We start from the raw sequence: 144179 nt of genomic DNA on the forward strand, positions 1-144179 counted from the left end.
TACCTATTTCGATACGGATATTTCGGAGGGCAAGGAAGACACCAAGAGGTAATCCAACAGCAAAGAATGTGTGAAGAACCTGATATGTAAGAATTAATGTCAAATCAGTAACAAGATTTACCATCTTAAATTTATAGCTCGTAAGAAGTTCCGTTTCTGACCTTGAATTCGAGCTTTGCGTACTTAATATAAGGGGTATAACTCTTTGGTTCATCATCTAGCATAGGTTCAAGCTTCTTAGAAATGGGTTGCTTTGGCTGTCTATGCTCAAGATGTGACTGTCTATGCTCAAGATATCTCCAACAGACCAATGTGCCAGTTTAGTGTGCATAGGATGAGAAGCAATTTTAAAACTTTTTTTGATAGGAAACTTAGATGTATACTGCTTTGGCAAAACTTAGATAGTGGATCAGGTATCGACTACTACAAAACAACCCATCTAATTATGGTCTAAAGCTTTAGAAAGACTATCATGAACCTGTGCAGAAAAATGTCATTTTAAACAAGGAACCTGGATTGAAAGAAGCTTTATAGTTGAATAATGAAACAGCTTAGTCATTGGGAAATAGAAATGAAAGAAGAGAAGGTGAGAAATTGGAAACAAGATAAACAGTACCGAGTTGATAATATCCTGACAGTAGATGGGGCTCATGTAGTATAACACATCATGAACTGTTGCACTCAGCATGACATGCAAACCCCGTACACCATCTAAAGTAATCTTTTCGACTGCAGTTTCGCAACTGAGCTTCAAACGTTTTCTCCACTGTAACAAAAATACAGTGGCATAAGAAACACACTTCAATGTACCAAATAGCACCAATATAAGAAAAAAAAAGAGAAGATTTTGCTATGGAAACAAATATAAAGTGATTGAGAATACACACTTCAGCATACAAAATGACAACAATATCAGAAAGCAAAAGAGAGAAGATTTAGTTAAGTACCAAAATTAAGTAGCAAATCACTGATATCCAGCCGGCTTATAATGATTACCAGATCATTTCAGGAGCCCGAACCCAATACTGTTTCGTATCATTTCAGATTGACAAGATAAATTCAATCCTTCCTGAGATACTAATTTTGACAGAAATCAAGTTCAATATTACATGACTCTTTTAAATGATTCCAAACTGATGGCAGTAGACTAAAAATTTATGACAACTGTCCAAAGTAAAAATCATTCCTGATGGAAAATAATTACAAATTTCCACATGACAAAAAATAAGCAATTAAGAATAAGTGATGACATGATGGTATATCCGTAAAAATAGACAAATAAGAGATATACTTCTGATGGAACTCCCCTAAAAAACAAATCAAACCACAGCCGCAACACAACACAATAAGAAAAGTATGCACAATCTGAAAGGAATTAAAATAGTATTAATCAGGATTGAATTATCCCTTGACAGAGTGATAAAGTGGGTTTGGGTAGAACTCACTCCCAAAAGCTAGCTCAAGGGAGGAGGGAGCCCAATCACTTATATACACCATAACAACTCACTATTGGGGCAATGTGGGACAAATTCAACTTCTAACACCCTCCCTCACGTTCGGTGTGCAAGGTCGAGGTCCAAATCCATTGTCGCCCCAACCAAAGAGGTGAGAGAAATAAACGTGGCTCTGATACCATGATAAAGTGGGCTTGAGTAGAACTCACTCCGATGAGGGCGGGGTAGCCGATGAGGGCAGGCGCTCTTTGGAAAGAAGACCAACGAGGGCGTTGGGTCTCGAAGCATGGGGGAATGTTAGGATCCCACATTGAAAAGGAAAAGGGTGGGCATGTGAGTTATAAAGGCTTGGACACCTTCCCTTGACAAGCCGGTTTTCCAATGAGAGTTCTACCCAAGCCCATGAAAGACCCATGGCCCAGCCCAAATTGTTTAGTTATTGGAGTGGGTTCCTATCAAATGGTATCAGAGCCACGTTTGTTTCTCTCTCCTATTTGGTTAGGCCGATGATGGGTTTGGACCCTGGCCTTGCACGCTGAGCGTGAGGGAGGGTGTTAGAAGTTGAGTTTGTCCCACATCGCCCCAATAGTGGGCTGTTATTGTGTATATAAGTGATTGGGCTCCCTCCTTCCTTGAGCTAGCTTTTGGGAGTGAGTTCTACCTAAGCTCACTTTATCACAAAGCAAATTCATTCAAGAACAGGTTCCCAGCAGTTCCAGGAGCTGGGGCCCTCCCAAACAGTCCTAAGAAGATATTCCTTGATAAAAATGACTGGCCTCACACTCTCCTCTCTATATACTAATTATTCTATTCTGTAACCACTTATCAGCGACGTGTACTTTCTTATAACCACTCTCCACACTCTTAACAAACTCACCACACTCTCCACATTCACTGTCGCGTCACCCTCATTGCACCTTAATGCCTATTCCTACCCCTGCCTTTTGATTTATAAACCTTGCATATGGGTGGTCTAACAATACCAAGAGCCACCTTGTCCTCAGGGTGGAAGTGAGGAAATTGGCTGTTGATTACATCAAAGGATTCCCAGGTAGCATCAAAGGAAGGGAGATCGTGCCAATGGATGAGAACTTCTGTGGAACCATCAATAAGGGTGCGCACATCCAGGACTTCCACAGGTTGAACTAGAAGTTCCAGGTCATCCGTAAGAAAAGAGGGCAGAGGTTGAACGAATACCAAGCTATGCAGGCTGTGCTTCAACTGGGACACATGAAAAACTGGATAAATACGGGCTGTAATGGGAAGTTCCAACTTGTAGGCAAACTTCACCGATTTTCTCCAATACTCGAAAAGGTCCAAAAAACGTGGGGCTAAGTTTTTCATTCAACCGTGTGGCTAGGGACTTAAATTTGTAGGGCTGGAGCCTAAGGTAAACATGATCACCTGGAGAAAATTGGATATCCCGCCGGTGGTGGTCTGCCTGTTCTTTCATGTGAACTTGTGCCATTTCCAGGTTGTGTTTGAGTTCTTGAAGGATGGCATTGCGCTCACGAATCTGGTGGTTCACATCGTCCACCTGGGAGGGATAATCGGTGAACTTAAGAAGAGTCAGAGGGTCACGACCATATAAGGCTTTGAAGGTTGTCATCTTGATTGACCGATGATATGTCATGTTATACCAAAACTCAGCCCAAGATAACCAATTTGGCCGTTGACAGGGCTGTGAACTGCAGAAACAATGGAGGTATGCCTCTAAACACCTATTCACCACTTCGGATTCTCCATCCGTTTGGGGATGGTAAGCGAAGCTAAATTTCAAAGCTATCCCCGAAACTCTAAAGATTTCTCGCCAGAATTGGCTCATGAAAAGTTTGTCCCTGTCAGAAATGATGGACTTTGGAAAACCATGAAGTTTCACAATCTCTTTCATGAACACTAAGGCCACCTCTTCGGCGGTATAAGGGTCTGATAAGAGAAGAAAGTGGCCATATTTAGTCAATCTATCAATTACCACCAGGATGCTATCGAACCCCTTAGCCCTTGGAAGGCCACCAATGAAGTCCATTGTCAATTCATCGAATGCCTAAGAAGGAATAGGAAGTGGCTGAAGAAGCCTCGCAGGTTTCAGAGCTGAATGCTTGTTAACTTGACATATGGAGCAACTTTTAACAAAATCTTGGACATCCTTCTTAATGCCTACCCAATAAGCCACATTTGCAACCCTTTTTTATGTCCAAAAGAATCTGGAATGACCCCCTGATGGACTTGAATGAGATTTAGTTATTAATTTATAAACAAACCGTAAGCCTGTAGACAAAACCAACCTGTCTTTGTACAATAAACAGCCATGACAGAGTTTGTAGCTGGGTTGGGATCCGAAATCAAGTCCTGAATCAAGTGTTTAAGCTTAGGGTCCTTTTGGGCTTCAATTGCCAAGTCTTCATACTCCGCAAACTGGATCACCGATAGAGAGGTCAATTATGGTTCCTCATCTCGTCTAGATAATGTGTCAGCCACCTTATTAGTGGTTTCCGGCCAATAATGGATGTCAAACGAAAACCCCATTAATTTGGACAACCATTTCTGCTGTTCCAGAGTCTTAATCCGCTGATCCTTGAGAAATTGGAGACTTCTCTGATTTGTTCTAATGATAAACTTCCTACCCAATAAATAAGGATTTCATTTGTGCACGGCAAAGACGACGGCCATTAACTCTCTTTCATAGACCGATTTTTGTTTAGCTTGAGGTGAAAAAGCCTTACTTAGGTAAGCTATGGGTCTTACTTGCTGAACTAATACTGCCCACATGCCTTGGCCCGAGGCATCTGTGTGTATCTCAAAAGGAGTGTTGAAATCAGGAGCTGCCAGAACTGGAACACAAGTCATAGCCTCCTTCAATGATTCAAAGGCCTGTTGGGCCTCCAAACCCCAACTAAAAGAGTTTTTCTTTAGCAATCTCGTGAGTGGTTGGGATATGCTTCCATACCCCTTAACAAATTTGCGATGGTACCCCGTTAGTCCCAAAAATCTGTGTAGGCTTTTCACATTAGTTGGCGTTGGCCATGAAACCATAGCTGCAATTTTCTGGGGGTCGGCCTCCACCCTGTTAGCCAAAATTAGGTGACCCAAATATTCAAGTTCCTGCTGCCCGAACAAACACTTTTTAAAATTCACTACCAATTCATTATCGTCCAATATCCAAAGAGCTTGTCGAAGGTGTATTATGTGGGACTCCAAGTCAAGGTTGTAGATAAGAATATCGTCAAAAAAAACCAACACAAACTTCCGCATGGTGTTCATTAGTGACTGAAACGTGGAGGGAGCATTGGTCAAGCCGAGCGGCGTGGCAAGGAACTCATAGTGCCCCTCATGTGTTTGAAAAGCTGTTTTGGGAATATCGTCTTCTTTGATCATGATTTTGTGGTACCCGGACCTAATGTCCAACTTAGAGAATATGGTCGCTCCCGCCAACTCATCCAAGAACTCCTCAATGGTAGGAATGGGAAACTTGTCAGGAATTGTTATTTCGTTGAGGGCCCTATAGTCAATGCAAAACCTCCAACTTCCGTCTTTTTTTTTTAGACTAACAACATCGAACTGGTGTATGGGCTAGTACTAGACTGGATAATTCGGGCCGCTAACATCTCTTCCACCAACTTTTCAATTTCATTTTTTTGGAAATAAGGGTACCTAAAGGGTCTAATGTTAGGGGCTAGGGCACCATCTTTAAGGGCTATAGCGTGGTCGTGAGTACAGTGTAGAGGAAGCTTGGATGGTTGGTCAAAAAGGTGTATCTACTGATCCAACACTGCTTGAACTCAATGATCGACATCCTCTCACTTAGACATTATACTTCCCTCAATCAAACAACATTCCACCAGAACCCCTCCCCTTGTGTTATTAATGGATCGTAACATGGATTTAAGGGAAACCACTGACTTCACTAGAGATGGGTCTCCTTGTAAACTAACTCTGACGCCATCCACCTCAAATTTTATGGTCAACTTCTTCCAGTTGGCACACACATCTCCTAAAGAACTTAGCCATGTAACACCCAACACAACATCAGCACCTCCTAACTCAAAAGGAAAGAAATCTTACCTAATTCGGATCCCTTGTACCTCCAGGGGGCCCTTCCCCCTTAATTGTGACCCCATTGCCCACCATCACCCCAAAAAGCTTCCCATTTTCAACTGAAATGCCAAGCTTACACACCAACTCTTGAAATAAAATTATGGGATGCCCCACTGTCAACCAACACCACCACATCCGTGTTCCCAATTTTCCCTTTAACCTTCAAAGTTTTGTCCAAAGTTATACCCACAATGGAATTCATGGACAAAGCTAAAGCATTAGCTTCCGGGTTGGAATTTTCGTCACTTTCCAGTGGAGATTCATCCTTCTCAAAGTCATCGTCTTCCCAAGCCAACATAATCTATAATGATTTACTCTTATAGCGGTGATTGGGGCTGAACTTTTCATCACAACGAAAACAAAGTCCCTTTTCCCTCTTATACTAGATATCGGCCTCTGAAAATTGCCGAAAATTTTTGCCAATTCCCCCTCTAAAGCTCGAAGCTCCAATCTCTGGTGCTCTCTCTCTCCTTTCTGGTGTGCGAGATGATGCAACGTGAATGGGATTTGGTGGTTTGTTTGAATTGGACCACCACGGGGGTCCAGTCAGGTCTGGGCTGCTAGACGCTCTTGTGTAATGTTCTTTTGCTCCTTAGTTTTAAAAATTTTGGGCCGACATCCCGATGAGCCTTTTCAATCACATCTTGAAAAGAGTTAGGCCTCACCAGTCTCAGCTTAGCTCAACTCTAATCTCCTCTTTGAGCCCGTTGATAAAGACTCTCATCAATAATTCTTCACCCAAATCCTTCAACGGTGCCGTATGGGACTCAAACTCTTCCCTATATTCAGTCACTGCGGAAGTTTGCTTCAGAGCCACCAGAGCTTCGTGTGTAGAACCTTGGAACGACGGACAGAATCTCGCAATTAAAGCTACCTTGAACTCTCCCCATGACTTGAAAGGTTCTCATCCTTCAACCCATTGGTACCAGTTCAATGCCCTACCCTTCATACACACAGCCGCGGCTTCACCATCTCCGATGATCCACATATCTGTTAATGGCAAAGTAGCGATCTGCTAGGAATGTCCACCCAAATGGATCCTCTCTATTGAAGATTGGAAGCTCAAGTTTCTCGCCTTTCTTCTCCTCTTTCCCACTATCTCTGTTAGTTTCTCGGCCCTGTTCTCGAACAACACCAGAATCATGATTCTCGAAGGACGACAGTGTCTTCTCCTTTTCGTGATAACGTTTTTCATCCCTCTCTTCCCTCATCCTCATTAACTCTCTCATCTCGATCAGGTACTCTTTAAGGTTACCCACATCAGTCTTCACTGAGCTCATGTCCTTCTTCACCAATTTTATCTCTATTTCCACATTTTCCATTCTGTTCTCCATCTTCGATTTGACCATTCCCCAGCCTAGCTCTGATACCAAACTGATGGAACTACCCTGAAAAACAAATCAAACCACAGCCACAACACAACACAACACAACAACAAAAATATGCACAATCTGAAAGGAATAAAAATAGTATTAATCAGGATTGAATTATCCCTTGACAGAGCAAATTCATTCAAGAACAGGTTCCCAGTAGTTCGAGGAGCTGGGGGCCTCCCAATCAGTCCTAAGAAGATATTCCTTGATAAAAATGACCTGCCTCACACTCTCCTCTCCATATACTAATTATCCAATTCTATAACCACTTATCACCACGTGTACTTTATTATAACCACTCTCCACACTCCTAACAAACTCACCACACTCTCCACATTCACTGTCACGTCACCCTTATTGCACCTTAATGCCTATTCCTACCCCTGCTTTGATTTATAAACCTTACGTATGGGTGGTCTAACAACTTCACAACGACATGGTGTTATCATTTCTAATTAGAAAACATAAAAAGGAACTTTCAAATTGAATAAAACTAGGCATATTGAAATGCCATAAAAATGTTTCATCATCTACATAATATACAAAACGTGCATGCCTCATTCATTGAATATGAAGCAATTACATAGCTTATTAATAATATGATCACATAATTTTCTAGTTTTCCAGAAACAGAAGCGAGACTGAGAGAGAAAGAAATCAAGAGAGAGATTATAACTAAGATACACAACACTATCCACAAACACATCTACAATCTCGTCAGTCCATATTAGCTTTACATAAAAAAGAGTCTAATTTCATCAAAACTGCATCAAACATTATGCATTTTCAGATTCTAAACAGCTTGAGATGGGTAATTGACACAAGGGAATCAAACTACATACAGAAGAGAGAGTCAATTAAGCACAAAATAATTTCTTATTCACCTGGCAAGGGATATAAAGAATTCTCTGGATGCCATGTTGGCGTGTAGCAAGATGTTGTTCAGCAAGACTTGCTGTGATATGGCGAAAGTTGCCGACATCATCAACCAAATTAGATTTCTCCAACCTCTGACCAATACCATGTACCATAAAGACAAGGTGCTTAACTGGAACCTATATCAATCAAAACACATAATACAAGATTAAAATCTACTCAAAACATATTATTCTAGTTTAAATAGTACCCAAGAGGCTTGTGGTTGGATCCACATAACAACTCAATTAATTAATTGAGCACATCAAAGGACATGTTAGACCTTAAATATTACTATTGTTCGTTCTTGTTAGCTTTAAACTTTAAAAATCAATCATTACCCAATAGAGACAACATGTTTTAGATGATATCATCATATAATAATTCAATACCAAAATGGAAGGGCAAAAATAAAAATGTGCAACTAAATAGGTCATAATCACTAGCTAAATTTAAGCTCACTTAAAATACAAAGGACATTTACTTTTACTAAGAGAACATAAAAGACAACAACAAACCATTACCTAGATTTAGATACAAAATGAAGACAGATTAACTTTTTATTTGAACAAGACTTATAACATTTAAAAGAACATGAAATAAACCACTGAATTGAACACACACATACACAAAAAAAAAAAATAATAATAATAATAAAAATAATAATAATTGAATATATATTCTAATTCATCATATGTTTTAAATTCATAAGAACCACTGTAAATTGCCAAGCTTCTTGGTACCTTAATTCTTTCCATATGATCATAGCAAATACATGGCAGTAGATGCTAGCATCAAAGGGCACCGACAGCATCACTTAATCCATAAAAAACTGAGAACAAGAGGTTTCATTATAGGCCCACAAATATTGCAACACTAGCGGGTGTTTTATTGATGTAATGTTATTTATGTCTATCGCTTATATTTTACTTGATGTTCATATAATCTACACTTAGATACAATGACCAGCATGTTATAATACTAAGATAGGTAAATCATATACTTGTGTTAGTTTATCCCCTAGAGAATGTCCCCCGTCAGGATTAAATAGATATTTGCCTACTCACTCAATCACCATCGCCTACCCAAAAATCATTCTCTAAAAAAAAAAAAAAAAAAAAGACAATGCCTTGACTTTTTTTACAAATATGACAAATTTAGCCTCCCCAAATAAAACCTCATGTTTTTTATTCATAAGAACCCCTGAATTTGTAAAGATATTATTCAAATTAATAATCAAGAAAAAATTGCCAAATTGCATTTTAGGGAAACTTAACAATGGCATGCATAATTTTAATGGTGAAAACAAGACAAATAAGAACAAGAAGCAGAATCAAGAAAAATTGCCAAATTGCATTCTTGATAAATTTATGGTATAGCAATTATAGAATAGCACAGAAGGCTAAAAGAAAAAGAAAAAAGCCACAAGCAGCATAAGGCAAAAGTAACTAAAAGTTTGGCAGAAGTGCAAAGGGATTGGTGAAAAGAGTAGCTTTAGTAACCATTTTACATTTAAAAGAATAATGCATTATAGTCTGAAGTAAAAGATAAAATGGCTGATTTGCTCAGTTTGGAAGATTTATGTATGCATCAAAATGCAAAGTAATGGGTCAACCGGAAGATAAAACATACCTTGGGAATTCGTAATGGGTTTTTCGAAGCATATTCACAAAGCTTACCAATTTTTCTATCAATTGGTTTAGCATCCTGCATACAAATAAGCACATGAAATTGCTCAGTTTTCTTTTTAAAATTGTTCCTGTTTTCAGGAGGTTGAGAGTGGAGGGGCGTGAATCAGAAGCATAAAGAAATTCTGTAAAAAGCAGGGCAGATACTAAAAGTGATAAGTTCGATATTTCTTGACGTCTCTATTGCCAGCATTCAAGTTCTCTTCTAAAATGTACAAGATTTCTAACGATGTAACTGAGTAACCTTATTTGTACTACTAGCAGCCAAAGCAACAATGAACCTTCCACTTTTTTGAAACATTTCTATGATACGAAAACAAATTTCACATGTTTCAAAACACCACTAGAAACATGGCTAAAATATCACAGTAAACCAAACCTTAACTATAAACCCAATCTTAAAACAATACTCCATCTTCATTTCGGAAACACAAAACAAGTTAAAAATTAATCCATACATACATTACCAAGACCAATTAAACCAATGCAATTCTCATATACTTTCAAAGCCTAAGTTCAAGTGACATTACACAAGCTATAAATCCCACTGATTACGGGAAAATAACTCTGCCAACAACTTTTTGTATCGGTTCACACCCTGTTTGACCTCACGCGCATTGAAGGACAGAAAAAACAGGAATTTAGCTAAAGGCCCTACTCAAAATACACCGATAGAAGAAGATTTATTAGTATGCAGAAAATCTTCCATGAAATTGGTTAGATCAACATAAATAAAATAGGCATACTGTCAGGATGTAACGACCATTGATTTGCACACATAGAAGCCAAGAAACTTTCATGGAAAACTGATTGAATGATCCCAATTCGAGATAATGAGGAAAAAAATGGCATTGAAATTAGACTTTTAAGAAAAGTATAAACATTAAGGGCTGGAAAGAAGAACTTAACAGAAGATGCACCATATTTGGAATTCAAACACATGACTTTACTTTCTCTTACCGGATTTAAGTATTATTACTTCTAAACTTAACTGGAAAAATGGTTAAGACTTTGAAATATAAACAAACAGGAGATATGACATTCAAGAAGCCAACATAGACACATCTAAATAGTCATTTGGAACTTCAAACTTGCAGTAGTACATGGTAAATTAAACGAGTGCATGTTGGCATGCAGCTAAGGACTAAACCGTCAGTAATTTGAATCAAATAAATTTTGCTTGAACTTTTACTAACTTCCCCAAAATTACTTCAATGTTAAAGTGACAATTCCACAACAATTACACAGTTACTTACAAAACACTCTTATCAGTCAAGACATAATCATATGTAGAAAAGTTCAAATAGTTACAAAAGAAGCTATAATGAATTAATATAAATTAATAACTTCCAAAAAAATATTGTTGGTACCTTTAAACTCTCTTAGATCATTACATACAAAAGACCAGGTGCTTCCCTCTGAATCAACTCTTTTGTAGCTTCAGGGGTAACGTCTCTTGGGGTGAAGCCAGTGCCACCTTGTTCAAAATATATTCAAAAAAGGAGAGGAAAACGTCAAGATAACCCAAAAAACAAATTCACCCACAGAATTTAGCTAGCTGAATACAATCTGAGGAGAAAGCCAAAGCTTTTAATTTTAACTCTTTAAGTCGAGCTAAGGAGTCTTTAGCTAGGCAAAAATCTAGAGTGCAATGGCTTAGAGAGGGTGACCAGAACACAAGCTACTTCTTCAAGTGTGTGAAAATCACCAAGCTTACGAGTGATAACGACACGGTTTTTGAAGATCCTTTGAGCATTAAAGAGGAAATTGTCAGCCACTTTAAAAGAGTATTTCAGGAGCCGAGGGGTGTGAGCGACTACCGGGGCTTAGAGGAACTTATTGAACCTTGCATCACTAGTGCTATGGCGAATGGGATGACTGCCGAAGTGACGGATGAGGAAATCAAGAACACTCTGTTTTCTTTGGGCAATAACAAAGCTTCTGGACCAGATGGTTTTGGTGTTTATTTCTTCAAGAAAGCTTGGGATGTGGTGGGAAAAGATGTGATTATGGCTATTAAAGACTTCTTCCAAGAGGGCAAGCTTTTTAGGGAGGTAAATTGTACTTCAATTGCTCTTATTCCCAAGTGTGTTAATGCTTCTTTGTGTAAAGACTATAGGCCTATTTCTTGCTGCAACATTATTTATAAAGGTATCACCAAAATTATTGCAAATAGAATTAAGAGTGCTTTACCTCTCTCAATTGACCCAGCACAAGCAGCATTTGTTGGTGATTGGAGAATAGGAGATAATATCCTCTTATGCCAAGAGCTGGTGCACAACTATAATCGAGCTTCGACCAAGGAGAAAAGGTGTGCCTTGAAAGTTGATTTAATGAAGGCTTAGGACTCGGTTAATTGGGAGTTTCTCTTACAAGTCCTAAAGAATTTTGGATTCCCAAGTGTACTTGTCAATTGGATATCCACATGCATCACAACTCCTAGGTTCTATGGTTATCAATGGGGAGCTGGTGGGTTTCTTTGGGAGCTCTAGAGGGCTAAGACGAAGGGATCCCTTCTCCCCTTACTTGTTTGTTATTGCTATGGAGATTCTCTCTCGGCTCTTGAATAGAATGGCAACTAATCCGAACTTTAGTTTTCATTGGAGATGCAAGAAAATGGGGCTGACTCATCTTTGTTTCGCAGACGATCTCATGCTTTTTTGTAAAGCCGAGGGTACTTCTCTGTCTCTCCTTAAGAATGCTTTAATTACCTTTGAAAGTTTGTCAGGATTGAGTGCAAATCCCGATAAGAGCAATATCTTCCTTTCTGGTGTGAGTGACAATGAAAAGATGGAGCTCTTAAGTTTGGCAGGTTTTCCCGAGGCTACTCTTCCCATCAAATACTTAGGTGTACCCCTTATTACCTCTAAGCTAACCTTTGGGGATTGTCGTCCTCTCTTGGATAAAATCTTGGCTCGGGTTGCCTCTTGGAGAAGTAGGTTTTTATCCTATGCGGGGAGGATAATTTTGATTAAGTCCATACTTTGGAGTATCCAAATTTATTGGTCGTCTCTCTTTATTCTCCTTTCCAAATTTAGAAGGAAATTGATGCTAGTTTGAGAGCTTTTCTTTGGTCCGGAGCTGATATGAATAGACACAAAGCTAGAAAAGCGTGGGAGGAGGTATATATACCCAAAAATGAGGGCGGGCTTGGGTTTATGAAATGTAAGGAATGAAACCTCGCGGCTTCTTTAAGACATATTTGGAACCTATGCAATCATAGAAACCCTACTTTGTGGGCCTCTTGGGTCTGAATTCATCTTTTAAGAAATAGAAGCATTTGGGACATAAGCATTCCCCAAAATTGTACATGGTCTTGGAGACATATCCTCAAAAATAGGGAAATGGCTAGAAAGAATACCAAATGTAACATTGGCAATGGTAACACCACTTCTCTTTGGTTTGATAACTGGCAGCCGAACGGTCCCCTTGCTTGCATCTATGGGGAAAGGATTATTTATGATGCAGGGATTGCTAAAGATGCTAAGGTGAGTTCTGTGATTGATGGATGCAATTGGAAGTGGCCAAGTGCCAATTCTTGGGCTCTTATTAACATGGGAAATTCTGTGAATTTCACACCTTCTAATGTTGATGACAAGATTTGATGGATACCCTCACCTTCGGGGGATTTGTCTACCAAATCGGCTTGGGAGGCTATTAGAGGAAGAAGAGCAAAAGTTGAGTGGTGTGACTTGGTGTGGTTCTCAAAGGCTATCCTAAGATACTCTATGATCTTATGGATGGCTATAAAGGAGAGATTACCTACAAAGGAAAGGTTGATGAGGTAAGGGGCTACTACTAACGCTCATTGTTGCCTTTGTAACTCATCTATGGAATCTCTTGACCACTTATTTTTTGCATGTCCGTTTTCTAAGTCTATTTGGATCAAGATCCTTATACTTGCTGACTTTGGCTATGTGGTTAGACCCCGGCATGATTACATCCCCCATTTGGCAAGGAAATGGAAAGGTAAGAGTTTAAAATTCACTTTGGGTAGGCTTTGTTTAGGGGCTACTGTTTATTGGATTTGGAGGGAGCGAAATTCGCGAATTTTTAGGGGTGACTACAAGGATTCCTTCACCATAATTGATGCTATCAAAAGTGTTATGAGAGACAAAGCTATGGACCTTAGGAATGTCAAAACATCCTACAGCAATAAGAAGTTGGCGAATGATTGGGGCCTCCCTAGATCTATTTTCAAAAACGTTCCTCAAGTTCCCGACACCGTTTGAAGACTGAATTATGGAGGGTTATGCAAAATGGATTTTGCTTGATTGTATTTGTATCAATTGTAAAGAGTTTGATCTCGTGTTTTTCTTTTAGTGATCCTAACCTAGGGAGGTGTCCTATGGTAGGTGGAATTTTTGGTGTTATCTTTGCTTTCTTCTTGGTGTTTATCTCCCTATGTGGTTTAAGATAAACCCCAAGAGTGGATGGCCATTTGTAGGCTTGTTTCTTTTTATTCCTATTTTCGAGGCATGTCCCAAAATAGGCTGGCCGACTTTTATTAGGCCTTTGTACATTCTTCTTTTTTAATATAATTACTTACCTAACAAAAAAAGAAAAAAAAATCCAATCTTAAAGTTACCAAGGGTAAGGATGAGATCCATTTCGTCAATATCAGACCATCTCTGGATAACATCTTTGATTTTCCCTACATCATCTAGGACTACAGCTGTTGCAACTACCCTTGCTCCACCTAACCTTTATGATGAGGAATTTAAAACAGAAACAGCTCTAGGCCCATTGAAAATTAAATGTGTTCAATATCATTTACTATCAAAATGCAATGCAGAAACAGAAAGATAAAAGTAGAAGACATTTTTCTTATTTTTCTAATCATTTGAACTAAAAGGAAATCCATTGTTCACTCAGAACTAAACCAAAGTTTATGCATCGTTCTACTATGCATGTCTAGCATATTACATTTAAGAAGTATACAACATTTTTCATGAATCAGTTAATCGGCCATGGCTCACACAACCAAAGGCCTTTAGTTAAATGGTCATTAATGCTTTCAAAAAGATTTCAAGTTTGGTCAATTCTTCAAATAGTCAAGCATTACAAAAAAGGATAGTTCTAAAGTGTTGTTAGTTTATTTATAGTTCAATGCTCACAAGGAAGTTCTAATACAAGCACAATAGAGGCAAAAATAAGAAAGAACACCACCAAGATGACTTGATGATTGCCATACTATTTCCAGAATACTGTTGCATAGCATTTAGAACTTTCCATGTTTCACTTTGACAAGGAGTAATATCAGCTCGGCTTTTTACTATGGCATCAAGTAAGTGACCCTTCTGAAACAATGATTCAAAGAGGTGTATCCAGATGCTATTAAGTTTAGGTAATGATCTTCGCATTCCCAATTAAGGACACCTTAGAGAAGATGATCCCAAAGATTGAGTCATCCAAGGACATAAAGATTCTAATCATCCACTGTTTGCTATATAATGTTCCATATCTAACTCATATAAGGCAGAACATCAACTCGCTCTACCACTGTAGCATCCATAAAGATTTTTAAACCTACTAAGTCAGAAAGGTGTACCTAGATGCCTTTTCTTTGTTTTGCTTTTTTAACATATCTAAACTGGATGGATGAATAACTATATATACACAGGAAGCATTAAAAAAGGATATAAAAGAGAGAGAGACAGAGAGCACGCATATACATAGATTTAGTACCTTCAATCAGGCCCAGTTGCCGATGCAACTGTATCACTTACAGTGAGAATAGCTACTTTGAAAGTGTCCTAAGAAGCATCTGTACTTGCCTCTTTGGTTGTGCTTTCTTTCATTGTAGAAGCCAAAATTGATCCTAAGCCAGTCTCAATAATACCAGTACTACTAAAATCTGAAATTGTGATGGCTGACACAGAAGTTCTAGCAGAAATTAAATTGCCACCTGCTGGCAACTCCAAAAAGGCATTGGCTGATTATTATTCACTTCAAGTAGTGCCACCTTCTGGTGCATATCTTGACCTTATTATTTATAAAATTTTACCTGCGAAAATTTCATAAAATATAGATTCTTCCTGAAGAAATCATCACAGAAAAGATACCTGCGAATTAGAGAACAAAAGAGTCAAAAACTATACAACAGACTTGACATTCACTTACATCTAGCAAACAAAATCAAGGAGAAGAGTAAAAAGGTACTCAGAAGTTGCAGTATCCATAAGCAGCTTGTGTAAGCTCCGGAAAAGGACCTCATAAGTATACTTTAAGGAGCTGGCTTCAGATATATGCGGAATCAATGCAGGTTGATCAATTTCCTGAAACCAAAAAAAGATTCAAACCATGGAACCTCGTTTGCCAGCAAATAATGATAGATTTCATAAATAGTGAAACATTTCTTTCATACACAGGAGACATATCCCACACATCACTTTTCTTCCTATTTTCTTCCTTCATTCTTTTTTTCTTTCTTTCTTTCTTTTTTTTCCCCATTTCATCATTTCCTAGATATCATCATTTCACATCTCTTTACAAAACTGTCAACTTTCATAGATATAATAAATTATAAATTTAGGGACAGTTTAAGAAAAAAAACAAAGAGTTTAATACATGTATCTAATTATAAGGTGGGGAAAGTGGGGAAGCAGGAGTTTGAAAACAGACTTCTGTGACTGCAAGCACACCCAGAAAAGTAGGAAACAGAAACGACTATGCAATAGTAGGGGAAAAAAATCTGAAGAGAGCCTATTTTCAACAATATTCCAATTCTCATGCACACTGCAAAATTATAACCTGACCTGATGCCAGTTAAAATCTAAAACATTGCAAAAAGTAATTAACACAAGTTTACAGCATAATTCAAATTCTTTATCTTATCATACTCCACATTTTTTTGGGTATGTGAAAAATAGGCTCAGATTTCCTTTACTACTATTTTCTCTTTGTTATTTACTTTACCAGAGCAACAAATACAAGAAAGGATATATTTCAGCAGGCATTCTATGTTTCCATATTGGCCCAATTGAGGAGAATTAGATAAATTATAATCAAAACATAAAAATTTAAAAGATTGCCGATCCAATAAATTGGAATACGAATCATAAGTGTATATATTCTAAAATATTCCCAAGAAGAAGCTAAGGCCAAACAATCAATGATCAAAGATCACAACTGACATTTGATTTACTATGCGATCCAGTGAGAAACTAAACATATAATCCATAATATCAGGGCAAAGAATATTTCACAGTGAGTGAAATAAAATTGAACATTTAAAATATTGACCCAATCCCCTAGAGCAAAAACAGGAGTACGATTCTTCAGTGGTTCTCTTCCTCTGGAAAAAAGAGTAGTGCTTCTAGTCTCAACACCAATCAAATCACCTCAACCAAATTAGGGTCAAGTGAAGCCACAGTTTGAGGATTGCCTCCTTGATTCATCATCTCATTAACATCCTAATATTAATTCACTGTAAAAAATTATATAACAAAGCCAAAACTCTAAATACAAAACTGAACAAGTCTTAACTTTCCAAAATAAAACTAAAAAACCAAAAGATCTTGGGATCAAAAGACCCAAAGATCAGAAAGAGCCATTGGAGAGAAAGAATATTAAAGAGAAGAAGAGAATTAAGGGGTGTGTGTGTGTGTTTTGAATTATAAAAGAATATTAAAGAGAAGAGTGTGGATGCCTCGTGCCTGAAAGGTATGTTGGACCCGAAACCCAAGGGGAATGGTCTACCGTAGGAAGAATAGTGGTAAGAAGCATGGGAATATTTGTTAGGTAGGAGGTTAGAATTTGTTATGAGAGGACAGGTGGCTTGATAGGATTGGAGAGGAGAAATTCTGTTAGAAATCAAAAGGTGTCAGGAGGGAATAAAAAGGGCAGGAACGAAAGAGAGGATATTGAGAATTAACAAGTTATTTTGGAAGGGAGGTAGCTGACCCAAGTTAGTACTTGTGGAGGTGGCTGACCCTCGAAGTTAGTCTTTTGTTTACCATTTTCTTAGTGTACTTTGTTTACTTTCTTAGTGTTACTTGCTTATTGAGTGCTGATAGGACATGGCTTCTGGATGTATCTTCTCTAGATGTAATGTTCTATGTGGTTATTAATATAACAAGGTATTTTCTCATTTGAGTGTGAGTGTTGGTTGTGTTTGTTGGATAGATTGTTGGTATTGTTAGTGGAATTGCAAGTCGGGTTCCATCAGACACCAAGTTATCACTTTCTTTAATATAATCCTGCAGCATTAAAAAAGTTCTAGCATCAATCAATAATAATTCATAAATGAAAAAACAATGAAAGTAAGATACAAGAAGATGATTAAAGAGCATCTCAGCTATACATAACCCTCACTGAGTGATAGGACAACACGCAGAAATCGAAGATAAGGCACAAAGGCATGAATTGATTCAATACAATTTTTTATAAAAACATAAGATGAAACAGTTGAAGTACTTTTGTTTTAAAAAAATTAAAAAAACACAACTGAAGTACTTGATCTTATTTTAATAGACACCACAGTATTACATACAAAGCATCTTAGCAAAGCAAAGTAACCATGAACCTGAATAGAGTCCAACTCAACTTGGCGTAGATCATTCTTAACCCCCTTTATGTACTCCCTTAGTGTTGTACCTTTAGACAATATGTTTTCAACTACCTATATGAACACATAGACACATACATTAAGGTATAAAATATGAAGTTTAGCAGAAAAATTATGGAAACAAATATAAAATATAAAGCACAGGATCGTGCAAACTTCATGTGGCAAGCACAAGAAGATCATATAGTATGCAGACTCCAAACCAAATTACCAGATAATCATAAATGTAATCCAGATATTTTATTCCTTTTTACTGATAAGTACTCTCAAATTGCTTAAAAGAATTAACTAGATAGTACAATCTGTCGCTTCCTGTGTTACTCATCTAACAATTTAATTTTATACTAACATCTGAGTCACTTTGTTCTGCAAATACTCAGACACTACAGGCAAAATTTCACCTCTGAGGAACAAGACAACCTTGATTTAACAAACATCAAAAATTATCTATATCATACATCAAATTATCACAATTTTCCAATAGTGTTTTCAACACAATAATCATCATGACAAAAGCCAAGAAGCAGTATGAACTCATAGATCTAATCTATGTAGCCTATTGTACAAACTTACACCATGTCGACTCAAGGAGTCACACACATTAAAGAACAAGAACACCCACCCTAGTTTCACTTGTTGTTATCCTCAACCAGCAGATCCTATCTCAAACAGTAAGTTATAAATACAATGCTACCTTACCCTAGTTCCCCATATAACAACTATAGATGCAAAAACCACAAAAACGAGACTATAGCTTCAGGAAAAGAAAAAACAAAAAAACAACACAAGAGTTACTCACGTCATAGTTTTTACATTCTTCAAGCTCCTTCTCAAGTCCTTCCAATGATATATCATCACTGCCAAAAACAGCAACAGCAATCAACATCTTCATAATAAAATACCTAGTAGTCTGAACAAAAATACAAGACAGTTTACAACTCTTCTCTTACAGTTAAAAGCACCCTCCATGACCTATCTCACAAACGTTTCCTAAGAATCTTCTAAGCAATAATCTCTAAAAAGGAAACAAAAATTATTTCTTTCCCAGGTTTACAAATTAAATTCAGTCAGCATCACTACATGATTGAAAGAGAGTGACACTTTGGTCACCGGCAAAGGCGTCCAAAGGTAACCCTCTCAAGTTTCCAGCAATTTCCAAGATTTCAGCACCTCAACCAACTCACCCAGAGAACTTACGGTCACCCACCATTTATTTCTTTATTTTAAGTTACTTTACCAATTAATTTTACTCAAACATTCAAGAAAACTTGAGAATAGTCAAATTCTCTAAAACACAGATCACATCTTAAACAAATCAACAAACAAAGTTCTACATAAATTATACAAAAAGCTTTCACAATTCTTAACTTACCCAATTGCATCTTCCTCAAAAGTCAAGTCCCCCACAAATGCACCTAAATCAAACACATTTTTCTGGGCATCACCAAAAGAACCACCCTACATACAATAAAATTTTAATATTTAAAATCCCAAACTATCCAATTTCTCAATATAAGGGCAAAGCAATTAACACTTGACAAATAAAAATTACCACCACAATATTCGCCATCTTCCAGACGCGCACAACAGCTTCACCAGCACAAATTTAAAAAAAAAAAAAAAATTCAAAAGAACTTCAAAATTAAGTGAAAAAAAAAATCGTATAACAAAGCCAAAACCCTAAATACGAAACTGAACCTCCAAAAATAAAACTAAAAAGCCCAAAGATCAGAAAGAGCCGTTGGAGAGAAAGAATATTAAAGAGAAGAAGAGAATTAAGGGGTGTGTGTGTGTGTGTTTTGAATTATAAAAGAATATTAAAGAGAAGAGTGTGGATGCCTCGTGCCTGAACCGAAAGCCAAGTGGCTTACAATAGAGAATTAGGCGGATTTGTTTATTTGAAAGTAAATGAAAAAGGAAAAAGTAAATTTAGGAGGAAGAAAATAAATGAAATTGGGGATGGTGATGATGATGGTGATGGGCCCCGAAAGAATCTAATGCTTCTATCAAATCTCCACTTAACAAAACCAACTCCCTTTTATCATTCTTCTTCTTGTCCCTTTCTTTCGCTAAACAAATTTCCCATACCAAATTTTGTCTCTCATTCTCAATTAAATAAATCACTTTGAATATTGCGTTGTATATATAGATATATATATATATAATATATATATTTATATATATATATATATATCAATTATTTGAAATGAATATTCAAAATTAAAGAAAAAAACTGTTATTATTAATTTTTGATAATAAAAATGGGTTGGTAGATGCACATGAGACATGTGGGACATGCATGGTGATGTTGCAAATTGATACGAAGTTAATAATTACAAAAAGGGAAGAAGTGTGATATGGTATCATACAATAAAATTAAAGCTTTTGGGGTTTTTTATGATTATAAGGATGGTATGAAAGAACACATAGGTTTTTTGTAATTATAAGAATTGTATGAGAGGACATGTGTTTTCATGCTTTACTTTCAAGATTTGGAAAAATTTTGAGATTATTTTAATTTAGAGGAACATTCTTTCGCTCACCATTTAATTTGAGATTTGTAAACCCTTGGACTGTGTAACTATTATGTGAAGTTGAAGACTGATATTTAGAATGAAAATTTAATCTCTTTAGTATGAAAAGTAACAATTTATAGCAAAATTTGAGAGAAAAGCTTAGTGAATTACAATTTCAAGCATGACAAAACTTTAAATATTTTCTTTTAAAATCAGTTGACATACGCCTTATTAAAATCTTAATAGTTTGAATAAAATACACAGTTTTACTTTGATTAGATGGATAAGATCAATGTTGTGAAAATTGAGTGATTGGAAGAAGAAAGGAATGAAAGTAGTTTTATAGGAGGAATTGTTAAAACTGTAATTATTCAACAAAATATAGTTTGAAAAAGGAAAAACAAATACACAGTTGTATCCATGAAGGGCAAAAAGATTCAGAATTGTTCAGTTAACCCATTGGACATATTTCAAAAGATGCAAATTAATATTTGCCAAAACTTGAAAATAAAATAAATCAGACTTTCAGTAGACATTTTGGTTAATCTTCAAGTACATAAACTATGAAGCGATTAATCTTGGCAACAAGTATGTTGAACAATAAAGATCAGCGCAGAAAAGATGTTTAAATAAAAGAAAATCAGCAAATCAATCTTGAATCTCAATGTTTTGTCTAGCAGCCAATGAATAAGCATTAGCTTGACCTTCCTAATCCAATTAAACTTGTAATGGGTATTGCAAGTTTCAGAAAAAAGAAAAGATCATGCCAATGAATTACAAAGGTCAAGTACATTTTATGTTAGTTTGCTCAAGCCCCCAAATATAATATTTGAACTATTAAGGTTGGCCTAGTTTATGAAAACTACAAAGCACTTCATGAAACCTCAAATCGATCGTGATTACAATTGTAATTACAACTAAATGAGCATTTTATATACAAAAAAAAAAAAAAAAAAAAAAAAAATCCTCAAAACATCCATATAATGCTTCTGTCTCACATATCAATCATTTCTAGCACCTTGGTCTAACTATTTCATATCATCAACACATTTCTAACCTTTTCATGGTTCAGAACGAACCACATCTTTCTGAGGTTTATCCATATATTGAATCACAGAGCAGAAAAAAATTACTATGAAGAAGAACTGGTATGGAAACATATGCATTAGAAATCATTTCTCCCACACGCTACACATTATACTGGGCCAATAAAATGTGTCCATTATAATACAAGATTACACACAAAATGATGTAGCAGCATACATAAGTTATAATTGTTATAGGAACACAATAAATGAGTGTGTAATATCTCAACAGACAAATGTGACACAATTAAAAAAAGAAAAAAAAAAAAAAAACAACCACCTAATAGACTCACATAACAATGCAAGGAAACATCAAGAATTAGGATACACACACATGTAAAATGGAAGGTGAACTCACTTCTGCATTCTTGACTGTGTAGACCTCTCCCAACGCTATTTCACTAAAAAGCATTAGGCCCACAGGATTTTTCTTATCAGCGTAGCAATACTGAGCACTTTTACTGACCAGGTCAGCAAATTATATCCCCTTGCCAAACTATTTTGAAAGATTCTTAAAAAGTTAATTAGTCTTGCAGTGCAGATACACCTGAACACAAACACACACACATACATGTGCACATGAACACACACACACACACACACACACACACACACACACACAAACAGTGGGAGAGTGAGAGAACCATATAGCCAGTTGCTGGTGCTTCAGGATGCGCTATTCTCTATCCTTGGCTAAGTATTCCCACAATATGAGTCAACCAAGAACTTGCAGAGTGGAGAATTTTTACAGCAGATAGAGTAGAATATAACACATCACATTAACTGCGAAAGTGTTTTCTCTTTAATTTCAGTAAATTAATTGCAACTTACCATGCCAGAGGAGCATTCTTATCAAATTCTCCTTCCCTTTCAAGTGAAAAAACTTCTTTGAGTTCAAGAGACCAATCCTGAGGATATTATAAAGGTCCAGAATGTCATTCATGAAAAACCATATATATATAAACCAACCAACAAAAAGTGATCACCAGCAAAGTAAGTTCTCAGGGTTCAAGATAATCTAAGACTAAACCCACTGTTTTGAGCCGTGTTTAGGACAATGCACATTAAGAATATCTGCTAATGCCCACTGCAACAGAAAAAAATATCCTTCCATATTTTACTGTTAGTTCTACTTATACAAGACTATCTAATTATATTTAATAATAGACAAATCAAAAGACTAAATAGCAAAATTTTACCATACTAAATACACACAACTATACGATAGACAGAAAACAGGTAAATATAGGTATCTAGGACATACTCTTCAATACTACAGATCCTAAACCAATGGCAACTCCACTTGTAATCAATGAATGAGAAGCTGCAACATCAATACCCTCTACAACAAAATTTTTAATACAAAATTAGAGTAAACAGAATGAATGGTTGAGAATTTATGTAAACTCTTCAGTCAAGAATTTAAGTTAAATGCTCGTTTTGTATTGAGAAGCTTGTGATTTTGGTTTAGAGTGAAGCAACAGGCATATGAAGGGCACATAACAGTATGAAAGTAAAAAAACAGAGCAGATTTAAAGCTTACAAAAGCAATTATCATTAAAAAGGAAAAACTAAAAAGTGATAATACATGAACCGAGTAAAATACTGGCCTGGTAATGGAACTGGGCCAGTAAGAGGCATGCCTCTAGAGGAACGAATCAGCAACTACAGAAAGGTGTACTGCAACTCTGGGATATAAAAACATGAACACATACCTCACACCAATCAAAACAATAAATAGCTTTAACCTTATGAGCCTCCTCTTTTAAAATATTTTCTGTCCCTCGAAAAGCCCTCCACATGACCATTGGGTCCCAACTAAGACCAGAAGTCTTTTCAAGCACATTTGTAACTATCACAGGTTCACCTCTCATCCAATGCATTTGAAAATACTCGATTTCATTGTTTCCCAGTAGAGATAATTGTCCTGACTACTGTCCCTATGAGCTACCTGCCTAACTCTAAAAGTTTTTACTCCATTTTCAGCAGAACATGATTGTACAAAAAACATCCTTGAGAAAAAATATCCAGCGGCTTATAATTGATAGTCAGGTCCTATGCAGTCTTAATCAGTTTTCCAATCCAATTAGCATCAAAGATGTGTCTTAGTGCAAGTATCCACCGTCAGCCTCTTCTCTCCAATCAGGAAAGTTGCATGACGTCTTAGTGATCTTGTCTGCAGAAATTTGGCAGTCAAAATTTGTAACCTGACCATTTGCTTTTTCAGCTAACTGCTATTCAGAAAGCTCTTCTTCAATATTTCCTTGTTGAAAACCTTTTCTTATTTCTCCACAGCAAGTCAGGCAGAGATCATAAGAACAATCAGGATTGGGGCAGCTTCTGTGGAAATTAACAATCGACATGCTGCAATTGTCATTGTTGAATAAGAAAAGATTCATGGTTAAAACTTTTACCATTATAAATATAATTTAAGCCACTATATATAAAGAATTATGAATTAGGGTATCTCGAACTCATAATACAACCATTCAACAAAGAAAGATGAGAAGTTACGGGATTGAACATGCCCGAATCTTCTTCTACACAGAAACTGCAAAAAAATTGGACAAAATAAGAAATTAAAATGAAGAATTGGAAGATAATAATAAGCGATACAAATATAATTTAAAGCACTGTATATAAAGAATTATGAATTAGGGTATCTTGAACTCATGGTACAACCATTCAACAAAGAAAGATGAGAAGTTACGGGATTGAACATGCCCACGTCTTCTTCTACATGAAAACTGCAAAAAAATTGGACAAAATAAGAAATTAAAATGAAGAATTGGAAGATAATAATAAGCGAAGCTGAGTGAGGGAAAGAAATTACAACCCGAATCAACAAAAAACTTCCAACATACAAACAAAATTTCAAAATCCAGTACAAATAAATTGAAACGACGTTTATTACAAACAAATATATACACATAAAAAAGAAAATTAATATCTTTCATTTAGTGAATGTGGATGTGAGAAATTTCTACGGAACATTCACAACGGCAATGCATTACATCTGTATTCTTCTTGTTAATAGACATAAGTATCAAAATGGTTAAATTTTTAGAATGTTAATACAATATATCTAAAATTATTATTATTATTAATTATCAATACATATCTAATAATTTTTATTAATCAGTAATTATAGATAAAGCAATAAATACAAATTCAATATGTCAAGATGGAGCAATTTGATTAGACTATCATTAAACGACAAATCCTAGTTGTCAATCTAATGTGTCAAGACATAACAATTCTACGAGTTCCAAAATATGTCAGGTAATCTAATTTTTATACATATTTTGCTCTTAATTAAATACAATTTCGGATACAATTACCTTCAAATGTCTACCAAATAAACATTACCCAGCCCCCTACATTTAAGAATAGCCACAAGAAGTTTAAAAGTTAACAAAATACCCCTAATCACCCCAAAACCACCACCGGTCACTGGCATCAATCACCGTAATGACGCACAACCGATAGGATCTAGATGATGGTGCGTTGATAAGGCCATTTCAAGGCCAAAGATGTGGTCACGAAACGACCACATATTTGGTTGTGAAACAGTGGCCGTTTCACGACCAAAGATCTAGCCTTTTCACGACCAGATTTGTGGTCGTGAAACAGCCATGGATTTGTGATCCATAATTGGAAATGGTTTTTCCGGCGCACGGCCAACCATATGCGACCAATCGTGTGTCATTCTATCAATTGCTGGCGGCGGGCGGTGGTAGTGGCTGGCTTCCAGTAGTGGCTTGTGGTGGATGGGGGTGATTTTGATACAAATTAAAGTTTTATATAGTTGGGGTGTTTTAGCAAAATTTCAAATGTAGGGAGTTAAAAGAATGATTCAAAAAAGAATAATAAAAAATAATATTATATTAATATTTAAAAAGGAGGACAATTTAGTAATCTATATAACATACCCACCCATTTATCCTCTCAACCAAACATATTACTCACCAATGTATTCGAACCAACCAAACATATTTCTTAAACATTCCTAGTAATCTTCAAGGTGATATATTTTTTCATTAATATAACATCCCCTATAATAAAACATTATATTATCCAAACGCACCCTAACAAAATTAAGATTATTAAGTAATCTTAGAATACCTAAGAAAATGATGATATTCATATTACCACCTATATAACTAACAATAATTACTATTAGTTTTGGAATATTATTGATGAACAATTTTAATTCATTGCAAGTCCATGAATCGCTATCGTAGTCTAGTGTACAAAAGCAATGGTTGATCCCACAGAGATTTGTAAGTACTCAATTAATCCTAACATACTATGCCTTAATTAAACAAATAAAATAAAAAAAATTTTAAACAAAAGAAATTAAACTAATTACTAAGGAAGCAAAATAAATTCTTAACCAACTAAATTAAATAACAAAATTAAAAATTAATTGAAAACCAATGCAAGAAAAACCTCATCCACCCATGGATATTTCAATAATTTAAAAAGTTTATGTTAAAAGCTAATGGTTTTGAAATGTTTTCTCATCAGCTCTTCTAAATTTGTGTCATGTTTATGATAAAAGTGTTATCTAGCTGATACAAATCATCATTTGTGACTCTTAGATATACTACTCAAAAGGTCCTGAATTTAAATCCACATGACTATTAATAAGGGATAACCATTGAAGACTTACTTAGCTGTTAACTTCAGGGTTCCATGGGACTAGTCGAAGTACATGCAAGCTCATCCAAACACTCATGAATACAAAAAAAAAAATAATAATAATAAATTAAACTTTCGTGTAATTAACCATATCCAAACACATAAAAAACACAACTTCACATCATCAACCATCTTCACACACATTAAAAACAAAACTTCAAAATCAAATCTAGAAAGAATGAAATAACAAAAATAGCCATGACATACTATCAAGTCCACTAGCGACGACGATGGCCTTATCCAGTAGCCCCCGTTACAGCCATGGCCTTCAAATTTTTTTTTTTTTTTTTATATAAACTTCTGTTTTTGGATTATTTTTCTAATTTAAAAAAATAATGAGAGAGATTATAGTTTATTTAAGGTTATTTTTTCATTCAAGTTAATATATATTGTATAGAAAGATGTAAATACCCTTTGATGGTTAAGTATAATATTTGAAATTTAAAAAGTAGGTGGAACATGATGGTTTTAAAATGATTAGACCTAGAAAAACGGGTTTGGATTCGTGGGTCAACCCGTATCCAAGTAAATAATATAAGGCACGGGTATGTATAATTAGACATGTTTTTTTGGCCCCTGTCCTGCCCTACCCATTTTGTAAACGCGTAAACCGAGTGCATCCACGAGTACTGCTTTTTAATTAAAAAAAAAAAACCGAAATTGACATTCTTTGTCTTTCTCTTACACAGCATGTGAGCTAAAGCCTAAAACACTTATTCGTTTCCTTCTCTCTCTCTCCAAACTTAACTTCTCTTGTTTACTTCACATTCCGCCTTTTTCCTATCAAAATCATTCACAATCTCCATTCATTCCCCTTCTCTAACCCACTAATTTTTCTTCCCAAAGAGTTTTTCAACAACCCACTCTTCTTCTTTGCAACTAAGGGCCTACTGGGTATAATAGATCCAATTGATGGCCTAAAAAGAACTTGAATTCACCCAGCCCTTCTCACTTATGGTTCATCAAGATAGGCTATAGAGCGGCACATTTCCATTTCGTCAAAATGTTTTCTCTTCACGTTTCTCAAGATTTCGAAGCTTTTAAGAATTTTTCTATTTTGGGTTTGTTTTGTGTTGTGGAGTTAGAATGAAAAACATTGTGTAATTTTGGAAAAAAGTTTTATTTTCTTCTTGTTTTTTTTAAGGATTTGAGGATTTTGAAGTTGTTCTTTTTTGGGTATTTGCTTTTGGGTATTTGCTTTTGGGTTTGGGTTTGGTCTGAAGAACGGAGGTAAAGATGATGAGGTGGCAGCCATGGCCACCTCTTGTGAGTTGTGTCGAAGAAGTATGAGGTGAAATTAGTGGTACAGAGGATGGAGGGGTGGTGGGATCTGGTGCATGAGGTTGCAGAGAAGAAGGAAGAAGAAAGATAAACGATTGAGATTCGTTGGAAGGGTCCTAAAGTCGCCTTGAGTACTTTTGACTTTTGAGTAGAAGGCAATGTTTTAAAACCTGCCCGGCCTGGCTAGTTCAACCGAGACCCAGAAGCTTCAACGAGTCGGGTTTAAATTTTCCTATTCACCCAAAACCCTAGGATTTTCGGTGATGATCGACGAACAATTGACTGCCGGAATGTTGGGGCTTTTGAAGAGCAATTGCCAGTGAATGCAATGGTGGTGACGGAGTTGATTTCCTATGAGTAAATCAAACAAAACTGGTAGCGGCAACAATGAGATTTTTCAAGCGATTGACGAGGCTAACGGGGGTGGGGTGAGGTGGGTTTTGGTTAGGAGGAAAAGGGGAGTAATTATGGAGTGATGGGGAGGGCTTTCGATGTCGGAATCAATGGGATCTGGCTTGGAATGTCGACGTGAGATCTAGCCAAAATCGAACCTATTTCGGCCAGATCTTAGGTATATTTTGATAGAAATGGGCTCAAGAGACGATTTGGGTTGCATCTGGGGTGTCGTTGCCGCTAATCAGTCGCCGGTCGATTTGTATTTGGGGTGTGTTTGATAAATTTCAAACCTATAAGGACTTAACGAATTTTTAGGGGTATATTTGCTGAATTTTAAAAGTTTTTATCAATCGGTTTGACCGCTGGTCAAACTGGTGAAACCGGTCAACTCGGGACCTGGAAGCTTTGTCAGGTTTCACCACAATTTAGGTTTTAAAACATTGGTAGAAGGTCAAGAGGAATTTCACCAGAGTAGCAGGTACCTACGGGTCCACCCTACTCGTATAGGGTAGGGTACGGGTCCAACATTTTGGACCTGTACCGATGGAACCTGTTCCAGTTTAGACTCGGATTATACCTGGCCTACTCGCCCATTTTGCTAGGTCAAATTAGGGGTGGGAAATAAATTTTCCAAACCTAGGGGGGGAAAATGTAATTTGATCTAACTTTAAGATGTAATTATACATGGTGTGACCGGACTTAGAAAAGAATAACTTAACCCGACCGTTGAAATCCCATCACTATGGAAGCCTATGAATAAAATCTGTACCCGACAAGATCAGTATGAAGCTTATTTCAATGGCGAAATCTCATTTGCCTGCGTATGCTTCCTCTTCCGCAAAAACCACCCCTCAAATGACCCCGAGATAGACCCCAATTCCTGCTCCCTTGAGAAGTTCAAGCTTTACGAGACCAGAGCGGTGAGGGTTTCTTGTTTTTTTGTTTTTAACTGTAATTTTCAAATAATTGATAAACTAAGGGCTATTCAACTGAATTGAGTTTGGGTTTTTTTGAGCAGAGGTTCTATTTAATTGGGAGTGACAAGAACTAGAGGTTTTTTCGAGTGTTGAAAATTGATCGATCAGAGCCGTCTGATCTAAATATCAGCGAGAATCCGGTGGTATATTCCCCTTAGGAAATCAAAAACTTGCTTCAACGGATTGATGAAGGAAATTGTGCTACCGGCGGCCTCAACCCTTTGGCTAAGGTTTTTGGTATTGCAGGTCTGGTTAGCCTTATTATTTGTTTTTTTTTTTGGGGGGGAAGGGGACGGAGGGGTGTGGTTGAGAGGATAAAGACCTTATTATTTCCATTATTATTTTTGTGCATTTTCAGTATATAATTGAGTTATTTATTTATTTTTTATAAAGGCTGCATTAAGTTTTTGGAGTCATATTATTTGATTTTGGTTACCAAGCGAAGACAAATTGGATGTATATGCGGTCATGCAATATACAGTATAGATGAGAGCCAATTGATTACGATTCCTCATGTCTCTATTCAATCAGATGTGGCGCATTCGAAAACCAAACTCAGGTATTTTCCACTTGTTATATTTTTCATTTATTTGGCCATAATTCATTGGGTTAAAATGAATTTTAATTGAATTCTTATGGACCTAGTCAATTTAAAGTCGTGGATATATTCTTAAAAGATTTTTTTTTAATACTTATTTCTCCTTTCTCGACTACTGTGATCTTTACTAGTTGAATTCGTCATTTTAATTTAGAGCCAGAATTGGTTCTCATGCCTGGTTATCTATTTGTTGCATGAGAAAATGAATGCCTTAATTGTTTGTTTTCCAGAATTTTTACCTTTTTCAGGATGTTTATGTGTGAAATGAAATAATTGCTTGAGTTTATATATTTATTTTTTTTTAAGTTTTTATTTTATAGTGATGCACTCCTCTTGCCATTTCCTTTTTTTTTCTTTTTCAGATCATGGTGTGAAAAAGGGTAAAGTTAAGAGAATGGCCATGTATAGTCAGGTTTTCCAATCCATTGCCACCAATAAAATGGCCAAAACCTAAAGAAATCATCTGACAACAGTTTTCCAGTTCTGTTATTTATAAAGTAGAGGAACTTTTATTGCCTTCTGACTTGCTATTGTAGGTTACTTGTGTGCGAATTACTTCTTTTCTGTTTTATAAACGATCTTTTATTATATGCTACGAAACAAAGCATAGTTGAATTATGTAAAGGAGATTTTACAAGAGAATGAACAAATTTTCCTTATATTAAGGACAAACTGTCCACATAACCCTCTAGTGTTACAATAGGGAACCTTATGAAGATCGTGAAAGAGAAAAAGAAAGGGGAGGCATAGAAGTCAGGAGAGAAAATTTGAGGAAGAAAATCAGAAACTTATGAAGATCATGGAGTAGAAAAAGCAAGGGGAGGAATTAGAGAAGTGAGAAGAGAAAATTTGAATGGGGAAGTTTTCTTTATTCTCAATAATCAGTCAGAGCTAAGGCTAGATGACAAAACAACTAAGACCCTTATATATGGTAGCTAATATCATTGTTAATCAGCTTGTCTCTTTCCCTTTAAACCAGATATCTTCAATGTCATAGAATGCTGGTATAAATCTAGATTCTCTTACTTAATTCCTGCTTTAAATAGAACAAAATGGTTTGTTTTGACTATTTGCCATAACCAATCCTCCACAATATTTGCCATTTTCTCAAATACCTCATTTTCGTATGGATGAACTAGAACTTGGAAGCCCCTAAATACCAAGCCAACCTTTTCAGCTAGGAAGTTGATGTAGACCATATAGGATGCAAAGGGATATTTAGTTCTTATCATTCTATATTTTAGGATTGAGTGTCTTAGTTATTTCAGTCTTTATTTCATTGTTTCTTTGTTTAATTAGGATTAGAATATTCCATGTTTCATTGCCGTATTAGGATTAGAATCATTAGAATTGGATTTGGTTTCTTTAGCCTATAAATAGGTCTTATTTTTGTTGGAATATAAGAGAGTTGATGATTAATAATAAGATTGTGATAGGAACCCACTCCAATAATTCAATAATTTGGGTTGGGCCATGGGTCTTTCATGGGCTTGGGTAGAACTCCCCTTGGAAAACCGGCTTGCCAAGGGAGGGTGCCCAAGCCTTTATAACCCGCATGCCCACCATTTTCCCTTTCAATGTGGGATCCTAACATTCCCCTACGTTTTGAGACCCAACGCCCTCGTTGATCTTTTTTCCAGAGAGCGCCCGCCCTCATCGGCCTTTACTGTCGTCCCTTTGGGTCTTACTTCGCCTAGAAGCCTATCAGCAACTCTCCTTCTCGACCCCTCAGGGGGCCCACTGGGCCCTACTGCGTGGGCTCCACGTTGGTCTCTTTACCCCTTGGGTGACTTCGCAGATCCACTTTCCTTGGGGTAGCAACCCTGGCCCAAGGTCAACCTGCCACACGTGCACATGATCATGCTCTAATACCAATTGATAGGAACTCACTCCAATAATTCAACAATTTGGGCTGAGTCATGGGTCTTTCATGGCTTGGGTAGAACTCTCTTTGGAAAACCGGCTTGTCAAGGGAGGGTGCCCAAGCCTTTATAACCCACATGCCCACCCTTTTCCCTTTCAATGTGGGAATAATTGAGTATTGTTTCCTGGAATCTCTTGCTAGTTCTTCTTCTAAATATCTAATTCCTCTCTATCTTATTAATTCTTATATATCTATCTTGTTAATTTTTCTTCTGCTCTTATCAGAAGCTTAATTCCTTTTGCTGGGTTGCATGAATGATTCAATCTCTGTAGTAGTACTTCAATCTACCCTTGTGATAAGCTCCTGCCTATTTTCTTTATTTTTTTTTTGGGGGAAGCATTGATTGATTTGTTATCAGGATTTACATGCATCCCTTGTTCCCACCTGCATTTGTTGGTTTTTGTTAAACTTTCAAAGCACTTTAATGGGGTTATTAACTGTATATTTGCAAATTTGCAGGTACAAAAAGCTATTATCCAGTGTAGATTTGACCGAAGATTTTTTCTTTAGCTATACATATCCCATCATGCAAAGTTTGCAAAAGAATGTGTTGTCAATGGGTGAGGAAGGTATGCCTTATGATAACATATTTGTGTGGAATGCATATCTAACGCAAGCCATTAGATCGAGGTGCAATAACACTATTTGGAAGATAGCATTAGTTCATGGCCATTTTAGGTAGGTATGTGGTTCTGTCAAATGGTTATATGTCTATTGATATAATTTTAATTTTCCACTTTAGATGATAATGAAGAAAGTAGATTTATTAGAATTAAAATGAAATTACAAATATAGTGAACCAACAGTCCACTAGATATCTACAATGTTTAGAAACTGAATAAAAGACTTCAAATTATTTTCACGACTGGGTCTCAATCTCTAAGAATAAATTAAAAAAAATATATCCTTAAATTATTTCGACACCAAAGCCCATAAATATCTAAGAATATAATTTTCTCACAAGAAAGGGTTAATGACAGTCACACCCATTGTAAATTGAAAAACTGACACTTTCCATACCATACTAATAACTACGGAAACTACCAAGAACACCCGCTGTCGTTAGATCTTTCTGTTAAATATGAGAGTTGACTGATTTTGACCTATGCAATTTTTTTTTTTTTCTTATTTGTCCATTTTATCCTTAATGAAATTTCTTTTAATTTCTATAAATTTAAAAATTAAAATAAATAATGCAAAAAATTCAGGAAAAACCCTATAAAATTTATGGATAACCTTTGAAAAAAATGATTAGTTTTACAAAGAATATATATTAACTAATATATTTAAAATTAGATTAAGAATCCAAAAAAAATTTAAAATATTGCAAGAAATTTAAAAACCTTTCAAAAACTATTTATCTATTCCAAAAAATATTTAAGCATACTGAAGTTATACAGAAAAATTAACGGCATATGAACTTAGCCTCTTCTTCATTGTTTTAGAGGCAAACATCATTAATCATCCTAGAAGTTTTGGAATGGTCAAGCCAATGGTAAATTTGCAGTTTTTAATTAATTTGTCTCCCAAAAGTTTCAAAAAATTATTCAGAAACACTCCTTACGAATAGATTCAGTTAATTTAGCATTAGTTGACCTTTAAAAAAGCTTAAAATTTCTATTTTACCCTTACTCTTACCTTAGCAAAATAATGAAAAAATAGTAATGTATGACTAAAATACCATATCCACAAGTGATAAATTATAAGAAAGATATTTATGGCACTTAATCTAAAATAAAATCATATAATATATTATTATAATTATTTATTTCAAGTTTTTTTGTGCTATACAAAAATTTATTTAATCAAAAATTTTCTCCAATGTGCTTTCTATCTTTTCTATTGCTGTATCATTTTAAATATATCTGCACAATGCAGTTGGCTTCTTGTATTTCTGCTTATGTACTTTCTGTATACGCTTGTTAATTGGTTCAAAGTGTGATAGAATATAGATTGATGATGGCAGACTAGGCTATCCATCTTTGGAAGGGATTTCAGCGTTTCTCTGATTTCTAGACGCTCGCGGCATTTTGCTGGAACACGGTACTCTTTGGTTTGAACTCATGTTTATTTGTTCTTGAAATTTTAAATGTCATTTAAACTATTGGGCTATGTGAAACAAGTCTTCTAATATTGCCTACATGGTACAGAGTTGCTTTAAATTTTCCTGAATTATCTCTAGTAAGCATCACTTTGGAAGAACTTTTAGCGGTAAATCCAGTTCATGATGGCTTAGGATTATTTTAAGTGGCTTAAAAAGGTGGTTTCCGACCTTTTTTTTTTATGCATAATTGTAGGTCGTTCTTTCATGGATTCCAATCGTTATCTAAAAGGGTTTGTTTTCATTTGTATTTTGAATTACCTAGTACAATTTGAATTTTATGAAAGTTTTTAAGTTACCTAAATATGAAGCCACACGTGTATGGTTTCATGTAATTTCTATCCTCAACTGAATAAGTAGGCAAGAAACTTTGGTTATTTCCATTGCCTGAATTGTTCTCTTCATTCTTTATCAAAATTTTCCATCTTCAAAACTTTGAGAAATTTCTATATCAATCCTCTTTGCACTTTATTTTAACTTTTTCCCTCCGTGTGCGTCAACAAGTTTTTAGTCAGAGCTTGACTGTACATCAGCAAAATTCTCTATCAATCCTCTGATAGAGGAGTGTAAGCAATATAGAGAGAGTAAGTGAATGATAGAGAGGACAGAAGTCAGGGGCTATGTTTATTTTTTGTTTTTCTCATTTTTCTGTTACCGATAACAAACGATTTTTTTTCTTATTTATTTCATGAAATCTTTCAAATCAACTATAGGAAATGCTTCAAAGACCATAAAGGCTTCACTTAATAATAAAATTCAGGGAATATTTCCATTTTGGAAATGTTGTATTCATTACACCTTTTATGGTGTTTTATATTTAATAGTTATTATTGTCCATAGTTACTTGAAAAGGGGAGTAAATGACCGAGGAAGAGTTGCGAATGATGTTGAAACGAGCAAATTGTCCTTGATGAGGAACTGGGTCATGTAAGGGAAAAATGAGTTCTGTGGTGCAGATGCGTGGTTCAGTTCCCCTTTTCTGGTCCCAAGAAGCTTCTAGATTCAGTCCTAAGCCTGATATTATTTGTAAGAACATTGTTTAACACCTTTATTTTATTATTATTTTTTTTGTTTTAAGTATTTTATGAAAAATCTTTCGATGTTTCCTTTTTCTTTTCCTTCTTATTTTAGTACAGAGGTTTGACCCACATATCAAGCAACTAAACTGCATTTTGAAGACCTGGCAAAGAGATATGGCAATCCAATAATTGTTTTAAATTTAATAAAGGTTACTTTCAATTACGTTTTGTGCAACTTGCTTTCTTATACTCTTTATATTCTCTTTATGCTTGCATGTTTGCTAATAGAATTTTTGTTGGTGAATTAATTTTTCATTTTTGTATTGACCAAAATTTAAACAACATGATGATTATTTTCTGCCAAACGTTCGCAAGCTTATAATTAATCAATTGCTGAGATTAGTTACTTAGTCTTTAAATATGCTATTTTCGACCAGATTCCTTTGTCAATGGTCTGTAAACAACATGGGTATTTCTGGATTCAATATTATTTTGTCATTGTCACGGTGGGAGTAATACATGAGGGCTGTATGCATGAATTGTGTGTGTTTGATGGAACTAAATATGAGGCTGAAAACAGAAAATGACAAAACTGTATAGGATCAAGGTAAATTTGATTGATCTAGTTCTCTAAGAACCTGTTGATAGTGTTAGATCCCATATTGGAGAGAAAATGGCGGGCATATGGGTATAAGGGCTTGGGCTCCCTCCCTTGGCAAGCCGGTTTCCAGGAAAGTTCTACCCAAACCCACAAAAGATTCACCGCCCAGCCCATTCTATCAAAGGCCCAATACCGGCCAATGCATATCAATTTGATTGGTTCCTATCGGATAGAGAAGTAGATAATTTTCTTCTTTTATTTCATAGGTTTTTTTTTTTTTTTTTTTTAATTTACTTCAATCAATCAAATGAGGGAGATGGAAGAATATGGATACGTTTTTTCAGGTGTTTCTTTAGCGAGTTTTTCTTTAAGTGCTTGCTGATTGGTTTTTTGCTTTTTATTTTTTATTTTTTTGACTCTTTTGTATGACGGTGGGTGTTGCCTAGGATCATGTTGTTACTGTGTATGTAATTATTGACTGTAAAAATCATCAGTGCATTGTGCATTGAGTGTTTCTTTCTTTCCTAAATTAGGTGTATAATGATCGGAAAGAAATAGAACTTAGTGATGCTTGAAATCTGGATTTCAACAGATAGGTGCTATTTCTTTGTTGTTGTAGGTTTCAGTTTTCAAATATATAATACCACCAGAAACCTTCATATGGAGGTCTTTGTTGAAAAGAAAAAAAAAAAACTACTACAATTGGGCCAAACCTTAGGAAAAGTAAGTGAAAGTATGTCTTCATGTTTGTTTGTTCCAGTTCTTATTTATTTCATTAACTGCAACTTCGCTATGAGGGTTCTCCCCCCATCCAAATATTTGTTTTTAAGAGCACATATAAATGTAGAAAGACATTCTGATGTAACATTTTCTCTTTTGTCTTTGTCAGCCTTTATATATTAGTTGCTTATTAAATCATTTCTCCACGTTTAAATACTTTTTTGGAGCTCATTTACATATTAAAATGCAGACCGTTGGGAAAAGGCCGCGAGAAATGATGCTAAGGCGTGAGTTTGCAGATGCAGTTGGGTATCTTAACACAATTCTCCCAGAAGAAAACCAAGTTCGATTTATACATTGGGACTTCCATAAGTTTGCAAAGGGGTAATTATGTATTTTATCTCACAAAGTAATCATCATCCAATCTAACACAAGAAAGAAGCTGCATTTCATGTCAGCTAACCTTTTTTTTTTCTTTTTTTCTTTTCTTTATCTTTCTTTGCTGATTTCTAGCAAGTCTGCTAATGTTTTAGCTATTTTGGGTGGTGTGGCAAGTGAAGCACTTGACTTGACTGGTTTTTTCTATAGTGGTAAACCAAGCATCGTCAAGAGGAAAACCAACCAACCTAGTCAAACTGGAAGGTATTAACTTGTGCTCTAGGTATTAGATACTTTTGATAAATAGTTTGAACATGTGTAGTCTTCTTTAAGAGTTTTGGTACATAAATCTTTCCCCATTACCTATTATTTGCGGCAAAACCTTTTGTCCTGAAGCAATTTTCCCAAAAAATCCTTTCCATGCATGTAAGCAGAATATATGATTTCAAAGGTAGAATAAACATAGTCCTGACTTCTTGGATAGTAAACTAAACTCTTTTCTTTATTTGGCACTGTTGAAATGTAAAATAGGAAATAGAATTATTCTCTTTGTAATATAGGAAATAGAATTATTCTCTTTGTAATATAGGAAATAGAATTATTCTCATTGTAATATAGGAAATAGAATTATAATAGGAATGTAACAATTTACTTCCTAAATTAGTTTTTTTGTTTTTTCTATAAATTCATTGTACATTTCATTATGAATATACAAGAAAATATTTCTCCACATGGTATCAGAGCCGGGTTTCTAAAATTTCAAAAAAATTTCAAAAAAATTTCTCTTTCTCGGATTTTTTTTTCGGGCGACTGTTCTCCGGCAACGATCAGAATCTGGTCCAATCACACCGGATTGATCTTCTTCTCCTCGTCGTCCTAACCCGAGTGGTTTCGTCGTCAGCCGCCGCTGCACACTCCCTCACAAGCCGATCGTTTTCCGACAGCCCTTCCTCTGATCTGTTTTTCCGATGAGCGTGAGTTCTCACGACCACCGGCATCTTGTTCCTCTCCACCTCGCTGACAAACCCCTTCTAGGTGCTTCCGTTAGCTTTTGCTCCAATCTGTTTTTCGGCGAGTGTACTGTTTTTCCGGCAAGTGTTCAGTTTTTCGGCGAGTGTACTGTTTTTCCGGCAAGTGTTCAGTTTTTCCAGCAAGCGTAAGTTTCTGTGTTTCTGTCAGTTTCAAGACTTCATGGATTCTTCAAAAACAGCCTCTCCTTCGCATCCAAGTGGTTTTTCTTTTGTATCTCTCCCTCCCATCACCACTGAGTGATTAATTGGGTCTACTAATTATTCATTATGGGTTGCCTCTGTCGAATTATGGTATATGGGTTAAGGTCTGGAGGATCACTTGACCACCAAAGCTGTCGATATTATGTCAGATAAGTCTTCCTGGACTAAAATTGATGCTATGTTGTGTAGTATGTTATGGCAAACTATTGATCCCCCCCTTCACCCTATTTATAAATCTTACAGCTCTTGTGTTGATATTTGGAGTCAGGCTAAACTTCTTTATACAAATGACATTCAACGTTTATATTCTGTTGTGTCTAACCTAGTTCATCTCAAACAACAGGATATGAATATGTCAGACTTCCTTGGTAAGATGGCTTCTCTTAAGACAAAATTCAATCTGCTGTTACCAGCTGGTAAATCTGCGACAGAAGATTTGGCTCAACGGGACAAGTTTTTTATGGTCCTAACACTTGCAGCTCTTAGTCCAGATCTTACACCTGTTCGAGATCAAATTCTTTCTGGATCCACCGTGCCTTCCCTTGATGATGTGTTTGCCAGATTACTTCGGGTTTCCTCCCCTACTACTGTACATTCCCCAAGTGACTTTTCGGTCCTTGTTTCTCAGTCCCGCACTTTTCGAGAATAGGGCGATCGAAGTGGCAGAGGAAATCGGCTCAAGTGTAGTTACTGTCATCGGTGGGGGCATACCAAAGAGAAATGTTTTAAGTTACATGGTTGACCTACCTGAGCTGCTAATATTGCTCAGGCTGATCACTCTGATCTTCATTCTGAGTCCTCTACATTGCCAGCTCAGCCCTCCTTAACTCTCACAGGTACTAATTATGATGAATACTTACAGTATCAGGCCAGTAAGCAGTCTTCTTCATCCATTGCCTCAGTCTCTCAAACGGGTAATTCAGTTGCTTGCCTTTCTCAGTCTTCCGCTTTAGGACCTTGGGTCCTAGATTCAGGTGCCTCGGATCATATTTCTAGTAACCTTGATTTACTTACTCAGATTACAAATACTGTATCTTTATCTCCTGTTATTTTAGCCAATGGGTCTAAAGCCGATGTTCAAGCTATTGGTTGTGCAAAACCCCTCCCCTCCTTAGCATTAGACTCTGTGCTTTATATTCCCAAATGTCCATTTAATCTCGTGTCTGTTAGTAAACTTACCTGCTCCTTAAATTGCTATATTCGTTTTGATACTGACTCTGTTGTTATACAGGATCGCGACACGGGACGGATGATTGGCACAGGACGTGAGTCACAGGGTCTCTATCATCTCTATATCTCATCTACAGCATGCATTGTCTCCGAGTCTCCAGATCTCCTTCATAATCGTTTGGGCCATCCTAGTCTTTCCAAACTTCGGAAAATGATCACAGGTCTATCTAAATTATCATCCTTGAGTTGTGAGTCGTGTCAGCTTGGAAAGCATACTCGTAGTTCTTTTCCAAAGCGTGTCAATAAACGAGCTGCGTCCCCTTTTGAGTTAGTGCATTCAGATGTGTGGGGTCATTGTTGTGTTAACTCTACTTTGGGATTTAAATATTTTGTTACATTTATTGATGACTATTCCCGTTGCACTTGGTTATTTCTTATGCGCTCTCGTTCTGAATTATTTTCCATATTTTCATCATTTTGTGATGAAATTAAGACTCAACATAATACTACCATTCATATATTACGAAGAGATAATGCTCGTGAATATTTCTCTGATTCCTTTACTAAATTCATGACATCTCAGGGAATTCTTCATTAGTCTTCTTGTGCTTATAGTCCCCAAAGAATGGCATTGCTGAGCGTAAAAATAGACACCTCATTGAAACTGCTCGCACTCTTCTTTTACATAGCCGCGTTCCTTTCCGGTTTTGGGCTGACGCGGTTCTAACCGCTTGTTAATAAATCGCATGCCTTCTTCTGTCTTACAAGACCAGGTTCCACACTCCATATTATTCTGTGATACTCCATTATTTTCTCTTCCCTCGCGTGTCTTTGGGAGCACCTATTTTGTTCACATTTTCCCTCCTAGTCAGGATAAACTGTCAACCAAGTCTACGAAATGTATTTTCTTAGGGTATTCACGTCTTCAGAAGGGCTACAAGTGTTATCCCACCACAGATCGCTACTTCATCTCTGTTGATGTTACGTTCTTTGAGTCTTCTCCATTTTTTCCTCATCCTCCAGTGGAGTCTAATCCGGTAGTAGATGTTCTACCAATTCCATACGTTACTTTCCCACCTTCGTCTATTTCGATACCTCAGTCTACTACTAATACCACTCTTCCTGTCGACAATAGTCTTGTTCCTTTTACAGGTGATCCTGATATTCCCGCTGCCATTCTTGAGATCCGTGTTACTGCAGGTCTTGTGCCCGATTCCTCCAATGCCACGGTCCTGCCTCCAACTGATCAGTTTCCCATTGCTATTCGTAAAGGTATACGGTCTACACGCAACCCTCATCCCATCTACAATTTTTTGAGTTATCATCGTTTATATCCTTCATATTATGCCTTTGTCTCCACCCTTTCTTCTGTTTCTGTTTCTTGCAATGTTCATGAGGCACTTTCTCAACCCGGGTGGCGTCAGGCAATGGTTGAAGAAATGTCTGCTTTGCATCATAATCATACTTGGGAGTTAATTTCCTTACCTTCGGGCCATTCGACTGTTGGTTGTCGATGGATTTACACTATAAAGGTTGGTCCAGATGGTAAGGTTGATCGGCTGAAAGCCTGTTTGGTGGCCAAGGGATACACTCAGATCTATGGGACAGATTATTTTGACACTTTTTCTCTTGTTGCCAAGATGTCTTTCGTCCGGCTATTCTTTGCTATGGCTGCCATCCGAAACTGGCCTATGCATCAATTGGATATTAAGAATACTTTTCTTCATGGTGAACTTCAGGAAGATATTTATATGGAGCAACCTTCTGGTTTTGTTGCTTAGGAGAGTCTGGTTTGGTATGTAAACTTTTTTGTTTTCTATATGGTCTAAAACAGTCTCCTCGTGCTTGGTTTGGATGATTTAGCATAGTTATCCAAGAGTTTGGTATGATTCGATGTGAGTCTGATCACTCTGTTTTCTATAGACATACATCATAAAGGAAGTGTATCTATCTGGTTGTCTATGTCGATGATATTGTTATTACAGGAAGTGATCAAGATGGCATTGGACAGTTGAAGCAACACTTGTTCAAACACTTTCAGATGAAAGACTTAGGGCTACTCAGATACTTTCTTGGCATAAAAGTCGCTCAGTCTAAATCTGGTATTGTTATTTCTCAGAGGAAGTATATACTGGATATTCTAGAGGAAACAGGGATGTCAGATTGCAACCAATAGACTCTCCTATGGATCCTAATTTAAAACTTTCACCTGGACAGGGGGAGCCTCTTACTAATCCTGGAAGTTATCGAAGACTTGTTGGAAAACTTAGCTATCTCACTATCACACGACCAGATATTTCCTTTTCTGTCAATGTTGTGAGTTAGTTCCTTCAAACTCCGTGTGATAGTCATTGGGATGTAGTTGTCCGGATTTTAAGGTATATCAAGGGAGCACCAAGTAGAGGCTTACTATATGAAAATAAGGGCCATTCGCATATTGTCAGATATTCAGATGCTGATTGGGCAGGTTCTCCATCTGATAGATGTTCTACCTCAGGATTTTGTGTTCTTCTTGGAGGAAACCTAGTTTCATGGAAAAATAAGAAACAAGTGGTTGTTGCAAGGTCAAGTGCTGAAGCAGAGTATCGTGCAATGGCCTTAGCCACTTGTGAGCTGGGTTTGGTTAAAACAACTAATTCAAGAGTTGAGATTTGTCGAAGTATCACAAATGAAGTTACTCTGTGATAATCAAGCTGCCCTTCATATTGCTTCAAACCCAGTGTTTCATGAGAGGACTAAACACATAGAAATTGATTGTCACTTTGTTCGAGAGAAAGTTCTATCAGGGTGTATTGCAACTAGTTATGTCAGTTTCAACGACCAGTTAGCAGACATCCTTACTAAGTCTCTCAAAGGTTCTCGTGTTGACTTTATTTGTAACAAGCTTGGTGCATATTACTTATATGTTGTAGCTTGAGGGGGAGTGTTGAAATGTAAAATAGGAAATAGAATTATTCTCTTTGTAATATAGGAAATAGAATTATTCTCTTTGTAATATAGGAAATAGAATTATTCTCATTGCAATATAAGAAATAGAATTATAATAGGAATAGGAAATAGAATTATAATAGGAATGTAACAATTTACTTCCTAGATTAGTTTTTTTTGTTTTTTCTATAAATTCATTGTACATTTCATTATGAATATACAAGAAAATATTTCTCCACAGGCACCAAATGATAGAAAAAACCCACATTCATAACACCTATATAAACACCCAAAATCTGGCCCACAAAAATATTTCAAATAAAAAAAAAAAAAAATTGAAAGGAGGAAGTGGTAGTTGTCTAAAATGTGGGCAATGGTGGTGGTTGGGGCGTGCATGAAGTATTGTGGTAGTTGTATAAGGTGGTTGTCTTGTTGGAAAGAAGCACCACCTTGTGTTGCTGCTTAAGGTTGTGATGCGGCCCAAGTTGGTTGTAACTTAAGGTCGTCACGTGGCCATCACCAATAGTAATTGAGGCTATGATGAGGCCATCACAGGCAACAACATGAGGCCATGATGCAACCATACTGGGCATCACATAAGGTTGTGTGGCGGTCACACTGGACTACTAATTTGACCACCATTTGTGTCATTTGGAAGGATTTAGGGATTTAAAAAAAACATAAAAAGATGGGGGAGAGGAAAATAGAATTTTTTTTTTTTGGGATATTATGAAAGACACCACAAAGTTTGTGATATTTTTAGTAGGGTGTTTTTGGGAATTTTATCTAATTGTTTTTAAGTAAGATATAAAAATAAGGGTATAAGTGATATTTCATAGTTTGTTAATGGTAGACTAAAAGATTATGTCAATAGGGGTGGTTTTTGAATAATTTGCAAACTTTAAAGATGGCTTTTCTCATTTGTTTTCACATTAGTTGTAGATGGGCTGACTACAACTGGGGACGTTGGATTATTGCTTTTGTATATCTATAAATGGGAGGCAAGGGGGGAATAATAGGAGATGGCTTTTCTCATTTCTTTTCACATTAGTTGTAGATGGACTGACTACAACCATAGAGAAAACAATTTGATAGGATTTTGTTTCCAACTCAACAACTCAGACAATCCCAACAATGTAATGAAACAGTTAAAAGAGAAAAATGATAACAAAACTATTCAAGAACAGAAAGTTATATTGGATTGATATCAAAATGTGTCTATTACATTTTTGGAATTGCAAAATAACCTAGATAACAAGTTAACTGCGTACTCAATATCAAAGATTCAAAAACATTCAAACAGACTCAAAGAAAAGTAAAAAACACTGCTGAGCTTCGAGGGCCAGCTTCCTCCCAATTTCTCTTGTCCTCACTTCTGTCCTCCCCTGACATTCTGCCCCTTTTTTCTCATCCTTTTGAATAGCCTCTTCTAAGTCTTTCACACCTGCAAAACAACCAACAGTTATGGCATTATGTTACACCTCTTCTTCCCTGTGAGACAGTGCGTCGGTAGTCTCATTTTCCGCTCCCGGTCAATACTGTATGACAAAATTCAATCCCAGCAGCTTGATGACCTATTTTTGTTAACTTTCACTCAACAGTTTTTGGTCAGTCAGAAAATGCAGGCTTTGTTGGTTCGTTCGGATAACAAAATGTTGTCCCAGGAGGTAATGACGCCACTTTTGAGTGGCTAGAACCATTGCCACGAGTTCTCGTTCATAGACTGACTTCAACTAAGACTTCATCGATAACCCCTTACTTATGTATGTGAGTGGCCTTCCCTCTTGCATCAAAACTTCCCCTAATCCATTACCTGAAGCATCCGTTTCTATCGCAAATTCTTTGGAGAAATTAGGCATAGCTAGAACCGGAATGCTAGTCATAATCCTCTTCAATTCTTCAGACGCTGTTTGGGCTTATTCATTCCATCCAAAGGCATCTTTCTTAAGTAAAGCTGTTAAAGGTGCTGCGATCTTACTGTAGCCTTGGACAAAACGTCGATAGTAGCCTCTTAAACTGAGAAACCCACGGAGTGCTCTCATATTCTTTGGTACCAGCCACTTGATGATGCTCTCTATCTTGGATGGATCGACGACTATACCTTGGGCTGAAATTACATGCCTCAAATACTCTATTTGTCGTTGCCCGAACAAACATTTTTTTCTATTCACTACCAACTGATGTTCCAGTAGAATCTAAAGGACAGTTGCTAAGTGTCCCGAGTGCTCGTTTATCCCCTTGCTACAGATGAGTATGTCGTCGAAGAAAACAAGTATAAACTTGCACATGTGCGGCCTGAAAGCCTCATTCATTAACGCCTAAAAAGTGGAAGGTGCATTTGTTAATCCGAATGGCATAACCAAAAATTCATAATGCCCTTTGTGAGTCCTAAATGCTGTCTTTTGGGTTTCTTTAAGGTGGACTCGTATCTGGTGATAACCTGACTTCAAATCTAGTTTAAAGAATATCGACGCTCCTCCCAACTCATCAAAAAATTCATCAATTACTGGGATTGGAAACTTATCCGATACTGTAATTTTATTCACAGCCTTGTAGTCAACACAAAATCTCCATCCACCATCTTTCTTCTTCACTAGTAGCACTGAACTTGAAAACGGACTCACGTTGGGTTTGATGATCGCTGAAGCCATCATCTCTTTAACAATGCACTCTTATCTCATTCTTTTGGTAGTATAGGTATTTATACGGTCGCAGATTCGGGGGTTGGGTTCCTGGCACTAGTTGAATTGAATGGTCTTGAGTCCTAATGGGTGGTAATCCGGTCAAAGGTTCGAACACCTATCCAAACTTATCCAACACCTCCACCAACCTTCCGTCAATTCTCTCTTTGTTTCCTGCTTGTCTCTGAGTCTCCCAAACTCGATTAACACTCCCTGACCTTCCCTCTGTAGAGTCTTAATCATGGCCTTCAGAGACACCAATGTATTGCTTAAGGAAGGATCCCCTCGTAGTTGTACCATTCGCTCTCCTGATCTGAACTTCATAGTCTGCTTCTTCCAATTAATTACAGTCTCCCCTAAAGTCTCCAACCAAGCCATCCCGAGAACTACATCAGCTCTCCCCATCTCAAACGGAAAAAAATCTTAAACCACAACCATTCCTTGTAATTCTAGCAGAATCGCCTTACATTCCCCTTGACATGTCACTCGATAACCATCTCCCACTCTGACTCTGAAAGAGGAGGTCGCAGCCACTGGTAATTCCAACCTTCCTACTGCCTCCAAACCAATGAAATTGTGGGAAGCCCCATTGTCAATTAACACAATTAATTCCTTACCGTGGACACTCCCTTTTAGCTTCATCGTTTTTGGCCCCTGTATTCCCACCACCGAGCTGATGGATAGCTCCACATTGCTTTGATTTTGTTTAGGTGCAACCTCCTCCTTTTCCTCTTCTTCCTACAACTCTAGATCCTCATCTTCTCCCTCAAGCAAGACAGTCTGAAACTATTTCTCACCACACCTATGCCCCAGTGGAAATTTTGGATCACATCTATAACACAATCCCTTTTCTCTCTTTCTCTTGATCTCTAATTTGGTTAACCTCCTGAAGGGAAAATCTCGCTGAAAGTTGGAAGATCTGATGGTTTGTGCTGGAGTTGTTCTCGGTGGGAGCACGCCTGAAATTTGTGTTAGTGGGTTGAATTCTCGTGTTGTAGGTTGAATGTGTTTGGGTGGTGCTGGGTTGGGTTATGTGGGTTTGGGCTATGTGTGTTTGGGCTTTATTTTGATCTTCAGCTCTAATTCGGTTTAAGTGGAATCGTGGGCCATTACTAATTCCCCGACTTTTCCTTGTTGGCCCAACCCTCCCCTGGCCTCTTCCAATATTGCATTTCTTTCTTCACCTCTCTGGGCCAGAATTGCAATTTGGGTTTTAGAATTTGGCTGGCCCAAAATGTCTGGTTACTAGAGCTTTACCTCAGCATGGATCTCGGGTCGTAACCTGTTTAAGAAGGCTGCAGATAACACGTCCTCTCTTTCTCCCACTGTCATCGCCGCAATTTCTTCAAACCGTCGGCGGTAGTCCAGTACAATTCCTATCTGACTCGTCGACATAAGGAGTTCCAGTAGGCTGATTTCTTGTGTGCCGCTGAATCGCTGTATGAAGGCCTTCTGAACGCAGGCCACATCAGTCCCGACGTCCTAGATTCTTTCCATTGATACCAATGGAGGGCCTCTCCTTCCATGCACAGCGCCGTGGAGTTGACCTTGTTCTCGTCGGCAACTTGGTTAAGGGCGACTCAAAAAATCCAGCCGTACGGATCTTCGCCGGAAAAAAGCAAGAGCTCTAATTTTCTGCCTCCCCACTCCTGTCGAGTTCCCCTTTCGTGGTGGTGATAGCCCCTTGGGTAAGGAGGAGGTGGCGATGTTTCATTTTCCCTGCGGTGGCCTTCATCACGGTGGTTCCCCGTGCCAGAGTTGTCTTCTCCCTCCCCCACCACCCTTCGGCGAGCCTCTTCCTCAGTTTTTCGACGCGTTTCTTCTTCTGCTCTATGGCGAGCTTCTTCATCTTTGTCTTTACGCCTCATCTAGTTTTGCATGTCCATCATTATCTCCCTCATGGACGCCACTGTTTCTGTCAATCTGGTAATGTCTCTTTGCACCCCTGTAACTCCCCTCTCAACATTATCCAGTCTATTTTCCATTCTTGTACTGACCATACCCCTGCGAGCAACCTCACTCTGATACCAATTGATAGGATTCTGTTTCCAACTCAACAACTCAAACAATCCCAACAATGTAATGAAACAGTTAAAAAGAGAAAAATGATAACAGAACTATTCAAGATGGATTGATATCAAAATGTGTCTATTACACTTTTGGAATTGCAAAATAACCTAGATAACAAGTTCACTGCGTACTTAATATCAAAGATTCAAAAACATTCAAACAGACTCAAAGAAAAGTAAAAAACACTGCTGAGCTTCGAGGGCCAGCTTCCTCCCAATTTCTCTTGTCCTCACTTCTGTCCTCCCCTGACATTCTGCCCCTTGTTGTAATGCCTCAGTATTCATAACAAAATACTGTACTGCCCCTCTTCCATATTGCCATCTGTGTAGTATTCCAATAACAGAATATTGTACTCCCCCTCTCCCATATTGCCATCTGTCTTGTGCTGATTGTCCTCTGTCATGTTGCCATCTGTCCTGTACTGTTTTGCCAGCCTAGCTTGAGATCCTCTATTGTGCTTCCCTTGCCTATTGAAGACCTGCATTGCATTTGATCTCACAATTCTAAGTATGAAGATTCTAAGTAATATGGGTTGGGAAGGGCAAAATTTTCTTAAAGAAGCAGTATTCTCAAAATCTTGGGAGAAGCAACTTAGCACTCTTGAAGTTTTGATTGAGTACTTCCTCTTGAGAATACATTAAATTCTTTTATAGAAGCTATAAAATTAATTTTATTTCTTTCCTCAAAAAATATTACAAATTCTATATTCACATTCCTTTTTTCTTTCACTTCTACTTGATAATATTGACATGTTGATTAAGTGTAAGTATTGTATGCGGACGACATATTCATTTTCTGTTATTGGCTCTCTAATCTTTAAACAACATGATGGCTATATATACTCTTGGAATTCTTTTTTTTTTTTTTTTTTTTTTCATTCAAAACCGGAGTTAAATATATGGAGACACTATGTTTTATGTTCTGTTATTGACACTCTATTCTGGAGACACTATGCAGACTGTTACAGGTGCATAAGTACATGGTTTTTGGAAGCCCATTCTTTGAGGTTGTGTTTGGTTTTCTATCTCAGCATAAAACCTTATTAGGTGCCTAGACAAGACACGTATTATGATTTTCAAAATTCTAACTGAACAGGGAACGCCATTTTTCTTTTTGTGTTCGTTTCTTGCAGAGATGCTTCCCTTAGAGAGTTGCGTGCCAGTTCAGGGGACCTTGCAAGGCTTGCAAGTAGTGGTGAGAATTTAAGTTCTATAATTAATCGAGAAAGAGATACGGATTTTGGCCAACAAAATAAAAAAGACAACCATGATGATGTAGCACCATGTTTTCAAAGTGGAGTTCTGCGCACTAACTGCATTAACTGCTTAGATCCTACTAATGTTGCCCAGTATGCTTATGGGCTTGCTGCTTTGGGCCGCCAACTTCATGCTATGGGTTTGACAGACATGCCAAAAGTTGACCCTAATAGCAGCATAGCTGCGGCTCTTATGGATATGTATCAGAGCATGGGGGATGCTCTTGCACAACAATATGGTGGCTCTGCTGCTCACAATAGTGTATGATTATATCTGACATGCTACATTTTAATATGCATTTATTGGTTATTGAATTTGCACGTATAGTTGTGTGTCTTCTTTTTGGACTACAAATACATCCTTCTTCTCAGGTGTTTCCAGAGAGGCAGGGAAGGTGGAAAGCTACTACCCAATCTAGAGAATTTCTTAAGTCTATCAAGAGATACTACAATAATGCCTACACCGATGGTGAAAAGCAAGATGCAATAAATTTGTACTTATTTCCACCTGTCATATTTTATTATTAATTTTACATGTATAAATTGCTTTTCCCTTATCCGTAAAAGATTTATTCCATAAAGGCTTAAATTGCTTTTCCTTTATCCTTAAAAGTTTTATTCCATAAAGGCTTAAATTGCTTTTCCCTGATCCTTAAAAGTTTTTATTCCATAAAGGCTTAGTAATTATCTCTGAAAAGATAGTGATACAATGCTCCGGCTGTAAATTAAATTGGTTTAAAGTTTATGTCAGCTTGTTTATGTTCTGAAACTATTACGTTTTGTTGGTTTTACCAGATTTTTGGGTTATTTTAAACCACAGGAAGGGAAACCTGCTCTATGGGAATTGGATTCTGATTATTATCTTCACTTTTCTGGGATTGGTGATGACGTATTCCCTGATAAATGGTAGGTATTTTATCTTTGCTTTGTACAAGCTATAAGCTTAATTGACTCTTCTTACTCACACACAGTAGCAGATATGTTATCCTATTAGAATTTAGTTTTTTTTTTTTTTTCTCTTTCAATTGTCTACTTTGCAGTTTGGAAGCTACTGTTAAAGCTGTAGGACATGGAAGGATTCTTGCCCCTGTTCCAGCATGCAGAGAAGATTTTTCTCGGCTGAAATTGACTTCCTTTGAAAAATTGATAGCGAAAACATGTATCTCAATGAAAAATGTTAAGACTTTGCAGTGAACCAGACCAAAGACCAGGTGGTGGTGCTGGAAATTCGGGTGTGGCACCTGATGCAGCGTAAATCTTCCTCCCTTTCTCATTCTGCATTTCGTAAAAGATGTTGATTTGTTTACTCTATTAGTGTTTCTGCTCATATTTATGGCTTCCTCCATCTCTTCTGTTCTGTTGTTGAGGACATACTTTCCCTCTAAGCTTATGATTTCAGGTTTTTCTACCTTTTTAATACAGCTTCAGATACTCTTTTAGTCGACTATCTAGGGTACCATACAGTCTTATTTGTTATATGTATTGGTGTGTAGCTGTGTGGATCACCTTAGATCTAGAGTCTTGTCTCTCCACCAAGTTCATAAGCATGTTTAGTTTCTTCATTTGGTTACTAGTTTTAGAGCACTTGTTTGAACTTAATAACTTGCAAAATAGGCTTCTTTTGTTTACATTGTTTTATGCCCACAGTTTTATTTCATCACTCTTAGTTATTTGCATGAAGTATTTTCATTATCTATTTTTAGTTTGTTTAACACTTTGATCTTGCCAGTGCAAATATGAGAATTTGTGTGGCAATTTATTTTATACTTGTTAACTCGGGCAAGTTTCTTATGCAGTGAAATACAGTTGAAAAGTCCAAATTGGCTCTTCGGCCAGAGAAAGTTTGAAGGAAATGTGTCTGCTCCCAAAGTTACGTCACATGAAATTGTAAATCGGGAAGTTCATAATGAAATAAGAGCCGACAGTTTCTGTGACTTGAATTGGCTTTCTTCGGTGGATGACATAAATGAAGAAGATGTCTTCCAGAGGTAATTTTCTCTGTAAAGCATTCCCATTTTGCATAGGAGGACACTTCAATGCCGTTTCTCAGTGTTATAACTTAGTCAACCCAACTCAGTTTGTCACTAGCTAGGTTGGCCCTCAAGTTGCTTGTTTTGAGCCAAAGCTTGAACTCCATAATAGCATTTAAGAACCAAAAGGTGACAATGCATGGGTTTTCTACTCTGCTCATGGGCCATGTAGCTATTGGTATGATTTAGGTGAAACCTGGCATTATGTAGCAAATATGCATGCTTGGAGTATCTTTGACATGATTCTATACGCAACTAACAGTTTATTTGTGAAGTTGGAATAGGATTTTGACTTTAATTTGTTCAATTAACGTTGATGGTTTTAGAAATTTTCATCCTTTTTAGATATGTAGGTAGCCTTAGATTTATTGATTAGTGTTGTAGTATGTTGATTCAGACACAGTTGTTATGTTTTAATTCAAACACAATCTGTTGGAGATGACCACCATTAAACCTTAGATACAAGAACATTTTATACATGTGTAGTTTATCTGGATTTATAATCTTCAACACATGAAAATGTTACTTAAAAGTTTCACTCTAGAATTCCCTGAAAATACAAATAACCCCCACCGTTTTTTTTTTTTTAAAGGAAAAAAAAAAAAAAAGTTAATCAAATGCTAATGAAATTTCCGTTACAGTTGAGCAGTTGTGGCTAAAATGGTAATTGATGATGCAAAAGATCAGATAAAATAAAATAAGAAAATAGATAACTTTAAACTTCATGAGATATATTGAAAATACGGATAACTCTTGCTTATGTTATCTTTTTTAAAATTATTTTTGAGTGTAAAAATACGTTAGTAAACTTTTTTTTATCTTATGTTCTTGGAATATGTCAGAACAAACCTTGAAAGAATTCATAGAAGTTTCATTTATTTCATTCCATGCACCTATATTAATATGATTTTGATGGAATAGATAAAATGTTGTATTAAAGGTAAATTCAAGTTGAAGAGTCAGATTGATTTTTTTTTCCAGACAAAGTAATTCATGTTGAATTACTATGTTTTCTTATAAGATAAAAAAAAAAATTATTAATTCTTTGAAACTTTGAATCATTTAGAAATTACAAATGAGCTTTTCTCAATTATAAATGGTTAGAAGTTATTTTTCAATTTTTCTTCACTCATATCGCCACATTCCCTGGCCTAGCTACGGAGTTTAATTTATAAGTGGTCCCTCTTTTTTGTATAATTAATTATTACATTTGGATAATGTCACCAAAAAAGTATAGGTTTACTTTTATTGAGGAAATGATTGGGGGTCTCAAGTTTTTGGCCATCTAATGAAAGCTTTTAAAAATCAGAAGAACATGCGGGATTTCACTAGTTTGTGTGTGTCAGGTGTCCGTCATGGATAATTAGAATTATGTAAGGGGTTTCTTGTTATTTTTGAAAAACTAAAGGGTTATTTGTTCTTTTGAGAAATCACCAAAGGTTTAGAGTTTTTACTCCAATACCAAACTCAGAATGGTGATGGCACTTTAAAATGGGAATGTTTAGTGTTCATTTCTGTGACTGATTTTCTGATCTGTTTTCATTTCTGTTTATAACTTGTACAAAAATTATCTTTACTAGTATCCATTGTGCGCTTACTAATCACATATTTACTTATTTATTGTCTCGTGGTTATCTAGGTATCTCACAATGGCCTCTGCTGATGAAGCCAATGGTTGGTATGGTGGAACACTGCTCGGTGATGAAGACGAAGGCAGTGAGATATATACTGAACTATGCCAGGTAATGTGTTCATGTTCTTTGAAGGAAAATGAAATATAGCTAGCTCTAATCATTTTCATAATTGATGCATATGGGCATGTACTGGAAACAAGCTCTTGTAGTGCCAGCAATGGAACCCTTCCATAATGATCATCAGAGGGAGATGGACTATTCTCATGTTCTAGAAATGAATAGACTTGATGTGGTAGACAAAGTTGTTGTCGAAGCAGAGATGGAAGCAGTCCTCAGGGAGTATGATCAAATTGGTGCTGATCTTTGGATCATCCCGGCATCATGTAAATTGTTTACTGAAGATTCGAGTAGGTTGTCGAGATGTGGATCATTGGGGAGGAGAAGTGGAGGAAATTGTGAAACCAGTTTGCAGCTGTGTTTCGTGGCACTGTATATATAATGTCATTGTTATCTTTCCTAAATGTAAATTATTTTTGTTACTGATTTCGAAGATAAAAAGCATTTGCGTAGTTATGTAAAGTTTGCTAAATGGTGATAATGTTATCAATTTCTGGAAGTCAATCACCACAACATGAGTTTTAATATTTCAATGGTTTATTTTTCTGTTTGTCCACAGCCTCGCTTCAGAGAAATAATAGTTGCTGTCTCTTTTCCTGTCCTCAAAATCCATTTGTCTTAAAATTAAGGCCAAAAAATACCTACCAGTTGAATAGGATTACTTCATTTTGCTTTAGTAAATGGTAATCGGATGGTAATCTGAAGTGGTAATAACTTTAAAGATAGATGTAGATATTAATTAAGTTATAATTTGAAATATTTGTTGTATGATCAATGGTTAGGTAATCAATTGGCTCTCAGATATGGTATTGGTAACCAGAAATTTTTGTTTATATTTACAAGAACAAGATTCTTAGTAACTACTTTTATGTACATCAAGAAGGAACATACAATTTCAAACACAATCTTTATTTCAATTCCTTCTATATTTCTAGATCTTTATCCATTTCTGGCGCCTAAAAACTGCATTTCTCACACATTTCCACTTTCGGAAATTTTGTTGATCCTTCAACCAAACATTATAATCCTTCCCCCGCTTGCACTCAATAAAGTCAGCTAAATCATCAAAGTCAGACAATCTTTGGGAACCTTCAAGTAGACACTTCAGAAAAGCCTCACCATTGCAGGCTTCAACTGTTTCCTCTTCTATAGCTAGATTAGATTCCATCTCATTCACGACAAAGGCATTTTTTGAAGTTTCTGCACGTTTGTCTTTTTTTCTTTCATGTATATTTGTGGGTTTGCTGTGTTACGAAACAAAAAGAAAACATGAGATTATAGAGATGAATGGCAGTACAAGAACCTTCAAAATCAAATTACCATAGGACATGGAAGGAGAAATAATATAAGAGAGGGGATGAGAGTAAATAAACAACAGAAGAGAAAAATTTAGGATTTGGAAGAAATTATCATAAATAATTTTCAATCATCAAGAAGCTGTGCCCAATATTTAACATACAACCTATCAGGTTCAGTCATAAGAGCTAAATATGAGATCCTTATAAATGTCCCAAGTTTTGATGGTATCATAATTAAACAGTGTCCAGGATAAGACTAATAATAATCAACAGAAAACCTGATCTCCAGAACCCAAAAAAAATAAATAAAAAATAATAACAATAATAAGCAAAAGAAAATCAAATAATCAAAGAAGTTCCTAAGTATTACACATACATCTAACATATGTCTTTAGGTCTTATAAGGGTCTCCATTAGAGAAGCTACCATATTCGTTGCAAAATGCATCACGGTTAAATTAACAATGAACAAGATAAGTAAGGAACCAAAAATATAAATTTGGGAAATGCAATGAAGTATAATAACTGGATATGTGAGAAGTGTCATAGTTCATGCATAACTGACAAGGAAGAAAATCAGTAAATAGGTTTGTAGGGGTAATAAGTCTGAACTTATACCAACTTGCAGCACAAGGGCCTTAATAACTACCTTGTCATGCAGAAAAAGGATGTCCAATACACATTTTGGACCACCATAAATCTTATACAAGTAACAAAACAGTAAATTAAATTTTCAAGCAAAAGCTAATCAGCATCATTCTAGTTGTGCATCTTATTCCCCCATTTTGTCACAGGTTGGATCCTTATGAAATAAAATATAAAGTAGAAATTTACAGTTTCAGAAGTCTGTGCCCCCAATTGTGGCGTTGATTCAGAGATTTTATATCACAACAATGCATTTTGACGTTATAATATCTTAGAAGATATTATAAAATCTCTGGTAGCAAAAGATCTGCATTAATATAAGTTATTTTTCTTCTCTCTCTCTTTAATTTCTAGTTACTTTAACAAAAGGCATAGTTTTAAATATTGGATGGATGAGAGATTTTTGTGTAATCTTTGTTTGACATTGATTCGAAATTTGTTGATGATATTTGACTGAAGATTGTTGTATGGTAAAAATTTTGTAAACCGTCAAAACTGAACCAATTTTCTTTGTTCGGTTTCAATTGAAGAAGGCTCCGGTACAGTTGGGTATTTGAAGGAAAAAAAAAAAAAAAAAAAAATTAATTGGGTTCAGTTCCATTCAGACCAAAAACCAATATTTAGTGACTTTATGCAAGTACAAAGCTAAATTAATATGCTCACCCAGAGAAATTTGGAAAAATAAATCCTATGTTGATGTCAAAATCATTAAAAACAAACTCAGTCAGTCTCGCTACCTCTTTAGTTGCCACCCAATTTATGCAGATAGCAAATATTAAGGCAAATGAAGAACTTATACGCGCAATGTAAATAAGATGTAAAGGTTGTCTGCATCTTTTGAAATTTTGATGCAATTGCTTTGCTTGACTTCTGCTCCAGCAAAGCCAGCAACAATGACAACAACGTTAAAGCAAGGAAGGAAAAGGGATAAAGGAAATAGAAGAAATGATTTAGGGAAGACATAAAACTCACTTCTCCTACTTTATCATAAGATCTTGATGAAATAAATTCTGATCCAGAAGCAAATAATGGTGACAGAGCATCTAAATCTCCCTCTTCAAAGACAAATAGATTCAACAAGGACATCATTGTAAAGATGCAGTCTTTAACTAAAAAATAAAGCCCAACAACATAACTTAATGAGGGCAAGCCTGAAAAATGCAGAAACATCCATTTGGACTCTTTATGCCTCATCGGGTGAGTTTTCATCACATCAAACACAAACTTCTGAATTGGTAGACAGATATTGAATTGCCGAAAACAACCAACTAGATGCACTATGGATTCATATTCCTTACATAACAGAACATCCTACAAAGTTTTCAGACAACCTGAATTGCTGCTGTGCCTCAGGCACCAAATTGCTTGCAACATCGAACTACTCATTAACTTCAATATNTTTGCTTGACTTCTGCTCCAGCAAAGCCTGCAACAATGACAACAACGTTAAAGCAAGGAAGGAAAAGGAAGAAAGGAAATAGAAGAAATGATTTAGGGAAGACATAAAACTCACTTCTCCTACTTTATCAGAAGATCTTGATGAAATAAATTCCGATCCAGGAGCAAATAATGGTGACAGAGCATCTAAATCTCCCTCTTCAAAGACAAATAGATTCAACAAGGACATCATAGTAAAGATGCAGTCTTTAACTAAAAAATCAAGCCCAACAACATAACTTAATGAGAGCAAGCCTGAAAAATGCAGAAACATCCACTTGGACTCTTTATGCCTCATCGGGTGAGTTTTCATCACATCAAACACAAACTTCTGAATTGGCAGACAGATATTGAATTGCTGAAAACAACCAACAAGATGCACTATGAATTCATATTCCTTACATAACAGAACATCCTGCAAAGTTTTCAGACAACCTGAATTGCTGCTGTGCCTCAAGCACCAAATTGCTTGCAACATCGAACTACTCATTAACTTCAATATAGAAGCAAGAAGACATATATCTTGGGGACTTTTGACCTCAATACACCACAAAGGATCATGCATATTATCGGAAGAGCATCTATGTACAATGGAAGTTAATATTGACAACATTTTGTCTTTGCATGATTTATCAAAAGCATTTAGGCTCTCCCTTATATATGCAATAGAGGCATCCAGCAGGTCAGATTTTGTTCTATGAGCTGTATTGTTTACATAACAATCCAAAGATTCATTAAGCTTTGTAACTAGATGATCAATTTTGTCCTTTGTAGCTGGCTGAAGATAAGATTCAAAAGCCAGTTGACTACTTCCAAACATACACGATTGGACACTTGAATTGTTACTACCTATAGGAAGGTCATCCATATGCAAGTTGGAAAAATGGCTTTTGTACAAGATAATGGATCTCTCCAATGCTGTTAGGTAGCAATCCATGATTCCAAGATCTGGATTCAAATACTCAGAACGTATGCAAACACCAATTGCTTCAGAGACCAATAAAATCAAATATGGCTGAAACATTTTTGGTGCAGAATGCATGATAGGGTTAAGAAGCAACGATAAAGATACAATCAGGCTCATCTCAGGAGTCCTAAAATCTTTGCCAGGCTGCCAAAATAAACTGTTGACGAAACATTCAAATGATTTGTCACCAGAAATCGACAAAATAAAATGTGCAGCAATCACCTCCATCACAGTTCCAATATCACCATGACCAAAATGGCACATGAATAGCATTTCACTTGTGGAAGACGCAGAATCAATTAGCAAAAAGTACTCCCTCAATGACTTATGCATTAGTAGCTCGTCCGCAAATACCTAATATCAAAACTTCAACATTAAGACTTGTGTTTAGCACATTTTATATAATAAAAATTTAAAGAGTGCTTTCTAGTTCAATACTAACAGCAAATACCCTTTTAATAGCACTTATTAATAGAACTTTTCAGTAAAGAGAAAAGTGCATCGAATTGAAATGATTGAGTACCTGAAGCAACGCACATGCGGAAGCAATATTTGTGATAGAAATTCTCTCAGATTTTTCATTTAATTCAACAGAAATCAAAGTGCGAAGTATCGAAAGAAGAACTCGGCCTTTTTCAATTAAAAGACTTTGGTTAGACACCAGCAAGTTCAAGAAAACCATACAACATCTCAAAAGCAAGGCTAGTTCTTGGAGTGATGCCGATGCTCGTCCACAGAGAAACTCTTTAAATCTACCATCAACTTCTTTAAAAAGAACATCAGCAAGGCTACATGTGTTATTGTCATTTAACTCAGCTTCGATCCAAGACGATTTTATCAGTAGGTAATACAATCTCTTCAAGATTGGCAGCTTTATTCCCTGAAATTTTAGAAAATTATAAGCAAAAAGAAAGTCATGAATAAGAAAAGATGTGGAGAGAGATATGGAGCACCTGTGGAGAATGAATAACAGAGATTAGGGTTGCAGAAGAAAAGGTGGGTTCGGTGTAATTCTTCTTCTTCAGTTGTTTGGCAGCCATTTTCATTAGAGTTTTAGAGGAAGAACAAAGCCCAGATCTTGGGTTTTTGCAGTTGGCGGTTCTCGTTTTCTTTGGTGGGAATTTCCAGATTTCAATTGCAAGTTATCTCCAAAATGGCTACNCCAAGACGATTTTATCAGTGGGTAATACAATCTCTTCAAGATTGGCAGCTTTATTCCCTGAAATTTTAGAAAATTATAAGCTAAAAGAAAGTCATGAATAAGAAAAGATGTGGAGAGAGATATGGAGCACCTGTGGAGAATGAATAACAGAGATTAGGGTTGCAGAAGAAAAGATGGGTTCGGTGTAATTCTTCTTCTTCAGTTGTTTGGCAGCCATTTTCAATAGAGTTTTAGAGGCAGAACAAAGCCCAGATCTGGGCTTTTGTAGTTAGATTCTCGTTTTCTTTGGGGGGAATTTCCAGATTTCAATTGCAAGGTTTTCTCCGGCATGGCTTCCTTTATTCATTCATTACTATTTAATGGGAGAAAATCACTTTCAACCCCTATCTTTCTAGGAAAATCTTGTATGTTAACTTTTCTAATTATAATAAAATCATCCTTGCACTTTTCAAAATATATCAACAACTACCCAAACCCTAACCCTGCTATTGATGAATTGTTCAAAATGACCAATTTACCCTTACTTTCTAAAATTATAAACAAATAAATAACAATTAAAATGATTTCCAAATAACCTTTTCCATTAAACTTAGGGGGCATTTGGTTGGAGATAATGGAAGATTACTAGGGTTATGTCATCTTATATTACTTGATTATTATGTTTGATTGTCAAATAATATAAGATTCCAGTAATCTTGCATTACTAATAGTTGTAACTGTTGGTAATATTTGAGGTAATCTGATTACCTCCATTTTTTTACGTATTGTAAGATTACCAAGGTAATCTTATTTTTGTTACAATTCTATCTTTTATTCATAAAAATTTTGGATAATAATGCCCCTATTTTAAAATAAATTTACATTAATATACCATTTCAATTTTACTCTTGTTTAATTAAATTTTTGGACAATAATGCCCTTATATTTAAAACAAATTACAGACCACCATTGCCATCCAGCCATCACCGCCGATAGCGGGCCAACCACGACAAACTGCCGATGGAAAGTCGCGGAGTCCCAAAAAAAGACCTCCCAGCAAGCTTCAATATGGCCATTTCCAGCCATATTGATGGTCGAAAATGGCCAGATCTGGCTGGAATAGATCTGGCAATTAACAGCCAGGTCCATGGCTATTAATGACTACTCCTCGATCTGGCTGGAAATGGCCAAAATCGAATTGACCATTTTCGGCCAGATCTAGCCTGCTATGGCCGTTTTCAGCCATCAATATGATCGTTTTTTGCCATCAATATGGCTAGAAACAGCCATATCGAAGCCTCATGGTCATGGTGAGCTATTCACAGCGACTTTCAGAGACTTCTGGCAGTGGTTTGCGGTGACGGCAGGCGGCGGCAAGGGGTGGGGGTGATTTCATCATAAATTAAAGTTTTATATAAGTGGGGTGTTTTACCTAAATCTGAAACATTAGGGGTTAAAAATTTATTCAAAAATTAATAATAAAAATAATATTATATTAATATTTAAAAAGGGAACAATTTAGTAATTTAAATAACATACCCAGCAATTTATTCCCTCTAACCAAACATATTAATATAACATACACGCCAACTAACCAAACACATTTTCCAAAAGATTCCTAGTAATCTTTAAGGTAATATAAGATTTCAATAATCCAACATTCTCTCAACCAAACACCCCCTTAGAGTAATCGTTTTTTCCCACCCAAGGTTTGCCTTAATGGATTTTTCCACCCAAAAAGTTTCAAAATGCCACTTTCCCACCCAATTGTCATGTTTCGTTAGTAAATGCTGTTAAATACAATGATTTTCACTATAAAGATAGAAATACCCCTGACTATTTGACTGTAAGTTTTTTTTATTAGTATATGTCATCAATTATGTCAACAGCATCATTCACCAATATATCCCTTTTAATTGTGTAATTACCAATATACCCCCAACCATGTGTAAAAATTAAATTACCAATTTGTCCCTAATGCTAAAAATCAACCGATAACAACTGAGATTTTAAAATTTTGAAGCAGTTGAAATTACCATTTTGTCCTTGAGTTTGATGCAAAATAAATTGACATTTATATGATTAATTTTGTCAGGTGTTAAATGGGGAGAGCACAAAATTAGAGTTAAAATTCCTTCATTGTCATTGTTACAATGACATTCAAAATATCAAAGCCAATTCATTGTCATCGTCACAATTCTCATTCAAAATCAAATCCTATTCAATCTCCATCTCCTGACATTCCACCATCATAAATCCATGATCAGTAAAATATACAAAGAGCCAAAATATGGCCAGTATTTGATGTCCCCTAGGTGACAAATATGGTAAATAAACATCAGGCTTTAATTCTAGTGTTTTTTTGTACTGCAAACCCTTGATGATCTCCAAGGGTTATGACCTGAACAGATTAAAACAATAACTTTCACTCAGAATTTCCACAAACTTATAATATAGATACTATATAATATTTGTAGATGTACCAATCTTTTTTTTTGTTTTTTGTTTTTAAATGTAGATATAAGAAGAGTATTACATTGATAGGACAAACCCAACAAAGTAGGAGAGTTTAAATAGGACAAACCCATGAGAGCACTAAAACATTTGTATTTAAGAACAAATATGCTTAATATGATTTATGTCATTGTCATTGTACAAATTTGGACAAGCAATTCCATTCCAAAAAATAACTAAGTAGCATTACACATTCAGCAGCACAAAAGTCATAAGACGTATCAACCAACTATCTTAAAGTTTCTAACAAAAATAAGTCAAACCGACCATATTCCATAGTCAATTGAAGATATCCTAAAAGCGACATAGGTCATGTAATGGAGTTCAAAAGGAAGCATCATGAAACAATATCAAAAGATTCCTCATAGGCCACATATTTACAAAACTAAAAAGATGTCTAACCTCAGACTTTTAGCATGCAACCGTCTAGAAATTCAATTACAAACCATTACATTTTCACTTTCAGCAATCTACCACAACTAGTAGCGAACAATGATTACTCATAATTCATCCTCCAAGGAAGCAATTGGCATAATTTATTCACACTAAATCACACACATATAAAAAAATCCCTAGGCATCTTCAAGGCTAACAAAAAAGCTCAACATTAACAATAAAGCAAGACAAGTGTAAAATGCAATCTTACTCAATTCAACATCAATAACCAATTAATCTTATGAAAAGCCAAGTACATAAATATATAATTAATAAGCAAAAATATAGCAAGAGTCACCCTTTCTGGAGCTAAGCTTAATGTAATTGTCTTCCAGTTCATTCTAACTGAGACGTTCAACCCAAAACCGGTCAAACAAATAAAGCCAATTTTTGTATTACACACATCAACATTTATACATCAAACACCACAATAAACTTCAACGCATTACATCAAAACAGAAAATTAAACTTTTAGAAAAGTAATTTTGGAATCATAAAACTACCGGGAAGAGACAAATGAAAGCCTGAACAAATTTCAAAAAAGGGAGCAGAAGACCAACTTGTCACTAGAAGTCGCCAAAAACCTCGTCGTTTGCCCAAAAAAGTCCTTGTCAACAACCCTTAACCCCTATCGTTAACATTGTACATGAACCCAAAACCCAAAACTCGCAAACCGCCACTCCACTGCCAGTCTATCTCGCCGTTAACACTCACCAATTGTCGTAAATAGTCACCAGAAGTTGTTTTTCATGCCTATATTTTCTTTTTTACTAGGCATAATCTAGTTACATTATATGTTTTCATGTGAAACTTAAATTCATCGTTATTGTATACGTGATTACAAGTTGAAATGCGAATGTGCCAAATAGATATGCGTAAAGCATTCATGACTTGTTTATGCTATTATTCAATTTATCAACACATGATGCATCCAAATGGCTTTATGTGTCAAATGGAAATTTGTTCCCTTGTTTTCGTAAATTGATATTCTTACGCATCAAAATATCATACACTATTATTTAAAAAGGTTTCTTACAGTTTTTATAGTCTTTCAAAATTTATTTGTCAAATATCCACAAAGAAATCCACTAGAGATGTCTCAAGAGTTCTCCTAAAAGGCTTTTGTAAAGTTTTCAAGATGCAATTGTGATGGAACTCAATTTTGTGCAGGAAAGTTGTGTTTTACACTCAACATGAAAGTGTAAGTGTCATCGTATTTATGGGATTCACTATACATATGTCTCAAAAAGTGCCGCAAAAGGCTTGCATAGCGTTTTTAAGTTGCCAGTTGTAACACAACTAGATTTTATGCAAGCAAATTATGTCATACACTCAATAAGAAAGTGCAAGCGTTATCGTATTTGCAAAATTTATCATATATATGTTGCAAAACTTTTTGTTAAAAACGTTCATAGTGTGTTCAAGTTGTCGATTGTGACGCAACTTGATTTTGTGCAAGCAAACCGTGCCTTACACTTAGTGCGAAATTGCGAGGGTCATCGTATAAGCCTTCACTACTTATATGTCATTAAACTTATCATAAAAAATTTTGTAGTGTTTTCAAATTGACGAAAGTGACACAACTCAATTTTATGAAAGTAAACAGTGACTTATACTCAATATGAAAGTGAAAGTGTCATCATATTTGCGAAATTCACTATATATACATCACAAAAGTTCTTGTAATGAGTTTTGATAGTGTTTTCAAGTTGTCGATTGTGACACAACTTGATATTATGCAATTAAATCGTGTCTTACAGTAAGTACAAAAGTGTAAGGGTCATCTCATTGGCAACATTCACTATATATCTGTCGCGAAAGTTCTCATAAGAAGTTTATATAACGTTTTTGAACTGTCGATTGTGACAATTAGATTTAATGCAAGTAAATCATGTCTTACACTCAATACAAAAGTGCAAGTGCCATCGTATTTACAAAATTCATTGTATATATGTTACAAAAATTCTCAAAAAAGTTTTGTAGAGTTTCCATGTTGTCGATTGTGACGTAACTCGATTTTATGCAAGCAAATAATGTCTTACACTCAATAGGAAATTACAAGCTATTAGGTAGGTTCCCTAGAGCTAATCCACATATTGTATTTTAACTCTTAGTATCATGTATAGATTAATAAAAATGCATTTTTCTTCTATATCATGTAATTCATAATTGTATTTCTTGATTGATATATGTCCTTAAGATGATAGAATCGTGATGAGGCATCTGGGTATGTACATGTGGTACTGGGTGCCCAACATCAATTCCCATTATTGTACAATAGTCATCAAATATCTTTAAGGTAAATTCATCAGCATTGTCCAGTGTATTGCTTTAATTGGGTAATCTGGAAAGTGTGCCCATAATTTGATAATTTTGCCAGTAATCTAGCAAAGACAACATTACGGGTAGATAGTAGACAAACATGTGACAATCGTACTGATGCGGCAATCAGTACCATAAAGTAGTGGAAATATCCACTTGGTGGATAAATAGGTCCACATATATCCCCTTGAATTCTTTGTAAAAATGATGGGGGTTCTAGACCAACTTTAGTCATGGATGGCTTAAGTGCCAATTTGTCTTGTGAGCAAGCAATACAAGCACTCTCATTAGGTGATAGAATCTTTAGATTTTTTAATGGGTGCCCATGTGAGTTTTCTATGATCCTACACATCATAGTAGATCTTGGGTGACCGAGACGATCATGCCAAATTTTAAAAAGTTCAGGATTAGTGAACTTTTGGTTTATAACTACATAGACTTCAACATTCGTGTAATATAACCCCAATGAGAAAGTAGAGAGTTTCTCCAGTACATGCTTCTCAAATGAAATATTACCATCGTTGCTATTTAAGCTGTTAGCGCAATTGAAGAAAAAGAAGCTCTTACTTTAGTTTTCAAGAAGCTAGGGAGTCTTTGGTACTTCCAATCAATGAGAATCATTTCACCGATAATCGATTTAAGGAAGAAGACCCCAACACCTCTCTCGATTGACTATCTTGATGCGAAGGGGCCGCTTCTTCATGAACCAAAAGTTATAGTTTTCCTAAACCAACAGATCCTCTTTCTTACAACATTTTCGGAGTAGGCTTAGTTCACCGGTTCCACCGAATGCTCCTATCTCTCAGCAAAGATCGTCTGAGTGTGCAGTTATGCTTCGGATGCTTTGCCATAGAATAAATCGACTTAGTTTCTATTCTTTTCTGATGCACTTGCTTTATATCTGAGTGTTTCAAGTCTCGATAATGAGGATCCTATGATTACATATGGTGATCGGTCTAGAAACGTCCTAAGCCCCAATATTATTTTGATTAAGGGCACATATAATACGATAATACTATCATAGTGTTGAACGACCATGTCAAAAGACAGTAATTGATCTTACTTGTCAAGGTTGTTTGATGACAACCTGTTGCAACACATGGGTATTTGTTGAATGCAACTTAATTGGACCCCTCAATTATCAGAAACTACCATGAAGACCCCCTACCGTTTATTTTAGGTGTTAAATTGGATATTGACTAGGTTTGACTAATAAAATGTCTTAATTGCCCCTAAAAAATTCAATTTTATACCTTTTCATTACTGACTATGTTTGACTTGTGGAATATCTAAAGTACCCGTGAAGCATTTTAGTTTTACATAATATTTTTCTAAAATCTTCTAAATATTTTTAAACTTTCCATTAATTTTTTTTGTTTATTTAAAATAAATTGAAAAAGGAACTTATAAAATGTGAAAAAAAATTATATCTTAAAATTGAATTTAATTTGAAAAAATTAAAAAAATAAAAAATGAACCTCGAAAATTTAAAAAAAATGAAAAAAAAATTATAACAAAAAAAAAAAAACTGAAATAAATCCAGCCACCAATCCACAACCGGCACGCTTTGGTGCCAATTGGGTTGGATTTGGTCAATGCAGCTAGATGTTGGCTGCTTCGGCCAATAGAAGTGGTTGGTTTCCTAGGAAAATAGTTGGTCAAGCCAGGCCAATGGCTAAGCATGGCCACGCCTTGCGTAGCCAATAACTGGCTAGGATCTGGCAGCGTAGGCCAGATCCGACACTGGAAGGCCATAGGTGTTGGTCGATCTTACTGGCCTTTTTTTTTTTAAATTTTTTTAACACTTTCTATATATTTTTCAGATTATTTTTTCAATTTTCATATTCTTTAACTTTTTTTTTTTAGAAATATTTTAAAATCTATTTTATTAATTTGTTTGTGTTTCAAAATATTTTAGTTTTTTTTTTCAATTTTTATGTTCTTCTTTTTCAGATTTAAAAAAAAAAATTATTTTTATTTTTTACATTATTATATTATTAATCTTTTAGATAGTTAATTCTTTATAAAAAAATTATTTACAAAATATAATATCTTTTTTTTAACATAAACAGTCCGTTTTATCCTTCATTTGTTAGAACTAATGGCTAAAAAGGTATACACACACACACACATATCCCTTGCCCTCTTTAACTCTCTCACAAATTTACAACCTGCTTACCTTATATACAAGCTGGCATAATAGTTACATAGAGGTTACAATAGCAGTTACAACCCTATCTACCAGTTACATAGCAGTTGGCTTACATACTAGTCTATCTAGACAAATATAACCGTCCCACAACCTTTGTCCAGCAACCATACAGCCTTGTCTGATCATCCCATCATCTGATGCACAACCACATGCACCCCATGCACATTGCTCTATGTCTCATGCATGTACTTAGCCACTTGTTGTTTGTCTTGTATGTTTGCACACATCTCAGCTCGTGTGCCTCTGCTTAACTTGCGCATGGACGCCCCACACCCATGTTAACACATGCCAACGCGCGCATGTTGTAGCTTGCAAGTGCCAACACCTGCTAGCCATCTCATCAGTGAGTACTTGGTGTCCCAACGCTCAAACACCCAATACCTGATCTCGCCCATCCTTGTTTTGCATACACCTATGTGTTGTCTTGGCAAGGTTGTGGCTAAGGATGAAAGCCACACGTCTGCCCTTGCCCTTGGCATCCTTAAGGGTCTTACAAACCACCCCCACCAGAAGAGCCCGACTTCCTCGTTGGAATGGTGGAAATGTACTCTTGTACAATGTTCTCAAACTGCCACAAATCTATATCTCTTTCCCACAAAACCTCACTTTCTTTCCCCCTTTTCCACTTCACCAAATTCTCAATTCGGCAATTCTTCTTATGTTGTCCCATCCTCCGATGATCTAATATCTTTTCAATCTCATCATCAAACTGTTTTCTGATCATGGGAGGAGCTCTCTTAGCTTGGGTCCTTGAAGAATCCTCATTATCAGCATGGAATGGTTTCAAGAAGCTTACATGAAATGTGGGATGTACCTTGATCCGTTCAGGCAGTTTCAACCTAGAAGCAACATCACCCACTTTGCTTACAACCTCAAACGGTCCATCATACTTTGGAACCAATGCCCTATGCACTCGTTTGCTATTGATCTTCTTCCAAATCTGAGGAGTGAGCTTGAGTAGCACTTGGTCACCCACCTCAAACTCTAATAGCCTCCTCTTAGCATCAGCATACTTTTTCATCCTCTTACTTGCCTTCCACAAGCTATCTTGAGCTTGGTCAATAATCTCGTCTGTCCTTAGTCACCTTCTTAGCAGCAGGAAATTTCCCCTTTGCTGGCTGTCTAGCAATCTCTATTGGGGTAAAGGGTTGTTGCCCCAATACCAACTCAAAAGGACCCAGCTCTGTTAAAGATGATTTGTGCAGATTGTAGCAAAACTGTGCAGAATCCAACAACTCTAACCAATTTCGTTGGCTAGCAGTAACATAATGCCGAAGATACTCCTCTAGCAAAGCATTCGCCCGTTCAATCTGACCATCCGTTTGTGGGTGATTGGCTATAGAAAACTTCAGTTCGATTCCCATCATATTGAAAAAGAGTAATCCAAAACCGTCCAGTAAACTGTGCATCTTTATCACTAACCAAGTCTACTGGTACTCCAAAATATTTCACCATGTTTTTATAAAATAAGGCAGCAGCTGTCTCTACTAAACAAGCTTCTGGTGCTACCATAAAAACAACATATTTTGAAAATCTGTCCACCATAACAAGGACTGAAGACATACCTTCCACCTTTGGGAACCCGCTGATACCCAAGGCCTCTCCAGAATGGGTAAGGGTTGTAACAACCTATCTACCTTTCTTCTTTCTATCTTTTCCAATTGACAAACCAAACAAGTTGTCACATAGGATTCGATATTGGCTTCCATTTTAGGCCAATAATAATCCATTGTCAACAAAGCCAAAGTTCTCTCCCTATCAAGATATCCTGCCCACGGTGAATCGTGAACTTCTTTCAACAACAACCTTCTCAATCCACCTTTATTTGGGATATACAACCTGTCTCCTTTGGCATGCAACAACCCATCCTCTAACCAATAACGCCGTATAGTACCATCACGAACTTTTGTCACCAAGTCCCTATACTAAGCATCCTGATCGGCAGCCACTCGCAACCTATCCAACATGTTAGATTCCACCCGAGTTATTGCATATAAAGCATCAACCACCTGTTTCCTGCTCAAAGCATCAACAACTTGATTGTGCCTTCCCGGCTTGTGTTGCCATGTAAAATCATACTCAGCCAAAAGTTCTTGCCACTGAGCCTATTTTCGGGACAACTTCTTTTGTGTCTTGAAGAAAGTATTGGCCACATTGTCTGTCAACACTACAAATTTCGTGCCTAGCAAGTACACTCTCCACACCTGCAAACAATGCACCATAGCCACCATTTCTTTCTTGTGCAGAATACTGCTACTCTACCCCATTTAACTTTCAACTTTCAAAAGCTATGGGATGTCCCTCCTGTACTAACACTCCACCAATGGCTTTCTCTGAAGCATCCGAATGCACTTCGAAAGGTAACTCAAAATTTGGCAATCTCAACATCGGTTCTAAGGCAATGGCTTCCTTCAACTTTTCGAAAGCCTTGGAGCATGATTCTGTCCACCCCTACTATTGCCCCTTTTTCAGCAAGTTTGTCAACAAGGTTGCTTTCTTTGAATACCTCACAATGAACTTGCGGTAATAGTTTGCCAAACCCAAGAAAGATCTCAACTCAGGAACTTTTGTAGGAGCCAACCATTCCACAATCGCCTGCACCTTCTTTGGATCCATCCTCACTTGACCCTTACTCACCAAGTGCTGCAAGAACATGATTTCCTGTTTAGCAAATTCACATTTTTCCATCTTTACATACAGTTGATGTTCTCTCAACTGCATTAGTACCCTTTGCAAATGAATTAAATGCTCATCCAAATTTCAACTATAGATCACATTATTATAAAAATATACCACCATAAATTCATCCAAGAACTCGTACAGTACATCATTCATCAAATTGCAAAATGCAGCTAGTGCGTTTGTCAAGCCAAACAGCATGACTAAAATTTCATAAAAACCATACCTGGTCACACAAGTGGTCTTAGGCTCATCTCCTGCAACAATTCTGACTTGCCAATATCCCGATCGCAAGTCCAACTTAGTGAAAACTGAAGCCCTACTCAGCCTATCAAGGAGATCTTGAACAAGGGGAACATGATACTTGTTCCGAATTGTAACCTTGTTCAATGCCCTATAATCCACACATATCCGAAGGGAACCATCTTGCTTTTTCTGAAACAATACAGGAGCACCATAAGGAGCCTTTGAAGGTCTCACTGCACCTGCATCAAATAAATCATCAAGCTGTTTTCGGAGTTCTTTCAACTCCATGGGAGACATTTTATATGGTGGACGAGCATGTGGAAACGCCCCTAGTTTCAACTCAATCTTGTGATCAATTGCTCGTCTTGGAGGAAGTTCTTTTGGCAACTCTTGTGGCCTAACATCAGCAAAGTCTCGTAATAACTCTGCCATAGCATCCGACACTTCTACCTTCTTATCAGGCTTTATCTCTATCATTGTTGCCAAATACGTTTCCTGCCCTTTCTTCAGCCCACGCTTCATTGCCGTGGATGAGATAGTAGTCAGTTTAGCCTGTCCTGGTTTGCTACTCACTCTCGATGAATAGCAAGATACAAAACAAGGACTTGATTCATGATTTATCATCATTCCACTCAAGTAAGGTATCACCGACACCTTTGTTGCCTTGAAAGAACTCTATCCCCAAAATAATGTCAAAATCATCTAAAGGAACAACAATCAAGTTGATCTTACCCGTTCAACAACCCACACATACTTGCACGTTGTAAGCTATTCCAGTCACCCCGCGTGCACGAGAGTTCACAGCCTTTACAGTTGTAGGACTCTTGGAAAGTGCTAGCCCCAACTTTGAAACAACCCTATCTACCACAAAATTATGAGTTGCTCTAGTATCCAGCAAGGCTTTAATTTGACTATCCCTCACTTTCAAATCAACAAACAGTAGAGTATTTCGAGCGGCACCCTTGCTCACAACTCCAGGGTAAGTATCACCCTTGTTCTTCTTTGAATTCGTTTCTACTGGCATAGTATTTATCAATTGTATTGGATTCATAATAATCTGCTCACCATTAGACTCTCCCTCTTCACCCATCAAAGCATTAAACTTTTCTCTCTTTGGGCAATCCCTTGCCCTATTGGTCCACCATAAATGAAACAATCGGACATCATTTTACCTTCTTTGTTTTCCTTGGAGAAATTACTGCCAGCAACTGCCTTCCCCTTTTCACTAGTAGAATTTCTTTTCCAAAAGTGGAAGTCTTTCTTACTTCCCTTGATTTCCCGGTGTTCTTCTTTGCTTTTGTTGCAACAATAGGCTCTCTCTCCTTGCTACTTTTGAAGCCTACCAACCCATCCACCGCAGCAATAGCAATGGTAAATCCTACACTTTCTGCCTTCGCAATTCAACTTGCGCCCAACCTTGAAAACCTAACATAAAGTTAAACAACTTGTCCTCCTTGGACATGTTTTGAATGTCTAACAACAAGGAACTGAACTCTTTTACATACTCCTTCACGGTACCCTTTTGTTGGAGCTTTTTCATCCAGTCCCTAGCATTCCATGTTTATTTCCCAGTAAGAATTGATCCTTCAATTCCTTCTTGAGTTTCTCCCAAGTATCAACCTTGGGTCTACCCGCACTCACATCATCTGCCAATCTTGTACGCCACCACAATTTAGCATCCCCAGCCAAATACATACTAGTTATCAAGACCTTCTCAACATAAGGGACTTTTACGGCCTCAAAATACTGCTCCATATCCCACAAGAAATTTTCCAACTCCTTGGCGTTTCTAGCACCCTGAAAAGCCTTCAGTTCGGGTACTCTTATCTTGGCAGTACTTCCTCCATCAAGACTACGAGGGAGGGCATGCTTCAACAAGGCATTGTCATTCATAAGGGCATCCAATCTCTTGTTAGTCATGTCCACCATTTCCATAAATTGCTTATGGAGAATTTCAAAACTCTGATCAGTTTGATCAAGTCTCTCATTAATGGTCGTAGCCTGGCCATTTGCATTTCACCCAGCATCTCTTCTAATTGAGTCACTCTTTCCCTTAAGGCGTCCATATCAACCCTTCTTGGCATGAAACAACAATAAGGAAAATATAAGAATGAACCTAGTTATAACCGGGCTTTGATACCACTGTCATAAGGCCCAAACTCCCTTCTAGGCACTGCACAGCACAAATGCACCAAGCACTTGTCAGCCTTCCTCAAATGTGCATATCCCTATTACAAAATCACATACACAATACACAAGAGAGGCTAATGAAAGTATAATGCACAGAATATAAGGGAAAACCCAACCTATATATACATATATATATATATATATATATATATATATATATATATATATATATATATCCACTGATTACAATCTGATCTCGATCACATATTCAGCACCCAAGTTACAAACAAAGGTATACACACACATATCCCTTGCCCTCTCTAACTCTCTCACGAATTTACAACCTGCTTGCCTTATATACAAGTTGGCATAGCAGTTACATAAAGGTTACAATAGCAATTACAACCCTATCTAGCAGTTACATAACAGTTGGCTTACATACAAGTCTATCTAGACAAATATAAACATCCCACAACCTTTGTCCAGCAACCATGTAGCCTTGTCTAATCATCCCATCATCTAGTGCACGACCACATACAGCCCACGCACATTGCTCTCTGCCTCATGCATGTACTTAGCCACTTGTTGTTTGTCTTGTATGTTTGCACACGTCCCAGCTCGTGTGCCTCTGCTGAACCTGCGCATGGGCGCCCTACACCCATGTTAACACATGCCTGCGCGTGCGTGTTCTAGTTTGCAAGTGCCCACACTTGCTAGCCATCTCATCAGTGAGTACTTGGTGTCCCAACACTTAAACACCTGATACCTGATCTCGCCCATCCTTGTTTAGCATACACCCGTGTGTTGTCTTGGCAAGGCTATGGCTAAGGATGAAAGCCACACACCTGCCCTTGCCCTTGCCCTTGCCTTTGGCATCCTTGAGGGTCTTACACCTGGCTTGTTACAAATATAATCAATCCGAACCCCTTTCAAAGCTTTAGTGAAAACATCTCCTAGTTGCTCTCCAGTCTTCACATATCCTGTAGAGATTAAACCTTGCTGTATTTTCTCACGAATGAAATGATAGTCAATTTCAATATGCTTAGTTTGTTCATGAAATACGAGATTAGAAGCAATATGAAAAGTGGCTTGGTTATCACACCACAATTTCGTTGGCAAAGAGGCCATAAGACTTCAGTCAAAAGCTGATATATCCATATTACTTCACACACAGACTGGGCCATAGCCCTATATTTCTATTCTGCACTAGATCGGGACACAACAGTTTGCTTCTTACTTTTCCATGAGACCAAATTTCCACCAACAAAAACATAGTAGCCCGTAGTGGATTTCCTATCTATCTTGGAACCCGCCCAATCTGCATGAGAGAAGAACTCAATATTATTATGTCTATGATTTCCGTACAAAATACCATGGCCTAGAGCTTCTTTCAGATAACATAGAATTTGTTCTAACGTTGCCCAATGGTCAACCATAGGAGAAGATATGAATTGACTTACTACACTGATAGAGTAAGTGATCAGACTTGCTCTTTGTCATTCCAAACTTTTCAAACCAAGCACGTGGACTTTGTTTCAAACCATACAACGATTTGCGAAGATGACAAACTTTCCCATGCTGCCTCTGAGCAACAAACCTAGGTGGTTACTCCATATAGACTTCTTCCTGAAGGTCACAATGTAAAAAGACATTTTTTATGTCCAATTGATGTAATGGCCAAGAATGAGTAGCCGCCATAGAGATAAATAAGCGAACAGAAGTCAATTTAGCCGTAAGGGAAAAAGTGTCAGAATAATCCACTAAGCATGGCCTTCAGCCATAAGACAAGCTTTAAGCCTAGCCACTGATCGTAGCATCACGCCAGGATTTACTTTAACAGAAAAACCCATTTGCATTCAATAGGTCTCTTTCCAGTAGGTAAGTCAACCAAGGTCCAAGTACCATTAACATCTAAAGCATTCATCTCTTCTATCATAGCATCACGCTAGACAAGATGAGATAAGGCTTCATGAACAGTTGCAGGAAGGGAGACAAAGTCGAATGAGGCCACAAATGAACAAGAAGATGATAGGTGATCATAAGAAACAAATGAAGAGATAGGATAAGTACACTGATGTTTACCTTTCCGAAGAGCAGTAGGAAGATCAAGATCACTCAAGGCTGGATCCAACAACGAAGAGTCTTGGGCAGGACATGAATTCTAAGAGTCTTCTTGACAAGGAACACAGGTATCGGAATCACTGGAGATTGGATCTGACGACGAAGGGACTGGTACAGGAAGTTCCTGTCAACGAGGATAGACAATACGAATTTGAGGTAGTGGACAGATAGGAGGTGGTGCCTGAGGAGGAACAGTAGGTGGTGAAGCCTCAAGTGTGGAAGTAACTGGTAGGGATGTGGCAGTGTAGATTAGTAAGTCATCGTCCTCCCCCTGGCTTGTATAGGTAGACGAAGTAGGAAAAAAATGGGTATTTTCTAAGAAAGTAACATCAGGTGAACCAGATATCTATTAAGACTAGGACAATAGCATCGATATACCTTCTGAAGGTGAAAGTAACCTAGAAAAACACATTTAAGAGATTTGGGATCTAACTTCGTTACCTGGGGTCGAACATCACGAACAAACAAGTACTATCAAATATCTTTGGTGCAATAGGAAACAAAGGCTTGGACGAGAAGAGGACACTGTAAGGAGTGGAACCATTCAGAATAGATGAAGGCATGCAGTTAATTAGAAAATAGGTCGTGGAAACTGCATCGGCCCAAAACTGTTTAGGAACTTGCATTTGAAATAATAGGGCTAGGGCGGTTTCAAAAAGGTGCCTATTTTTCCTCTCGGCTACTCCATTTTGGGACGGTGTGGCAACACAAGAGGATTGATGAAGAATGTCATGCAGACTCATATAGGACCAAAAAGAACTCGAAAAATATTCTTTGGTATTATCGCTTCTTAATGTCTGGACAGAAGTGTTAAATTGAGTTTTAACTTCAGCACAAAAGGCACAAAAATGAGAAAATAACTCAAAACGATTTTTCATTAAATAAAGCCAAGTTATACGAGAGTTGTCATCAACAAAGGTAACAAAATATTTAAATCTAGGTTTAGACATAATAGAACATGGACCCCAAACATCTAAATGAACTAATTCAAAAGGTACACTAACCCATTTATTGACTCTTGGACTTGAAGGAAGATGGTAGTGTTTGGCAAATTGACATGACTCATAATCTAACAAAGATAAATTATTAAACTAAGGACATAGTTTCTTTAACAATGGTAAAGAAGGATGTCCTAACCGACAATCTGCCTCAAAAGGGGTCGAAATACTGAAACATACAATGGTTCTAGGCACCTGTGTGTCAAGGATGTAGAGCCCTCCCGATTCATATCCTTTACCAATAATTTGCCTCGTCATAAGATCCTAAAACAGGCAATGATCAGGGAAAAATGAGATGCAACATTTAAGAGCACGAGTGAGTTTACTCATAGAAATTAAATTAAAAGCGAACTATGGTAGACTCAATACAGAGGATAGGGAAATTAACAGAGTAGGGTTAACAAACCCAGACCCAAGAACACAAGAAGTTGACCTATCAGCTAAAGTGACATTAGACAAGGAATTATGTGACTAATATGTTGAAAAGAGACTAGGATTACTTGTCATATGATTTGTGACACTAGAATCAATGACCCATTTGGAGGATGAGGAAATAAGACATGTATTTGGTTTACCTGACTCGGCGAGAGCAGTGATGGAAGTAGATGAGGACTTCAATGATTCTTGATGTTGAGAAAACTTGGCAAACTCATCAGCTGAAATCATAACCGTCTTCTCAAGAGTATCAGTAGCGGCAACATGATCTGACTGAGTTTTCTGGGCCTTATTTTGCAATTTTCTGATGGAACTCCCCTATAAAATAGATCAACCACAATCACAACACAACACAATAACAGATAATATGCACAAACTGAAGGAAATAAAAATAGTATTAACTAGGATTGAATTATCCCTTAGGAGACCAATTCATTCATGAACAGTTTCCCAGCAGTTCGAGGAGCTAAGGCCTTCCCAATTAGTCCAAAGAAGATATTCCTTGATAAAGACCTACCTCACACTCTCCCCTCTATATACTAGTTATTCTATTCTCTAACCACTTATCAGCCACGTATACTTTCTTATAACAAACTCACCACACTCCTAAAAAACTCACCCTCATTGCACCTTACTACTTATTCCTACCATTGCCCTTTGATTTATAAACCTTGTGTATGGGTGGTCTAACAATACGATAACAACCCCCCCCCCCCCCCGGCCCCGGTGAAGAGCGACCTTGCCCTTAAAGTGGAATTGAGGGAATTGGCTGTTGATTACATCAAAGGATTCCTAGGTAGCATCAAAAGAAGGCAAATCATGCCAACGGATGAGAACTTCTGTGGACCCATCAATATGGGTGCGTATATCCAGGATTTTTGCAGGTGGCACTAGAAGTTCTAGGTCATCCGTAAGAAAAAAGGGTAGAGGTTGAACAGGTACTGAACTATGCAGGTTGTGCTTCAACTGCGACACATGAAAAACTGGATGAATACGGGCGATAGTGGGAAGTTCCAGCTTGTACGCCACCTGACCGATTTTTCCAGTGCACAGAAAGGCCCATAAAACTGGGGGCTAAGTTTTTCATTCAACCGTGTTTCCAGAGACTTAAATTTGTGGGGCTGCAACCTAAGGTAAACATGATCACCTGGAAAAAATTGGACATCCCGCTGGTGGCGGTCTGTCTGCTCTTTCATGTGAACCTGTGCCACTTCTAGGTTGTGTTTGAGTTCCTATAGGATGGCATTTTGCTCACGGATCTGGTGGTTCACATCATCCACCTGGGAGGTATAATCGGTGAATTTAAGAAGGGTCGGAGGGTCACGTCCGTATAAGGCTTTGAAGGTGTCATCTTGGTCGACCTATGATATGTAGTGTTATACCAAAATTTAGCCCAAGACAACCAATGTGGCGATTGACGAGGCTGTGAGCTGTAGAAACAACGGAGGTATGCCTCTAAGCACTTATTCACCACTTCGGATTGGCCATCCGTTTGAGGATAGCTAAATTTCAAAGTTGTCCCCAAGACTTTGAATATTTCTTGCTAAAAGTGACTCATGAAAAGTCTGTCCCTATTGGAAATGATGGACTTAAGAAAACCATGAAGTTTCACAATCTCTTTCATGAATACTAAGGCCACCTCTTTGGTAGTATAAGGGTGTGATAAAATCAGAAAATGGCCATATTTAGTCAATCGATCAACTACCACTAGAATGCTATCGAACCCTTTAGCCCGCGGAAGACCCCCAATGAAGTCCATTGTCAATTCATCAAATGCCTGAGAAGGAATAAGAACTGGCTGAAGTAGCCCCGTAGGTTTCAGAGCTGAATGTTTGTTAACTTGACATACGGAGCAAGTTTTAACAAATTCTTGGACATCAGTCTTTATGCCTACCTAATAAGCCACATTTGCAACCCTTTTGTATGTCTGAAAGAATCCGGAATGACCCCCTGATGGACTTGAATGAAATTTAGTTATTAATTTATGAACAAATCGTGAGCCTTTAGGCAAAACCAACCTATCTTTGTACAATAAATAGCCATGGCAGAGTTTGTAGTTGGGTCGGCTATTGGGCTCCAAAATCAAGTCCCGAATCAAATGCCTAAGCTTAGGGCCCTGTTGGCATTCATTTGCCAAGTCCTCATACTCTACAAACTAGATCACTGACAAAGAAGTTAATTCTGGTTCCTCGTCTCGTCTGGATAATGTGTCAGCTACCTTATTAGCGGTTCCCGGCTAATAATGGATGTCAAATGAAAACCCCATTAATTTGGACAACCATTTCCACTGTTCCAGAGTTTTAATCTGTGATCCTTGAGAAATTGGAGGCTTTGCTAATCTGTTCGAATGATAAACTTCCTGCCTAGTAAGTAAGGACTCTATTTGTGCATGGCGAAGACAACGGCCATCAACTCTCTTTCATAGACCGATTTTTGTTTAGCTTAAGGGGAGAAAGCCTTACTTAAGTAAGCTATAGGTCTTGCTTGTTGAACTAATACTGCTCCCATACCGTGGCCCGAGGCATCTATGTGTATGTCAAAAGGAGTGTTGAAATCAGGAGCTGCCAGAACTAGAACAAAAGTCATAGCCTTCTTCAATGATTCAAAGGCTTGCTGGGCCTCTAGATCCCAACTAAAAGAGTTTTTCTTTAGCAATCTCGTGAGTGGTTGGGCTATGCTTCCAAACCCCTTAACAAATCTGTGGTAGTACCCTATTAGTCCCAGAAATCCGCGAAGGCTTTTCACAGTAGTTGGCATTGGCCATGAAACCATAGTTGCAATTTTTTGGGGGGTCATCTTCATCCCCGTTAGCCGAAATTAGGTGACCCAAATACTCCAGTTTCTGCTGCCCAAATAAACACTTCTTAAAACTCACTAACAATTCATTATCGTCCAATATCCGAAGAGCTTGCCGAAGGTGTATGATGTGGGACTCCAAGTCAGGGCTGTAGATAAGAATATCGTCAGAAAAGATCAACACAAACTTCTGCAAAACTGGCTTGAAGATAATGTTCATTAGTGAATGAAACGTGGAGAGAGCATTGGTCAAGCCGAATGGCATGACAACAAACTCGTAGTGCCCCTCATGTGTTTGAAAAGCTGTTTTAGGAATATCTGCGTCTTTGATCCTGATTTGGTGGTACCCGGACCAAAGGTCCAGCTTAGAGAAGTTGGTCGCCCCTGCCAACTCATCCAACAACTCCTTAATGGTAGGAATGGGAAACTTGTCAGGAATTGTTATTTTGTTGAGGGCCCTGTAGTCAACGCAAAACCTCCAACTTCTATCTTTTTTCTTGACTAACAACACCAGGCTGGTGTATGGGCTGATACTAGGCTGGATGATTCGGGCTACTAACATTTCCTTCATCAACCTTTCAATTTCATTTTTTTGGAAATACAGGTACCTATAGGGTCTAATGTTAGGGGCTGGCGCACCTTCTTTAAGGGTTATGGCATGGTCATGAGTACGGTGTAGAAGAAGCTTGGATGGCTGATAAAAAAGGTGTATATACTGATCCAACACTTCTTGAACTCTAGGATCGACATCCTCTCCCTTAGACATTATCCTTCCCTCAATCGTACAACACTCCACCAGAAACCTTTCCCCTGTGTTATTAATGGATCGTATCATTGATTTCAGGGAGACTACTGACCTCACTAGAGATGGGTCCCCTTGTAAACTAACTTTGATCCCTCCACCTCAAATTTCATAGTCAATTTCTTCTAGTTGGCACACACATCTCCTAAAGAACTCAGCCATGTAACACCCAATACAACATCAGCATCGCCTAACTCAAAAGGAAAGAAGTCTTGCCTAATTCGAACTCCTTGTACCTGCAGAGGAACATGTCAACATGCTCCTTCCCCTTTAACCGTGACTCCATTTCCCACCATCACCTTAAACAACTGCCCCTTTTCCACCGCAATACCAAGCCTACCCACCAACTCGTGAAATAAAATTGTGGGATGCCCCACTATCAACCAACACCACCACATCAGTATTCCCAATTTGTCCCTTAACCTTCAAAGTTTTGTCCGACTTTTATACCCACAATGGAATTCATGGACTGAGCTAAAGCATTACCTTTAGGGTTGGAGTTTTCGTCATTTTCTGGTGGAGATTTGTCCTTCTCAGAGTCATTATCTTCCCAAGCCAATAGAATCTACAGTGATTTACTCTTACAATGATGATTAGGGCTGAATTTTTCATCACAACGGAAGCAGAGTCCCCTCTCCCTCTTGTACTGGATGTCGGCCTCGGACAGTCGTCAGAAATTTCCCCTTGTTCCCCCTTGAAAATTCGAAGTTCCTATTTTTGGTGCTCTTTCGCTTCTTTCTGGTGCACGAGATGACGCGATGTGAGTGGAATCTGGCGGTTTTGTTGAATTGGGCCACCACGCAGGTCGGGTCAGGTCGGGTCTGGTCTGGGCTGGGCTGTTGGTTGATTTTATTGGATTGGACCACCATACAGGTCGGGTCAGATCTGGGCTCCTGGACACTCTAGTATAATTTTTCCTTGCACCTTGGGCTTTAAAACGTTTGGGCCGACATCTTTCCATGACCCAGTTCTTTTTCTCCACCCGATGGGCCTGTTCAATCACATCTTGAAGAGAATTAGGCCTCAATAGTCTCAACTCAACTCTAATCTCCTCCTTGGGCCCATTGATAAAGACTCCCATCAACAATGCTTCACCCAAGTCCTTTAACAGTGCCGTATGGGATTCAAACTCTTCCCTGTATTCTATCACGGTGGATGTTTGCTTTAGTGCCAGCAGAGCTTTGTGTGCAAAACCTTGGAACGATGACTAGAATCTCGCGATTAAAGCTGCCTTGAACTCTTCCTATGACTTGAAAGGTTCTTGCCTATCAACCCATTGGTACCAGTTCAATGCCCTACCCTCCATGCACATCGCGGCGGCTTCAACCATCTCCGAATGGCAAAGTAGTGATCTGCTCGGAATGTCGACCCAAATGGATCCTCTCCATTGAAGATTGGAAGCTCAAGTTTCCTGCCCTTCTTCTTCTATTTCCCACTATCTCTATTATTTTCTCACCCCTATTCTCGGGCGATATCGGAATCCTGATTCTTGGAGGCCAACAGTCTCTTCTTTTTTTCGTGATAACATTTTTCATCCCTCTCATCCCTTATCCTCATTAATTCTCTCATCTCAGTCAGGTACTCTTTAAGGCTACCCACATCAATCTTCACTGAACTCATGTCCTCCTTCACTGATTTCATCTCTTTCTCTATATTTTCCATCCTGTTTTCCAGCTTCGATTTGACCATTCCCCAGTGTGGGACCTGTTGGTTACCTAGCTTTGATACCAAACTGATGGAACTCCCTTATAAAAACAGATCAACCACAGCCGTAACACAACACAATAATAGATAATATGCACAACAAACTAAAGGAAATAAAAATAATATTAACTAGGATTGAATTATCCCTTAGCAGACCAATTCATTCATGGATAGTTTCCCAGCAGTTCGAGGAGCTGGGGGCCTCCCAATCAGTCCTAAGAAGATATTCCTTGATAAAAGACCTACCTCACACTCTCCCCTCTATATACTAGTCATTCTATTCTCTAACCACTTATCAGCCACGTGTACTTTCTTATAACAAACTCACCACACTCCTAACAAACTCACCCTCATTGCACCTTACTGCTTATTCCTACCCCTGCCCTTTGATTTATAAACCTTGTTTATGGGTGGTCTAACACTTTCTACATGTGCGCTTTGTATGACCGAGTTCATGACAGTAGTAACACACAATCTGTCCTGACTCCTGACTCTGATTATCACGATTATTCAAACCCCCTCCTCTATTATTGCTCCTGTTATATGAACGTCCGGTGTTATTATTCTGACTTACAAGAGCACTACTTGATTGAACAGATGGAGAGCTTTCTGTACGAAGAACCCTAGTAAATATGTCTTGGAGGGAGGTGATCTTAGAATTGGCGAGAACCTGAGATTTAGCAGATTCAAACTCAGAAGGAAGTCCAGCTAGGAAACACATAACTGCCATTTTCTCTCGTTGAGCTTGTTTAACTTTCGCATTAGCACCCACCGGTAAAAGGACGTTAAGTTCTTTATATATCCTTTTAAAGTCCATAAAATAGGTCGTAAGAGACCTGATCCAAATCCAACCAATTTTCAACAACAAACAACACAAAATATGCCCTAAGCTNTTTTTTTTTTTTTTTTTTAAATTTTGAATTTGCGGGTCCGCGGGGGTCCACCCGTAAAAGTCACGGGCGGGCCAGGTACGGGTTACTTTTTTACGGGTCGAGATATGTATTACCCGTACCCGCCCGTTGGGTACGGGTATCCTTTGACCCGCGGGTACACCCGCCCGTTTGCCAGGTCTATATATATGTCACAAAAGTTCTTGTAATGAGCTTTGATAGTGTTTTCAAGTTGTCGATTTTGACGCAACTTGGTATTATGCAATGAAATCGTGTCTTACACTAAACACAAAAGTGTAAGGGTCATCTCATTGGCAACATTCACTATATATTTGTCGCGAAAGTTCTCATAAGAAGCTTACATAACGTTTTTGAACTATCAATTGTGACAATTAAATTTAATGCAAGTAAATCATGTCTTACACTCAATATGAAATAACAAGTGTCATCATATTTGCAAAATTCCCGATATCTATGTCGCAAAAGTTCTTGTAAAAGATTTTTGTAGCGTTTTTGAGTTGTTGATTGTGACACAACTCGATATTATGCAATTAAACCATATCTTACACTCAATACAAAAATGCAAGTGTCATCGTATTTGCAAAATTCATTGTATATATGTTACAAAAATTCTCATAAAAGTTTTGTAGAGTTTTCAAGTTGTCAATTGTGACGCAACTCGATTTTATGCAAGCAAATAATATCTTATACTCAATAGAAAAGTGAAAGCTGTCAGAGTAGGTACCTTAGAGTCAATCCAAATATTGTATTTTGACTCTTTGTATCATGTATAGACTAATAAAAATGCAATTATCTTCTATATCATTTAATTCATAATTGTATGTCTTAATATATGTTCTTAGGATGATAGAACCGTGATGAGGGTAAGGACCTTATGATAGTAAGGACTTATGATTATATATGGTAACCATTCTAAAAACGTCATCAACTCTAGTATTATTCTGATTAACGGCACATATAATACGGTAAGACTATCATAGTGTTGAACGACAATGTAAAAAGACAGTGATTGATCTTACTTGTCAAGGTTGTTTGATGACAATCTGGTGCAACACATGGGTGTTTGTTAAATGCAATTTTATTGAACCCCTCAATTATTAGAAACTACCATGAAGACCCCCTACCATTTGTTTTAGGTGTTAAATTGGATGTTGATTAGGTTTGACTAATAAAATGTCTTAATTGCCCCAAAAAAATTAAATTTTAGACCTTTTTGACTATGTTTGACTTGTGGAATATCTAAAGTGCCCTTAAAGCATTTTAGTTTTACATAATATTTTTCTAAAATCTTTTAAATATTTTTAAATTTCCATTAATTTTTTTAGTTTATTTAGAATAAATAGAAAAAGGAACTTATAAAATGTGAAAAAAATTATATTTAGAATTTCTTAAAATTTAATTTAATTTGAAGAAATTAAGAAAATAAAAAATGAACCTCGGAAATTAAAAAAAATTATAAGAAAAAAAAACTGAAATAAATCCAGCCACCAATCCATAACCGGCAAGCTTTGGTGCCAATTGGGTTGGATTTGGCCAATGCGGCTAGATATTGGCTGCTCCAGCCAATAGAGGTGGATGGTTTCCTAGGAAAATGGTTGGTCAAGCCAGGTTGATGGCAAAGCATGGCCATGCCTTGTGTAGCCAATAATTGGCTAGGATCTGGCAGCGTAGGCCAGATCCGACGTTGCAAGGCCATAGGTGTTGGTCGATCTCGCTGGCCAATTTTTTAAAATTTTTTTAACACTTTCTATATATTTTTCAGATTTTTTTTTTTCAGTTTTCATATTCCTTAACTTTTAATTCTTTTTAGATTTTAATATTTTCAGATCTATTTTGTTGATTTGTTTATGTTTCAAAATATTTTAGTTTTTTTTTTTAGTTTTTAACTTTTTATGTTCTTCTTTTTCTGATTTTAAGAAAAAAAAATTATTTTCATTTTTTAGACTATTATATTATTAATCTATCAATTAATTTTAATTCTTTTATTTTATTCTTTATAAACAAGTTATTTACAAAATATAATATCTTTTTTTAAACTTAAAAAGTCAGTTTTATCCTTCATTTGTTAGAACTAATGGCTAAAAATTAATAGACAACATGGGGTGTTTTTGGTAGTTTTTGAAAATTAAAGGGTGCCAGAGTTTCTTGAGTTTCAGAGGTGCAAAATAGTATTAACCCTAGGTTCGTTATAAAAAAACAAATTGTGTTTAAACAAATTTTTTTTTGGTGACTCAGGGCATCAGGGCCATTTTATAAGTACCTTGATCAATCATTCGGGTTAAATTAACCTTCGGAGACCTGAAGTTATTAACTGGATAAACCTTCTAATGATTATCCCTATTAGTAATTAAGTAGAATCGAACTAAAAAATAATACATTTAAGAGTTCTTTATCGTCCCACCCAACTATTCAGGATTGGTTAATTGTAGGGGAAACGACTTACACCTACCCAAGGTTTGGAGAAATGACAGATTGGTACCCAAAAGGTTTCAAAAAGACAAACAGGTACCTTCCATTAGGGAAAAGACTAGAATGCCATTTGAGAAATATTAGTCTATTTTTTTAATTACTTTTAGTCCCTTTAAGTTTATTAATTCCATTAAATATCCCCAGAAAAAAGTTTAAAAATTAACAAAAACACCCACACTCACCCATACTTACCAGATTCCGGCGGCCACCACCGTAAATGGCCAGTAATTCACCAATCTGGCCTTTTCCTGTAGATCTGGCCGTAAAAGGCCAGATATAACGTGAGAAGGCCAGATCTGGCTGGAAAGTGACGGCCAAAGATGGAGTGTTGCGGCCATCGACGGCCAGAACTGGCCTTTTCCGGCCATATCCTTGGTGGATCTGGCCGAAAAAGGCCAGATCGGTGAACTATCGGCTATTTCCAGTGGTGGCATAGATCGTTGTGACAGATTCTGGCTACCACCGACGGTGGCCACTGGAATCTGGCAAGTATGGGTGGGTAGGGGTGTTTTTGTTAATTTTTAAACTTTTTTCTGGGGGTATTTGATGGAATTAATAAACTTAAGGGGTCTAAAAGTAATTAAAAAAATAGACTAATATTTCTCAAAGGGCATTCTAGTCTTTTCCCTAACGAAAGGTACCTGTTTATCTTTTTGAAACCTTTTGGGTACCACTCTGTTGTTTTTCCAAACCTTGCGTAGGTGTAAATTATTCTGCCGTTAATTGTATGTAAAAATTGAGAGAATAATAACGTAAAACGACCTCCATACATTGGCTTAAATTTGGTCAATTATTCAACGAGGCAAAATTGTTTTTGTTGTTATTTTATTTATTTATTTTGAATCCTAGAAATAATTAACTGAAATAATTAACCCTCTTTCCCATTACAGGTAATGGCGTTTTTGTCATTGAATATTGGGAAAAGTACAATCTCTATCGTCAACGGCCTCTAAATCTCATAAACAATAAGGACATTTTCAAAGTTTTATAACAAATTAAAAATACAAAATAAAATTTAAAAAACCCTGAATTTGTTTGTTTATTTTGAGTTCGTCAAATTTCCAACGGCTATGTTAGATTTAACCGGTGGTGGCTGTGTTGTGGTCTTTGTTTCTAATGGTGGTTAACCTGGTCTTTCGTGGGGGTGGCCGGGAGTTTCCATCTATAATCTTTATGTTTATTTTTCTAATAAATTTTATTTTATGTATTGCAATAGTGTCATTTTCAGATTTGACACTCAAGTGTCACTTTTCTCAATCTTAGTGACGAAAATGGCTAACAAAGCAACATCGCGAGCAGCTCTGAATTCCGGCAATAGTGACGAAGTAAGTTGTCGACGCAGCTTCTATTAACATCACCTAAATCCAATCTGTCAGAAACACGGCTTTACGACGGCTTGAGTTCCGACGAGGCCGACGAAAGAAGTTGTGAACGAAGCTGCCCAGAAACATCGCCTCCGAACGGCGAGGAAAGTTCCGACGAGACTGACTAAGAAGAAGGTTAATATTTATTTTTTAATAAAAAGTGATTTGTTTAAACTAAAACAAATTTTTTCTCTGATGAAACAGCGTGTCATTCTTATTCATATTTAATATCAGAATATTATAGTAATTTCATAATGAAGTCAGTAATAACAGGTAAGGGTATTGTAGTAATTTGAGTTTCAGTGGATCAGCCTTTATTCATAGGATTTATTAAATTTGCTTTCAAATTTATCTTTACTCTTTATGCAATTTTTGTTTTGTAACTATAAAGCTTGGTCTTTCACTGCCAGCCTTCATCTGTCGATCCGTTTGTGTTCCAAACGCCAGTAATACTATGATCTCAGCAGAAGAGGCTCTTCAAACTGTTCTTAGAGTGGGTCAGCGTCTGCCACCCATTTCTTTGCCACTACATGAAGCTCTAGGCAAGGTTTTGGCCCAGGATATTCGAGCTCCTGACCCTTTACCTCCTTACCCAGCTTCAGTTAAGGTCGAATCATCTCTTGAATCAACTATTGCCATTTTTATTTTTGTATAAATTATTAGACATTGATATGCTTATATATTAATGTATTCTTTGTTCAATTCTGAAATTAATATACTTTTTCATCTTTATCTCGGATTTTAATTTTATGCTTTTTATGTTTATATTCTTTGAGTTTGAACATGAACTTTTGATTTTTAGAGCATGAGGGCTATTGGGGAAAGTTTAGTTGAATGGTATTGATTGGATAAAAAATGGTTGTTGCAGGATGGTTTTGCAGTAGTTGCGTCAGATGGGCCGGGTGAATATCCTATAATAACTGAATCTAGAGCTGGAAATGATGGAGTTGGTGTGATTGTCACTCCAGGAACTGTTGCATATGTCACAACTGGAGGTTAATATAATACCTATATTTATGATTATAAAATTTTGATCTCTTTTGCTGATTTTTAGATGCTACTTCTATCNAATTAACAAGTGTTTTAGGACTTGTAATTCCTTGTCCACTCATGTTTACAAGCGTTGTAGGACTTGTAAACGTATCAAGACCTATCTTATTTCTCAGCTCGATAAAAGGCTTTGCATATATAAAAAATACGAGAAACATTCCCTTTCCCAGAATACAAAAAATCTAAATAGTCCATCAACTCTTTCACATATTCGCAATGATTAATTAAACCAAGTACCTCACTGTTGATGGAGTTCTGTATCTGCGAGAATAACCGAGCATCCTCTCTCAACTATATTAGCTTTGAATAGTCTTCAGACAGATCTTTTATGAGATGATCATCTTTACCAATGCTTCGCAGGTAGAGACAAATTGTCTTACTCCAATCAAAATAGTTATCAGACCCATTAAGCTTATGTTTCGTAATTTTTGACATTATAGGAACCATATCAGTTATAGGCTTATCAACATGGTAAGAAGACGAAAAATTGATCTCAACACAAATAGCCAACACAACTCACAGACGAAAATCAACAAACTGACCTCAACACAAATAGCCAACAAAACACTTCAAAGAACAAAATCTGATACCAACAGAAATCAACAAAACTGATTTGACCTGGCTGAGATACTGAGGAACTGATCATAGACTTGCCAAAAATATAAGCCGAGAAGGGTGATTGGAGCACTGTCCTCTGTCACACACGCCCCCACACACTGGCGCGTGAATACTGTCGCTAATGAAAAAGGTGGCGTGTGAGACTCATGCGTTGCTTCTCTGGTGACCGAACTTTAGGAAATGGTCAATCGGCATGAGGGGCTTCTTCCTAGGCAGGCGGTGAGAAAAAAAGGCCACTCTCCAGGGTGACTCACAAAGAATGCTCACTGGGGTAGAGAAAAAGAAAACAAAATTGAGAAACAACCTAGAATTGCTTTGATACCACTTTACAAACAGAGAACTAATTGTAATTTTCTTATATCTGTATTGATAAATTATACATCAATATATAGGAAAATAAAGAACTAATCTAGAAAACAAATAATCTAATATAGGAAATGAATAATCTAACTTCCTATTTTATAGCTTTGTTCCTAATATATATTGATTACAATCCTAATATCCTATTATAGATTTATACACTTAATCATGCAATATCTATAAGATTTTGCATGATTATCTACAACACTAGGCTTAGTACAGGAGAAGCAATTTGTAGTTAGAAGTTGGAGCAAGAAATGTATGATCATGTGCTGAGCTTTAGTAACTGATTCAACTTTACTAGTTTTAGTCGGTATAGACAAAATTTGTGATCATTGTTTGGTGTGGATTGCCTTATCAGGTTTGTGTGAAGCCAGGGAAGCCTTTGACATTTTCTGAGATCAGTTTAAAGCCAGTAGAGAATATGATGGTGAATAAAACACTTGCATTTGGTTTACCTGGAAACCCAGTGAGCTGTCTTGTATGTTTTCATCTCTTCATCGTCCCCACCATTTGCCATCTTTCTAGATGGGAAAACCCTCATCTTTTGAGGTTGTTGAAACTTGTAGTGTGTATATATTTGTTAGGTTGTACTGTTGAGAGATTTAAGTAAAATAGAAATTGAAATTTAAACACAAAGAAGAGTCCCAATAATGAGAAAATAGCAAATGAGCCATAAGACATGCATTTTTCACCCATTTTAGGGTTAATTAAGGTTATCTCAATTAAGAAAGTCGTTGCTTCCTAACTATTGGAAAGCTTGTATTCTCTTTTAAGGTTAATTTTATTATGCACGTTGATTTTTTTTTTCCCATTTTTCACCTTTTTTTTTTCTTACATTTAGGACCAATTCCTGATCGTGCTGATGCAGTTGTTCAAGTTGAGGACACCGAAGAAATCAAAGATTGCAATGTCAAATTTAGGTGAGTAAGGATATTGGCTAAAACTAGCAAAGGTGTTGATATTCGTCCAGTGGTATGATTCCACTGTTTGATTTTTGTTTTGACATTTATGCTCAGATATTTATGATTTTTTGCTATTCAATAATAGGCTCATGGCACAAGTAATTGAATTTATATTATTATCATCTATATGTAGAGCATTGTTTATCATTTCCCTTTTCCCATGGTACTAGTAATTGCATTGTTTAAGGCTAAAAGCAATTAATTTTATGCTGGTTATGTTGTCCCTTCTAAGCCATCATAGTCTGAAGTTTTTGCTAACAAATAATTCTCAAGTATATGTTGGTAAGAAATATTGTTTTCTAGAATCTGCATATCAGATTTGCAATAATTAATTTGTACAGATATCATGCCACATCACAAACAATTATCCTTTGGAGTTCGGAAATTTTCTTGTCATGGTTTATCAAGGATTCGATTGCAATCACTAAATAAAATTTAGAGGGAATCACTTGGAAGTGTTTGAGAAGGAAAATGGGGAAGATGAACATCCTTAAAGCCACCTCAAACCTTGTAGATCTAACGTCTCTTAATAGGTTTGTCATTTCTTGGCTTTTAGATGGATTGAAAAGTTATTATAGAATCATTGTTCTAATAAATTCTTGCATTGGCTCAATTAGAGAAGTGCTGAGTGGAAAAAGCTTTTGTCATTGTAGCTGGGAACCTTCAATAACCATGATCTTAGGAAGACAATTTGTTTAATGGTTCTTAATAACTCAGAGATAGAAACATAGAAATCGAGGATGATTTATGCTGTTTTTAGTCAACTATAACGCTTTTTCATTGAGTTTTTGACTTTACTATGTTTAATTTAGATTAGTTAAAAGATTCACTATTTTCTATTCCATAATACTTTTTAATTTAAAAGCTCATAACTATTTATTTTGAAGGGATGTGACATTGAGAAAGATGTGATAGTATTACAATCTGGAAAAAGAATAGGTGCTTCTGAAATTGGGTTACTTGCTACAGTGGGCGTGACAAATGTGAAGGTATTAAAATACTTCTGTCTTTGTGTTTGATAGATTTGGGATAAACTGAGGGCTAATAATGTCATGCAGGTATATAGAACACCTACTATTGCAGTGCTTTCTATAGGAGATGAACTTGTACATCTTCAGTGTCTAAACCACGACCAAGTACCTTTTGTCTCCAATGAACTTTAATGTGTAAATTTTCAGAAGCCTTCTTTTCCTTGGTAAATTCTCAAGTAAGTTCCTCTTCCAATTATTTATGCTCGACTATGTTTTTGTTCAGTTTTTGGAGTCTTGACCTTAAGGGAGGTCTAAACTAGTGACTATGGTATGTGGCAAATACACATTGGAAGACAAAAGGCTCTTATTTATTTGTTTATTTATCTTTTTGGTGGGAAAGGAGTTTGGAGGGAGGGATATGTAAGATAATAAATTGCTGGCTGTTTTTTAGGCAAAAGCTAAATATTTGTCAATGTTGAAACCATTCAACATTAAGGTGAAGGCATATGACGTTCCCTTGGCTGTCAATGTCCTCTCCTTTATCCTTTCTCCTTTCTCCTTTCTGCTTTTTTTTGTTTTTTGTTTTCTCTCCCAAAGCTTGTGCATGGGATGGGGGGTTCTGATTTAAATTTTTTCCCAAGAGTCCTCTTTAAGGAAAACCATTGAAGAAAAATTTACAAGAAAATAGCCTTAAAATTTAGGATTCCAAATCGTGCGATCCTTCAAAAATCGATAATAACATTCTCAAACTAATGAAAGAAGAGAGAATACTCATTAGCTTCCTCATCCTTTGGATTTCTAACTAAGTGAAGATTCCATCTAAACGAATGCTTATCATATTTAATGCCATCCAATTTATGGATTTTAGCTTTGGATTTGGGTCAAGGTCGGCTCATTTCTCCCTTTTGGTTTGTGCAGTTTATAAAATTTGCATACACACAAATATGCCTTTACAATGGTTTATCATTTCTGCAGATTAGGGATTCAAATGGTGCAATGATACTGGCAGCAGCAGTGCAAAGTTATTGATCTTGGTATTGCTAGACACGATGAGGAAGAACTTGAAAAGATCTTGGATAATGCCTTTTCTGCTAGGATTGATATTCTAATAACTTCTGGTGGTGTTTCCATGGGAGACAAGGATTTTGTCAAGGCATTGCTTGAAAAGAGAGGGACAGTACATTTCAACAAGGTGAGATTTTCAATCTTTAGAATTTTGACTGTATTCCTAAGCTCAAGACAAGAGAAGCAATTTGTAGTTGGAAGTAGGAGCAAGAAATGTATGATCATGTGTTGGGCTTTAGTAATTGATTCAACTTTACTAGTTTTAGTTGGTATAGACAAAATTTGTGATCATTGTTTGGTGTGGATTGCCTTATCAGGTTTGTATGAAGCCAGGGAAGCCTTTGACATTTGCTGAGATCAGTTTAAAGCCAGTAGAGAATATGATGGTGAATAAAACACTTGCATTTGGTTTACCTGGAAACCCAGTGAGCTGTCTTGTATGTTTTCATCTCTTCATAGTCCCCGCCATTCGCCATCTTTCTGGATGGGAAAACCCTCATCTTTTGAGGTTGTTGAAACTTCCATAATATTGTTCTCCTCTCTCTTTCACCATTTGTACTTTCTTAAAATATTATTTATCCATTAATAAATGAAATTCAAAGCAAAATTACAGTTTGAGTGAATACTATCCTCTTTTTTCTGTACCATGTACAGGGTGCATGCTCGTCTTCTCCAGCTTGTGAAGACAGATAGAGTACGACCAGAATTTCATCAGATCTGGGTTCCAAGATTGGGATTCAATTGCAACCACCAAGGACCTAAATTCTTCTATGTTATCTGGGGTGTGAGAGTTGGACCATTTTCACTTTCCTGGTGCATTAACATTACCAATAAAATGTTCTTTAATGTGTTTTAGATTTGTTGCTGAAAGCACTAGCCATCAGATGAGCAGTTGACTCTTAAGTATGAAATCAGCCAATGCCTTGTTGGAGTTGCCAGCAGGTGGCAGTTTAATTTCTACTAGAACTTCTGTGTCAGCCATCACAATTTCAGATTTTAGTAGTACTGGTATTATCGAGACTGGCTTAGGATCAATTTTGGCTCCTACAATTAAAGGAAGCACAACCAAAGAGGCAAGTACAAATGCTTCTGAGGACACTTTCAAAGTAGCTATTCTCACAGTACGTGATACAGTTGCATCGGGAACTGGGCCTGATCGAAGGTACTAAATCTTTGTGTATGCATGCTCTCTCTCTCTCTCTCTCTCTCTCTCTCTCTCTCTCTCTTTTATATCCCTTTTTAATGCTTCCTGTGTATATATATTTATTCATCCATCCAGTTTAGATATGTTAAAAATAAAAAAAGGCATCTATGTACACCTTTTTGACTCAGTAGTTTTAAAAATCTTTATGGATGCTACAGTGATAGAGCAGAGCTGATGTTCTGCATTAAGAGCTGATGTTCTGCATTATATGAGTTAGATATGGAACAGTATATAGCAAACAGTGGATGATTAGTATCTTTATGTCCTAGGATGACTCAATCTTTCAGATCATCTTCTCTAAGTTGTCCTTAACTGGGAATGTGAAGATCATTACCTAAACTTAATACCATCTAGATACTCCTTTCTGCATCATTATTTCAGAAGGGTCACTTACTCGATGCCATAGTAAAAAGCCAAGCTGATATTACTCCTTGTTAAACTGAAACATGGAAAGTACTAAATGCTATGCAATAGTATTCTAGAAATAGTATGGCAATCATCAAGTCATCTTGGTGGTGTTCTTTCTTATTTTTGCTTCTATTGTGCTTGTATTATGATAGACCACCCATCAAGAAGGTTTACCAACACAGAGGACACAAGGGTAAAAAGCCACTAACTGAATTGGAATTATAGAAGCATGCGTTAGTGGAGGGAGCTAACGGAATTTAAGGAGCATGCTTGAGTGGAGGAAAGCTGGAGGCATATGACGTGTGAACAATTAGTTAGAAGGGAATAACGTTGTTAGTTGATTCATGTATAAAAAGGGAGAGCCCTTGGCTGAAAGGATAGGAATTTGTGAAGTGTGAATCAGGGAGGTCCCCAGCTCCTCAAACTGTTGGGATTTATCTGTTGTATTTTCATTTTCTTTTGCTGGAGCACTGCTCTATAATCTGCCCTTTTTAATTCTTGATCACAATCCATTTAAATCAATCTATTCCTGCCTTGCTATAAACACTTGAGTATCTGTGCATTTTCTATTTTTTTTTTTTTTTGTTTGGTTAATTGATTATCCTAGGGTTTTATCAACTGGTATCAGAGATTGGTGTGGGTAATGCCTAAATCGAGAATGGAGTAGAAGGTTGAGGTATCAGAAAAAGAAATGGGTAACATGGAGAAGGGGTTAGGAGGGATGAAGGAAGAGTTAGGGAGCATCAAAGGATATCTCCTTAAGCTAAGGGAATGGATGAGGTTGAAAGAAAAGAAGGAGGCCCATAAAAGTAGAGATTGGGGCAAGTCAAATCTAGGGGAAAACTCCAATAGTGATGACAATGGTGGAATGGGTTGGAGTAAAGAAGCCGAGAGCCTTAAGGAGGAAAGGAAGGGAAAAAAAATTAGAGTTACCAATGTTTAATGGAGAAGATCCCTACGGATGGACTTTCAGAGCGGATCGCTATTTCTCAGTCAATCGTTACACAGAGGGAGAAAAAGTAAAAGCAATTGTGGTTTGTATGGAAGGACGGGCACTAAATTGGTATCAGTGGGTTGAATCAAGGGCACCAATTAGTTCATGGGAAGCCTTTAAAACTATTGTGGTTGCAAGATTTCATCCATCCTTCAAAGGCTTAGCATATGAGGCGCTAGTAACATTAAAGAAAATAGGAACAGTAACAGAATTTAGAGAAAATTTTGAAGAACATTTTGCTCCCTTGCGTGAGGTAGGAGAAGAATTGCTAATGGATATTTTTTTAAATGGACTCAAAGAAGAAATTCGGGCAGAATTGCGTTTGGCCCAACCAATCACACTCTTTTCAGTCATTGAGCAGGCCCATAGAGTAGAGGAAAAAAACTGGGCCTTGGAGAAAAATAGGCCCAAACCATTTAGGACCCCACCAACTAAAATAGAGCCTTACAATCGGGTCACACCCAACCCGGAAAGCTGGCACACAAATGCGTGGACCTCCAACTCATTTTCACGCAATCCAGATCTGATTCCAAACAAAGCTAATGAAAGACAGAAGCTCTCTGACACACCAATGCTGGGATTTCGCGGCAAAGGTTTCCGGCACATGACTGACGTTGAGATTTAGAGCAAGAGGAAGTGTGGATTTTGCTTCAAATGCGACAAAAAATACAGTCCCACGCATCATTGTAAGGCAAGATCGTTGCAGATCCTTTTAGTCACCGATGAAGACTCGTCGAAAAAGGAAGAACCCAGTTCTAAAAATGACGATGACATCAACCTAGCAGGTAATCCATTGGCTTTGTCTATGAACTCGATTGTGGGGATGACGATGGACAAAACTCTAAAGATCCAAGGAACGATTGGAGATAAGACAGTGATTGTGTTGGTAAATAGTGGGGCATCCCACAACTTGATCTCAAAGGAGTTGGTACGGAAGCTAGGCTTGAACATTGAGAAGGGGAAACAATTCGGAGTAATGGTAGGAAATGGTTTTACCGTCAAGGGAGAAGGGATTTGCAGAAATTTGAGTATGAGGATTCAGGAGCTTGAGTTGACACTGGATTTTTTCCCTTTTGATTTAGGTGGAGCTAATGTGGTGTTGGGGATATCCTGGTTGAGCACGTTGGGAGATGTGTGCTCTAACTGGAGAAATTTAACCATGGCTTTCGATAATAACAGTAAGAGAATTATGTTGCAAGGTGATCCTTTGTTAGTTAAGACTGTAGTCTCTCTTAAAGCCATGCTCAAGACACTACAGCATGAGGGTGTAGGGTATGTAGTAGAATTTTGTTCTATCGAGAGGAAAGGCAAAAAGCAGAGTGAACCCATGGAGCCGAGAGTTGCTGCCTTACTTAAACAATTTCACCATTTGTTTGAACAACACCCTTATTTACCACCGAGGAGACCAACTGACCATGCCATAACCCTCCAACATTCCTTCAAACCCCCTAATCTATGCCCTTGTAAATACTCTTACACCCAAAAGAATGAGATAGAAAGGTTAGTGGGTGAAATGCTAGTGTCCGGAATAATCCAACCAAGTACTAGTCCTTTTGCAAGTCCGGTGCTGTTGATTAAGAAGAAAGATGGAAGTTGGCGTTTTTGTGTTGACTACCATGCCCTTAACAACATAACCATACCCGAAAAATTTCCCATACCTTCAATTGATGAGTTGCTAGATGAGTTGGCTGGAGCAATAGTTTTTTCTAAGCTAGATTTGAAATCCGGATATCATAAGATCAGAGTAAGGCTCAAGGATGTGCCAAAAACAGCATTCCAAACTCACGAGGGGCACTACGAGTTCCTGGTCATGCTGTTTGGGTTGACTAACGCCCCCTCCACTTTCCAGGCCCAGATGAATACCATTGGATGACGGTTTGAAGCTTCACATCTTGCTGTGCCTCAGCCGCAAGATCATCGAATTCAGAGAAGGTAACGATCGAGACAATAGTTAACTCCATGTCGTCTCTGTGGGAAAGGGCATCAGTCACTTGGTTTGAACTACCTGGTTGATACACAATATCAAACAAGTAACCAAGAAGCTGAAGCTTCGCATCTTGTTGTGCCTCAACTGCAAGATCATCGAATTCAGAGAAGGTAACGATCGAGACAACAGTTAACTCCATGTCTTCTCTGTGGGAAAGGGCATCAGCCACTTGGTTTGAACTACCTGGTTGATACACGACACCAAACGAGTAACTGAGAAGCTTAGAAATCCATTTTTGCTGTTCAGGCGTTTTCACCCTCTGATCTGTTAAGAATTGCAAACTGTGTTGGTCCGTTTTGATAGTGAACTTTTGTCCACTGAGGTAGTGACTCCATTTGTGAACCATGAACACTATGGCCATTAATTCTCTTTCATATACTGATTTTTGCCGTGACTGATGGGAAAATGCTTTACTGATGAAGGCTATGGGATGCTGGTTTGAAGTAGGGCAGCTCCGCCAAAACTGACTGATAAACACTCGGTCTCTGTTGGATACAATTGATTTTGGAAACCCATGCAGTCTGACAACCTCTGAAACAAACAGATCAGCCACTTCTTTGGCCGTATATGGTGACATAAGGGAAGGAAGTGACTATACTTAGTTAACCGATCCACAACAACCAATATCGTGTCGTATCCTTTGGCTTTGGGCAGACCCCCTATAAAATCCATACTGATGTCTTCAGATACCTGGGTGGGAATGGGTAAAGGTTGGAGAAGCCTGGCAGGCTTAAGAGCTGATTGTTTATTCAATTGACAGATGGAACACTGTTGAATAAAAGTCTGAACATCTCTTTTAATACCCTCCCAATAAACCAGATTCGTCACTCATTTGTAAGTTCTAAAAAATCCAAAATGGCCATCGGCGGGACTGTTATGGAATTCCTCCAACAACCACGGAATAAATTTAGAGGATTTGGGAATCACTAACCTGTTTTTGTAGAGCAGACAGCCACGACGGAGACTGTAGTTTGGGTGACTCTGGGAATCAAAAAGCAAGTCTTTGATGATGGTTCGAAGCTTCGCATCTTGTTGTGCCTTAGCCGCAAGATCATCGAATTCATTCCGAACTCACGAGGGGCACTACGAGTTCCTAGTCATGCCGTTTGGGTTGACTAATGCCCCCTCCACTTTCCAGGCCCTGATGAATACCATTTTCAAACCAGTTTTAAGGAAGTTTGTATTGGTATTTTTTGACGACATCCTATCTACAGCCCTGACCTAGAACCTCACATCACGCACTTACGATATACTTTCCAAATCCTGACCGAAAACGAGCTTGTTGTCAACCACAAAAAATGTATATTTTTTTTTTTTATTTTTTTTTTTTTTTTGGTTGTTTGGTTAATTGATTATCTTGGGGTTTTATCATATTACTTCTTTGTGAGCATTGGACTATAAATAAACTGACAACACTCTAGAACTATCCGTCTTTGTAACGCTTGACTATTTGAGGAATTGACCAAACTTGAAATCTTTTTGAAAGCATTAATGACCATTTTACTAAATGCCTTTGGTTGTGTGAGCCATGACCGATTAATTGATTCATGAAAAATGTTGTACACTTCTTAAATTTAATATGCTAGACATGCATAGTTGAACGATGCAAAAACTTTGGTTTAGTTCTGAGTGAACAATGGATTTCCAATTAGTTCAAATTATTAGAAAAATAAGAAAAGTGTCTTCTACTTTTATCTTTCTGTTTCTGCATTGCATTTTGATAGTAAACGATATTGAAAACATTTAATTTTTAGTGGGCCTAGAGCTGTTTCTGTTGTACATTCCTCATCAGAAAGGTTAGGTGGAGCAAGGGTAGATGCAACAGCTGTAGTCCTAGATGATGTAGGGAAAATCAAAGATGTTATCTAGAGATGGTCTGATATTGACGGAATGGATCTCATTCTTACCCTCGGTAAGTTTCAGATTGTATTCAGCTAGTTAAATTCTATGGGTGAATTTGTTTTTTGGGTTATCCTGACCTTTTCCTTCTCTTTTTTGAATATATTTTGAACAAGGTGGCACTGGCTTCACCCCAAGAGACGTTACCCCTGAAGCTACAAAAGAGTTGATTCAGAGGGAAACACCTGGTCTTTTGTATGTAATGATGCAAGAGAGTTTAAAGGTACCAACAATATTTTTTGGAAGTTTTTAATTTATATACATCATAGCTTCTTGTGTAACAATTTGAAAGTAAAGTCATATATTTGAATTCCAAGTATGGTGCATCATCTGTTAGGTTCATCTTTCTAGCCCTTAATGTTTAAACTTTTCTTAAAAATCAAATTTCAATGCCATTTTTTTTCCATTATCTCGAATTGGGATCATTCAATCGGTTTTCCATGAAAGTTTCTTGGCTTTTATGTGTGCAAATCAGCGGTCGTTACATCCTGACAGTATGCCTATTTTATTTATGTTGATTTAACCAATTTCATGGAAGATTTTCTGCATCCTAATAAATCTTCTTCTATTGGTGTATTTTGAGTAGGGCCTTTAGCTAAAACCCTTCACTGTACATTCATTTTTGGCACTGTGCTGCACACCCCTCATTAATTCATGGTGCTTTCCTCTTTGTTATCATTGTTGAATATATATTTTCTACTGTGTTTATTTGGGCTTTTACTGAATGGCGCTCTCACGAGTAACAATTCTTTCTTCCTTTCTGTTGTCTAAAATAGGTGACACCATTTGCTATGCTCTCGTGCTCTGCTGCAGGGATAAGAGGGTCAACATTGGTAAGCTGCGATATTGTTATGCTATTGTTACCCATAGATATTGTAGTGTGAAGGATGCTCATCATGAGTTTTTTTTTTTTTTTCCCTCTTTTTTCTAAAAGGCTTTTATAATTGCATTCTATCAGTGACCTGCCATCATTATCTTTTGCCATGTTGCGTATGGTAATTAATTCTAATAAATATTCTGGTAACTATAGTGAAAGATTATGAAGTTCATGCTGTTGGGGAATTTGTTTGAAGCGCTTTATTAATAAAATGAGACTGGTGATTTGAAGGAAATTTAACTTTGAAACCATACTCTGGTGCCCTAAAACTTTTTGCTATGCCTCGATAACAGCGGCAAACCTTTTTCCTCAAAAGATAGCTATGCAAATACTAGAAAGTAATTTGAGCTTATTTTGTCTCTAGCATGGTAAACATCTAGAGTTGGCTCCTGAGTTTGCTGAATTGATTTCTGAATTTGGTCATGTGGAGTTTTGCTAAAATCATTTTCTGGGAATTAAAATTCCTGTAAAAGCTACATGTGATGCTTTCGTAATGCTACTGTACATATAATCAACATGAATTCTTTAATGTTGCTAATCTTAACATTTTACAATGGCATTCTGCTTATTTTGTGTACTCAGATCATTAACATGCCTGGGAATCGAATGCGGTTGCTGAATGCATGGAGGCTTTGTTGTCGGCCCTTAAGCTGCATTGAAGCAGATAAAGGGTGACAAGAGAGAGAAACATCCTCGTCATGTCCCGCACGCACAAGCGGCACCAGTGGATACATGGGAGCACAGTTACAAGATGGCTTCTGGTGGTAACACAGAACATAGTTGTTCTTGTTCCCATTAGCATTTTCTTTGGGAGAAGAAATTCAAATTCTGTAACATTATGTGTAATTTTGGTTCACTTCATATCGTGTGTGATTAAGGATAAGTACTCCATTTTACACATGGGAATTGTAATTTTTCTGTTTTATTATTTTCATTTTCCCCAGAGGTAAAAAAAGAATAATAAATCATGGGTAATTTGTTTAGCCTCTTTTCTTATGTGATTAGAACGTCTTGACACAAGATATGAATAATTTTGAAACTAGCTCTATGATAAATGAATTATTTCAGAGTACTATTAGCCTCCCATATTTTATCTCTTTTGATCCCAATTACCGTTAAATTTTTAATTACAATTTTATCTTTTATTAAAATTACTTAAAAAAACATAAAGGAGTTATACATATTTATATTTCCTCTTTCAATCATAAACCTTAATTCAATTAACCCTAATTTTATTTTCAAACAATGAAGATGTAATTTATGTCATGGAAAGAGTTTGATCAAGATCATATAAGTGAAATGGAGATAGAATTTATGATTTGTAATTGTAAGTTGTTTTATTAATTTTTCTTTACTTTTTTCTTCTTTCGTACTTTTCTAAAATTTATAAGTTAGTTTGATGTATTCAAGTTCTTATACTATTATTTTTTGAATCTTGAAAGTAATATTAATGTGAACGAATTTCATGTTTGAATATCTTTTAATCCGCTTGCTTGGGAATTAGATTAAATGATACATTCAAAATAAGAAGCAAAAAAAATATTAAAAATATAAATAAAATAGTATATTTAGAAGTAAATGGAGTCTATAAAAACATTCCATGTGTCAAAACATTTTTATGGGGTAAACTTTTGAAAGATAAAATATGAGGGACTAATATCTACACAAAAATGATGTAATTATAATATTAATGACCCAAATCAGATGATTATTTAATAAGTCCTCCAAAAAATTCATGCCATCTTCAGATAAATATGATCATCACAATAAAAAAAATATCACTCACTCTAAAGTATTTAATTTTATATGCTTATTGCATAAGAGACGAACAAAGAAATAAACATGCGTTTGGTTGATTATTTTGGATAGGATTTTGGAAATAATATTGGGTAGTTGAATAGAGGAGTATTACGAGGTAAAATTTAAAAATTTATAAAAAAATCACTAGGTTTTTTAATTTAATTAAACACCCCAATATATAAAATGACAAAAACACTCCCACCACCCATAGTGCCAGATTCTTGCCACCACCGCCGGAATCTAGCCGAAAAATTGCGTTACAACACAGACCAATCGGATATGTGTCATAACACATCGATATGGCCTTTTCCGGCCAGATCTACAACCAAATGTGGCCGTCGACGACCGCAAAGGTCCATCTTTGGCCGTCGCTGACAGCCAGATATGGCCTTTTTCGGCCAAATTCACTGTGGATCTGGCGGAAAAGGCTAGATCGGTGAATAATCAGCTAGTTCTGGTTGTGGTGTAAGCCGTTGTGACAGATTCTGGCTACCACCGATGGTGGTTTCCAAAATCTGGCAAGTATGGGTGGGTGGGGGTGTTTTTGCTAATTTTTAAACTTTTTTCTAGGGGTATTTAGTGAAATTAATAAACTTAAAGGGTTTAAAAGTAATTAAAAAAATACACCAATATTTCTCAAATAATGTGCCGAATAATATTGGGGAATATGATTGGGAATATGGTTGAAATATTGAACCAAACGCACCCCATAATATTTCTGAGTTTGAGTTGACATTGGGCTGTCCATATATTTTTGGACTAGGCCTAATTTGGGCTAGACCTAGCAAATACCCACCCGTACTCGCGGGTCAACGGGTACCCGTACCCAACGGGCAAGTACGGGTAACAGACCTCTCGACCCGTGAGAATCTGACTCGTACCCAGCCCACCCGTGACTTTTACAGGTGGGTTGAGTACTACTTGCGAACCCGCAAATTTGAAATTAAAAAAAAAAAATTTAAATTATTCATTGAAAAAACTTATCACTCTCAAACCCTAATCTAAACCAAAGCTTATCAGTGAAAAAAACAAAAATGCAGTAGCTCATTCTCTTCTCTCATAGGCCACAGCAGCTCCACGACCATTCCTCTCACAGCAGCTCCATTCCCTCACTCTCACAGCAGCTTCATTCCCTCATTTTCTCACTTCTCTCACGGTAGCAGCAGGCGCTAACAGGTCACGGTAGTAGCAGCAACTCATTCCCTCATTCTCTCATGGTAGCAATAGCAGCAGTCAAGTCATGGCAACAGCAGCAGTCAAGTCATGGAAGCAACAGCAGGTCACGGCAGCAACAACAAGTCACGGCAGTAGCAGCTCCATTCCCTCATTCTCTCACTTCTCTCATGGCAGCAGCAAACACCAACAGGTCACGGCAACAGCAGTAGTTCCATTCCCTCATTCTCTCACGGTAGCGGTAGCAGTAGCAACAGTAGGTCACGGCAGCAGCAGCTCCATTCCCTCATTCTCTCACTTCTCTCACGGCAGCAGTAGGCGCCAGCAGGTCACGACAGCTCATTCTCTCATGGCAGCTCATTCTCTCACGGCAATAGGGCAGCAGCAGGGCAATAGTAGCATGGCAGGGCAGCAGCAGCACGGTAGGTAGCGTAGGGTGTTTTTTAATAGAATCCAATTTGTTATTAAAGTTATAAAGCATGGAATCAGGGGTGGTCCAGGTGGATATCCCATATTGTTGACTTGTTGAGTAACTTGAGTTGTTGTACAATGTACACTAGAGAGTCGTTCATGTCCGTAACTTTTATTTTTCTCCAATTAACATGATTCAATTGAATTAAAACTAGAGAAGACAAAACTCATTATTAAATTAAAAAAAAAAACTTACACCAGCCAATTAGGAAGTTGAAAATTGACTGCTTAAAAACGTGACATGAGGGAGGCTTAAAAAGTTTTGAAAATAAATATTTGAGCTTTTGGCCCCTACTCAAATATTTATTTTCTTTCGACTCAAATAATGATGATTCACAATTTCACAGCATATACCACATTATAATTTTTTTTTTTTTTTTTTTGGATGAATTGTTATGAATTATGATTGGTTATACTCATTGGAGTTGAGGGGTGTTGATTGTTGAGTTGGAAAAATCCAGTCATTTGGTAGGGTTGGTTTGCTTGTAAAATATATAGGAGTGTTTTTATTTCTTTTGGACGAATTGTTATGAATTATGATTGGTTAATTAATTTAAATGTAAATATTTTGTTGTGTCTTTTAGATTGGCTTGGTATGGAGGAGTCTATAGATTTAGGAACGGGCCGTAATGTAGCCGTAGGTCTACTTCCTTCTACTAGTAGTACTGTTTGTCCAAAAAGACATAAAGTGTCAGATGTTTGGGGTCAATTTACAACATATGTAGAAGATAATGGGGAGGTGAGGGCAAAGTGTATGATTTGTGATAAGTCTTATGCACATAGTAGTTCCAGTCATGGGACTAAGAATATGAGGCGCCGTATGGAAGGTTGTCCTAAACGTACCGTTACTAGTAGTGTAGATCAAATGATGATGGATTGTGATACTAAATTGAGACGTTTGAAGATTTCTCAAGAAATTTATTGTGAGAAGATGGCAATAGGAATCATAAAATATAATTACTCATATTCAATAGTGGAGCATGAAGGAATTAAGGATGTCCACATGTATTTGAATCATGAAGTTAAGCATTATACTAGGAACACTGCTAAGGTGGATTGCTTAAAGATATATTACAGGGAGAAGGAAAACATTAAGCTTGCTTTAGAGAGGGTTTCGGGTAGAATATGCTTGACTTCTAATATTTGGAGTTCTTGTACCACTGATGAGTATATTTCTTTAACGGCTCACTATGTTGATGAGAACTGGGAGTTACAAAGTAGAATTCTGAATTTTTGTCATATTCGTCCTCCACACTCAGGGGCTCTTTTGTCAGATATAGTGTATGATTTCTTAAAAGATTGGGGGATTGAAAAGAAAGTCTTCTCTCTTACATTAGACAATGCAGGCAACAATGATAAAATGGAAGACATTTTAAGGTGTCAACTTTGTGTGCAAAATGTTTTATTATGTGATGGTTCTTTTTTTCATGTGCGATGTTGTGAACATATCTTGAATCTCATAGTCCAAGAAAGGTTAAAGGTGAGTAGCATGGTTTTGCATAAAATTTGTGAAAGTGTGAAATATGTTAAAGGAAGTGAGGCTAAAAGAATCAAGTTTGGAGAACTTGTTAAAAAAAATTGGTGTGATAAGCTCAACAGGATTGCGAATGGATGTTCCCACGAGATGGAATTCCACTTATTTAATGCTTGAAAGTGCGTTAATATACCGTCGTGTGTTTGTTCATTTGGTACTGATAGATCCCAATTATAAAAGTTGTCCTTCAGATGAAAAATGGGATAGGTGGGTGAGGATTTGCAAGTTCTTGCAACCATTTTATGAGATCACTACTCTTTTTTCAGGTTCCCAATACCCGGCAGCAAACTTGTATCTCAAAAATGTGTGGAGAATTCAAGTGCATTTATACGAAGAGATGAAAAATGAGGATGAAGTTCTTGATACCATGGCAAGTCAAACGAAAGGAAAATTTGACAAATATTGGGATTCTTATACTGTTGTGTTAGCAATTGCAGCAATTATGGACCCACGTTTCAAGTTTGAGTTTGTTGAGTTTTGTTACAAAAAAGTTGATGGCCCAGTAGTTGCAACAAGAAAGTTGGAGTTGGTGCAACAGGAGTTGTATAGGCTTTTTGCTGCTTATGAGAGTCTAAGTGGCCATGAGGTTCCCACTGGAGATGATTGCGGACAAGCTAGTAATCCTCATATCATTGGAGATGATATCTGTGTAAGTCAATACTCCCTAAATATTTTTATATTCTTGTGATTAATAAAGTTTTCTTTATTTTGTAATTTTGCTTTATTAAATTTAACTATTTAAATGGTGCAGGAATTTGACTACTACAAGAGTGACTTTAGTGCTACTAAGAAGTCCGAATTGGATACTTATTTGGGAGAGGCAAGATTTGATCGCATCAAATTTTGCAATTTGGATGTCCTGGACCATTGGAAGAAAAATAGTGATCGATATCCGATACTTTCGATGATGGCCCGTGATGTGATGAGTATACCAATAACGACTGTTGCTTCGGAATCCAGTTTCAGTATTGGTAGCAAAGTGCTCAGTAAATATCGAAGTTCACTTTTACCGGAGAATGCAGAGTCTTTGATATGCACCAGGACATGGATTTCTGGATATGAAGTTAAAGGTAACATTTTAACTTATATTTCACATGTTTTAATATTTTTGTTTGTTAATATATTACGATAGTTAACTTATATTTTGTTAATTGTAGAAGATGAAATTGATGATGTTCAGCTGCTTGTGCCATTAAGTCAAGTGCCGGGGAAGGAGATTGCATAATCAAGGGCGGCTTTGTTTGTTTAGTGTGTTTGGTACCTTGGTTAAACAATTATATATGTTTAATTATTTAGTGTTTACTATGTTATGTAAGTTGAATGTTAAACAATTTTATATGTTTAGTGTTTACTAATTAGTAATTACTATGTATGTTTAGTGTTTATTAATTCTATTATCTATATGGTGGAGTTTGATATAAATATGAAAAATATTAATATTGAATTAATAATGTTTGGTGAAATAAATCTAATCAAATTTAATTTAATCATCCATTTATATAATATAATAAGTTAATAACTAATAATTTAATAAATGAATTTTATATCAAGTTTTTAAATTAATATAATTTAGTATGCAATTTGAAATTTTGAATTAAAAAAACAGTAAAAATAACAAAAATATGGAAAAACAGTGAAAAATATAAAAGGCCGCTGCATTTTTCAAGGGTGACCGCGGGTGACCCGTACCCGCACGGGCGGGTACGGATCATGAAAATATCTATCTGTGAGAATTTTTCACCCGTGAACCCGCGACCTGTTGCTACCCGGACCATACCCGGCGAACCCACCCATTTGCCAGGTCTAAATTAGGCTTCGAAATCACCTTTAACCAAACTATTGCCAATATTCTACACTCCACAGCGTACCATCACCAATTCGCTATACTTGTACTTTCTAAAAAAATGCAAAAGTTTAATATTTATATGGGGAAACATTAAGAAACAAGTCGGTATGTTCTCTAAATGAAAACAAGCTTTTGTCAATTATTCATTTATCTATTTATTATATGAATATTAAATTCTTTCCATTTATGTTTGAAGAAATGTGTGAGAGAACTTCACATCCTTAATCCTTTGGGTAATGCTATTTGTACAAAAAGAGTTTGTACAAATTGATATGACACATCACAAAGCATGTCATATAGTATTAAGACCCACGTAACTTAATGTCATATTAATGTTATGTGGACCCTCATATCACATGACACTCACATGGTGTGCCACATCAGTTTGTACAAACTCTTTTTGTACGAAGAGCTTGTACAAATAGCCAAGGGCGAATCCTCAATTTTATTTTAGAAAATACTAATATATATAATTTCTGGATTTTGGCCCACTCTAACAAAAATATTAATGGACAAAAATATTAATGTGTAATTAGTTTTTATTTTGGTCCACCCTAATAAAAATTTCTAAATCCATTACTACAGATAGTATTACCCAAAGGATTTTAACTCTGTGTTTGTAGAAATGTCTACAAGTATTAATACAATATAATAGAGTAACTATTTATTAATAAAGATGTAGTTATTTTATTTATAAAACTTGACTCTGCCTCTTCACATGAACATTTAATGCACTCACAATATGACAGAATAATTCTTTTAATTAATAAAAATAATAACAAAAAAATTCTACAACTAAATAAATTGATAGAGAATTCATTCTTTACCTTTATCTATTAGTAAGCCGTGTTTTTTCTCTGTTTTCTTTACACCTTTTCAAACTTTCTCCTCCAGCAGCTCTTTTGCTCCCAAGATCTCCAACGGCTCTTTCTGATCTTTGGGTTTTTTAATCCCAAGATCTTTGGGTTTTTTACAATTCTGGTACTGACAGCTACCCCTTCACTGCAATATCTACGACAGTCCAAGCAATGGACAGATTTTGAACGCCGATTCTGGGTAAACAAGCAATTAAACGTATATCCAATCTTATTATACCATTTTTTTTCACTTAATTTTGAAGTTCTTCTGAATTTTTTTTTTTTTAATTTGTGCAGGTGAAGCTGTTGTGCGCGTCTGAAGATGGCGAATGTTGTGGTAATTTTTATTTGTCAAGTGTTATTTGCTTTGCCTTTATTGAGAAATTGGATAGTTTGTTTTTGTTGGGATTTTAAATATGAAAATTTTATTGTATGTAGGGCGGTTCTTTTGGTGATGCCCAGAAATATGTGTTTGATTTAGGGTAATTTGCGGGGACTTGACTTTTGAAGAAGATGCAACTGGGTAAGTTAAGAATTGTGGAAGATGCAAGTGGGTAAGTTAATGCACTCACAATATAACAGAATAATTCTATCAATTAATAAAAATAAAAAACGGAATAATTCTTCAACTAAATAAATTGATAGAAAAGAATTCGTTCTTTACTTCTATTTATTAGTAAACCATGTTTTTCCTCTGTTTTCTCTGCACTCTTTCAAACTTTCTCCTCAGCCTCCAACTACTTTTTCTGATCTTTGGGTTTTTTAGTTTTATTTTGGAAGGTTAAGAGTTGTTCAGTTTCGTATTTAGGGTTTTGGCTTTGTTATATAATTTTTTTTACAATGAACTAAAATTAGGATGTTGATGAGATGATGAATCAAGGAAGCAATACTCAAACCATGGCTTCACTTGACCCTAATTTGGTTGAGATAATTATTTTCTTTTTATTTTTATTTCATGGTTTTAATTTGAATGGATGAATTGTGTTGTATAAACCAGTAGAAATTTTGTTTATGTTATTGTTAAATTGATAGCTGGAATATGTTTAGTAGAATTTGTAGCTTTTATTATTGTTTATATGTTCAAAAATAAAATTTGTTGATCTAGCGGATAAATCAATTAGAATTAGATTATAATGCATTGTTTCTGCGATTATATGCTTTTCTTAGAATTTAGAATGTAGGGTTTGAATGGGGCACAGGTTTTGAATTGAAGTTTGTTGAGCATTTCTGGGTTAGAATAAAGAAGAAGAAAAGCAGTGCGTGGTTATCTTAGCTAGAAGTAAATAGTAGTGGATGTTGATGTATTAATTTGGTTTTCAGGTTATGGTGTTCTTTAGCAAATTTGTAGCAGTGTGTAGTAGGAAGGAAAAATTGTTGATTTAGTTGCTCTGATTGATTTATAATAGAATTGCAATTCACTCTATCAATGTACTGAAGTTCACAGCATTACTTTTAATTGTTCATCCCTTGTATTTTCAGTTTTTGATTCTAGTGGAGGTGAGCAATAATTATTTGGTTCAGAACTTTAGCCGAATTCAGCTTCTTCTTGTATTTTCAGTTTTTGATTCTAGTGGAGGTAAGCAATAATTATTTGGCTCAGAACTTTTGCCGAATTCAGTTTCTTCTTGGACCCAAGTTGGATATATGAAAAAGGTCGCCTATTATACATATCTTCAGGTTTCATTTTTCTTAGACTACTTATGTCAAGTTAAAGAGCTCTTGCTTCTGTCTCATGTCTAAGTGAACACTGCTTATGGATGTAATGCTGTATGAAAATGAGTATAGCTGTTTGTTTTCATCGTAAAGGGAATGAAGCATAATGGAATAAGATAAGTTGCATACTAAATTAATCCTTGAAAACTACCTGAGACCACTATAGATAATTACATCCACTCTACCAACCTAGTAGATTACCTGTATGGCTGTTACTGCCCCTTTACCTGATAATTAGCTCCAATAAGTAAACTTATTAAATCTGATTTGCAATTTTTACTTTCTTACCAATTTGCATGACGACCACACACTACCTGTTTGGTTTAAAAATATATAATATATGATTAGGCTATTGTAACACACAACATTCTGGGTGTATTAATCTTTAAGTAGGAGCCTTTTCATTGAGCACTGTAGGTGGCTTGTTAATAATTTGTACTTATTGCATCTTGTTATTAATTTAGTGTCTTTATCTTTATATTAACAGTACATACAAAGCCCTTTTATATCTCCAGCTGAGTGACTTTCTTCAGCTTTTGCTATATTTTGTTTGGCTATTATGCTTTTATGTAAATAATATTTTCTTTTATTTTTTTCAGAACTGATATGTTGTTGATGCTAGCCAATCACAAACATCATATCTTCCCTCAACAACTGCATCTAGAGCTGTGTCATGGAATATGCATGGTGTGGATAAGAATGGGATCCTTCCAAATTCCACTTATCACCATGAGCAGCACACAGAACCACTTGTAAGGAATGTTCAAGATGGAGTAAATGCGACATCTGTAGCAAGTTCATCAAGTTTAGGAGCAACTGTTGTATCACAAGATTACATTGGCTATACACCATACTCGAATTCTAGTGATCCATATAGTTATGGAAACAAAGGATACCCAGGTTACTATAGCAGCTATCAGCAGCAACCTAACCATTCATACTCCCAACCCGTAGGAGCATATCAAAATGCAGGTGCTCCTTATCAGCCTATTTCTTTGTTTCTGAATTCAGGGTCTTATCCTGGTCCTGCAAGTTATTCAGGCACTTGTTACCATCTTGGTGATCATCGAAAAGCTGGAAATTATCCAAGTAGCGGTTACAATAATCAAACGAACTCATGGAATGAAGGCAGTTATGAAAATTATAATTCTCATCAATGCTCAAACTACCCTGCAGAGGCAATTGGCACTTACAATTCTGGTACTACAACTGTGCCTTCACTGCAATATCCACAACAGTACAAGCAATGGACAAATTTTGAACGCGAATTCGTTCCGATTCTAGGTAAACAAGCTATTAAACGAATATCCAATCTTATTATACAATTTTTTTTTTTTCACTTAATTTTGAGTTCTTTTGGAATTTTTTTAAAATTTGTGCAGGTGAAGCTGTTGTGCGCGTTTAAAGATGGCGAATGTTGTGGCAAACCAAGTGGTAATTTTTATTTGGGAAGTGCTAATTTCTTTGCCCTTATTGAGAAATTGGATAGTTTGCTTTTGTTGGGATTTTAAACGTGAAAATTTTATTGTAAGTAGGGTGGTTCTTTTGGTGATGCAAATGATGCCCAGAAAAATGTGTTTGATTTAGGCGCATTTGTGGGGGACTTGACTTTGAGGATGATGCAAGTGGGTAAGTTAATAATTGTGGAAGCTTTTTGTATAATTTATGTAGAACTTTGTTCGTTGATTTGTTTAAGGTGTGATTTGTGTTTTAGAGAATTTGACTATTCTCAAGTTTTCTTGAATGTTTGTGTAAAATTAGTTGGTAAAGTAACTTAAAATAAAGAAATAAATGGTGGGTGATTGTAAGTTCTCTGGGTGAGTTGATTGAGGTGTTGAAATCTTGGAAATAGCTGGAAACTTGAGAGGGTCACCTTTGGAAGCCTTTGCCGGTGACCAAAAGTGTTACTCTTTTTCCATTATGTAGTGATGCTGACTGAATTTAATTTGTAAACCTAGAAAAGAAATAAATTTTCTTTCCTTTTTAGAGATTATTGCTTAGAAGACTCTTAGGAAATGTTTGTGGAATAGGTCATGGAGAGTGCTTTTAACTGTAAGAGAAGAGTTGTGAACTGTCTTGTATTTTTGTTCAGACTACTAGGTATTTTATTGTGAAGATGTTAATTGTTGTTGCTGTTTCTGGCAGTGATGACATTTGAAGGACTTGAGAAGGAGCTTGAAGAATGTAAAAATTATGATGTGAGTAAATTTTGTGTTATTTTTTTATGAAGCTATAGTCTCGTTTTTGTGGTTTTTGCATCTGTAGTTTTTATATGGGGAACTAGGGTAAGGTAGCATTGTATTTATAACTTACTGTTTGAGATAGGATCTGCTGTTTGAGAATAACAACAAGTGAAAGTAGGGTGGGTGTTCTTGTTCTTTAATGTGTGTGACTCCTTAGAGTTGACATGGTGTAATTTGTACAATAGGCTTCATAGATTAGATCTATGAGTTCATATTGCTTCTTGGCTTTTGTCATGATGATTATTGTGTTGAAAACACTATTGGAAAATTGTGCTATCTTGGGGTCTGTTTGTTTTGTTATTTTGGATAGGATTTTGGGAATAATATTAGGTATTTGAATAGGGGAGTATTACGAGGTAAAATTTAAAAATTAACAAAAAAATCCCTAGGTTTGCTAATTTAACTAAACACGCCAATATATAAATTTTTTGTAAAATGACAAAAACACCCTCATCCACCCCATAGTGCCAGATTATAGCCATCACCGTCGGAATCTGGCTGGAAAATGGTGTTACGACGCAGACCGATCGGATTTGATGGGTAGGGCGTCGATATGGCCTTTTTCCGGCTAGATCTGGCTGTCGAAGGCCGCAAAAGAGTAGATATGGCCGTCAGCGACGGCCAAAGATATGGCCGTCGTTGTCAGTCAACAAACAACGACGGCCATATCTTTGACAACGACGGCCATTTCTTTGGCCAGATCTGGCCAAAAAATGCTAGATCAGTGAATTACCGATCAGTTTCGGTCGTTTGTCGGCCGTTGTGACAAATTCTGGCTACCGCCGACGGTAGTTGTCGAAATCTGGAAAGTATGGGTGGGTGGGGGTGTTTTTGTTAATTTTTAAACTTTTTTCTAAGGGTATTTAATGAAATTAATAAACTTGAGAGGTCTAAAAGTAATTAAAAAAATGTACTAATATTTCTCAAATAACAAAACAAACAAGTATTTTGGGAATAGGATTGAGAATATGGATAAAAATAATAAGCCAAACGGAGCCTTGATGTATGATAGAGATAATCTCTAATGTTTGTTAAATCAAGGTTGTCTTGTTCCTCAAATGTGAAATTTTACCTATAGTGTTTTGAGTATTTGGAGAACAAAGTGATTCAGATGTTAGTATAAAATTAAATTGTTAAATGAGTAACACAGGAAGCGACAAATTACATTGTCTAGTTAATTCTTTTAAGCTGTAAAATAAGAAGAATTTTCTATATTACTATTGTGAACACAATACAACAATTTATATACATTCAATAATCCAAATAAGGGAATGAAATAATCTAAACTAGGAAAGGGTTGATCTAATTTCCTATTCTAAAGATCCTATTCCTAAAACGGTTGATTTGTACAACTCAACATATTTGTACAACTCAGCACTCCCCTTCAAGTTGGGGCATATAAATTATATGCACCAAGCTTGTTACAAATAAAGTCAATACGAGGACCCCTAAGTGATTTAGTGAGAATAACTGTTAGCTGATCATTTAAGCTATCATGACTAGTGGTGATACAACTAGATAAGATTTTCTCTTTGATAAAATGACAATCAATTTCTATATGCTTAGTCCTCTCGTGAAACACCAGGTTGGAGGCATTATGGAGAGCAGCTTGATTATCACAAAGTAACTTCATCTTTACTACTTCTGTAAACTTCAATTCTTTGATTAGTTGCTTCATCCAAATGAGCTCAGAAATTGCTAGAGCCATTGCACGGCATTCTGCTTCTACACTCGATCTGGCAACATCTTGCTTCTTACTTTTCTAAGATACAAGATTTCCTCCTACAAGAATACAAAAACCTGAAATGGAACGTCCATCAGATGGAGAACCTGCCCAGTCAACATCAGAATATCTGACAATCTGTGTATGACCCCTGTTTTCATATAATAGTCATTTGCCTAATGTGCCCTTGATATATCTTAAAATTTGAATAACTGTATCCCAATGACTATCACAAGGAGACTGTAGAACTAACTAACAACAATGACAGAGAAGAAAATATCAGGTTGTGTAATGGTGAGATGGTTAAGTTTACCAACTAGTCTTCGGTATTTCCCAACATCTGCAAGAGGCTCCCCCTGTCCAGGTCAGAGCTTTGAATTAGGATCCATAGGAGAGTCTATCGGTCTACAGTCTAACATCCCTGTTTCTTCCAAAATATCCAGTACATATTTCCTTTGAGAAATAACAATACCTAAGCTAGATTGAGCCACTTTGATACCAAGGAAGTTTCTGAGTAATCCCAGATCTTTGGTCTGAAAGTGGTGGAACGAGTGTGTCTTCAACTATTTAATGCCATCCTGATCACTTCCCGTAATAACAATATCATCGACATGGACAACCAGATATATGTATTGCCTTGATGAGTTATGTTTATAGAAAACAAAGTGATTAGACTCACATTGAATCATCTCAAACTCTTAAATGACATTACTGAATCGTCCAAACTAGGCACGAGGGGACTGTTATAACCCACATGTCCACCATTTTCCCTTTCAATGTTAAGATCTCGCATTGAAAGGGAAAAGGGTGGGCATGTGGGTTATAAAGGCTTGGGCACCTCCCTTGGCAAGTCGGTTTTCCAAGAAGAGTTCTACTCAAGCCCATGAAAGACTCATGGCCCAGTCCAAATTATTGAGTTATTGGAGTAAGTTCCTATCAGTTGGTATCAGAGCATGATCATGTGCCTATGTGGCAAGCTGACCCGTGGCAAGCTGACCTTGGGCCCGGGCTACTATCTCGAGAAAGGGCATGGAGGCCTGAGGGAAAAGGGATCTGCGTAGTCACCTAAGGGGTAAAGAGGCCGACGTGGACACTGGTTGCGGAAGTATGGGAAAGGGAAAAGGGTGGGCATGTGGGTTATAAAGGCTTGGGCACCCTCCCTTGGCAAGCCGATTTTCTAATGAGAGTTCTACCCAAGCCTATGAAAGACTCATGGCCCAGCCCAAAATTGTTGAGTTATTGGAGTGGGTTCCTATCAAACCCACATGCCCACCCTTCATGTGGGTTATAAAGGCTTGAGCACCCTCCCTTGGTAAGCTGATTTTTCAATGAGAGTTCTACCCAAGCCTATGAAAGACCCATGGCCCAACCCAAATTGTTGAGTTATTGGAGTGGGTTCCTATCAATTAGTATCAGAGCATGATCCTGCACCTATGTGGCAGTGCACGCATGGCAGGTTGACCTTGGGCTTGAGCTGCTATCCCGAGAAAGGGTATGGAGGCCTGAGGAAAAGGGGATCCGCGTAGCCACCCAAGGGGTAAAGAGGCCAACGGGGGTAAAGAGGTCGTCGTGGACGTCGGTTGCGGAAGCATGGTGGAATGCTAGGATCCCACATTGAAAGGGGGTGGGCATGTGGGTTATAAGGCCTGGATACCCTTCCTTAGCAAGCCTGTTTTCCAAGGAGAGTTCTACCCAAGCCCATGAAAGACCCATGGCCAACCCAAATTGTTGAGTTATTGGAGTGGGTTCCTATCAATTGGTATCAGAGCATGATCTTACGCCTATGTGGCAACGCACGCGTGGCAGGTTGACCTTGGGCCTGGGCTGTTACCTCGAGAAAGGGCATGGAGGCCCGAGGGAAAGAGGATCCGCATAGTTACCCAAGGGGTAAAGAGGCCAACGTGGACGTTGATTGCGAAAGCGTGGTGGAATGTTAGAATCCCACATTGAAAGGAAAAATGGTGGGCATGTGGGTTATAAAGGCTTGGGTACCCTCCCTTGCCAAGCTAGTTTTCCAAGGAGAGTTCTATCCAAGCCCATGAAAGACCCATGGCCTAGCCCAAATTGTTGAGTTATTGGAGTGGGTTCTTATCAATTGGTATCAGAGCATGATCATGCGTCTATGTGGAAACGCACGCATGACGGACTATTCTTGAGCCTAGGCTGCTACCTCGAGAAAGGGCATGGAGGCCCGAGGAAAAGGGGATCCGCGTAGTCACCAAAGGGGTAAAGAGGCCGACGGGGGTAAAGAGGCTGACGTCCACGTCGATTGCGGAAGTGTGGTGGAATGTTAGGATCCCACATTGAAAAGGAAAATGATGGGCATGTGGGTTATAAAGGCTTGGACACCCTCCCTTGGCAAGCCAGTTTTCCAAGGAGAGTTCTACCCAAGCCCATGAAAGACCTATGGCTCAACCCAAATTAAAAAAAAAAAGTGGGTTCTTATCAATTGGTATCAGAGCATGATCTTGCACCTATGTGACAGTGCACCCGTGGCAAGCTGACCTTGGGCCCGGGTTGTTACCCCGAGAAAGGGCATGGAGGCCCGAAGGAAAGGGGATCCTCGTAGTCACCCAAGGGGTAAAGAGACCGACGTGGACGTCGGTTGCAGAAGCGTGGTGGGATGTTAGGATCTCATATTAAAAGAAAAAAAAGGTGGGCATGTGAGTTATAAAGGCTTGGGTACCCTCCCTTGGCAAGCCGGTTTTCCAAGAAGAGTTCTATCCAAGCCCATGAAAGACCCATGGCCCAACCCAAACCTATCAAAGATGATGAAAGGGCTCTACACCTACGTTCAGCTAGAATGTTGGAATGCAAGCTCTCGCAAACATGGTACAGTTTATTTACCTAGTATATTACTTTGTGAATGCACAAACTTAATGCACATTCCTACTGGAATGAAAGCTCTCTCTAACATGGTACAGATTATTTACCTAGCTTTGTAATGCACATTTAGATACACATACAATCAGACTTAATGCACGTTAATCTTTATGGCCAGTTCTTTTAATTTTCTTTTTATAATTTCTTCTTTCTTATGATGCTTAAAATCTATTTATGCAGGCTATTGTAATTTAATTGGTTTTTGGTACTTATATCTATTGCGAAATGTCGTAACCATTTTTTAGCTATGTACACTTTTTTTTGTAACCTTTTGCTTTTTTTTACTTCTAAACTTCTCTAAGGCATTTGATGAGAGGACTTGACATGATTGCTGAAGTATGGATTTGTTAAGGTTAGGTACATAGTAGTTCAAGTCCTACATTTCCTAGTCCTTACATGGGAGATAATAAAGACCTAATTAATTTTAATTAAAATCTAACTAAAACAAGACAAACTAACCTTTTTGTGAATAAGAGTAATTTTTGGCTTTGTAATTGCGTTCCTTGTTTAAGAATGTGGGTATGGCATCACTTTTGCCTGCTTGCGGGAGACAGTGATTGAACATGAAATCTGCTTCTAGTACCAAGCTGGTTCTCTGCATTACCTTTTTAGACCACATTGTCTGTCACTTCTTCTACTCGTCAATAGGCCCTTTATCAGACTTAGAAGATGTTGAATTGATTTTATCAGTTGGCCTTTAATACATGAATAGATAATTATTAAATTCTTTTCTCATAACTCCAACATATTATATTGACAAACTTAATTATTTTTTGGTTCAAATGTAGAGATTTCATTTGTTAATGTTATGCCACTTTTGATAATCTTTTCTGCTTAGGTGTGGTTCATGGGTGAGCAATCACATATCTCAATAGACTTTGACAATGTGAGTTTGCTTTTCCTCTTGTTGGTTCTTATTAGTGTTTTTTACTTATGTGATGTATGTAATTAATGTCATCTAGTTTATAGGTGATTTTTGGGAAACATTTTTTTTCCTTATTATATTTTAAGTTGGACTATGAGGTACACTAGCAAGTGTGCACAATGTTTGCTTTTCATATTAATTTGAAGTATTGGAGAACTACCTTATCTTCAAATGAAACCAGAGGATGGTAAGGAAGCGAGGCAACATTCTCAATCTTAGGACCGGTGGGTTCAAGGGGTGCTTAAAGAAGAATCTCATGGCTCATCTTTTCCAGATATGAGTAGGAGGGTTTCTTCTCTCCAGAACCCTGTGACTAATCCTGATATGTATTCAACAACATAAGGTATTATTTTTTACTTCTTGGGTATATATTCTTTATATAAGGAGATTTCTTAAATGTAGTTAACATACTTAGCTTTATATGCCAATTTTACAGTGACACTTCCAAGAGCCCATCTTATGGGTCCAAAGTTTGCTTGAATAATGTAAGCCAGGTTGGCTAAGGAAGCTACAACAGTGAGGCGTGTGGTTGAACCCCTTTTCCATCATTTTGATGTAGAAAATCATGGGTCATTAGATACAGGAGTTGCCTATTCTCTTATATTGTATCTGCAGTTGCTTTTGGAGGAATCAGGTTACATATGGAATCTTAATGCTCCATCTTATTGCAATTATTTTTTATTAGTTTTTCTGTGGATATAATTGATATGATTTTTTTTTTTTTTTTTTTTTTTGTTTAATCTCCAGGAGGAAGCTCCCACCTGTTGCTACCTATCTTGATCAAGCACTTGGATCATAAGAATGTTGCCAAACAACCTCATGTACAGATTCATATTGTGGACATTGCCTCACAACTTGCACAAAATGCGAAGCTGCAGGCCTCTGTTGCTATCACACAACTGTTTGTACTTAACAGGTTGGCGACGTGGGAGCCATTCTTGATATGATGTCTGGTTTGCTAGAGAATATTTCAAATAATATTGTTATTGCTAGTAACAACAATCTTGGCTGTTCATAGGACTGCTCAGATTGTTTCTTCCATCCCGAACATATCATATTACCAGAAGGCGAGTGTAATTGTTGAAATTATAGTATACTGTTCAGTTTTAAGAAATTTGGAGAAACATCTAATTTTTGAGGATTTATGTTTCAAGCTTTTCCTGATGCTTTGTTTCATCAGTTACTCCTAGCTAGACCTGGCAAACGGGTGGGTGTACCTGTGGGTCAACGGGTACCCGTACCCAATGGGCGGGTACGGGTAACACATATTTCAATCCGTGAAAATCTGACCCGTACTCAACCCGCCCGTGACTTTTACGGATGGACCGGGTACTATCCACGGGTACCCGCGGACCTGCAAATTTGAAATTTTTTTTAAAAAAAAATAAAACTTATCAGTTATCACTCGTCTCAATCTCAAAGTCTCATTCTCAAAACCTTAATCTAAACCAAAACTTATCAATGAAAAAAAAAAAAACGCAACAGCTCATTCTCTTCTCTCATAGGCCACAGCAACTCCACGACCACTCCTCAGTCCTCTCACAGCAGCTCCACTTCCTCACTCTCTCACTCTCACAGCAGCTTCACTCTCCCTCATTCTTTGACTTCTCTCACGGCAGCGGCAGGCGCTAGCAGCAGGAGGTCACGGCAGCCCATTCTCTCACGGCAGTAGTAGATCTCCTCTCACGGTAGCAACAGATCTCCTCTCACGGCAATAGCAGCAGCACGGCAGGTAACGTATAGGTTGATCAAATCTTGTGTAACTTTTAGCTATATCCTGCCTTCGCAGCTAAAAGATGAGTATTGGAAACTTTGGTTAAAGTAACTTTTGTATTTTAATTATGAAATAATTAATATTTATCTCAACAATATGGAATGTTTGATTAGTGATTAAAATAAAAAATAGTAGGGGAGACCGAGAGAGTTGAAAAAGTAGTGCATTAAAATAGTTTGTCTTTAGTAAAGCATGTGACAAAAATATGATAGAAAGCATAGGGAGAATGAAAAGTATAGAACAAAGCATGTGGTTTGAGTCGTCTGACTGACTAGTTGAGAAGTCGTGCCCCTCTACCTCTGGGACCAAAAACGTGAAAATTGACTGCTTAAAAACGTGACGTGAGGGAGGTGTAAAAAGTTTTGAAAATAAATTTTGGCCCCTGCTCAAATATTTATTTTCTTTTGACTCAAATAATGATGATTCACCAATGTTTTAAAACCCGGCCCGGCCCGGCCGGTTGAACCGGTTGAACTGGGACCCGGCCAGACAGCCGGGCCGAGTGAGCTTTATAACCGGTAGAATACTTCTGTCCAGTTTGACCCGCAGTTGGACCGGGGTTCTGTAGCACCCACCGATCCAACCGGTGACTTTAATGAAAATCAGGTCATGCACATTAATACAAACAAAATTTAAAAATTTAAAATATTAAATTTAATAAATATAAAACAGTAAACTTGACTTGTCTTCACTTATACAGTATCAATATTTCCCCCCATTTTGAAAATTTTCACGCATCTTCTTCCCTCTCTTTCGTCTGAAAACTCTGAAAACCATTTGCATTTTCAATTTTTTTCATCATCCACGAGTCTCCCCTTCACCAGTTCATCTTCGAATCTCGTCACATTAGCCTTCACCGTCAATTGTATAGCTCGTCGTCAACTGGGCTGCTGGGGTACCGCGCGATCTGTTCTCAGTCCTCTCTTCACCGTCGATCTGCTCTGTTCTTCCGTCACCGTCGATCAAGAAGCTACACCGTCGTTGTCATCTTCTTCTTGCTCAGGAACTGACGAACTGTGGGCAGTCGCGTTCTCTTCTTCTCTTCTGCAATCTGCAGTTCTGCTCTGTTTAGTACTTCAGTCTTCAACTGTTCATCCGTCGCCGTCGAGCTCCACCTCTCCAACGGTCAACGGCAGCTCGTCTTCAGTCTTCACCAACACCAGGTATTGANTGCTTCTCTTTGGACCAAGAAAGTAAGTTGCATCTAACGGAAATGGTTTAATTCATTTTTCAACTAAGCCATTTAAGAGAATATTAGTTGGGTACTCTGGATCATCTTGAATGTTTTCTTTTCCCATCCCAATTGCAATGAACTATATGACTTTATAAAAGTTGATAATACAAAAGATATGCAGCTCACCTATAATCTGAATCAGTTTATGCTATTTAACACCAACGCAAATGACCGTTTGAAACATTTTTCATGATATGATCTGCAGCCCCCTCACCCCCGCCCACTCATCGGCAAGTAGGACTGCTGCCCACTCATCGGGAAGTGGGACCCCAGAATGTGTCTGCGTAGGGGAATTCAAGCCCATGCAAAGTATGAACCATAACTTTTAAAGTTAAGCTGTAATAAAAGCCTCTACCAAATCAGAATTAGCTCAGTGTCTTGTATGCCTTAATTTTCATCTGAAATTACTCTGACATTTTGGTTCACTAATCTGTTCATTCCAAAAGAATTAGATTGGCTTTAGTAAAGCGGGGGCATAATTCTTTTGTTTTTTTTATGGGTTTTGGGTGCTTCCATGAATTTGGTGAGATATACCTCGAAAATAGTTGGCAAGAATCTTTACATATTTTTTGAAGCTTGCATCATGATAATGTATAAATGGTTTGGAGTGTTTATTACCTGTTTTAAGGGGCCTGTATGCATATGTCTTGCAAATACACACCTTGCATGCATACACATTTTATTTGATGGTTTATATTATCTCTCTGAACAGATACCGGTAAGCTAAGCAAGAACTTAAGTTTGGTTGGTCATCGTGACAACATTGAGTTCACTTTGCTTTCCAGTGGTCTCATTGCTTTGGTTTGATTTGGTTTTACCCATATGAAAGTTTTGTGGTTTGTATATGGAGTTTGAGCTTTGTTGGGTTAGCTAGCATGTTACTATGATTAGTTGTTTTAATTTCAAAGTGGCCACTGGTATGCATTGAGTTTTGTTGCAAGGTTACTTTGCTTTGTTTTTACCCATATGACATTTCAAGTTTTTATCTGGATTTGAGCTTTGTTGGCTCAGTAAGCATGTTACTTTGTTAGCTATTATAAGTTAGTTGTATGCAGAATATTTTATTTGATAAATGTAGTACTATCAGAGTGTTGAAAACTAAGTCGTAGTGCCTTCTAGAGGGGGTTTTCATTGTGAGCAAATAGTTGATTAATAGCTGCAGCAACACAAATTTTAGTGGTTTGTTTCTCTTTAATGGATTTAGCCATTAATATTTGTGTCAAATCAAAGATATGTGTGAATTTTGATGAAATATTGCTCCTTTTGTGACTTTACAGAGCCAGCTGCTTCACTTCCTCGAACTAAGATAGTGGGAAAGAATGAATACTTTTGTTTTGGTATGAGAGATTCTCTTGGGATAGAGGCATCCTTCTTGCAGATCTGTTAAATAATTATACTTTTCCTTCAATTTTTATTAGGATTTTGGGTTGGCTTTTAGACCATCAACCTCTTTTGATTAACAAATAAGTTCCTTCTAGTTAATGTTTTGTTCTGATGCAAGATTTTATGAAATTTTTTTAAGATATTCAAGAGACATGGTTAGAAGCAACCAATATAGGTGATTTAATATAAAATGATTTTAGTTTTAAGAAACTTTTGTTGAGCAATATTTGCATCCAACTGGTTGACAGGTTTTCCTCACTAATGCAATTGGCTAAATGCTTATCTATTGAATGTACCTTTACAGACAAAGGAAGAATTGCTCTCTAGTTGGTGGAAAGAGTATGCAGAATGTAGTGAAGGTCCTAAGGAACAACCTAGTTCCAGTAAGAAATTGGAAAAGCTACCAAGTCTTGCTTCCTTAGAATTTACTTTATCATCCCTTCTATATGAAGAAGAAGAAAGGGTTGGAGTTCTTGTAAAGGGAGGACTTTATGAGGTAGCCCTTTTTTTGAGGTTTCAGCTGTAATTGTTTTGTGTGTTGAGCAAGGGTGAAATATGGCTTGAGACATGATTTATTAAGTTCTTATTATTATTACTGTTATTTTTTTTGCCATGTAGATCTGGATGCCATGTTTCTTGCTCTTTATTCATTTAGTTATTTTTAAAAACCTATGTTTTGAACTTTTTAATTATTTATATATTCTGGTCTGCAAAACTCTGAAGTTTTAAGCAGAAATTTTAATTTTATTTTTTTAATTATTGATTTATATTTAAGAGCCGTCTTTTTTTATTACTCAACCTAGAGAATACTTCTGAAGATGAAATCCTTAAAAATGTTGCAGGTAGATTTGGTAAAGAGACATTGTTTTCCTGTTTATTGGAATGGAGACAATCGACGTGTTCTTAGAGGTCATTGGTTTGCTCGTAAAGGGGGCCTTGATTGGCTTCCACTTCGTGAAGATGTTGCTGAACAGTTAAAGATTGATTACCTTAGTAAGGTTTGGTGCCATAATATTTGATATTGTGAACGATTATGTTATTTGATAAGGTGGAATCTATATAGACCTATATCCTAGTTCATAATGTCAGTATGCCTATGATTTGTATATATAATGACCTGCCCTCTGGGGTTAGGAAACTCATTATGAAAAGTGTATATATTTAAAAGACTGATTAGATTGATTCCCTTCTTTATATATGCAATTTTAGGATGCGATGGCTTTTTGACAATATCAGTCTGCATTTCTTGTCTTTTAAGTTGTACTTTTATTGTGGTTCTCTCCTTTTAATTAACTGCATTCAGCATTATGTGTTGTTTTACCATTTTTGTACGGGAACAGTAAAAAGTTTGACTTTCCCTGGGTTTGGGGCGTCGGAGAAGGTTTCAACCCTCTGGACTTTTTGCAGCTCGAGTTGATTTACAAGGCTCTACCCCAGTATGTATATTGCCTTGTGGATGGGAATTTCTAATACCTGATTATGAATGTCTGCTGCATATGTATATGAAAAGATTATGTATCTTGAGGTTGTGCGTGTAGTGACTTGAGGCACTTTTTACTGGCGAGGATGATACCTGGGGGTCTTGGCTCAATGTTGATGCTTCTGGTTTTTCTGGTGTCATTAGTTTCAGTGGAAATGGAATTAAGTTAAGGTGTGGTTATTCGAAATCCCAGTCAAAAAAAACCAAGCTAGGTCTCTAATCTTTCCCTTTTTAAATTTTTACTAGCATAAAAACTTCTAGCATCTTCATTTGTGCCTTATGCTTCAGGAATATGTAATTAGATCCTGGTTAGGGAATTTAATAGCATTTCTTTTCTTGTAATGTATTGTAAGTAATTTATGCTTGATTAAATAAATTCAGTTGGAACAATCCAAATTGGTTTAGACCAAAATCTTATATTCTTCTTCCCGATTGTTCTCTCTTGGTTGTAGAGAGAGAAAGTTTGTTGAAGAAATTGTCAAGGTGGGGCATTGATGTTTGCCGGATGAAATCAACAATGGTGGTGAGCCTAGTTGTAACTGTTTTTATTCCCTTTTCTTTCTGTATAAATTGCTGATTAATACTTTTGTATTTGATATGAGATGTGAGGCACTCTTAGGTCTGTTTCGGGTGTAATTACAGAAGGGTTTTCCTCGGAATCTACCTTGTAAACAGGATCTACAAGCTCTGTAAGATTTTCTTTCATATAGTAAATGAATTCCTACTGCCTTGAAGAGTGGATGTAGGTAGTCAACTGATTACTGAACCACTATAATTGCTGTGTGTTCTTTATTTTTATGCTCTTATTATTTGCTCCTCTAAATGCTGTGAATATTGCTTGTTTGAGAACTTAGGATTTCTTGTTCGAATACTCTTTAAGCTTAACAAGTGGTATTAGAGCCAGATTAGGTCTGGGAATTAGAGATTGTTCGAATTTGGGTTTGTCTAGGGTTAGATCTAAACTGTTTGGTTACGGGAGTCTTGATTTAGGGTTTTCTAGATCTTGAACTTTTGGGGTTTTTTATCTCCTAGTAATTGTAAAGGTTGTAAGCCTAGAAATGTCTAAGTTTGAACCAGAGAAGTTCACAGGTGATACTGATTATGGGTTTGGAAGATGAAAATGAGGGCTGTCTTAGTTATGGATGGGTTATCAGCTACCTTAGAGGGTGAGGATAGCTTACCAGAGTCTTTAGGAGAGAATATGAATGATTTCATGAAATTGGTTCAAGATTTAGAGGGTCTAAGCGTTAAGGTGGAGGATGAACATCAAGCTGTCATCCTCATAAACTCTTTACAAAAAATGTATGCTAATTTTGTTGATACCCTAAAATATGGTAGACAGACTCTTAAGCTAGATGAGGTTGTAGTTGCAATTACTACAAAAGATGTTGAATTTAGGAAAGAGGGTAAACTGGATGGTGAGGGGTTGCATGTGAGAGGTAGATCTGGAAAGAAAACTCACAAGAAAGGACAGTTTAGGGGTATATCTAAGTCAAAATCTAAATTTGTTAGAAAATGTTTTTACTGTCATAAGAAAGGTCATTTTAAGAGGGACTGTCCTAATAGGAAGAAAAAGTTAGGGGAAAAGGATGCTAATAGGAGTGTAGATGTAGCTTCTAGTGGGTATGAAAGTTCTGATGTGTTGGTGGCTTTTGAAAATGAAATTGATGTTGAATGGATAGTTGGTTCTGGTTGTACCTTTCACATGACTCCAAATAGGAGTTTTCTATTGAATTTTAGAAAGTTAGAGTTTGGAAAAGTTTTGATGGGAAACAATGTTGTTTGTAGAGTCTTAGGAATTGGAGATGTAAACCTGAATTTGCATGATGGCAGTTCAAAAGTACTCACAGATGTTAGATACATACCAAAATTGAAAAGGAATTTGATTTCTCTAGGAAGTCTGGATTCAATTGGCTATAGCTATAAGGCTCAAGGTGGAGTCCTTAAGGTCACTAAAGAGTCCTTAGTTGTTATGAAAGGTGAGAAGAAGAATGGGCTGTATGTTCTAAATGGATCAACTATCATTGGAACAGCAGCAATATCTCAGTCTCAGATGTCTAATAAGACAAGTTTATGGCATAGGAGGTTAGGACATGTTAGTGAGAAAGGTTTAGTTGAGCTGAGTAAGCAAAAGGTCTTAGAAGGGGACAAAGTAGAGAAATTAGAATTTTGTGATAATTGTATTTATGGGAAGATGAGCATAATTAGATTTAGTGTGGGGCAACACTGTTCTGAGTTCATCCTAGATTATATCCATTCTGATGTTTGGGAGGCAACTAAATAACTATCCTTGGGGAACTGTAGGTTTTTTATTAGCATCATAGATGACTATTCAAGGAGAGTGTGGATATATTTCTTGGAAAACAAAGGAGAAGCCTTTAGAAAATTCAGGGAATGGAAAATAATGATTGAAAACCAGACAGGGAAGAAAATCAGGAAGTTAAGGACTGATAATGGGCTAGAGTTCATAAATGAGTAGTTTGATAAACTGTGCAAGATTAGTGGAATTTTGAGGCATAGGACAGTTAGGTATACACCCCAACAGAATGGGCTAGCTGAAAGATATGAATAGAACTATCCTAGAGAAGGTTAGAAGCCTACTATCTTGTGCCAAACTTCCCACCAAATTCTGGGCAGAAGCTGTTCATACAACAGTTTTCTTAATCAATAGGATTCCTTCCTTAGCTGTTGAATTTAAGACACCCATTGAGAAATGGACTAGATATCCAACTGATTATAGCAGTTTAAGAATCTTTGGATGTACTGTTTTTGTGCATGACATATTTGATAGGTTAAATCCTAGAGCCATTAGGTGTATTTTCATAGGATATCCTAATGGTGTAAAAAGGTATAAATGTTGGGATGTTGCTAGGAAACGATGTATAGTTAGCAGAGATGTCAAATTCAAGGAAAAGGAATGGGGTGGTCTCAACAAGAAATCTGGTGAGGTTAATTCTGAAATTTTTAGGCTTATAATAGGTGATGAAGTTTCTTCTGATAATGCTGGTGAATTTCAGCTAGATTATCAGTAAGAAGTGCAGCCTTACATCAATGTGCTTGAATCTCTCATGGAAAGCTTGGGTTTTGCACAAAAAGATAACACTCTGGCTATAACTTTTGATTGGAATTTGAGTCTGATTAAATCCCAGCTCACTAAGCATTCCCTTGAGCCATATTGCTTCCTTGGCAGCTTCTGTGATTGCCACATACTCAACTTCTGTAGTCGAAAAGGTCACAATAGCCTGCAAATTAGCTTTCCAACAGACCAGGTTATCCATAAAGAAAATGCAAAACCAGTTATTGATTTTCTGTTATCAGGATTCCCAGCATAATCAGCATCAACACATCCTGTAATAAAATCCAGCAAGTTTCTTCCTTTACTATACACAATTCCAATTGAGATTGTTCCCCTAACATATCTTAGAATCTATTTCACTGCCTCCCAGTGAATTTTTTAGGATTACTCATAAATCTACTAACATAGCTTACTGCAAAAGCAAGATCAGGTCTTGTATAGACCATAAGATACATTAAACTACCTATAGCATTTGCATAGGGAACATTAAGCATTTCCCTTTCCTTATCTTCAGAACTAGGACACTGATTTATGCTTAGCTTAAAATGTTGTCCCATTGGAGTTCTAACAGGTTTACACTCAATCATATTAAACCTTCTAATAACCTTCTCAGTATATTCCTTTCGAGATAGCACAATCCTTCCTATTTTTATATCTTTCTCAATATTCATTCCTAGAATCTTTCTAGCCTACCCCAAGTCTTTCATTTCAACCTTAAATTTAGCAATTTCAGTTGCATCTTTACAAGCCAACAACATATCATCAACATAAAAGGTTGTTCCATTAAAATCCTTTCCTCTAAATCATTATTCAAGAATGTTGTTTTGACATCAAGCTACTCTAATTCAAGTTCAAATTGGGCTACTAAGGACAGAAGAACTCTAATGGTAGTGTGCCTTACCATAGGTGAAAAAATTTCAGTGTAATCTACCGCCTCAACCTGTGTAAAGCCCTTTGCAACTAGTCTGGCTTTAAACCTAGGTGCTTCTACCCTTGGAATTTCCTCTTTCTTTTTAAACACCCATTTACACTTGACAACTCTATTGCCCTCAGGTTTGTTTATAAGCACCCAAGTTTTATTTTTCCTCAATAAATCATACCCATCTTGCATTGCTAATCTCCACAGCTTAGATTCTCTACTTTCCATAGCTTCTTTGACAGTTCTAGGTTCATCTTCTACTTCTTCATAAACTTAGAGTGTAAAAGCCACCATATCAACCTGGGAATACCTCTTAGGTAACCTAATCTCCCTTCTTAACCTATTTCTAGCTAACTGATAATTCTAAAGTTCGTGCTCTTCATCATGAGCTGAATTATCTTCACTTTCTCCTAAAATAGGTTCCTCACCTTAAGGTTGGCAAGCTTCTTACTGATAATCTGGCTTTAATTCACTAGCATTATCAGAAGGAACTTCATCACCTATTTCAAACCTAATAACCTCAGAATTAATCTCACCGGATTTCTCATTGAGACTACCCCATTCCTTTTCCTTGAATTTGACATCTCTGTTGACTATATATCGTTTCCCAACAACATCCCAACATTTATACCCTTTTACCCCATCAGGATATCTTACGAAAATACACCTAATGGCTCTAGGATGTAACTTATCAGATCTGTCATGCACAAAAATAGTACATCCAAATACTTTCAAACTGCTATAATCAGCTGGATATCTAGTCCATTTCTCAATCGATGTCTTAAATTCAATAGATGAGGAAGGAATCATATTGATTAAGAATACTACTGTATGAGTAGCTTTTGCCCAAATTTTGGTGGGAAGTATGGCACAAGATAGTAGGCTCCTAACCTTCTCCAGGATAGTTTTATTCATTCTTTCAGCTAGCTCATTCTGTTGGGGTGTATAACTGACTGTCCTATGCCTCAGAATTCCACTACTCTTGCACAATTTATCAAACTCCTCATTTATGAACTCTAACCCATTATTAGTCCTTAAGTTCTTGATTTTCTTCCGTGTCTAGTTTTCAATCATTACTTTCCATTCCCTAAATTTACTAAAGGCTTGTCCTTTGTTTTTAAAGAAATATTATATCCACACTCTCCTTGAATAGCCATCTATAATGCTAATAAAAAACCTACAGCCCCCCAAGGACAGATATTTAGCTGGCCTCCAAACATCAGAATGGATATAATCTAGGATGGACTCAGAATAGTGTCTCCCCATACTAAATCTAATTTTGCTCATCTTCCCATAAATACAATGATCACAAAACTCTAATTTCTCTACTTTGTCCCCTCTTAAGACCTTTTGCTTGCTCATCTCAACTAAACCTTTCTCACTAACATGTCCTAACCTCCTATGCCATAAACTTGTCTTATTGGACTTCTGAGACTAAGATATTGCTGCTATTCTAGTGATGGTTGATCAATTCAGAACATACAGCCCATTCTTCTTCTCACATTTCATTACAACTAAGGACCCTTTAGTGACCTTAAGGACTCCACCTTAAGCCTTATAGCTATAGCCAATTGAATCCAGACTTCCTAGAGAAATCAAATTCCTTTTCAACTCTGGTATGTATCTAACATCTGTGAGCAGTTTTGAACTGCCATCATGCAAATTCAGCCTTACATCTCCAATTCCTAAGATCTACGAATATCATTGTTACCCATCAAAACTTTTTCAGACTCTAACTTTCTAAAATTCAACAAAAAACTCCTATTCAAAGTTATGTGAAAGGTACAACCAGAATCAAGTATCCATTTAGCATCAATTTCATTTTCAGAAGCCACCAACACATTAGAGCTCTCATACCCATCAAAAGCTACATCCACACTCCCACTAGCATCCTTTTCCCCTGACTTTTTCTTCTTATCATAACAGTCCCCCTTAAAATGACCTTTCTTATGACAGTAAAAACAATTTCTAACAAATTTTGATTTTGACTTAGATCTACCCTTGTACTGCCCTTTCTTATGACTTTTCTTTCCAAATCTACCTCTCACATGCAACCCCTCACCATCCAGTTTACCCTCTTTCCCAAATTCAGCATCTTTTACAGTAATTGCAACTACAACCTCATATAGCTTAAGAGTCTATCTATCATATTTTAAGGTATCGACAAAATTAGCGTACATTTTTGGCAGAGAGTTTATGAGGATGACAACTTGATCTTCATCCTCAACCTTAACACTTAGACCTTCTAAATCTTGAACCAATTTCATGAAATCATTTATATTCTCTCCTAAAGACTTACTATCATCCATTTTAAAACCAAAAAACTTCTGTTTTAAAACTAGCCTATTAGGAGAAGACTTGGATAGATACAAAGAGTCTAGTTTTTCCCAAACCCCTGCTGGTGTGGTCATTTTCTTTACCTCTCTCAACACTGTCTCCTAACCCGATAATTAAGGTACTGTGAGCCTTATCTAGAAGATCTTTCTTCTCCTTTTCAATTAAAGACTCTAGTAAGCTATCATCACCCTCTAAGGTAGTTAATAACTCATCCTTAACTAAGACATCCCTCATTTTCATCTTCCACAACCCATAATCATTATCACCTATGAACTTCTCTACTTCAAACTTAGACATTTCTAAGCTTACAGGCGTTACAGTTACTAGGAGATGAAAAGCCCCAAAAGTTCAAGATCTACAGAACCCTAAATCAAGACTCCTGTAACCAAACAGTTTAGATCTAACCCTAGACAAACGCAAATTCGGACAATCTCTAATTCCTAGACCTAATTTGGCTATGATACCACTTGTTCAGCTTAAAGAGTATTCGAACTTTATGAAACAAAAAACTCTAAGTTCTCAATCAAGCAATATTCACAGTATTTAGAAGAGAAAATAATAAAAACATAAACAAAAAGAACACACAACAATTATAGTGGTTCGGTAATCAATTGATTACTTTCATCCAATCTTCAAGGCAGTAGGGATTCATTTACTATATGAAAGAAAATCTTATAGAGCTTGCAGATCCTGTTTACAAGATAGATTCCCAAGAGACCCCTTTGTAATTACACCTGAAACTGACCCAAGAGTGCCTTACCTTGAATAAATCAATTACAAAGAATAATCAACAATTTATACACAAAGAAGGGGAATAAAAACAGTTACAACTAGGCTCACCACCTTCGTTGATTTCATCTTGCGAACATCAATGCTCCACCTTGACCAATTTCTCCAACAAACTTTCTCTCTCTGTAACCAAAAGAGAACACTTGAGAAAGAAGTAGAGAAGAAATTGGTCTAAACCAATTTAGGTCAGCAAAAAAATATCCTGATGGGAAATTCCAGTTATGCCCCTTCTAAATTGCCTCTGACCAAACATATAAAAGTTGGACTCCACATAGGCACAAATCAGGTGCCACATCAGCACATTTAGAATATTCGAGTTTCATATTTTATAATTCATTTACGTTCTCTTTAGTTTTAACTATTAGTAATGGTTCTAAACTTCTAATATCATGCTAAAGGTTTTTAACTACGTGTTGGCAGTTTCAAGTCTCTATTATAGATACAAAGTTTATTCTATTTCAAATTCAAGGTTTTTAGTTTAATGTTTTATATAAAATATTTGAAGTATATATGGTTTTATGTTTCAATACTCTTCATGGGTATCAATTATTTAAGGCTAGAAGTTTCCAATTATTTATTTTTAGTTTCAAATATATTGTTTTTTATGTTAAGTTCTACTAATTTCAAGTTTGACATTACCACTTTCAAGCTTTATGTTAAAAATTCATAAATATTGGTTTAGGTTTCAAAGTGTTGACTTTGGGTTTTAACTCCATGTTAAAGGTTCTAGGTCATATGCTATGTGTTTCATTTATATATGGTTTTTAGTATTAAGTTTGGATAATTTTATATTTTATGTTACACGTGTCAAGTGCCTAGGTGAAAATTTCATATAGTTTATTATTTTTTCAATTAAAGTTCCATTTAAAATATTAAAAAAAATAGTTTTATTTATGATAATGTTTAAATAGTTGGTGCAAAAGTGTGTATATATATTATATATATATATATATATATAATATAAATATAGAGAGAGAGAGAGAGAGAGAGAGAGAGAGAGAGAGGAGAGAGAGAGGAGGAGGAGAGGAGAGAGAGAGGGGGAGAGAGGGAGAGAGACGAGGAGAGGAGAGAGAGAGGAGAGAGAGGAGAGGAGAGAGATCCAGACCCACATTGGAGTCTATCTACATGAAACACCATACAAGCTTAATGGACCAAGATAATTGCACAAATGTGATAGTTACATTTCTTGTGACTCGAACACAAAGACTTTTTGGGTATAGCTAACCTTAGTGGCTAAAGCATTTTTTGCTATCCGACTACAAAGAGAGGTGATATTATATTATATATATATATATATTTATATATTCTTATGAGAGAGAGAGAGAGAGAGAGAGAGAGAGAGAGAGAGAGAGAGAGAGAGAGGCATGTAGCCACATAGTGGCTTGTGGGTTTAATTGAACCCACTGAACTTTTCAAAAATTTCAAAAAAGTATTAATAGTTTATAGATTTCACAAGTTTAACCCCACTTAACTTCATGTTGACCTCACAAAATAAATTATTAATTAATACTTTTTAAACTTTTGTTTTTTCTTTATTTCCTTTTTTTGCTCTCCTATTATGTTTTTTCTTTAGTTGGATACTCAAGAAAGACTACTCATTTGGATTACAAGGTAAGATAATACTAATTTTTTTTTTTTTTTTTTACTTAAAATTAATTCTTTTCTTTTAGCTTTCTTAATTGATGAAAGATTATGAGTTATGAGTTTTTATTGAGTTTAATAAATGAGTTTGAAATAATTCTTAAATTTGGATGTAGGTTTTGATTTAATCTTGTTTATGTTGAGGTATGGGTTAATTAATTGCAGTTTTAAGTTGGGTTTGATAAATTGTGGTTAGTTATTGAGTTAATTTTAAATATGGTTTAAAGAATTGATGAAACCCTAAGTTGTAGAGATTTGGGGTTTGGTTTAATTTTGATATATTGGTTAATTGCTTGATATTTAGAGTTAGATTTGATGAGTTTTTATGGGTATATGAGTTGAATTTTATTGGGTTAGTAGAAATTGTTTAAAAACCCTAAATTATGAGTTGAATTTTGATAATTTTTTGTTGTTTTTTAATTGTAATTGCAAATAAATTATATTTCTGATAATAAAAATTCTTTTATTTTTTTTAGTTATGCACAAATTTTTTATCAAAAGAAAGTTTTTTAATGAGAAACCATCAATTGAACAAAACATAAGGTGTCACGATAGTGTTCACAATGAGCCTATGAAATCTAGTTCAAGACAAACATATGTTAAACTTAACTTGAGTAGTCTTCCCGCAGATCCTGGATTGAGGATTAAAATTTTAAAATATCATCCTAATGATAGAGACAAAGTGAGAAAGACATACTTGCAAAAAGAATATTGCCAACCACACAATCATAATTTTAAAAAGCGAGCAATTGGAAATTTAATATGTCGTTTTAATCCCGTTTGGTTTAGAGAATATACAAATTGGTTGGAGTATAGTGTAGAAAAGGAGGGTGTTTTTGTTTTTGTTGTTATCTTTTTAGACATGAAATTAGCATTGATATTACTTGTTGCAACTGCAAGTGTTGAAAGAGCATTTTCTGCGATAAAGATTGTGAAAAATCGACTACGGAATCGAATGAGAGATCAATTGTTAAATGATTGTCTTATTACATATACTGAGAGAGAGATATTTGATGGAATTGTCAATGAAGCAATTATGTAATGTTTTCAGAATATGAAAAATCGTCGAGAACAATTATAGAATTGATAATTTGGTATATATAACTTTTAAAAGTACATTTTTTATGTTTATTACTTCAGTATATATTTTATTGTAAATTTATCAACTTTAATGTTTTGAACCCACTAACTCAGAATCCTGACTACGTCCCTGTATATATATTATTCATTAATGGTTGTCATAATACTATATGTATAAACAATAATTGAGTATGACATACCAATTATAGCTTAAGTATCTCATTAATAAAATGAAATCATACTATTCACATAGATTTCATCTAGTAATATATATGAAATTATGTACTATAATTGTTTTAATCATTAGATTCGTTTCCTTCTATTTTTCAAAATATATCATTCATTATAAGGTTAATAGGAATAACTAAATTACGAAAATATTCAACGTTTTGAAGAATAAACATGGTAAGTAATGTAAATATAATAAGATTATTAAAACATTCCCTTCTCTGACTGATACATATTTTTTATTATTTAATAATGTTGAATAGAAGATTTTGTTATGAATGTAAGATAAAAAATTATATGTGGCGCATATATATATATATATATATAATATTATTATGGTTTAATAATAAATTAAACATTATTCAAATATTATTTTAATGGTTATACACTTTGATATACCGTGTATTTGAAGGAAGTTTATTTCCTAAAAACTTGGTCTTCTCTCAACCTATTAAAGAAAGCCAGAACATATTTTATTCATTAATTAACAAAACAAAAGTTCTGGAAAATTAAAGAGAGGAAATGAGAGAAAAACCAGTATTCTTAATCATAGAAATTATCATGGCTGAAGGTATGTCTTTTTTAATTAACAGTTTATTATTGTTTTATAACATATAAAATTCTTGAAATTCAAAGATCTTGTAATTTAATGTTTCATGTAAACTTATTTACATGTGGTATCATAGCAAAGGATTAGAATTCATGAATTTTCTTGTTAAAACAAGTAAATAAAATTTTATGTTAATTATAGTGTTTAAGTTTAATTGCAGTATAATAAATATGATTTTCGCATGATTTTTGTGATTATAATTGATGATTGAAGAATAATGATGTTTGATGATTAATGATGGCTGGAAAATGAAATCAATTTATGAAAGAGTTAAACTGAGTTCAAGACTTACTGTAGTTCCAAAAACAAGATTGTAGAGCTTGGGTTCAAATAAATATGTTAAAAATATGTTGTTTCACTTTTATGTTATTGATTAATTTTGCTTTATTTCTACTACACAAATGCATGTTCATGTCTCATTAATATGTTTGTGGCTTGAAACCAAAGTCTTTTAAGGCATGATGATACTACCATTGCTGGGTGAAATAATACACTGTTATGGATCTGTTTAGGAAAATTATTAAGACGTCAAACTTTTAAGAAACTTTATAAGGTCACTAAACTATTGGGTAATTTATTTAACCCCTAAAGTTTATATTAATTATTTTGACCCCTAAACTGTATTTTTTTAGTCCCTATAATTATTGTAATTACATAATGAACCTAAATTTATGTAACAATTAATTTTAGAATTAATTTTATGTATGATTTGCAATCACCAAAGTGGTCAAATCATTAAGATAAATAAATTTTAAATTACATGATATTATTCAGTTATCCATAAATTTTGATGCTATAAAAGATATCATAATTGTTTATTTGTGGGTAAATTGAATTCATTGGTATAAGAAATTTAGGATCGCCCAAAGGTTGATTAATTGTTCTTATAACTAATGAAAATAATTTTTGGTAATTGAGATGTGCTGTTAGTTTCATTTACATGTCCAAAGATAGTTTATGTTTCTATTTAGTGCATTTCTAATTATCAAATTATATGCAATTTAATTAGCATCATTACGTTTGTTAGTATGTTGTTGTATCACTCAAAGGAGAACACCGATATACATTTATTGTTTAGTGTAATTATGTGTTTGAATCTGTTTTACGTGTTTAATTTTATAAATCAAAGCATTAATATATGAGCATTATATTTTGCAGTACCTATTCTTATTTCTCTTCATTCGCAAGCCTATATGTACCTATGTTTAATGGACTTAATTTCCCTTATTGGTGTGAGCAAATCCAATACCACTTAGGTGTTCTGGATTTTGATTTGCCACTTCAATCGGAGAGACCAGTCGCTATTACTAATGATAGCGGCGGAGAAGAAAGGACCTACCATGATGCTTGGGTAAGGTCGAACAGACCGAGCTTAATGTTTATGCAAATGAGTGTACCAAACAATATCAAGTCTACTCTTCCCAAAATTGATAGTGCTAAAGAATTTATGACATTTGTGGAAGAGCGTTCTCAAACTGCTGATAAGTCTCTTGCTAGGACCATTGTTTTAAAACCCGGACCGAAGGGCAACCCGTTTTGCTGCCTGGGTCATGGGTCAACCGGTTGGACCGATGACATCAGCTACAATTTTATTTTTTAAAAATTACATATTAATCCCTCAACTTTTAATATATTACAAAATTACCCTAAAAAAGTTTAAATTAGTCCCTAAAATTTTTACTTATTTCAAAAATACCCCAAACAATTACCAATTAATCCCTAAACTTTTGACATATCTCCAAAACACCCCTATAAAATTACAATTAACCCTTATAATTTTAAAATATTATAAAAAAACTCCAAGACCTGAATCGGACCGGAGAAGCTGTCGGGTCCCGGTTGGACCGATCTGGTCCGGTTTTTTAAACAGAGGCTAGGACATTAATGGCCACTTTAACTACCATGAAGTTTGATGGTTCTTATGGCATGCATGAGCATGTTATTGAAATGTCAAATATTGCAACGAGGCTTAAGTCCTTGGGGATGAGTATGGATGAGAATTTCCTCATGCAGTTTATCATAAACTCATTGCCTCCTGAATACGGTCCATTCCAAATGAACTACAATACCATGAAAGATAAATGGAATGTGAATGAAATTCATGGAATGCTTGTTCAGGAAGAAACAAGACTTAAGAATCAAGGAACTCATTCCATTCACCTCGTAAGTAATCAAGGAGCTGGAAAGAAACATGGAAAAGGTAAGTAAGGACCAAGTAAGGTGTCTTCTCAAATCCACAAGAAGGAACACGAGAAAGATAAGTGTCACTTTTGCGAAAAATCGAGACACTTTAAGAAAGACTGCTTGAAATGTAAGGCATGGTTCGAAAAGAAAGTAAGCCTAGTGTTTTCGTATGTTTCGAATCAAATTTAGCTGTCATTATAATACTTGGACTAATTTTGTTTGTACCACTCATGCTTTTAATACGATGCAGGGATTCTTTACAACCCAAACCATAAATCCAAATGAAAGATTTGTCTTCATGGGTAATCAAGTCAAAGCTCCAGTTGAAGCTATTGGAACTTATCAACTGATTTTAGACATTGGACATCATTTGGATTTGTTTCAAACACTTTATGTACCTTCCATTTTTGGCAATTTAATTTCATTGTCTAAACTTGATTCAATTGGGTATTGTTTTAAGTTTGGAATGGATGTTTCAATTTATTTAAGCATAATTATCTCATTGGTTCTGGTATTCTATGTGATGGCTTATATAAATTGAATCTTGATAATCTATTTGCCTAAACTCTGTTGACCTTGAATCATAATGTTGGAACTAAACGTGGTTTAGTAAATGAATATTTTGCTCACTTGTGACATAAATGTGTGGGTCACATTTCCAAAGAAAGATTGGAAAGATTAGTAAAGAATGAAATCCTTCCATACTTGGATTTTACCGATCTTGGTATATGTGTGGATTGTATTAAAGGGAAACAAACAAGGCACACAAAGAAATGAGTCACAAGGAGCACACAACTTCTTGAAATAATACACAGCGATATATGTGGACCTTTTGATGTTCCATCTTTTGGTGGAGAAGGATATTTACTCGCACAAAGTTCATAAGAAATACACAATGGAAGAATTTAAACCAAACCCAGAAACTAGTTTGTTTAATATTTGGCAAAAATTGAATGGTGTTCAAGGAATAGCGAGCATTGATTAGATGGAAAAAAAAAAAGCAACTACAGATTGATAAAACTATGAACAAAAATTAAGCTTAAATTTCGAAGAAAATGTGTGCTGTCCTGTGTTGGGATTTTAGATGTCAGAAATAAAAATTGTGAAATTAATTTTAATTTATTCAATGAGCAACCAGGTATTGCTACTGGATCTGCTCTAACTTTTTCATCCCTAATAGGTTAAATATCATTGTTACGCCCAAACTATCACAAAAAGTCATTTTCTCCCTTGAATTTTAGAAACACCTAATATCACCCCTATATTTCAAAGTTAATCGTGGAAAAGCAATTTTGTTAATTCATAATGTTAGATTAGGTATTTTGTCTTCATAAATGTTATATAGTGATGTGAAAAAATTTGTTTTTTTGAAACAAAAAATACCTTTTTATAGGTAATTTTGATGCCTAAATTAAAAACGGGTAATATTACCAAGCAGGAAATGATAGATTAGGGAGAAAATTTAGCTGCCCGACCATCCCAAGTTTCGATTTAAAGAAATGGTCTTGAAACTGTTTTTCATTTTTTTTTTTTAATTTAGAGAAGATGACGTGGCATAGTTAGGATTAATTAAACACGTAAAATGGGTTAAAATGAAAAGATTAAAACATGTGGGCCGAATCAGAAATAATGAAAGTTTTTAAAATTTGAAATTTCTCAAACAAGCCCCACTATTCACCGTCGCTTAATCGAATTCATTAGGGCAAAAAGTGATATCTTGAACCAAAGGGAGACGCGATTTTTTCCAATCAAACACCTGCAAATTTGCACCCTAAATCAATTTCTTGAAGCCTAACCCGATACAGTCGCGATTTTTGATAATATGTCACGATTTTTGATCAATTTGTTGAACCCTAAAATCGATTTCTTTAACCCAAATGGAATCTGTGCGTTTTCCGGTGATACAGCCCACATTTCCGATCGAACTGCAAACTTTGACACCAATTCAATCTAAAACCATGGCTGACACTCACAATGAGGAGGAAAACCCAACGCCACTTCGAATCCTAGATTCCGGTGGCGCAAGCTTCAATGGTTGCTCCGTTTGATCATCCGATCAGTGAAGGTGTACACACGTAGAGGAACGCCGGCGGCACAAGAACAGAGGGAAAAACTGGCAAACGTTCTGAAGACGGGAGTCAGGCGAGAATTCAGGCCAAGAGGAGGATTCTGGTGAGAATTCAGGCTAGAAGGAGGATTCTGGCGAGCATTCAGGCCAAAAGGATCGTCCGAGGATTCAGGCGACGAGGAGGAGCGGGCAAAGAAAGGGTACGTTGTTTAGGAATATTGCTTGTTTTGTCGCTTAAGTGATCATTTGTATCGCTTAATGATAATCTGTTATACTTATGATCGCACTCATGATCGCTTAAGCGACAAAGGATCGCTTAAGTTACTCTTGGTCGCTTAAGCGATTTCAGATCGCAACGATCTTGTTGAGGCAGAATCACATTTAATAAGCGATCTTTTGTATCGCTTAAGAATTCTCAGTTTACTCTTGGTTGCTTAAGCGATTTCAGATCGTTTAAGCGTCTTGCACGAGGCAGAGTAAGATCTCTTAAGCGATCCGAAATCGCTTAGCGACTACAGTGGTAATTTTTTGTTGCTGATTTTGTTTATTAGTTTGTTTTGGTTTATTTTTGTTGCTGACATTTTGTTTATATCTTGTGTAGATTGTGCGGACCGTAACTGTAAAGACTACGAGGTGGAGCCTAAGTGAGAAGTGTACCTTACTTCCTTACAAGGGTGACGTGAGGTCGAGTTAGGATGTTTTTGACAGAAAAGGGTCTTTTTAGCTGGAATGAGGCGTGGTGAAAGATTTCGGTCGCACTTGTTTCGGTTAGTTTTTAAGAAGGGGAACAAATTGGAAAAAGGCATTTTGGGGGCAGGGAGTGCATTACATGTTGATGCACTCAGTAAAATGCAACAAAAAAAATGAAATGTGGTTCGTGGTGGACGGAAAGCCACTACGGTTTGGATGATGGCGTATGCCTTGGTGACGGGCTTAGGATGCGGGAGTGCCAAATAAGGCAAAGGCAGACGTAATAAGAACGAGTTCAGGAGCCATAAGGTTTCATGAGAAGGTTTTACAGGGGGGCAAAGTCTATTACAGGACACGTTTTGAGGAAAGCTGCTACAACAGTTCGTTTTAATGAGGAGAGAAGATAAAGTGTGCTTGCTATTGTTTTTACATTCTATCTTATTGGCTGGTGACTTAACAAAGCTGTTGAAAAGATTGGTTGTTGTTTGCAAGCGACTTGGAGTTCTTTAATTCTTATCCGTGGGACGGATATCATTTGAGCGAACCATCAAGAGCCTGAAAAAACTAGACATGGCGTTAAAGCATGCCGAATGGGGCGGGAAGGCTAAACCAAGCAATTTGTTTGGCTTCCCATGGCCATGCAGGTAATATTAATAGCTCTCTATTATATTTTTTTATAATATATGTTTTGATATGATATGGACTGTGTTTTACAATGTAGGCTTGGATGTACGGGCCATCCCTATCTTCATTGAGGCCGAGGGGGGGGGGTGTGGTGGGGGGTAGGGAACAACAGTTTGGATGTGCAATAGCAATTTCCTAGGATGTTGCGGTGGCATGTCCGGAAGTGTAACCATTCATTTACGGCCAAATAGAGATGAGATTGAGATTCAAGCGGCTAGGGTAGATTAAAGGATTAAGCTTTTGAATATGCAGTTGATTTTTGATTTTGCTTCAATTTGATTGATTTGTTTCTTATTGCAGGAAGTCGTCCGTCCCTTTCTCACCGCTACTAGGGATGAAGCGAAGAGGACTATGTCACATTTTTCAAAATAGATGATGGAAGGGATGAACGGATAGACCGCCTAATGCAGGACCTAAAAGAGGTCACGCATGTGACGGCAATTGTAGGCCCATTGCTTACACACGTCATTGATGCCGGGGATATGAAGCTCCAATGGGCGGAGGCTCGAGGATGAGGAGGAAAAGGGAGGAAGAGGTTCGTATGCCTTAGCAACCAGTACAACAAGTACTGTTTTGCTGAGACATCGGCGTCAAAAATGAGGTTGTTGGCCTCATAACAGCTTGTTTGAGAGTTTTACAATAGCCGTTTATGCAAGGTTTGACAAGATGGAAGATGCATGAAAAGGGTGGAGCAAAAGTGGATAAGCTGGGAGAGAAATTGGTACAGTGAGGAGGAGTTTGGTACAATGAGGAGGAAGTTGGTAGAGAATTAAAGGCGGTTGAAGTGCAAACTGGCTTGAAAAGAGAGAGCCGAAAGAGCAAGTTTGTGAAATCGCCTTACATGGTAGTGACCCAGGTAAAGAAGAAGAAAATTAAGAAACAAATGGAGGAGGTTGGTGGAGGAAGTGGGGCGGTGATAATGAGTAGGACGAGGGGGAGGCGAAGGAAGCGAGGATGTAAAAATGGAAGAAGGGGAGGAAATGGGCAAGAAATTGGACTCAAATGTTGATTTGTATAGGCCAATAGAGGAAAAAAAAACTCTTCTATGCCTACTACAATGGATCAGGAAGTAATGGCCATAGTTGTAAGACATGGGATTATCCCCAGTGTTAGGAAGTTGTTGATGATGCACGTGGCTTGGGACTCTGTGAGTTATTTTCGCTTATTTTCCTTTTTTTTGCCTATGTTTCCCATACTTATCTTGTTGTTTTATTTGATGCAGCACATCGATGAGATATTGGCACTGATGAGGCTACACAAGACTACTGATGGTGATCTGTTGTATCCCGACTGTGTCTCACCGATGTGCGTTTGGCCAAACGTTTGTTTCGGCATATCACACTTTAATTAAAATGCCATTGTTAGTGGTGCAGCAAAAGGACCGAAGCGAAAATGATTTGCCCCAGTACAGTTGGACTGCATCCCTGATGATTTTCATTTTGATGACAGAATTATGCTATATATGGGGGGATCGGCCCAATATGGCCACGGTTGGACCTTTTTTTAAAATGTACTGCATCATCCTCGTCAAACAGATGCACTGGATAGCAGTCGTTGCGCTACTAGAGAGGGGTTGCTGAAGATCCTTGCCTGCAACCCTACTATTTGTCAAGACAACCAGTTGGAGGTCGAGTTGGAGCCACTGTCCAGGTTATTCCCGCAGCTGTTGCATGACTGCGGGATGTTTGGGCACTTGGGTGATCAAGTACTAATCGAAAATGGCCAATTAAGCGCTCTACCCGGCCCAATAAATGAGTCGGTAACTTTTGTATAAAACTAACTTACATAATACAATTGTTTTATAAGTTTATTCTGATGCTAATGTCTTCTTCCTATTGTAGTGTTGAATGTGGGGTATAATGCCCTGAAATTTATTGAGTTCGACATGACCAACACCCCGATGGATGGGTTGAATGACGAAACAATGAGAGACTATTGCGAGGGCTAGTCTGTCGACTGCTTCCATGGGCAATGGATTCGTTTTGAGTGAGCATAACCCAATAAAAAGGTATGAAAGTTGGACTTTGACTTTTGTAGTTTATTGTTGTTGATTGTTGATACTTGGGTTGTGGTGCTGATGCTGCAAGTGTCATGCTTATGGGGCTTTACCGAAAGACACGACTGAGTGACACTTCTCACCCCACCTACCCACATCTGTAACTTTTTTAACGTGTTTTTTTTATTCCTGTGAAATAGGCGGCAATGCTTCAGTCTGACAGATACACTTCTCAAAGCTGGTGTGAGCAAGAGCGGAGGCATCTGCAATAAGGGATTGTGCAAAGGTGTTAGTGACATTAACCTTTGGTGTTATAGGAAATTCTTTGCTAGGCTCTTCTTGCGGCCAAAGCCTGTGCCTGCATAATTATGAAAGAAATTTGACATTTGGGAGATATTATTTTTTGTCCATATAGAGATCTCATTAGCAATTTGAATTTACTATGTATGGTGTGACATGCTTCACCCAATTGGATAATGTTTTTAGCGTTTTGTTTCATTTTGTGTATCACTACACACGGTGATGTACTGGTGTGATTATTATCACCACCAGTTGGGGCTAAGGTTAGCTTGTCCATATATTTGATATTGCCGCATCCCATGCCTATTTTTTATTTTGTGTTTCGATTACATTGATGTCTCTTATATTTTATTTGTGATGAATTAGATTGATCAAATTCTTTTCGGATTTGGGAGGAAATGATTGATGTACAAATGTTCCCAAATGACCAAGACTTTTCCAGATATGATCCCTTAAGCGATCTCAAATCGCTTAGCGACCAAGAGTCTATTACGAAGCATCGCTTAAGCGATACCAGATCGCTTAACGATTACCCATCTCGGCAGATGTTCATTCTGCCTTGACAAAGATCGCTTAAGCATCCTAAATCGCTTAGCGACAGAGACTCGTTTAAGAAGAATTGTTTAAGCGATACATAAGATCACTTCACGGATCACATTCGTCTGGGCAGATATTCATTCTGCTCGGCCAGGATCGCTTAAGCGACCAGAGTCTTTTAAAAAATCGCTTAAGCGATACAATGGATCGCTTACGATCATAGATCTGGGCAGAATTGCTGATCATAAGATCGCTTAAGCGATCATAGATCTGGCAGAATTGCTGATACAAAGATCGCTTAAGCGATCATAGATCTGGGCAGATTCATTCTGCCTCGACCAAGATCGCTAAGCGACCAAGAGTCTTTAAAAAACGGTTAAGCGATAACAAATGGATCGCTTAAGCGATCATGATCTGCCAAGATCACTTAAGTGATCTCAAATCGCTTAAGCGATCAAGAGTCTTTTACGAAATGCTTAAGCGATACAATGCATAGCTTAAGCGATTTTTTGATCTAGGCATCTGCCGCGAGCTAGATCGCTTAAGCGATTACCGATCGCTTAAGCGACCCAGGAGTAACGACAAAAACGCTTAGCCATACCAGACGGTCTTTAACCGCTGTGTAAATACAGGATCTCTTAAGGTTTCCTATTATTCTATATTATTTATTGTTTTTCAGAGCATCAGTTTAGCGATTAACGTTATGCTACACATATAGGGTTAACGATTCGTTCAGTGGACTATTCCATTATTATATTTATAACATCATAGTTCTTTTTAGTCATATAACATCATAAGGTTGAAAAAAAAGGTAGAATGTTTACTCTATCTAACTATAGGTTTTACGATTCGTTCAGTGGACCATGACCTTGTTATATATTTATATAAACATATAATTCTTTAGGTCAGATATGAAACTAGAGGTGTAGAATGTACCTAGTCTAAACAAGGTTCGAAGTGTTACGTTAGCTCATGAGTACGCTGGTTTATATTATGTATATATTAACATATAGTTCTTTTAGGTCATATGAACATAATGGTTATGTTGTTACCTGCTATATGTCTTAAACAGTTTTACTAGTGCAGTTACTTAAGACCATTGTAATATATTATAACATTGCGTTTATTCTATGAACTATAAGGTAGATTTGACGCTATTAACTTATGGGTTACGACGTCAGTGGACAATGACCGTTATATTAAAAACATGATAGTTCGTTATCGATGGATAATGAGAAAGTTCAAAGGTATTGACTTCGAACATACAAGATAACGAGTCGTCAGGACTAAGAACGCCCTAGAAGAAGGCGATTACGAATTTCTTTACATAAACAGTCAGTGTTCATGACACCTTTACAGATGCGTGGTGAATCCTTAAATATAAAACCTATCCATGAATCGTGTTATAAAAAATATTTTTAAAATTTTAGACCCATAACTGAATAATTCTTATACCGTTAAAATAAAAAGAAAAAACACCCCCACCCCCCACTTCCCAGATTCCGACACCACCACCGCTACAACGATCGAAATGGTCATAATTCAGATGTGACATTTTTTGGCCAATCCACCATGACCTGGCGAAAAGCCACATCTGCTGTCATCGACTTTCAAGAAATGGCCTGTTGACGGTCACAACGCAATCTTGGGCATCACGCGAAACAACAGCCACATATTTGGCCATCCGAAGGCTAGATGTCGACTTTTCGCCTCATGCCCAATCTGACGTGATCTGGCCTTTTCCGCCACATCCGTGGTCGATCTCCAAAAAAGGCCATATCGATGCCCTATCACTGATCCACCTCCATGGTCGTAACGCCCTTTCCCGGTAGGATTCTGGCATGTGGCCGAAATCTGGAAAGTTGGGTAGTGGGGGTTATTTGTTAAATTTTAAAATTTTTCATTGGTCGATTAAGCGATCGTTCTAAAAGGAACTTCGTTTACACAGGGTTGCTTAAGCGATCATGTGATTGACAGAATCAATCTGCCTAGGTGCATGATCGCTTAAGCCATCCGAGATATCGCTTAAGCAATTCTTGTCTTTTTGTCTTGGTCGATTAAGCGATCCGATATCGCTTAAGCGATCCTGTTTGAAAAACCCTTTGTCGCTTAAGCGATATACTTAGTCGCTTAAGTGATCAAGGCAATATATACTTTTCCAGCTTTTTCCCCTGAATTTTGAAAACTAAATTACCAGCACGTATTAATTGCATACTTTATCCTCAATTTGACAACCTAATTCCAAACTAAATACCAACAAATATTTAGGCCATGTAACAGAAATAAAGAATGATTTATTAAGGTAACATAAATGTCAGCCTTCTGTGGAATACGCTTTACTCTTTTTCTCCCCTTTACTGCTTCTTGAATGGCGGATGGATGATAATGTCAGCCAACTCTGGCAGCACTGCCCACTGCTCTTCTGGGCACTGGATATATTGTTTCTGAATAGCACATGTAGTGATCTGCCATATAGAGAGGGGAGCAAAGTTCCATGTAAATTCTGAACCAAATCCGGCTTCCGTTGGTGTTTCAGTGCTGCAGTTCATGAGGACAAGGTAAACGTTGAATGTCAAGCACTTTACAGCTGCAAGTTTTACTAACAAGGTTAACTAGGGCATCCGGACCATAGCCGCGCACATTGAACTCTTGAGCACTAAGGATAGGCAAACAGTGCATGTCCAGTTCCATCCGTTCTCGCAATATTTTTCAGTTGACGGAACAAGGGTTGTAGTAAAATTATCTTACTCCGTACAACGCTCATGGAACCATTGTGACAATGTCCTCTGATTGCATCAAAAAGTGCAACTATTGGAAACTCTCTTTCTATTAAACTTCGAATTTATGGACTCCGCTATATTCGTGGTCATGACATCAAACCTTCTTCCAGGAAAGTAGCTCTACTCTATCGCTCGAAACCAACATCAGCTCAAGATACTTAGCAACTCTATCATCCTTGATTCGGATTTGCTGGCAGTTCTCCTCGAACTTATCAACTCGATAAGTTTTTACTGCCATGTATGTATGTCTGAAGAGGCCACACACTTAAACTTTTGTTTTATGTTCTCACCAGGTGCCTCATACAGAATCCATGATGTGCTTGACTGTAAATAATGGCAATCCCCTTCTTTATAAGTTGTGCCTATCGATATTATGCACAACTCGCACTGTCAGGCACTATCGTAGTAATCATCACTGTCAGGCACTATCGTATTAATTACCGAAAAAACCAGTCCACGACTTGTCATTCTCAAAGTCAACCACACACCATGCAACAGGATATGTGTGATTCTCGCTATCCTGTCAGTGGCCACCAACAATGTACCTCCATACTTCCTGTCAGAAAGCACCATCACAGCCAAATCTTTCTCATGTTTACAAAACCCCTTATAGCAGAATCGTAAGCACAAAAGAATATTTAAGCATCATATTCCTGTCCCACTTCAAAGCCGTCTTGCTACCTTGGTTTGTCAACTCAAGCATATACGGTACGCTTCTAATACTGTGTACCCGTACTCCGGCGTGCCCCTCAAAAATCTTGTCATTTGACTCCCTTTCCCACATTTCCAGTAACTACAGCACCTCCCAACTCTGTGTCCACAAGTCTCTGAATGTCTTTAGAGATGGACATTTCCCTTTAACGAACCAACTTTTGAAAAATTGTCCAATAACATCAGCGGACGCTTGTCATGCTCACCTGAAATATGTCCCAAACCACAATGTGCTCACGGGTATATGTGCTAAGGATAAAATTTTTCGACTCCACCAACCTTCTACATAAACCGCCACTTGCCTTTTGATCACGACATGCAACCGTTATAGCCAATGAATTTGACTTTTTGGTGATGAACTCAAATTACCTCTCACCACGGCAACAAGTTTTAGCTTCCTCACCACTTTCTCTTTGTTGCCAAATAAATACCCTATGTGCACTCCGGTCTATCATAAAAACATGAGCTGATTCACTACTACCTCCATTGCCCCCTCTGACCTACATAAATGACCATAGTGTTCTCTTCCTCACAATCTACCGCCTCTTCATAATCTGTATTTAAAGGAATCTCTACATCTGTGGGAACATCTACGGGTCCTCGTCCTCAACATTTTCATTCTGCCCCCATCCCACCAACCTCTTCTACAGTGTCCTCCTCACCACCCAATTCATCGACTACTCTTGATTTTTCACAAACAAATCATGGCCTCAGTAGTTCGAATTAAAACCAGGCAAATCTTCGCCTACTTCTTCGTTATCCCCTTCCTTTGAACCAACTTCCAACGGTTTTTCTACAAAAGAAACCCTTAAAATCGGCCTCGAACCATTGTAGGCCACATCAATCATATATAACTTCACACTTTCATCCAACTTTAATATAGCAAGAGGTAACTTATAATGTTCAGGAACTCTGCTTAAAACATACTTCACAGCTATATCACTACGCGAGCAACTCAAATTACCTCTTCTAATTATTTCATCAATCAACTCCTCAAAACTAACATTTATGCTCACATCCAGCTACTTTCTTCCTCCACCCCCTCACCACAATATTCAACACCCAAAATAACTTGTCCCATGTGTAATAATAGCCAACTGCCTGTAATGCAAGAAAAAAAAAATTCTTAAATGTTGTACTAAGGGTTCAAATATTTTAAAAAGAATCTGCATAGTCGCTTATATGGTCTGCTGTATCGCTTAAGTGATCATGGTTATTTATACTGGATCGCTTAAGCGATACAGTGTATCGCTTAAGCGATCCAGTATAAATAACCATGATCGCTTAAGTGATCTTATGCCATTTACTGATCGCTTAAGCGATCCGCTTCTATACACCAGACTTTTACCAGATCGCTTAAGCGATCTATCTGCTGCATACCTGATCGCTTAAGCGATCTATCTACTACATTATCAGACCTACCAAATCGCTTAAACGATACACCAGATCGCTTAAGCGATCCATCATACCCAGAACACATTTTTAGTCATCTCCACCTACAATCGATCCATCACACCCAGAACAAATTTTCAACAAATTTCACTCCTTTCAACTTTCATTACATCAGACACAACGCAACAACCTAAACAACTAAATCAAAATATAACCCAAACCCCATCCAATATTAAATCTTTGTAAATCTAAATATAAAATGTAAAAAGGAGATACACATACTTAGACGAAATGTCNTGCGCAATGTATGAACAGAAACATTGAATTGAGTTTTAATCTCAGTACAAAAAGCATAGAAATAAGAAAACAAATCAGAACAATTTTTCATTAAGAATAACCAAGTCATACGAGAGTAATCGTCCACAAATGTAACAAAATATCTAAAAACAATTTTAGAAAGAAATGGAAAGGGACACCAAACATCAGAGTGAACTAACTCAAAGGGAGAATTAGCTCTTTTATTGACTCTAAGACTAAAACTGACACGATGATGTTTAGCAAACTGACATGACTCACACTCTAATGTAGACACTTTATTAAACTAAAGACACAATCTCTTCAGTGAAGGAAAAGATGGATGGCCGAAACGACAATGTGCTTGAAACGGGTATGCAACACTAGAACAAGCGACAGGTGTAAATTTTGGTCTGTCGAGAATGTATAAACCTCCAGATTCATGTCCTTTACCAATAATCTTCTTCGTCGTAAGATCATGAAACAAGCAATAATCGGGAAAGAATAAAACACAACAGTTAAGAGCACGAGTAAGTTGGCTAACAGAAATCAAATTGAAAGAAAAATCTGGTAAATGTAACACATTTGACAAGGGAAGCTGTGGAGTAGGGGTAACTGTGCCAAACCCAAGAATGTAGGATGGTGACCCATCTGCTAAAGTCACATTCGAAAGGGTTTTTGATTGATAAGTAGCAAAGAGACTGGGATTACCTGACATGTGATCTGTTGCACCAGAGTCAATGACGAATTTGGAGGATGAGGAAAGAAGACATGTATTTGACTTACCTAAGTCAGCCATAGCCATGACAAGAGTAGGTGAAGCCTTTAATGATTCCTGGTACAATGAAAACTTGTCAAATTCATCTGCAAAGATAAGAACTGACTGATCCGAAGTATCATTGGTGGATGCAACATGGGCAGAGGGNAATTTAGCTGCCCGACCATCCCAAGTTTCGATTTAAGAAAATGGTCTTGAAACTGTTTTTCATTTTTTTTTTTTTAATTTAGAGAAGATGACGTGGCATAGTTAGGATTAATTAAACACGTAAAATGGGTTAAAATGAAAAGATTAAAACATATGTGGGCCGAATCAGAAATAATGAAAGTTTTTAAAATTTGAAATTTCTCAAACAAGCCCCACTATTCACCTCGCTTAATCGAAATTCATTAGGGCAAAAAGTGATATCTTGAACCAAAGGGAGACGCGATTTTTTCCAATCAAACACCTGCAAATTTGCACCCTAAATCAATTTCTTGAAGCCTAAACCGAATACAGTCGCGATTTTTGAT

At 36.8% G+C, this 144179-nt stretch overlaps 4 protein-coding genes, 5 long non-coding RNA genes and 1 pseudogene across 13 annotated transcripts; 7 read left to right on the top strand and 3 right to left on the bottom strand.

Annotated features, from left to right (window-relative positions):
* Positions 1-360: 360 nt before the first annotated feature.
* Positions 361-14215, bottom strand: LOC116107834. 2 transcript variants are annotated; one of them, XR_004124542.1, is made up of 6 exons: positions 14114-14211; positions 10896-11002; positions 9470-9544; positions 948-1077; positions 617-766; positions 361-478 (listed from the first exon to the last, which is right to left on the bottom strand). It is a non-coding gene; the product is annotated as an uncharacterized LOC116107834 (long non-coding RNA). The 2 variants fall into 2 exon arrangements; XR_004124541.1 differs by having other exon boundaries at positions 401-766; positions 14114-14215.
* A 1108-nt stretch (positions 14216-15323) lies between these two features.
* On the bottom strand, positions 15324-23283 carry LOC116107837. 3 transcript variants are annotated; one of them, XR_004124544.1, is made up of 5 exons: positions 22960-23283; positions 22527-22603; positions 15688-15803; positions 15533-15590; positions 15324-15433 (listed from the first exon to the last, which is right to left on the bottom strand). It is a non-coding gene; the product is annotated as an uncharacterized LOC116107837 (long non-coding RNA). The 3 variants fall into 3 exon arrangements; XR_004124545.1 differs by having other exon boundaries at positions 15346-15436; XR_004124543.1 differs by lacking the exon at positions 15324-15433 and having other exon boundaries at positions 15484-15590.
* A 5905-nt stretch (positions 23284-29188) lies between these two features.
* On the top strand, positions 29189-32390 carry LOC116107889. Its single transcript, XR_004124549.1, has 3 exons — positions 29189-29299; positions 29447-29612; positions 32035-32390. It is a non-coding gene; the product is annotated as an uncharacterized LOC116107889 (long non-coding RNA).
* Positions 32391-47002: 14612 nt separating this feature from the next.
* Positions 47003-52089, top strand: LOC116107860 (phosphoinositide phosphatase SAC1-like). Its single transcript, XM_031394140.1, has 9 exons — positions 47003-47091; positions 47608-47992; positions 48103-48224; positions 48526-48636; positions 48771-48920; positions 49527-49718; positions 51400-51502; positions 51639-51883; positions 52071-52089. Exons 1-9 carry the CDS (start codon positions 47003-47005, stop codon positions 52087-52089), a joined length of 1416 nt encoding a protein of 471 aa, XP_031250000.1.
* A 2742-nt stretch (positions 52090-54831) lies between these two features.
* LOC116107861 lies at positions 54832-56979 on the bottom strand. The gene is made up of 4 exons (XM_031394141.1): positions 56811-56979; positions 56381-56737; positions 54967-56211; positions 54832-54879 (listed from the first exon to the last, which is right to left on the bottom strand). Exons 1-4 carry the CDS (start codon positions 56901-56903, stop codon positions 54832-54834), a joined length of 1743 nt encoding a protein of 580 aa, XP_031250001.1. The 5' UTR covers positions 56904-56979.
* Positions 56980-83510: 26531 nt separating this feature from the next.
* Positions 83511-96479, top strand: LOC116107862 (annotated as a pseudogene).
* Positions 96480-103219: 6740 nt separating this feature from the next.
* LOC116107888 lies at positions 103220-104064 on the top strand. The gene is made up of 3 exons (XR_004124548.1): positions 103220-103414; positions 103513-103552; positions 103654-104064. It is a non-coding gene; the product is annotated as an uncharacterized LOC116107888 (long non-coding RNA).
* A 530-nt stretch (positions 104065-104594) lies between these two features.
* On the top strand, positions 104595-107375 carry LOC116107887 (SAC3 family protein A-like). Its single transcript, XM_031394162.1, has 5 exons — positions 104595-104791; positions 105528-106212; positions 106311-106362; positions 106464-106557; positions 107074-107375. The coding sequence occupies exons 2-3, from the start codon at positions 105609-105611 to the stop codon at positions 106331-106333; spliced, it is 627 nt and encodes a 208-aa protein (XP_031250022.1). The 5' UTR covers positions 104595-104791; positions 105528-105608; the 3' UTR covers positions 106334-106362; positions 106464-106557; positions 107074-107375.
* Positions 107376-112070: 4695 nt separating this feature from the next.
* Positions 112071-113835, top strand: LOC116107912. 2 transcript variants are annotated; one of them, XR_004124560.1, is made up of 4 exons: positions 112071-112663; positions 112884-113045; positions 113139-113336; positions 113450-113835. It is a non-coding gene; the product is annotated as an uncharacterized LOC116107912 (long non-coding RNA). The 2 variants fall into 2 exon arrangements; XR_004124559.1 differs by lacking the exon at positions 112071-112663 and having other exon boundaries at positions 112697-113045.
* A 2112-nt stretch (positions 113836-115947) lies between these two features.
* LOC116107898 (phospholipase SGR2-like) lies at positions 115948-118898 on the top strand. Its single transcript, XM_031394170.1, has 6 exons — positions 115948-116019; positions 116988-117047; positions 117398-117589; positions 117936-118096; positions 118463-118529; positions 118632-118898. Exons 2-6 carry the CDS (start codon positions 117030-117032, stop codon positions 118632-118634), a joined length of 441 nt encoding a protein of 146 aa, XP_031250030.1. The 5' UTR covers positions 115948-116019; positions 116988-117029; the 3' UTR covers positions 118635-118898.
* Positions 118899-144179: the final 25281 nt, after the last annotated feature.

The sequence above is a fragment of the Pistacia vera genome, unplaced genomic scaffold (genome assembly GCF_008641045.1).
Source record: "Pistacia vera cultivar Batoury unplaced genomic scaffold, PisVer_v2 Contig549, whole genome shotgun sequence".
NCBI classification, from domain to species: domain Eukaryota; kingdom Viridiplantae; phylum Streptophyta; class Magnoliopsida; order Sapindales; family Anacardiaceae; genus Pistacia; species Pistacia vera.

Bases quoted from the DNA above. Each gene is read 5' to 3' on its own strand.
- LOC116107887 (XM_031394162.1), top strand. From the start codon at position 105,609: ATGCATGGTGTGGATAAGAATGGGATCCTTCCAAATTCCACTTATCAC. The intron at 106,213-106,310 runs GTAAACAAGCTA...AAATTTGTGCAG, and splicing joins CGAATTCGTTCCGATTCTAG to GTGAAGCTGTTGTGCGCGTT.
- LOC116107860 (XM_031394140.1), top strand. From the start codon at position 47,003: ATGGGTTGGGAAGGGCAAAATTTTCTTAAAGAAGCAGTATTCTCAAAA. The intron at 49,719-51,399 runs GTAATTTTCTCT...GTGGTTATCTAG, and splicing joins GAAGAAGATGTCTTCCAGAG to GTATCTCACAATGGCCTCTG. The intron at 51,503-51,638 runs GTAATGTGTTCA...AATGATCATCAG, and splicing joins TATATACTGAACTATGCCAG to AGGGAGATGGACTATTCTCA.
- LOC116107898 (XM_031394170.1), top strand. The intron at 117,590-117,935 runs GTAGCCCTTTTT...AAAATGTTGCAG, and splicing joins TAAAGGGAGGACTTTATGAG to GTAGATTTGGTAAAGAGACA. The intron at 118,097-118,462 runs GTGCCATAATAT...CCTGGGTTTGGG, and splicing joins GATTACCTTAGTAAGGTTTG to GCGTCGGAGAAGGTTTCAAC.